The 133,305-nt window shown below is 43.3% G+C and overlaps 4 protein-coding genes across 6 annotated transcripts; 1 reads left to right on the forward strand and 3 right to left on the reverse strand.

The window, feature by feature from the left end:
- The first annotated feature begins 6,649 nt into the window (after positions 1–6,649).
- Positions 6,650–16,413, forward strand: LOC104352523 (cytochrome P450 2J2). 2 transcript variants are annotated; one of them, XM_086468126.1, is made up of 9 exons: positions 6,650–6,820; positions 7,872–8,034; positions 8,568–8,717; positions 10,184–10,344; positions 12,000–12,173; positions 12,357–12,549; positions 13,213–13,400; positions 14,250–14,391; positions 16,235–16,413. In XM_086468126.1, exons 1-9 carry the CDS (start codon positions 6,650–6,652, stop codon positions 16,411–16,413), a joined length of 1,521 nt encoding a protein of 506 aa, XP_086324252.1. The 2 variants fall into 2 exon arrangements, with proteins under 2 accessions (XP_086324252.1, XP_009957185.1); XM_009958883.1 differs by having other exon boundaries at positions 12,408–12,549.
- Positions 16,414–18,178: 1,765 nt separating this feature from the next.
- Positions 18,179–32,365, reverse strand: CAPN10 (calpain 10). The gene is made up of 12 exons (XM_009958884.2): positions 32,164–32,365; positions 30,727–30,858; positions 30,291–30,487; positions 28,796–29,013; positions 28,103–28,244; positions 25,973–26,139; positions 25,129–25,412; positions 24,429–24,631; positions 22,038–22,293; positions 20,824–21,023; positions 20,243–20,288; positions 18,179–18,460 (listed from the first exon to the last, which is right to left on the reverse strand). Exons 1-12 carry the CDS (start codon positions 32,305–32,307, stop codon positions 18,431–18,433), a joined length of 2,019 nt encoding a protein of 672 aa, XP_009957186.2. The 5' UTR covers positions 32,308–32,365; the 3' UTR covers positions 18,179–18,430.
- A 7,349-nt stretch (positions 32,366–39,714) lies between these two features.
- RNPEPL1 (arginyl aminopeptidase like 1) lies at positions 39,715–58,099 on the reverse strand. The gene is made up of 11 exons (XM_086467706.1): positions 57,383–58,099; positions 50,657–50,797; positions 49,844–49,995; positions 49,294–49,410; positions 47,886–48,121; positions 45,511–45,624; positions 44,663–44,775; positions 42,949–43,057; positions 41,267–41,494; positions 40,820–40,962; positions 39,715–40,139 (listed from the first exon to the last, which is right to left on the reverse strand). Exons 1-11 carry the CDS (start codon positions 58,097–58,099, stop codon positions 39,867–39,869), a joined length of 2,343 nt encoding a protein of 780 aa, XP_086323832.1. The 3' UTR covers positions 39,715–39,866.
- Positions 58,100–60,722: 2,623 nt separating this feature from the next.
- Positions 60,723–117,303, reverse strand: ABCC5 (ATP binding cassette subfamily C member 5). Of its 2 annotated transcripts, XM_086468049.1 has the most exons (31): positions 117,240–117,303; positions 115,616–115,790; positions 99,409–99,569; positions 99,013–99,168; positions 97,425–97,572; positions 92,527–92,760; positions 92,245–92,418; positions 90,776–90,923; positions 90,178–90,326; positions 89,431–89,538; positions 87,339–87,689; positions 85,764–85,835; positions 85,511–85,635; positions 84,817–84,889; positions 84,033–84,236; positions 83,238–83,381; positions 81,374–81,476; positions 80,485–80,669; positions 78,543–78,689; positions 78,073–78,202; positions 77,380–77,533; positions 77,104–77,232; positions 75,555–75,741; positions 74,166–74,255; positions 71,675–71,864; positions 70,770–70,929; positions 70,262–70,340; positions 65,700–65,813; positions 64,692–64,856; positions 63,877–63,960; positions 62,408–62,705 (listed from the first exon to the last, which is right to left on the reverse strand). In XM_086468049.1, the coding sequence occupies exons 2-31, from the start codon at positions 115,742–115,744 to the stop codon at positions 62,673–62,675; spliced, it is 4,326 nt and encodes a 1,441-aa protein (XP_086324175.1). In that variant the 5' UTR covers positions 115,745–115,790; positions 117,240–117,303; the 3' UTR covers positions 62,408–62,672. The 2 variants fall into 2 exon arrangements, with proteins under 2 accessions (XP_086324176.1, XP_086324175.1); XM_086468050.1 differs by lacking the exons at positions 62,408–62,705; positions 92,527–92,760; positions 97,425–97,572; ... (2 more) ...; positions 115,616–115,790; positions 117,240–117,303 and adding an exon at positions 60,723–61,293 and having other exon boundaries at positions 92,245–92,402.
- Positions 117,304–133,305: the final 16,002 nt, after the last annotated feature.

The raw sequence follows: 133,305 nt of genomic DNA on the forward strand, positions 1-133,305 counted from the left end.
CAATATTTAATTGCTTTATAGTTTTAAATTGTGTACATTCTGCTGGCAGAGTCTCTCTGTGTACGGTAAACTATATCTGCACAAAGGTGATCCAGTGAGGGTAGGCTGCAATGCAAATGGTCATCAAAAAAAATCACCAAGATTTTGAATTTGTTTCATTTTTATAAGTTTTTAAATAGGATATTTGCAAGATAGTTGTTTCAAACAATTTCAAATTTTCAATAACTTTTTCATTCTCTTTTCACATCAGAGGAAGGAACAATATTCAAGTGTTTCACAGTTACCTCCAGGCTTTTCATTTACTAGGTTTCTACTCTGCACCTTTTTCAGAATTGCTGTAGCTATTGCTTACCATATATTACACTCAGTAACAGAAAAAAAAAGAAAGGTGGGAGAAAAATAACATTAAGCACAAAACATACTTAAAAAAAAAAAAAAAAAGCCCCCACACCATACGGGGGTTTTGCTTTCAATTACGTCTAGATGAGCCCCTTGTATCAAAGGGAAAATACACTTCTATGTATTTAGCTGTGGAGCACGGCCAGACTGTTGAAAACGGATTATATCTTTTCCAATCCTGGGCAATAAGAAACTCTTCAGCATTTCAGCCTGGGTTGCTTCCTGAATAAGAGTGTGAATGGGATGAGCGCTGTTACCTTCTTTCCAGTCTCAAACACCCAAACAGCTGAACATTTCTCAGCTGGCATTGTAGAACTGAAGGTTACTGTTTCTTTTTCAGGAAGAAACAGAATTCAAATACCTATTTCAGCAAGTCTTATCTCAAATTTTCTGTTCTGTTCTTTCCTTGACTTCTGACATTCCAAGTGCAACATCTAGGCTACCAGACACTGCTCCAAAAAACTGTCAGAAAGAATGCTGAAGCTGCAAATGCTGAAACATTAGAGGAAATGCCAGAAACAAGACTGTCTGCACGTTAATGACTTCTTCCTGACACTTCAGCGAGAAGAGGGTAACTGACTTGATGTACTATAGTTCAGCCTATGAAAGTCTCGTCTCTCCAATTCCCCTGCAGGTGACTGCAGAGCGCTGCCAAGACGATACAGCAGTTCACAAAACAGCGACACCGAGAGGGCACTAGACTTTTTGTAGCTCCCGCACCATTAGGGTGCACAGTGCCACAGCACCCCTGTGAGGTCCGCATTGCTTTCACCTAAGTAGCACTGCATTACAAAAAAAAAAAAAAAAAAACAACCCAACAAACAAAACAAAAAGCAACGGAAAAACAAAATAGAAGGAATGCTTACAGCAGTCACTTTCCTCCCTGGTAGCTAGGGCTCTAGCTTTTACTAACCCTGCTCTCACTGCATGCCAGTGATGCTCACTGTCTCAGCCTGCTACACCCTCAGAAATATGCCTGAAAATGAATAAATTAGTTACAATCTCGTGTTGAGAAAACCTTGGTAAATCTCTCTAAGATTATATATACCATCTGGTTTTACTTTGGGATGACTAGGTACCTTATTACTAGCAGGAAGAGCTAGAGCGATGGGATGTTACAATTCATCGTAGTGCAGAAGTGATAGTACTTACATTAAGTCAGTCAATGTGCACAAATTGTGAATTAAGGACCAAGATACAGACAAAATAATGCTGAGGTCAAGCAGGTATAGGCAGGTGCTTACAGAGAAGCTTTTTGCAAGCAGGTTGTTTTGGGAAAAATTGGTTTTCCTTGTTCCAATATCTTCACGGTATGTGAGCAGCACGTCTCCATGCAAGCCTCACTCATTCTTATCTGACAAATGATATTGCAAGAGCTCACCACGAGAGGTGGCAGACATGTTTAGTCAGTTGAGAAAACTTGCTCTTCTAACAAAGGTTTCAGGCCACAGGAGTGGGAAGCAAATGCAGAGGACAGGGTAAGAACAGAACAGAAACAGTCACAGCTGCCATCTGCAGCTTGGCTTTCATGAGTTGATCTTAAAACTCATTTGAAAAGTGAACGTCAGGGTTGATTAAGTCCAGAGAGATAAAGCAAGTTCCCGAGAGCCACAGACAAGCTCTGAACAGATCTAGGAACAGGATTTGAAGTTCCCAATTCCCATTCCGGTACTTTGCCTGTGCAACCTAAACAGCCATCAATCTTCAGGTCCCAACAGCACAGATGACAGTAGGACGCAATAACCTACCTTGTTTAACTATAACGCATGTAAGCAAAGTTCTCTTTTCCTGAACTGAACAGAAAAACAGAATGGGAACTTCCTTTGCTCACATTTCCCAGTCCCGTGTTCGCTCTAGTTCGGTGCGCTAAGCAACTCTCCCTCTCTCAGGGCTTGCCTGGACATACTGTGCTTGTGTAATTCTCTGCCCACAGAGGAAGTCTGACGCCACCAACCAATTAACAGCTCCTGTTACAAAGTTGTTGAAAGACCAGGGGGTGCAGGGGAGGAAGGAACAGCTAAGTTGAGAAATCCAAATCAGTCTAGCCACTGAAAAAACAAACAAACAAACAACAAAAAAAAACCACCAACAAAAAAACCTGCTTAGCAATTGTCTGCTTGGTTTAGCTTGACAGCAGGCCAGGCAGCAAGCACACATTACCAAGCCAAGCAACACATGCACAGCATGGAATCCGTCAGTGTTTTCTAATACACACTGAGCCTGTCTCTGCAACAGGAAAAAAACCCCGAGCCCTGGTATTTATGGCACAGCAGATGACACACACCCTGGGCAGAGGCGTACCAGGAACCCTTTCCGCCCCCATCACGCCACACTGATCATTCGTTTGCTTCACAGCTTTCTGAAGATGCTGTTCTTTCCCTGCTCTCTGCAGTTGTTGCGTTTGCTTCCCACTCCTGTGGCCCGAAACCTTCATTACAAAAGCAGATTTCCTCATCTGTTCAAAACAACCAAAGTTAACATCTGTCATCTTGACCGGTGAGCTCTCGCAACAGTGTTTGTGTCAGAGGAGAGCAAGCAAGATTTATGTGAAGAGCTACTGTTCACATGCACTGAAAATATTAAAATAAGGAATATTGAATTCTTCTAAAACAGCTTCCTTGCTTTTCCCTTCCTTGTAAACTTCAGCCTGAGCTTTTCTGAAATAACTTTGCCTCACCATACTTGAGCACGCCCACAGCTCTCACCTAGCAGTAGGAAAACACACTGCCCACAGTGTCCAAAAGGCCAGGCTCAGACTAAGCCTCTTGCTGGGCCCAGCCTTACTCAGCAGGACCCGGATTTACCCTGCAGTACGCTCTAGGAGAGCAGACAACAGGCAGGATAGGGTCACTGTGAAAGTAGCAAGACCACTCACGCGAGAGACACTGCAACACTGCGATGCAAAGCATGCAGCAAACAGAGGGGACCTTGCTAGTAATGGAGCAGCCTCATATGTTTGAGAAGGCTTTGTGTCAAATTAGCTAATCATGGTAACAAGAACACAGATTTATGACTGAATAATTTAATCCAAAGAGAGTACAATGCCAGGCCTATACAGAAAAGATGTGGTATTAGATCCATCACTGTTCTCCCCCATGGCTGAAGTGGGTTGGCAACACTTACTACAGCACTGATCAGAGGGGCTGCAAGGGCAAGAAATGTCAAGAAAAGGGAGACGTCAGCACCAGCACGCAGACTGGGCACCGCACGGTGCCGCAATGCGCAGACTTGGTCTTTAGAAATTGCCAGTGACTGCTTCAGGAAGCAACTGCTTAGGGACCTCAAAGCAAAGCTTTGACAAGGAGAGTATTTTGCGATTTTAAATCTGTCAGTATAGAAGCTCACCAGAATTTGAGTATTTCACACTAGGCTCTTTTTTTCTTTTTCTTTTCTTTTGTAAGTTTCATCATAACCACCATTATTAATAGGTAATTTCAAGGCTCAAATCTTAATTCAGGTAATCTTGAAGTGTATAAATCATACCCTCACTGATGGCACGCATGCATCAACAGCTTTCAGTGGTCTTTCACTGTTGCAAACTTGGCAAATGATTCTGTGCACAAACAGTAAGAAATAGAGTATCGCTTCCTTTTAACTTGACAGGACTGGCTGGACAAAAAGAGGGGAAAAAATATACAAAGAACTGAAGTTTTGATGCACACAAGCAGCAAATCAATTTAGTTAGATGATTTCATCAGGTAACTCATTTTAGAGTCTCAAATAGCATCAAAACCTGAAAAATTGGGTGGATAAATGACTGCTCAATAGCATAACCCAGTAACGCTCCAATTTTCAGCCAACATAAATATTATCCCGGAACTGCCAGAATCAGCTGATAAAACCATAAAAGGTATTTCAAATTGCTTCTCTCAGTTTTTTGTCTATTTAACTCCTCAAGTGCAAGATTTGTAGAACCACGCTGCTGAAAACAATGCTCCTTAACCTTTTCTGTTTCCACTTTCCTGCCCAAAAAAATAAGCAGATAAAAAAGCACACAGGCACACTCCTTGTTCTCTGATGGCTTCTCTGTTTCCACACTTTCTGAAAAGCATCTGCACGTGCAGCTCACTAAAGCAGAAGAGCTGCGTGACACTGCACAGAGAAGTCAAGCGGTGGCAGCTCAGAAAAGTAAAGCAACCAAATGCTGCAATGTCATTGCTTCTCTGCAGCCCCCTGAAACTGCTCTATAGTTCATGTTTGAATATGAAATTATTAAAATCCACTGAAGGAAAAAAAAAAAAAAAAAGACAAATGCTCATCAACAGGTTTTTCAAGACCGAATGACACAAGGTTGTATTTAACACATTTTCTTTTACTTACCCACAAAAAATATTTAAGAATCAAACGCATTAGAAAACTGAGTGTCCACAGATAGTTGCTTGAAGTTTAAAGGAATTCACAGGAGTTCTTAAGAGGCCCATGGATAGCACTAAACCTTTTTATTTCATTATCATAATGTACACTGAGTCCAATCAATAACCTCAATTGAGCTTAAAAGCTTTGAGCTGGAAACTGCAGACTGGAAAATTCAGCAAGTCTGCTCAGAGAAATTATGATAAAATTTTAAAGCAGGCAGCTTTTACAGTTGTATGGATTCCCTTAATCTCCTATACATACTTGAAGATATAACATTAGCTGAGTTATTGATTAAAGTGTTGAAAAATCCAATGTAATATACCAGTTAACTAAAAAAAACAACAAACGTATTCAAAGTAAGACTTCATACAGTGACCCACGGAGCACCAAATAACCAAGAGATAAAGCAAGCTGTTTTACAGTCGTGGTATAAGGGACGTAAACTACCGCAGCTAAGGCTCATTTCAGCCGAAAGACGGTATTTAGGACCAAAGTCTGAAGCACCATACACGCTAAAATGACTCAATCTGAGAAGTCCCACTTACATTTGAGAGTCATACATCTTCCCTGTGCCTCCTAAATTCCACAGGAGATGGCTCCTGACTTATCAGACAGAGGCACCTTAAGTCATCTCCAAGTTCACTACTGCAACCAGCTTTGGCACTTCTAAATCAACAAGATCTGTGATTTCTACATGGCCCAGGGGCTGAAAAAGCACAGAGTAGCAGCAGCTTTAAGAGAAAACTAATTTTGCCATCCTAACAGGAGTAGATAAAATGGGAGATGAGGTCTGAAATCCCGTCCCAAATGAATAATTTAAAAAAAAAAAAAAAAAAAATCTGAAAGGAGACCAAAGAGATTACCTAAACCCATCATCTTGTCCCAAAACACCAGAATTATGGCATTTCTGTTTGCTTTCCAGTGGTGGATATTCCCAAAACTTTCAAAGCAACCTACTGTAGTCCATAGATTACACCAAAGTCAGTGAATAACACACAAGAAATGTAAACCACTTAAAATTTGCTACACATTAGTACCAAGCTCTCCTGGAAATCTTATGGGGTCCACAAATCAATAAAGATTAAAAGTTTTGCCTATCTCTTCAGTTTACTGGTTCTTCTTCACCTATGCATTTTGTTCACCTCCAAAATTTGCACCAGGAAATTTTAATCCTTGTCATAAGAAATAAAATATAATAAAATTTAGAAAACATCATAGAATCCACTGGACAGAATAATAATCTCTCAACTTTGTTCCACATAATATCATAATTGAACCCAGAATATAATAAAAGGGGAAAGCAGATATTCTCCTGATACCTAAATTACACTTTTTTTAAAAAAAGACATTTGTTTAGCTTTACACTGCGTGAATTCAATTCGATTTCAGAGACCATATCCTAACAGCCAGGTATTGTGCAGATGTTTCTTCTATAAAAGAAATTATATAATAATTCTAGTATTTCAGAAAGAAGTCATCCATGGTATTTTAATGTTTAACTACAGGAAACTGCATGAGATGTTACCATTATGCAAAACACTTGATATCCTTGGATACCTGTTCAATAAATAGACCCAGTATCAATCCTGAGAAGGAAACAAAATTCTAAGCGAAAAAAGAGACAGATCACAATTACAGATCATAAAAGAGAGTAGGTGTGGCTTGGCTGACTGCAAAGGATCACATATTTCAGTTTTCTAAGGACTTCAGCTTGGGAAAACTGTAGATGGTCAGAGAGGGAGACAGATGGCTAAAGCAGATATACATTCTTTAGAAGGAGTTTGACTTCAGTAGAAGCAAACTCATCTACACAACTCCCAATTTTCAGAGGAAGTCATATGCAGAAAAAAAAAAAATTCAAAAAAACCCAGTGAGAGGCTAAAATTTTGACAAGATGTTGGGAATTGCTGGGTTTTTTATAGCTCTAGTAGTATGTCTTCTGATTTTGCAGTTCCTAAAGCTGCAATGGCTGCGTACCCAGCTTCCTCCAGGACCAGTTCCCCTCCCCGTCATTGGAAATTTGTGGCTGCTGGACTTCAAACTTCGTCGAGAAACTCTCACTAAGGTATTTATTTATCTCTCTGGTTGAAAATCAGTGTAAATTTATTTTAACTTGAATTGTACATTGCATAGGAACAGTCTAAACTTGGAATTATTTTTTTAAACCTCAAGCTAGATTATCAGCTGATTTCAAAGAATCCAAGGACCCTGCTTTATTAAAAGTATTTCTCAGTAACAAACACCATAATTGCCTTACTCCTTGTTATTTTCTTTCTCTTTTGGATACAGTAACATTCATGTATAACTACCACAAGCACTGTCAGTAGCATGATATTCCATTGCCAGTTTCCTTCTCTGTTTCTGTGTTGGTGTCTAGCCCTGTAAGCCACCTCTGGTGGAACTTCCTTTGCCTGACACCAATGTCACTGGAACATCTACAGGCCACAAGTGGTCTGCTCTCCATCAGACGACCAAACATATAGTATAAACTGACTCTTTGTTTTCTTATTTGTATAACAAAAGATGTATTATCTGCAATAAACAGAGTATTACTAGAACAAAACAGGAAAATTTGATTACTGTCATGTTCACAGTGTGATTCCTTTATAAACCAATTTTAAAAATGTAAGGAACTTGCTTCAAACTATTTTAAGGAAAAATACAAGCACGATCTGAGGAAAGACAACAGAGAAAAGAAAGAAAAATCACATGGAAGCTATAGGAAAGAACGCAAAAACATTCCTTCGCTTTCTTAGACGCAAGAAAATACAATAATTTTGGTTTGTTAATAAAATAAACAGAAAAGCTCTGGGATTTTGCCTGTGTTCATTTGCTCTTTGATTCTGAGCTGACAGAGAAGACCCCTGTTTCTCTTTCTGTGAAATTTTCAGAGGCGGTCTTCTGAGAGATGGCCTTAGTATCTGTTCCATAAAGTACAATTATCTTCTGTTGCCAAAGCATGTTACAAGAGAAGGCTACATTTTTCTGAAACTTGTAATTCAATTTGATGTTGGCAAACAGGTTTAGTTACAACTACAGAGAACTCTTAAAATTAGTATTTAAGAATATGCATTCCCTGGTTTGCATTTATTCATTTACTGTTATTAACTCTTCAGTTAACCAACATCTATGGAAACATTTACACACTGTGGATGGGACAGACACCTATGGTTGTACTAAATGGATACAAAGCGGTAAAAGATGGCATCATCACTCATTCAGAGGAAATTTCCGGAAGACCTCTCACCCCATTCTACCGGGATATGATGGGCGAGAAAGGTACAAGCTGTTACAATCCTGACGCAGAACAAGATGCAAAGAAAGATGCTTTCCTATGCCCACATGCATACACGAGTTACTGCTGTACAAGTACATAACCGGGCTTACATAGCAAAAAAGGTTTTGTGCAGAGCTAGCACGTTAAGAAAAGATAAAAATGAAAATTTCTCCTCTTATAAAGCACACTACTGACTCTTTTCTTCCCAATAGATTCAAAGGAATATTTTCCTAGAGGAGTTGCCCCTCCGTTGTAGCGCTTCTAAAACAGAAGAACATTCATGCAGAAGACATCTATAGACAAAGCTGGTCTGTCCTTACTGAAACCCACTACCACTCACTTTGCAGGGTCACATTTGTAAGCAGCTATATAGCTGGCAGTCACAAAAACCTAAGTTAGAGACCACAAGTCAGTACCTGAAATTATGGTATCTCCTTTGTTACTGAAACATAACCTCATCTAAATTGAATTTCGCCTCCTGCAGTGAAAGGATTTCCCTTCCCAGCAATGAAATAAACGTTTCTGTGTTCTTCAGGTATTTTTCTGACAAGTGGGCACACCTGGAAGCAGCAGAGACGCTTTGGCATGACGATTATAAGAAGCCTGACACTCGGTAAGAACCATTTGGAGCGTCAAATTCAAACAGAGGCCTGTCACCTTCTGGACATCTTTGCAAATACAAAAGGTAAGTTCACTAGAAGAAGAATAGAGCTTTTTCTGAAATAGATTAGGGGAGTAGAAGTTTCACAATACATTTTTACAAGTAATACAGATATTTTTCATATTAGTGGGACTCTTACTGGCTTCTTAATTGCATTCTTCACAAAAAATGTTTTGTCTGCACAGCGGGCAATATAAAATTGTTTTTTTAAATAAGGATAGTAAAAAAATGTTTATTATCAACACAGTCTTGGGGACATCTGGTAACAGTTCGTACAGTCAAGGAGTATAGAAAAACCCTATGTTCTTTCCCATAAAATACACAATTTGTGATCTGCTGCAAGTCGTTCTAGGACAGCAGGCCTTTAGGATTTGGCAGAGAATGAACCCCAACACAAGGAATTTATCATTCAGTTGTCCAACAAAACTTCTTTTTAAGGTTTGGATGAAACAGAAACCAATAGAATTTTAGCAAGATGCCAAAATAAAGCAATTAAATATAAATATTCTGAACAGCCAAATGCCTCACTCACATCATGTTCCATACCAATGTGAAAACAGAGCGGAGCTGCCCGAGGTCTCTCTCCAGCTTTCCTTGCCCTAGACACATCAACATGGCCCACCTCCTTCTGAGCAACATATTCGCAGATCTTTAAAATGTAAGAGATGAACAAACCGTCAGCTCTGAGTCCCTGTACAGCCCAAATCTTTACCTTCCGTGCAGTCCTTCCTCCATTTTAAACTCAGTAATTGTACTTACTCTTTCCAAGGATACAAATGTCGGATGGAAGTCAGAGATGTGTAATCCACTATTTTCCATAGAAGCATAGTTTAAAGTTTTTCCTTGCCATTGAAATGTGTACTTAAATTTTTTTTTCTGGATTTAGCCTCTGTTTCCTTTAACCCTTTTTAAGGGGAACTGTTTTCCATCCTGTAAAATAAGCATTATGGGATTTCTGCATTTTCAGTCTGTGGGAAAAAAATAGTGTAGATATATATATAGCTGAAAACCAAAAGGAGAAAGCCATTTCAACACGACTAAGAAAACAAACCTTTAAAATTATGGTGGTTTTTCTGATTTGGAGGAGGGGGCAGTTCATTTTGGTTTTTAATTGCCAAGCTTAAAATATCTGCCTCCAGATTTGAAGGCATATGTTCTAATTAACTGCTTGTGTTTTCACACAACCACAAGTGAGAGAGGGGAAAAGAGATCTAACGTTTGTCTTCTCAAAACCAATAATCACTGTATTTTACAAGAGTAAAAAGCAGAATGAAAATAAAAATTCCCTGAACTTAAAATCCATCCAGTTAATTCATATAAACTAGTTTACTTATATGAAATCTATTTAAAAGTTGTCTGATCTTCCACACTCTGAACTAGCGTTACTTTTAATGTTTTTTTTTTTAAAAAAAACACCAAACTTCCTCTTCCTTCACTTTTCTCACTGTAGTCTACTCAGAAATACTCACTCATACCTCCTATATTCACAGGCAAACCTTTCGACCCCCACACTTTCCTTGTCCATGCTATTGCAAATATAATTTGTGCTGTTGTTTTTGGTCACCGCTTCTCCAGAGACGATGAATCTTTCAGCAAGCTTATCAAAGCTGTTTATTTTGTGATCTACTTTCAAGCTACTATCTGGGGCAGGGTGAGAACCTAATTTTCTTGTTCTTATTCTCTAAACTGCATTTGTGCTTCACAAGTTAAAAAAAAAAAAAAAACAACTTAAAGGTCAGTGGCAATTATTCCTGAACATTTCCATACCATTACCCTGTGAGCCATTGTACAGTAAGAAATGCATCCCTTGTATATCTCACTACTGCCTTATATTCTTTATGTTAATAAAGTGTGTGCTAAAATTTGAATTCTAGATTACTGCTTTTCACAGATTGCCAAAATATGTAACATATTTCAAACGAGTAATCATTTGCAGAGTACTGTGTACGTCAGATTCTTAAATCTTAAAATTAAAGCAACTTTGAAAATTTAATTTTCATTTAGTCGTCAGAATACAGAAGTGCAATTAATAAGAACTAACCCTTCAAAGTCCTATTCTTTTCAGGAGATACCTTGTTTTTCACGTAATTCATATTATCACCAAGATCTGAGTTATTCTGAGCTTCCTGTAAGATACAGGTGACAATTTCACCACATCAAGAATAATATTTTAAAATTCTTGAAAGTCTAACTGTGCTTACACCGTGAAGATTTTGGCACACTGGTGGTCTATACCACTATCAGGTTCTCCTACGCTTTCATACAGAAATGCCTTAAAAAAATCAGAGTATGAATCAAGGTTGAGAAAATCTCCTGCTTGTGAGACAGATTCAGCTCCCAATTACTGATTCACCCATTTTCAGAAGACCCTGTTGCATTATTAGGTATCTATAAAAAAAAAAAAAAAGATAAAAAAAAGTAAAATATCATCATTCCCCTGCTCTCCTGTGACCCAATACCGCTCATTACATGACAGTGAGAATTTCATCACCTGATGGGGAAGTCTGTACTGGCCAACAGATGCCTAGTCACAGGCCATAAATAGAACAGGCTCTGTCAGTAGTCCTAGAGACTGAAGTCCTTTCACTAAACATACACAACACAAAGAAGCGGAAAAAACAACTTTCCCCCAACACACACACACACACACACCCACGCCAGTTTCTCCTGGAGGGAACCTTTCTCAGACTGAGAGGTCAAGTCAGCTTCCACACCTCTTATGTCTTCAACCTCTCTGTTAAGGATTGATCGTGTGAGTGTTGAATATTGACCTTCAACATGATCATAACAATTTAGACCGCTCCATATTACTAATTGTAAAAAAGCTATTAACAAATCTCAGGCAAGCTTTCCTTAATGACAGTTTACTTAGAGGGTAATGTAAAGGTTTCATAATCCCTCTTAGAAATGTAGAATAATTTACAGTCTACATGGGACCTCCACATGTCAGCTAATCCAACTCTGTGCTCAAAGCAGGTCTAATTAGATCAGGCACTTCCCTGGTCAAGTCTTCAAGTCTCCAAGGATGGAGATTTCACATAGACTTTCTGGGAAACCTGTTCCCAGTATTTAATCTCTCACCTGGTAAAAATAAAATAATTTTTTAAAAAATTTAAAAAGTTAAATAATTAAATAACATTTTCTGACATCTAATCAGATTTTCTCATGTTGTGACTTGTGTCTATTGCCTCTCATCCTAAATAGGAGCCCATGTGTTGCAGTGACTTCATAGAGTTATCAGGAGATCAGAACTGCATTCTCAATTTAAAAGAGTTCATGTTTCTTCCTTTTTGTTTAAAATCACAGCTGTATGATGCTTTCCCATGGCTTATGCACCATTTCCCAGGACCTCATCAGACAGTGTTTGCGTACAATGACTTCATGCACAATTTCGTTATGAATGAGGTCCAGACTCATGAGAGACAGAACTCAGGTGATCCACAGGATCTCATTGACTTCTACCTTGCTCAAATAACAAAAGTAAGTATCTGTTTATCACACTATCCCCTCCTTGGCCTCAATGCCCACTACAAATTCTCACTGTTCAAGAAACTGCTACGGAATTTTTATATGCACGCTTTATTTGTTTAGCCCTGGAGATTTTTGTTTTGGTGGGCTGCTCACTGTTTTCATCAAACAATGACAATTTCTATGTGACTGAAGAAATGTCTGAAATTATCCACTTCATGGTCTTCTTGTGAATATACCCTACAGAGCAAAGATGACCCTACTTCTACGTTTAATAAAGACAATATGATTCAGACGGTGGTTGACCTTTTACTGGGAGGGACAGAAACAACAAGTACCACCCTTCTCTGGGCACTGCTCTATATGGTACAATACCCAGAAATACAAGGTGAGCAAAAGCGTTATCAGAGAGAACTGCATTCAGCATTACATCATAATGAACATCATTAAAGTGTTAAGTGTTAGCTCAATCACTTGCAATACTTCAAAATAACCCTTAACAGTGGTGGTACATCAACAATCAAGATCTAGAAAATGGAAGTTTAATGAATGAAACAAACATGTGCTTTCCCCACCAGTTCACTAAGAGGCAACACTAGCAGAAATCAGTAGCAGCAACTGTTTTATCTCACTAGAAGGGGATGGCAAAGCCAGAATAACAAGCTAAAGATATTTCATATGCAACCTAGTCTCCTCCTAACCCTCAAAATGGAAAAGCTTTTAAGACACCCGGTCTGATGTGTGTTTTTATAAATGTAACAAAAATGACACCTCTAATTTCAAATTTTAATCCCTTTTTTTTTTTTTTGAAACATAGAACTGTATTATCCTTATCACCAAGTGGGATGTGTCTTAAATGAGAGACCATCTCGTGCTTTGGGGATATGCACTTTCTTGATCAACTAAAAACCAACACAGCAGTCAAACCACATGCCAATGCATTTCAGAGCCACGTAATTTCTTTTTTTTTCTTCAGTCCTGGACCATATTCGTACAGAAATCTACTGGGAAAAAAGGGAAAAAAAGTCAAAATACTTTCATTTCTCTGCAGAAAAGGTTCAAAGAGAGATAGAGGCTGTTCTGGAACCCTCCCACCTCATCAGTTATGAAGACCGTAAAAAACTGCCATACACAAATGCTGTGATTCACGAGGCTTTGCGGTACAGCAACATCACTTCTGTTGGGGTCCCTCGACAATGCGTGAGGAGTACAACTTTGCTGGGTTTTCACGTTAAAAAGGTACAGAGTATACCTCCATGTTTCTTAAAGCTTTGTGCTATTAACATTTACTATTTATATGACACTAGCTTCTGCAATTCCTAACTTTGCACAGACAGCATGTGGTAGCATGTCACAGACGTGAAACAAAGCTGAGTGCTCTGAACCAGGGCTAAGTCTACATCAGCAGATGCAAAAGAAAGCTTGAGAAAAGGCTAAGAGCACAAGTACCAAACATAAGGAAAACGGAAGTCTTTCTTTCCACTAGTCAAATATGGATGATGCCTGGGCATCAAGGCAGAACACGTCTTTTAAGGAATAGTGAAGAAACGAGGTGTAATGAATGTCAAGCCAGCTAACTTTCACACATAATGGAGCAGCCCAGAGCAACCTATAGTCATCCCTGACAAAGCACACACACACCAAAAAAAAAAAACCCACACGCTTAAGAAAATGGCAGCTCCGTACAGTAGGAGATCTGAGAGTCACACTGGCATGATATAAATGTCCCAAACATACTAAACATAAAATTGACAAGATAGAATTGAAAGATCCAGCAAAGAGTATAAAAACAAAGTGGAAGGTGTTATGATTAGTCTGGGAAGTACGTAAAACAATCCAGGCTCCACTCCAGCTTAGACATGAAGACACTTCAGTAGTCCTGACAGAAGGTAATTTAGACAAAGACGAACATGTAATACACTGACAAACAGAAGATACAAGGATTTGTTATGCCTGGATGTGCACAGGAAAAGATCGAGTTGAATCCAAGTACTGGGCTGCAAGCACAGGATAGTGTATTGCCTGTTAAGTCCGAAAAAAGAATCAGTCATACATAAAAAATATAATCGCTGCTGCTTCTTCTTGCAGGGCACACTTGTATTGCCAAACCTGCACTCCGTTGTGTATGACGCCGAGCACTGGGCAACTCCTTGGAAGTTCAACCCAAACCACTTCCTTGATTTGGCTGGCAACTTCGTGAACAAAGAGGCGTTCTTGCCTTTCTCGGCAGGTAATGCCCTGACACGTGAATACTCCTGTTCGCTGCGTCTTGCAGCAAGACTAAAATCACCAGTTCTAAAATTTAAAAAAAATACTTTCATAAAAACATATTTGACAAAGATTTAAAGTCAAGCGTTCTACTGTAAGAGCCACAAATATTGTCTTGTATTTTACATTTTTCATACATTCAAACTGAGAACGAGTACGGCTAAGAGACATGCTGCTACCTCCTTGGTACGTGCCTGGTTCCAACTATAAGGGTATCTGAGCTCCTTAGTCCCTAATGTATTAAGTCCTGATAACACACTTAAAAATAGAAAATCAATTTATTCTCACCTTACAAATGGGGAACCCTAAGACAAAATAATACTACTTGTCAAAATATAGACAGAAAATCCATGATAAAGCAGGAAACCAAACCTGTCTCCCAAATCCTACAGTAATAGTCTAGCACCAGGTTCTCTTGTATCTCCAAAAAACTACAAAATCCAGCCTTTTCAGTAGAATATTATTAGGTAACCAAAAAATTTCTGATTTTTCATAAGCATATTACGATGTACAACTTACCTAATTTACAATGCAAAATGCAGGGATTCAAAAACATGGGAAAGGAAAAAAATAAAAGACTGAAAAGCAGTGTAGCACATAACTCAGAGAGATCCTCTAGACTAACAGTTTCTCCAATAAACAGATTATGAAGAAAAGCAGCACATAACAGGAAGCTGGCATTATTTACTGAAAATTAAAATACAAATATTAAACAATAAACCCACTGGGAAACAGCTGAGGGTTTTTTATGTTACTGTGACAGATTATACTATTATACATTTGTTGTAGATAAAAAGCAAATAGTATACTAAGTAACGTACAAAGCAGTCAGATAAACATAGTAAATCCTGACTTTAAAACCATTTGCCTGTAAATCCTAAAATCGTGCTTGCAAAACAGGTACTTGGCATTTTACCTCCTTTACTCACCAAATGTCCACTAGTTTACACAAATCAAGGCAACTAATTTAGGCTACCGTTTCAACCCAGCATAGGACATTTTCTTTTTTAACTTGCTTTGGTTGTTTTCTGTTTATATAATCTGAGTACTTAGATATCCTGAATACATACCTTTTTTTCAGTCTGGAATACATAAATAGATATCCTGATATATACTGTGAAAACAACATGCCAAAATGAGTCACTGAGTCTATACATCACTGCACATGCCTACATTTCAATCCCTTCACTTCTGTATCTGCTCCTGGACAGTGCTAGAGAGAGGATACTGGGCTACGAGGAAGTGTTCAAGGCCAGGCTGGATGGGGCTTGGAGCAACCTGGTGTGGTGGAAGGTGTCCCTGCCCATGGCGGGGGGGTTGGAACTAGATGGTCTTTAAGGTCCCTTCCAACCCAAACCATTCTGTGATTCCATGACCCAATATAGCCGCCTTAATTTCTGTTGAAGAAAGCCTGATTACATCCTTTTACTTAGCTTCAGAATTGCATCCCGCCTCAACAACCAGAGATAAGACTCTGAAGTATATGAAGCCTTTTAAAATCTGGCTTAACTGAGAAGCAATTGATGTCTCTCGCAGAACAAGCAGCAAGAATCTCATACACACTCCCAAGGAAAAAAACAAAACAAAACTCAAAAAACCCAAACCAAACAGGTGACTTAGAGATGTACAGTTTCTCAGTTAAATGTTTCCCCCTACCTCCAAAGGCATCTTCTGTCCTTACAGAAGGAAATAGGAAATAATTATCTTACATTAACAGCATTTACAGCACTCAGTAGAACTTTGTTTGAAGTTCTTTTTCAGAACTTATCTTTATGCAAGTAACTCTTTTTCTCTTTTTTCTGCAGGGCATCGTGTATGTTTGGGGGAACAGATGGCACGAGCCGAACTGTTCATCTTCTTTACCAGCCTCCTTCGGGCATTCACATTCCAGCTTCCTGAAGGAGTAAAGGAAATCAATTTGGAGTACATTTTGGGTGCAATACTGCAGCCACACCCCTATAAACTCTGTGCTATTCCACGCTAGTCTGCAACATACTACAATGCAGAGGGACTTCAACCTGTCAGTAACTGCAGGCATTTTAAAAACACATATCACTGTCTCAGTTGTATTCAAACGTAGGTAGCTCAGTATAGCAAGTTAACATCGAGTGTTTTCATTTAGGTCTGACCTCATACAGTTGAGCTTTTCGAAATTAAAATAAGTGTACTCGCCAAAGCTCATATAATCGCATATTAGACATATACAAGTACACAATGCTGCCAAAAAAGACGTATTTTCACACTCATGGTAGCAATGAATTAGATTTAGGATTTTAGAGAAGTGACCTGTATCAACCAGTTTCCTGCATATGTGCTCAGTCAGGTCTCGCACTCTTAAAACAGCACATCAGTTCTGATGCAGCAAGGATGCCAGAATTAAAAAAAAAATACATCTTCATATGCTGCTAGTGCTCTGTGTTCACAGGTCTGTTCTCACATCCTTTTGCAGAAGGTAGCAGACTATACACAATGTTGACTCCCTTTTCCTTTCACACTCCCCTGAAGCATTACATATTGCAGTATAAACTTCACACACGCATAAATGATTGCAGAATGGGGCTTCTTATAATCATAGTCTGTTCAGAAATCCTTACACCTTTTTCCTTTACTTCCTCAGTATCTTTTTCCTATATTAACAGAACTCTCAGATCCAGGTGCTATCATGAACCTTTCTTCCTTCTGTTCAGAAACTCTATTGTATCATTCACTCATTTCCCATTTGAAGGGACAGGAACAGCCTTCCAAGAGACGAAGAAAATACACAAAGATGCCGACGTTTGTTAAAGTGGGCACAGTAAAGATTTATTGCTCACGGTGTTTTCTTTTGCTGTCTCATCATTCCACAACAAACGTGGAAAGTTTTGACCACTTAAAATTCAGCTGTAAGCATCCCTGCTGCTTTCAATTTTCAAAGTTCAACAGGAGCAAGCATAAATTACGCGAGGATGTAGTTAAAAGCAGTAGAATATTACATATTTTTCAGACACAGAACTAATGGAAGACCTGATTCTCCTCACAAATATTTCCGATCATTCCCTTCCATTTGATGAAAACTCCAAGGCTCTTAACACGCTGTAAAGTTTGCTACTGCAGAACAAATGCAGATTGGACATCATTGATAGTTTTCACCTTTTTAATAGAAGACATCATAAAACTTTCAATGTTACTCCATTTTTATTGAAGAAAATATAACATTAAAAAATCCTCCTTGAATAAGAAATAGTTTCAAACATAAATTAAGAAAAATCTCTTAAAGTTCATATTTCTGACAGTGAGGGCAGATCTTGCATAAAACATTCTTATAGATTTACAAAAGCAGTCTGACATGACAGGATATAAACAAGAGTTTTCAAGGCTTATCTCTTTCCTTTGCGGCATTCATTAAAGAAAAACTCACCAAAAAACCCCCCCATTTTTCTTTTCAACCCATCATTTGCATGGTTTAACAAAGAGCCCACGATAAAGTGCTCTGCAGCGTGACTGGCAGTGTAGGTTACAAGCTTGGACTTTCTCTGCTCCAGTGTATTTTGATCATCTTTGAGGTATGTCCTACTTGAAAAAAGACTCCAGTTTCTTTCTTTCCTCTGTGTTTACCCCTTTGGTCTCCTGAAGTTATTCTGTAAGCTTGATTTTTTTTTTTCCCCAAAAAAAAATTTTATTTAATTATGCACATATGTTTTCTGGTTTTCTTCTAAAACTGTAGCTTGGGTTACAACATGCACATATTCTTCACCTGTATTTTTGAAGAACTGAGGTACCTTATGAAGATGTACTGTACAATGCTGGTTCTAAAAAATATGGGAAGAACAAATATTCAGAGTTTACATGATTAAGGAGGTATTTTTACAAAGAAGTCATCATAGGCCTGACGGTTGGTACCAGTGAAAAACAGCTGGGCTGAGTCTGTCTTCTTGTAACTCCATTTAAAATTAAAACAGCAAGAGGCAAGGCATTCCTCGGCTTTCCGGCGTTTCTCAGAATGACAGTGTGAGAACTCCAGATTACCTTTTCATCACAGTTGTAAATGAAATCTACAAGAAAATGAACAATGCAGGGGGAAAAAAAAAAAAAAAAAGCGCTATTTCATTAGTTAAGAAAGAATTTCAAAAGGAATTAAAGTAAGAGAAAAGAAAGATTTAGAAATTAAGGCCAAAACGCAAACTTTTCCTGCTAAATGTCTTAAAAAACCCTAAAACTCATAAATCCCATCACTTCAGTAATTAGAAAGCCCACAGACAAACTTTTAGAAAGATGCACTGACATCCAGCCCTGCTGTGACACATGCCTTAGAAATCAATAGCCCAACTTCGCCGTACCACAGACTGCCCAGATCCTTCAGGGGTTAAACCCCTGAGAGCACTGAATGATTTAAAGTCCAGCCTTTAGAAAATACTATGCTGTTGAAGATGAGTTTCAGACATCAGTTTCTGCCACTGATAAGAGAACTATAACTGCCATTTCCAAATGCTTCAAGTTTTCAAGTCCTGAAGAATCTAAACTGTTCATTCCCTTGATGTCAGGGAGCAACCTTTGCCCAAGTCCAACTATTTTCATGCAATAAGAAACATATCTGAACATATTCCTTCTGTAATAATGGCCTTGCAATGTTTTGTTTCCAAGGACTTCCAATAAAGGACTTCATTACATACTTCAGCTCCTAAATATTAAAATAACAAGCACCACGAGGAAAGTACATACAGGTCTTTGCCTGTTTTTGTGAAGCACACTAAATCCACACTGTTTGTGTGGTTCTAAGGACAAACTCATTGTCAACATGATCTAGATTAAGAAAATTAGCAAGTCAGTTCTAATCTTGGGTGAAGAGTTGTTCCAAAAATATTTGTCTTTATTAAAGCCTCAAAGAGACAAGTATCTAAATGGCCTTGTTTCCACCTAATAAGCAGAGTATTATCAAGGGCATGCTTTGACCCCCCAACCAAAGCAGGTATCTTTAAACACTTGCTAAAATAATACATTCAAAAGACTCCTCTCTACCCAGTAAAAACACTGTTAGGTACTCAGCATTCACACCCAACCCTTTAATATTACATACACACCTAATCAAGCAAAATACAACACTAAAATATTAAATAGGTGGCGTTAACTTGATGAGAACAGCTCGCACACCAAGAAGGATTAGAACAGTAGGATGCTATATGCGCTGGTTGTGAGGAAACAAATGAAGAACAAAACTCCAGTGGGGTGAAAGCTAATTTTTGGATTGCCTGTTTGCTTTTCTTCTCTTTTTGCTGTGTTTTCTCAAGTCTTCACAACATTGTAATATCATTAGAATGTCTAAATCACAATACATAGGATCCTAAATTAATAAAGCCAATCAGATAGAGGAAGGATACAATATATAGTTAAAGCTAGCAGATCCACACTGACACCAAGAATTAATACATCAAAATATACTTAAATACATAAAGAGTGTTTACACTCTTTAAAGCAAATGTAAAAGTCAAGTACAACCACCTACTTATCACTAATAGTCCAGTTTCTCACGGATGTTACAGCAGAGGTAGGGACTCGGGAACGACTCGAGGGGGTAAACAATGACTTTATAAAATAGAAGCTTCTGTATATCTGAGCGGTGTGAAAAGACAGATTTTGTTAGCTGCTAACAAATGCTACTTTTCTGGCTGAGAAACAAAACCCAAAGATTAACTGCTTACTGAGTATCAGTTTGCAGCAAGTAAATGAGAACATTCAAAGGCCAGACCGCTAGCACAGGCCTCTCAGTATCAGTCAATCCACAAGCCTCCACAATGCAACACCTTTAGAAGAACTGAAATTAAAAATGTATCACTTACTTCTTGCAATACTTGTCCAAGTGTCTCCCGGCTGTGAATGCGCCTCCTGTTGAAAACCCAAACCACACTTATTTCTCCACAAAGCACTGGAGGATCTTGTAAACATCAACCATTTATCCCACTTCAGAAAGAGAAGGCTGTTCCGCTAGGCTTTCTTTCACATCTTTTCCCCTTATGGAACCTTGATGCAATTTTTTTGGAATCTTACTGCAATCTTATGGAACCTACAAACTCTGAATCAGACCTGTTATTACTGACATCAGGAGGGACTACTGGAATAAGGCCCGCCACTCATTGCGTTTCCTCAAAAACAACCCTGTTTATTAAAAAGCACTACACATCTGTTATTCAGCAACTGATGCAAGAAGGTTAACAAACACTTCTTTATTTAGTCGTTCTTCCAGCATAACCAAAGTGGTAAACAGCGCTTGCAAACACAACAACAATGCAAAGACTTAACAAAAAAAAAAAGATTTTCTACCAAAAGTGGGAATATGTTGCTACACTTACTGTTTCCAAACATCCTGCAGTACATGCACGAAGAATACTAGAACTGCAAATAGAGGGTGACATGTTCTTACCTGTCTATTTTGGTTGCTATGACCACGGTAAAACTGCCTTCTGTGTTGGGCAGGTATGTCGAAGGTATAATTACATAGCTTCCTGCAGGAAGCCTGCACAGTTGGCTTACTTCCTGCGAATAGCAATGAGGTACACAGCTAACCAGTGGCTCCAAGTGCAGAAAAGAGGAGGTATGTGGTTTCCAGCTGCTGTTAGGCACCTGCAAAAAAGAATGAAAACACACCTATCTCTTCATGTATTTCAGGCCTCACTGTGTTCCATAGCTATTCCACTCCAAAGACTCACTCTTCTGTACAGGGCTCTATTGAGAGGGATGGGAAGGCTTCCAGAAAACCCAGATGGCAGTATCAAGCACAGACAAATCATTCCTACTATGTTTATAGACAGTTTATACAACCCACTACCCACATAGCTCAAAAGCTTTTTATGTTCTGTAACCTCACTCTTGCTCACTGCAGCCTAATGCCCTTGTTTCTCACCTCACAAATATGGTGAACAATGTCCTTCCTCTTTCTATCAGCCTTTCCTGTACCAAAAATTCATATTAGACTTCTCCTCAGTCTCCTATAGGCATCAAAAATGACATTTTTCTATCTTTCTGCACATACCATATATTTGAAGCTAGATGATCACTCCTACTGATCAACTCCAGACTCTCCATTTAAGCTACACCTTTTTTGAAGCACATTTTCTGAAAATAAAGCTAGCTTTCTCTGCAAAGTAGCCACCCAATCAGAAGCTTCCCATCCTACATTTATGCAGCTGATCACTGGCAAATACTTGCAGTATCTGTATCTGTCCATACCACATCATACCTTGTTTTGTTTCAGATCATCTGTTCAACATATCAGTCCTTTTGAATTCTAATCTTGCCTGTGGATCCAACATTGCTTGCCAATAATTACTAGAGATGAAGAAAGTTTTCATGATGAATTACCAAAAAGTCTGGTCCTCAGTCACTAAGACACTGAGAATCCTTTGCAAATCCTCAAAATAGTTCATCTGTTCTAAAAGGCTGGAAGGATTCAGTGGAACCAATTATCTGGTTACTACACTAAGTAGTTATTCTGGATCTTTCACAGGCATTACTTCACAGGATCAGCCTGTGTTTCTCTAGGAGCTGCAAGTCCCTTGCCAAGTGCAAGGAGCACCGAACTGACGGGCTCACCTTCACCCCTGGCAAACGAACAACCAAACTGACCAGAAGCCTCACCTGGAAAATATGGAAACCTATGGGACGACACTTGCTATCTTGGCAGTGCTGACGGAGGGTAACTTTCACACTGCTTTTTCCTGGTCCTGCAGGAATGGAGAGGGGAAAGCAGGGATTGATATGGAAGGAGGGGAAGTTCCTGCTACCTCCAGCACTCTGCCCATTTTTCCAGCATCCATGCAGCTGCACTGTCTCCCATTCACCTGCTGGGAGCTCTTCACAGAGGGCAGCATCTGTGGGTGGTGGCTTTAGCTCACTATCAAACACAAGAGAGAAAAGAAACTACAATGTATAAAACCTGTATGACTCCACAAAATCTAGAACACAAGCTCACAAAGATTAACTAGTGTTACATAAACTTACATGAACTCAATTCCTCCAAGCTTTCAGAGAACTATACAACTCTAAGTCCTTAGATAATTCACAGAACTCCACGAGTACAACACAGCATATACAAACCATGCACCAAAACCAGGTAAGATTTTTGTACATTCATGAAGTAATGCAGCTTACATATTTTTTCCTCAATACCTTTGTGCTATTTGCCCTATTTGAAAGTGATACAACTGACAGCGACTTCTGGAGTACACACGAGCACCTCAGTAAGTCCAAAGCACACACTGCATTCCTCTTTATAGTCACTATCTCTTTAATCAGAGGAAACTACCATTTTGCCTGCTGACTTATCACATAAATATATATATATATAAACTCATAATGTTAAACCTATTTCGATCCTAGCCCGGAACCGCTTTTCACAGCCATATGAACAACCTGGTATCATTATCAGCTGCACAACATTTGAAACTGTATTTCAGCATAACTTGAAACATATCATCTGCTCTTATTTCCAGTCTTCCAGCTGAGAATGCATACAGCTGTTATGAGATTCTGCAATTGTCCATTTTAGACACACATCCAGGCTGGCACCTCTGCTTCAGCCCAAAGAAGTGTTATGCTTCACAGCAATACTAGAAATTTTATCCCATTACTGAAAGTGCAACATGTTCTACAGATGAAATATGTCCAGAAACCAAATACATTACTGGTAAGAAGTACACAACTTGCACTTATACAGCAAAATTAGCCTCATAGTTTTGCAGACCTTGGTTCGGACTAAGACTTGATGCCACCTTGCTTCCAAATTCTCCAGAATAAATGATTAATGCATGTTCTGGCTTTGTAGTGTGATTTGCCAGCCTCTCTCCAAGGAGATATGAGTTGATAAGGTACTACCAGAACATAAAAAAAATTGAACAGCTTTTAAACATGTTGCCAACAATACGTTTTGCCTCTGCATATAGCTTACCTGGCACAAACTGCTAGTCAACCTCAGATTTGTTTAGGTTTATTGGAAGAAGACGCAACTTTGATGACTCCACACAACTACTCATCATTGTGTCTTCTTAAGTATCTATTTCAAGGCTATGGTCACCAACACAGAACTGCTCACAAACTATTGACTTTTAAGTGCTGACACAGCTATGCAGTCAGCTACAGTTAAAAAAAAAATAAAAGTCATCAGAACCTACTGGACTGACATTGCTGGTATTTCCTGTTGGATAAGCAAGTATTTCTAGACAGAAAGAAAAGATTGTTCCAAGTCCATTATAAAAGTCTATTTTGTGTCACAAGTTATGAGGAAAGATCAGCTAGAACACAACATGCGTGATCCTTCCAAAAGTTTTTTCATAATGCTGGTCAAATTCTTGAGGCCTTCATAAGTAAGAAGTTCAGCTGAATTATCAGTGTTGAATGCTTTAATTCAAAAAACAATTCTTTGTTCAGCTAAAGAAGACAGCATAAATGTCAGTGCTATTTTCCACACCTGTCCTGAAAAGATAAGCTGTGAGCATTATGTCATCTGAGTCCACTGCTGACACTCCATTTGCCTATGAAGCTGTACTGCTCACTAATAATGACGTCGTACGTCAGGTAATCTGTTAGCAGGTGTTTCCCAGCATACCTGATCACATACTGCTCTCCTTTTCCGTCGCTGATTGCAATAATACCCGCTGCTTTTAACTTCTGTGGTACATCTTCATTTTCACCATAGGTTAAGAAAGAACCTCCACGTATTGAGAAACATGTTCTGCAGAAACCTATTCAGTCCTTTTACAAACTATGCTCTTTCTCAAAACATTAAGCTGCAGTTTAGAGTCAAGATGCAACTCATCTGACTAACATTTTAACAAGAGGTAATAGCAGCTTCATGAAAAAAACAAGAAGATAGAATACTACTCATATGAATTCAAAGACAAAACAATGCTGTTACTTGGTACTCCGCACAACCCTTCAAAAACATTTTGAAGGTTTACACTTAGTGCTACACTTCATGTATTTGTTTACGTCAATGACTGTAAGAAATTTTCTGTTTTGTTTTAATCCTACCTGAGAGAGATCCTTCCCGTTGAAAACACACGAAGCAAGAAATTCCCTACTGCATCTTTCAGAAAAGTGCTGGGAACAACAAGATAAAACCCAGGGGAAAGGTCACAGCATACATGCACTTCTCTATCATAGGAATGGCAGATGGTACCTACAACTGGAGGAGCAGAGAGGGTCTTTGGAAGGTTAAATCGTTTCTTCTCCACCTAGAATAGATGCATAATGATGCGTGGTGTTTTAGGAAAAATGAGGAGTTTTTAATAAAACCAAAAATGATCAAATATTGTTTAAAACATTTTTAAACATGCACAGATTTACAAAAGGAAACAAGTAAGGAGGAGAGTATCAGCAGATAAGCTGAACATCAAAGAGGAGTAGGAAGAGTTAATATTCAGGAGGAGTAAATTTAGGAATAGTCATCAAATAATCAGCCTGAAATGTCATCCACTAGTTTGGAAGAGTCCTCAAAGTTCTGCTACATGGCACTCAATGGTAAGAAGAAAGTACTGGTCAACTAACAGTTTGTACGGACGGTAACTGCATCGCGAGATAAACAGGATCATTCTAACATAAATCAGAGAAGTTAAATGCGCAAACAGCTGAATCACATCACTGCCACAGGAAATGAATGGTTTTACTCAGATGTTTCAGTAATGCTTTAAAACTTCTATTTACAAAAAGAAAAATGTCACTCCTCTATTACCTTCCAGACATGCAGTCCCACAGCCTGATAATTCTTCCCCCGTGTGTCTTCAGCCAAAGACAGATTTTCCTCTGCTAAGTGAGTCAGATTTTGAATTCTTCCAGCCCAGTCAGCACTGTATTCCCTATGTTTCTGCAGCAGAGCAATGCACACCTCGCTCTTTTCACAGACTCTCAGCCAGAATTTAGGGTTGGTAGGGAAGCTGCTGTTGTTACGGCAGCCACCTGCAGAATGGCCTCTCACCCAGGATCCAAAAAGATTCTGTGAGTGATGCAGCACTTTCTCTAACAAAATAAGAAAAACATGGTGCAGATTTCAAACACGAAGGCTACTTAATTTTATACAACACATATATGGCAGAGAAACCCCAGCCCAAGAAAACATGCTGTCATAGCCCTGACACTTTCTCCAAGCAGATATTCACGACCGAGACCGAGAGGCATGAAAATTAACATCACAACCGGTAATGGCAGATTGATGACATGGTTTTTACAACAAGAAACTGTTTCTAGAAATCTGAAGTTTATCACCCATTTAAAAAAAAAAAAAAAACCAAAACACAAGGCTGTCCAGAACAACAGCCTTGTATGAGAACGCTAATCTCTCAACAAACTAGCAAGTAACTAGATTTCAGAGAAATATCAAAGACTCCTCTAAAGATCTTCAGTTTCCTTTTGTCCTTCTATTCTTCCCAGTAGAGACAGAAAAGGCCTACGGGTCTAAAGGAGAGGGAAAGACTGAGAAAGAGAAATTATGGTCTAGTAGCACCATTTGCAATTCAAATCAGTCTTTCCCATTAATATAAACTTTATCTGCATAAGAAAGATATTTTCTCATACCACACCTGTATAGAGGCTCTGAAGATGTCCTTCCTCATTGACTGGAAAACCCATGGTAATCTCATCAAATTCCCTGAAAAATTCCTCTTCGTCAACCCAGAATTCTCCCTCTTGGATCTGCGAGAGCAGTTGTGAGGCGACTACTGGATCCAGCTGGCTCCATCCTTGACCACTGCACATAAGACAAAAGTTAACATTTAGTTCTTTGCCCAATAAAGTTCCATAACAATGTTCTATCAAATATCCTATGAAGCAGGACAATAAGAGGAGGATTCTTCATTGTATTGTCAAATACTTGCGTTGAATATTTCTGTATACATGTTGCTAGTCAGTGAGAGGGATACTAGAAAGTACCAATCTCAACATATCAAAGAAAACTTAGAAACAACCCACCACCAGATTGGATACAGCACTGTAACTCTAGGTGAAATAGCTACTTTGCTTACAATGGACAGTACAGTCCAAAGTGTGAAAGCAAAATAAAGATCTTAACAGTTATTAAAAATAGCGGAAAAAAAAAAGTAAAACAAGCTGCACAGTGACTGTTCTGAAAGAATTTTAATGCTGTACAGTGAACATCAAAAACCACTGTCTGTATGAAGCAGCTGGTTATCCCCATGAATCTGCTGGCAAAGTCATGATAAACCAAGAATTTAAACACCTCATTATTTAGGGCCCATGAAAAGCTAGTACTTCCAACATTTTTTGATTGTCTCACTAACAACAAAGAACAGTCCTGCACTTGAATAAAACAGGGCTCTAAGAGCACCCAATGAAATGCTATCCCCCTGCAACTTCATGGCAACTCACTGTTTGGCAACGAAACTATAAGAGATCAAGTGTAGAACTAAAACTGTGGCAAAAGCCAAAAACATCAACTTAAAGTCTCAATGTGATTAAGCCACCTCTTTAACTCAGGGGGAAAAAAAAACAAACAAAATTATTTCTCCAAAATGTTTACTAACATGATCACATCATTACCATATTTCAAAGTTGAAAGCTTACTCCTTGGGTCAAGAATTTCTTGAGCATGTCCTTCTGTACAGTCTAAATATGCTAACACTTTTCAACACAAGCCAGTAGGGTCTGCCCTTTCATTCTTGTTACTTTGCTATATGAACTGCTAAACACATTTCTGTATTTCCTTTAAAACAGATCTCTTCTTTACATCTGCTTTTCTTTATATCTACTCGATTCCACCTTCTCCTACTCATATTAATGTACAGAAACGAGAGCCCACAAGGAAAAAAACACACGCATCCTTCCTTCTGCTATATTTTGTTTTGTACATACTCCTTTGCTTGTGAAGGGTCTGGAGAACAGATCTTATGCGGGCTGAGGGAACTGGGGTTGTTTAGTCTGGAGAAGAGGAGGCTGAGGGGAGACCTTATTGCTCTCTACAACTACCTGAAAGGAGGCTGTAGTGAGGTGGGGGTCGGTCTCTTCTCCCAAGTATCAGTGATAGGACAAGAGGAAATGGCCTCAAGTGGCACCAGAGGAAGTTTAGATTGAACATTAGGAAAAAATTCTTTACCAAAAGAGTGGTCAAACATTGGAACAGGCTGCCCAGGGAAGTGGTGGAGTCACCACCCCTGGAGGTGTTCAAAAAACGTGTAGATGTGGCACTTCGGGACATTGTTTAGTGGGCATGGTGGTGTTAGGTCAACGATTGGACTTGATCTCAGAAGTCTATTCCAACCTAATGATTCTATGATTCTGCAACTGAGACAAGATCAAATGAGAAGAGCCAAGTAAAGCTGAGTGACTACTTATAAGTCACAAACATCTTATGAGCAAAGATACTTAGATCAATTGCAGAACAACAAAAAAGCACCACAAAAAACAGAGACAGAAAATAAACCAACATCTTAAGTTTATCTCTATGAAAAGATACAATGCTTTGATAAACTGTTACTAAAAAATTTAGATTACAAGAACTAACAGTTCTAAGGCTCGTCATTCTGATCTAATGAGCTGGGTGAACTACTGAACTCTCCAAAAGACCACATACTCACTGAAGTCTCTCTCCTCCACTATAGCCTATTAGCAGTATTTGCCCATGCAATACACACAGATACGCTTTGGGCTTCAGAACTTCCACAAACGATTTTCCAAATGAAAATGAACCTACTCACCCCTCACACCAGGGACCTCTCCAGCACCGCCTCCCCCAAGGATTTCTTATTCGTAGTAGGAAGATTTCCTTGCCTGACACTTCAGACAGATTCAACATGTCTATCACAATAAAGGCATGAAATTCCCCTAGTTCACTTGCACCTGAATAGAAAAATAAAAGCATTAGAAAGTAAACAGAAGAACCTGCTCCATATTTTGCAATGAATGACATTAAACTACCCTGTGAAGGAAGGAAGTTTTGAGATAAAAGGAAATGGTTTTTACATCAGTATAAAAACAGCATAAAAAAGCCCGAACATTTCCTTTTAGTTGTGACTATATAAAAATTAATGAAAATTTTAAAGCATATTAACTCACTACTAGATCTCAAACATCTACAAATTCTCAGTGCTGAAATTCATTGGGGTTTTCAAAGTTGGTTTTAGGTGCTTTTTCAGGGGACGGGGGGTTGTTTGGTTTTGAGAAATGACCATATTAGCATCTAATATAAAAAGCACTCCTCAAAAGCACTCCTCCTCCATCCTGAACTCAATAACATCCCTAAATCTTTATTTATCCAAGGTTATATAAAATTGCACCATGACACTCATATGTTACTAGAATCAGCACTATGCATTTGCTGGCTGCCTTGTGCTCTGAACCCTGTTAAATAGAGATATTTACTTTAAAAACATCTAGAGCGTTACTATTACCTTGTCTGGAATTGAGGACTGAGCAGCTTATTACACACTGTTCCTTCAGATTCATTAGTCTTCTGAACACTGCTTTCTCCAAAACCATGCCAGTCTTCTCTTTCTCCATGTTTCTTCCAGGGCTTTTCAGGGTCCACCTTTCAGCAATTCCTCCTGTCAGATCAACCAAAGCATCTGCCACCTGTCCTGCCCACAACTGTTCATAAGATCCATGCACTCTATAAAAAAACAACAAAACACACCCGTTTCTACAAACAGCAGACCTAAAGACACACGGTTCTTACGTACTTTCAACCCCACCCTACATCACAGTCATGACTGTACCCTACCTCATAAGCCCAAGCAGGCCAGAGAAAGCACGTACTATCTTATTTACACAGAATACAACATCTAAAGAGTAAGCCATCAGACATTCCACTGTTTGATGGGAAGTTTATTACAATTCATGCCATCCTATATAGAAACCACTCCAGTCTAGTACTAGTCATTTGCACCTTATTACCCATGCACTACATCATCTTTTGTGATATACTAACTGCATTCTGTATAAATAAATACCATTTCTTCCTCCTCTTCAATTATTCGTTATTTACTCTGCACAACCAATCACAGTAGCACTTCCTTCAACAATTTAAGTAAATCAAGAGACTTCCCTACCTGACACAGCAGATGCAAAAGACATCAAGACTATAACAGAATGATAAGAGAAGACAGAACCTGTTGTAAGAGTTGTAAGAAGATCTCCACAGAAATCAAAGATATTCCTTTCAAACCTACAAAGAAGCTTTAACATGCCATTGCTGCTTCACAACTTCTGCTCAATGCATCTACAGGTGAATACACTACTTCATACTTAAAGTCTTTTTCTGCCCTCTGCTGGCAACCTCACAATCTTTCATCCAAGGTCTTTTGGACATTTGACATCTATCTTACCAGTCCACTTTGTCTCCAAATTGCTTTGTCCATCTGGACAGCATTTTGATGGATGTGTCATAAAACATAAAACAGCGTTTTCAAACACATTAACAATACGGTTGTTTCTTCTCAAAACAATAAACTATCACATTAGTTAGAAACTCAGACAGCCAGAGCCTCAACTAGCATAAACTTATGTAATGTTATTGCTGTCCATGAAAAATACTTGCATGCTTTCTGCTTTTCATTGAGCACTCAGCTGCCCCCAAATGCTGCACTAGTAAAGTATTTCCCTCTAATAAATTCGATGACCAATGGATAGTGACTTAATAGACATCGTTTGAATCCTGATCTCTTTTCATCATAATTCTCTCCCTAAGACTATCGTACGTCATGCAGCCAGAAACACACCTCACAGATCCAGTTTAAAGACTTCTGCACAGCCCAGTGTGGGAACATTAGCAGCTGTTGCACTTCATATTGAACAATACAGAGATCTATGCCAAAGCAGTCAGATAAACCAGAAGGTATAAAAGTATCGTATCTCCCTTTACTTCCCGCAATAACAGTGTCCACATACTTTGCATAAGCTTTTTCCAATAATGGAAGCCAAAACAAATCCTCTGTCTGACACTGGGAAAAGCAGAGTTTACCACCAAGGCAAGGCAAACGATCATCGATGGTCACTTCCACCCAGCGTCCAAACTGCCAGACTCGGCAAGTGAAACAGCCTTGATACGACTCATCTGTCCAGCTGGGCTGACCTGGAGGGATTACCTAGATCGCAAAAGCCAAAATCAAGATAAATAATAATTTTTTTTTGTCAACAAAGCCAGTTTAAAATATGCTGAACATCAACCATTTGTAATAATCACAACAAAAAAACACCCCACAACAGTAAAACTAAGCATAACAAAACTGACACTGATATGGAGGCCTGGGATTCAAGAACAATACACAAATGTAAATCAGGTGAAGAAAACTTCTGAAACACGAAACAAGAAACTTCTCTACACCTTATTCAGTAGGTATTTACTCTTCTGCAAAGCTACACAGGCACACAGGAACCAACAGTCTCCCAAAATTCCTTGTTTCACTTGCACATCCTGCAGATTGTTTGGAAACAACCGAGGAGTAGAACAAATGTCCTAAAATTAAAAGAAGGGGAGTTAAAGCCAAATTATGCATGACATTCTAAGAAGTCTGTGTTTCAGGGAATGGGAGGGCTCCAGAGACCTCTCACAAAATAAGGGAATGTTTATCTCTAGAAAATTTCCTTTTCAGACACAGCCTAAGCAAGCAATAACAAATTACTGCCTTATGGGTATTTTACAGGTACTTTATGTGAGATAAACCTAGTTCCTACACGAATTTTAGTACACAAATGTCACCATCAGGTGCAACCTTAGCAGAGGCACCAATAAGTGAAAAACATAATTCATCAGCCCCTTGCTAGACATACGATCAACTGTGATGGAACTGATGCCATACACATGGAACTGCACATCCCAAGTTACAAAAAATCTCCAAGTCAGCCTAAGAGAAAAACCTTTCCTAGGGCAAATAAAAACAGATTGATTGGTAGCAAAAGAGGTAATTTCAAATGCAAAGTCCTGAACACTTAATCGGATCTGAAAGTGAGTTTTTAAAATGGTTTTTCTCTCACCTGTAAATGCAACAAGATACGGAAATTAACTGATCGGCCCTCAGTAGTAATCAAGGTGTAAGGTACAATTGCAGAAAGTTGCTCACTGGGCTCCATGAAGTCATTTGTTTGCCAGTTCTATCTGATAACCAACAGCTCTATCACTGTTCTGCAGCCATCCCCAGATGCAGGGGAGAAAAACACTACTACTAAAGACAACATACTTTTTTTGTAGCCTTTTATTTTCCCCTCCACACAAAGGCAGTATCATAAATACTTCACTTTAAATGAACGTACTGCAGAAATGCATTCTAAACTTTTTAGCTCTCATATGGCTTGCTCCGAAACCCAGCTGTAAGTTCAAAAGCAGTACAAGTCGTATAAAAGTTATAACCTAAAAAAAAAAGCTTTTTCTTGTTAGCAAGGAAATCAACCATCCCCCAAAAAAAGCAATATCCTTCTGAAAAACTCTACAGTTCAGTTATTTGTTTTCAAGACAGTTATGTTGTTTTTTTAACTTGGCATGCACATTATTTGCATAATAACACATATTTATAATAAGATATCTTGATTTCTACTAGTGCCGTGAAACACATTAAGTTCTACAACAGGATTTAAATCAAACCTACAAACAAGCACCCAGACTTGAAAACTCATATATTGTTAACAGCAACATACACTGGTTTTATCACTTCTATATTTCTAAACAATAGAAACACCCAGAAGCAGTCTTTTGATGCGAACTACTATTTACTACCTTAAAGTCCAGTTCTGCTGAAATCACAGTCTTTGGTACCTTAAAACTCACCTTAGGTCTCAACCAAGATATCTCGCCTCTGAACTGGGCAAGCGGGGTACAATAATCAAAAAATATAGAGGTATCACTGGCTGGAAACGTGGGGTCTGTGTAAAGGTCTCTTTTCACGATTAATTGCTTTTTCTCTCCCAGCATTTTCAACACAATCCTAAGTAGCTTTGCCGGCTATTTCCACGACTTTATATTACCAAGCACCAACCTACAATATAAGCGAGCATTACTCGGGAATTGTGACTGAGAAACAAATAAGCAAGACAGATGTATTCAGGAGCAGAAAGCCTCTCACACTTTGCCCGGAGCACCCTCAACCACGCCATTGCCGGCTTCTTTCAGCTCCTAGAGCTTCCCCACTCTGCTGGAAAAGAGAACGGAGGAATCTCAGAGGAGACCTACACCCAGGAGCCCACTGCGACCCCTTCCACCCAAAAACGACCCCTTCCCTTCCCTGCCCCTCTCCACACCCCCTCCCCACAGGGCCCCCTCCACCACACCCCTTTCCTCACAGCCAGCCCCAACGAGGGCCCCTCCACACCCACGACACCCCCCCCAGAGACACCCTTAGCCACAACGGCCCTCAAAACCAGACCACCTCCGCACACGTCCCTCCCCACCGCGGCCGCCATCTCCTCACCGCGGGGCACGCCCCGCCGCCATGCCCGGGGCGACCGTTACCGCGGCAACGCCGGACACTCTCCCCAGCCCCTGGTCCGGCCCAGAGGTAACGGATTGGGCCGCCGACCAATGAAGAGGCGACAGGCGGGCACGTGGCGCAGGCACCACCAATCGGCTGCCGCCAGCCGCGGAGCAGGGAAGGGACAGGTCCCAGCGTGCCCCGCGGCGGGCGGGCCCAGCCCCCAGGCGGCTCTGGCGGCCACCCCCGCACTGGCGGGAGCCCGGTCAGCGGGGCCGGCGGCCCGTGCTCGGGAATACCTGGGGGAAACCGGGGATTCTCCTCATCAGAGCTGGAGGAGGAAAACTTAACGGTCGCCTGAACCTCAGACTCTGAGGAAGACGAGACCAAACTGTGTTTGCAGGAAGGTTATGACAGAGAAACTGTTGGAGAAAATGTTGACTCTCACAAAGTGGTTTCCCAAGATAATGGCACATTTTCATATAGTTTATGATTAAATAATTGTCCAAGGGCTGAACTGGCAAAAGAAATAGTCACTTCTCAGAGTTTGATAGCTACGACTGCCTAGTGAAATAGAAAAGGAAAAAAAAAAAAGTACTGACTTCCTATAAAGAACAATGACAGAGGAAAGAAATGCAGAAATCCAAGGCCCCTTGCAGGCCTTCCTTCAGTAAACCACTGCTAGTTGCAAGGTTTGGGGGCTGGGGCAAAGCACACTGAAGCAGGCTGCTTGCTTCTTTGTATTTCGGCCTTTTCTGTCAAGTGTTTCTCAAGAAGTTCAAGTGTGGTCAAGCGAGCAGGCTGCTGAGCCAGCATCAAAGGACATGATGTCTACCAAAGAAAAGCTGGTTTTCACACTCACCTGTAAGAGTGGGTTTGAGTCTAAGGGTTATGTCACTTGGTCCTTGGGTAGAAGGGCTGCCTTAATGAGAAGGATCCACAGAAAACACTGGTCTGTTTGGTTTCTACCAGAAATGAATGCAGAAATCCTCCTCTCAAACCTTCGCAGAATGGAAATACACACAGGTACCTGCCGTATCTGTCCAAACACTGACTGATCCAGGAACAGTTCTCTGCTACTTGCTTATGCCCGTTTTACAGACACAAGGCTTCTCCCCTACATACAGCAAATTTAATCAACAAATGACTTTTCACATTTGAGTTTTGACGCTTTGGGGAGCAAAGGAAACATTGCTGTCAGTAAGAATAAGGACCCCTCTTGTGTATGGCTCATGGAGGAGAGCTGCAGCTGCACGGGCTGTGAGTGAGCACACACAGGAGAGGTCTGTTGGGGGAAGGGGGAAAAAAAAGGCCTCTGTCTCAGAACAGCGAGGCTCTCGTCTGTGTGTTTCACCCTTGCCGCTCTCTTTAGGAAACAGCGATCACAGATCACAACTGCCTAAGTTCCATTAAAGGACAGACTCTAGAAAGCAGTATGAATGTTGAGCTCTAACTGTAAATACAGTAGAACTGACCTGGAACACTGAACTAGCTAAACACGTATTTATTAATGATGCTATTAGATGGACAGAGACGGACACTATTTTGATCTCTAAGATACCTGACATGCTTTCCTTGCCCCACTGCAAAGTTGGAAACAGAGCAATTCATCCATTATGCAGCCGGTGACTTTTTTTTTCTACTAACCCCAAACTCTTGGAACAAAAGCAGCAGAGAGTGTTCTCTGTTGCCTCTTTGCAATCCTGCTGGATTAAACTGTTCCTAGAGACAGAAACACAGGTCTATTTAGACACAAAGTCTCAAAGAGAATACTTTATGACAAAATGACACTTGCCTTTTTGTTGATCTGTTTCTCAGTGCACTTTCGTAGGTGCTTCGTGTTTCCTTGTAAAGGAGGAAAGCAGACACCGAGAGTCTGAGTCCAGTTGGTATGGAAATTTAAAGTTAAAAGAGATTTGCATCCAGTTAAATAGCCAGCTCATTTCCATGTGAATGAAAGTTATCCTTTGACAGAGTAGTATTTTCATGCTCGTTTTCCATTTTTTGGGTTTCAACTTCATGTGTGCTTTTGTCTCCAACTCCAGATCGTTCAAAGAGAGGAAGACGGGTAAAAGTGACTGAGCAATGGTGGCTGGGCCCAACGTGTTTGTTTCTGCAAACTCTGACACACAGAAGTTGTTCAAATGGCACACGGAAGCCCTTCCAATTCCTTGGATCCCAATAGCAGGCTCAGGAGGGCACAGGCTTAGTCCCTGCACTACCACTAGGCTGACAGTGGTCGGAGCTGTGTCAGAGGAACAGCACAGAACGGCATTCACTTTAGGGAGATTTTGGAGGGAATATTTGGGGTTTATGCTCAGACGAGCATGGTATGGGAGAAGTCTCTGATGGTGTTCATCAGCCAGCCAGAAGCAGGCTGGTATCACAGTGCTCTCTTCAGCTTGCTTTTTTGTCAGAAAGACTGAGTGGCTTGGCCTGAGGAAGACTCCCACTGCTGGACAAAGATCTCCCTCATCATCTCAGGCACACCCAGAGGTAGAGCACAGCTCCAAATTTCCATGCTGGCTACCACGGCGCGCAAGAACAAAGTGGTACAAGATACCAGAATTAAAACAATGCATATGCTGATGCTTGCCTAGGTCATACACCCAGTGTCATACACTGCAATGTCAAACAGTTATCCCTGGATGCTTTCCACCAAATCATAGGAGCATGAAGAATAGCCCATCTCCCACCCTTTCCAGTCACCTCCCACTCTTCCTTAAGACCCTGAATCTCAGTAAGTATGCTTTTGCAAAAGGGTCCAATGCTCTGAAAAACCCATTAATGCCATTTCTTAAATTTTAGAGACTCGTCTCTAGTATATTAGAACATCTTCCTTGCGGGGCACAGAGCACACTAGGTCCAACATAATCCTAATTCTCTTGACAAGAAATCAGAGGTATAAGACTTGAGTTTTCCCGTGCAGAAGGCGCATGCCCATAGAGAAGGAGTGAGAGGAAGTGTTCACACAGGCTCAACCATTTAATGCAACCAGCTAGTCTCCCTCTGTATAGAGTGAAAAGTCACCTCCAGGGTATGGAATAGCTTTTTTCTACACTCCTTTTTCTATAAAAGAAAATGTTGCCGTGACCAGGTAAGACATGCTCTAACCAGTGCCCAAGTTACTACTGCAGTTAATGAAAAAACAGGCTAAATGCACAATATTAATAAAAAATTCTTTTTAAGTTGGTGCAGAATACACAGCAGCATTTGAGGTAATTTTTGAGAAACAGTGTGCAATTTCCACTTTAAAAGGATGCTGAAACATCATGCTTCACCCCAAAGCTAAAGCAATACGTGAAGTGTGGAAGACATACCTTGCATCAAGAGACAAATAACTCAGTTTTCTTTAAGAATTGAGGTACTTACATGGGAAAGAGGTTAGTAACAGTAAGCAGTTTATGTTTCGCAAACAAAGCAGCAGCTTTGAGAGCTGGAAGCTGAAATTAGACAAATCCAAACTAGAAATTAGGTATGCAATTTTAGGAATGCGTAAGTCAACAGCTAAAACAACTTACCTGGGGCTTCGACTAATTCAGTGTCATTTAAATTGGGTCCTCCCAACAGAACAACAATTCTGTGTCTCAGAGGATAGTAGCTTGACAAACATCACACTGTGACTTCTACTGCAGTTTCTTTTATACACAAAGTCTGATATTGTGGTCAGAGTGGCTTTAAGCTTTTACCAATCTACAGTAAAAAGTGTGAAAACAAGTGCCATGTGATTTATAAGTGTTGACTGCATTGGGTTGTTCTATCTTTGGACATACACAAACTGGGAAAACGGACCAAAGAAGTGTACTTGTCCTAAGTGAACTGTGCAGTGCATGTGCTTAGCATAGATGTACAGAAGGTCCTGTGTTACCCAAAAAAGACAACAGCCAAGGTCACTGCAGTGCAAGAACATGAGAAAATTTTGGTGAAATCAGAACGTCTGGGATGCTTGCTAGAATTGTTCTTGGTTAATGGAGTACATGGTTAGGATGTTGGAATGGATCATGACAGCAAAATTACTGATACAGGCTTAACAGAGTAATAGGTGTAGCTAACAAGAATTATACTTAATGTATTAACCAACGTGGCTATGAAATGCTAAAAAAAAAAAAAGTTTGTGATAACCCATTTTATTAAAGGGTTTGGCTCTTCAGAGCTCTTCCACAAGTGATATTTCTAGATCCCATGTTGCCCTGCTCAAGGCTGCAATGAAATAAAGTAATAGCTTTTGTTCTCAAAATAAGGAAGATAACCCTATCTCTTGGCATCTGCTTAAATAAAACTGATTTGCTGTCCTAATCTTACTTTAACAGATCAGAAGTTAATGTACCAAAAATAAGGCAAATAAATAATTTCTTTTTAATCTCAGTCTAACTTGCCTGCCAATGTGAAGTCTACTGCAAATCAACACAGAAAGTAGCCTGAAGCATTAATTTATTTTGTATCAACAAAAGGAAGGCTTATCTCCACAAACTTGCTGCCAATTTGTTGTCTCTTCAAAATAAAAACGCACTTCTTGCTCGCAGGAGGAGCAAAAGTACCTGAAGGAATAGCCACCTGATCGGATCCCACAGGGATAAGATCTCATGTTCTTCAATCAGGAAACAGTCTGTTAGGCCCAGCCAGCATTTCTCTGCTCTGATGCATGTACATGCAAACACACAGCTGATCTGATGTATTTCAGTCAGCTGTAGTAACAATAGATAATATTTACTTTTGATTATTTGCTTTTGCCACCTCTCCAACTTCTTGCTGTGCAGCTTTTAAACAGCTTCCAAACTCCCTCTATGCTGCACTCCAGAAAAGGATAAAACAAAGACAACGTATCAAGTTAGCTCTTCCACACACCTCTAGCAGGGATGCTGAAAAACTGCCCAAAAGGCAAAGCTTGTCACAAAGCTTAGTTTAATTTGACAATCATCATAAGGCATCCATGTAAATTAAAAATTCCCACCAGGGTCACATACATTCTCCCACAAAATAGAATGTGTTAAAACGAGGCCTGTGATTCCAAAAGATGTTAGTGGTTACTGGTCTTGGGCAGGCTGCCGCTGCTGGCAGTGGGGTCCAGGAGACGCAGCACCAATCAGTGGCAACTCAGGAAGTGGAAAGTCAGCTGGCACAAATCTCTTTCAATAGAACAACAGATGAAAAGGAAAAGAGATTTGTACAGAAAACATCATTCTCCATCCTTTCTGGGAAAACAAAACAGAACGAAAAAGATAATCCCAATTCAAGGAGCAAAGAGCAGAGCTTGGAGTTCTAAAGCCCAACAATGCTGATGGCCCATTTGGTAAACTAACGAAGCACTACAGAGGCCTGAGTTTATTATTGCTTTATCCCAGTTCAGCCCAGGCTAAGGCTACGGTGAAGTCCAAATTAATTTAAAGCCAGAAAATGCAGATCCAGTAACAGCACCTAAGTCCCCATCCACACATGGGTGTAAACAGATACTTTTGGTGAAAGAAAAAAAAAAATCTCCCGAATTTCCCCTCTTCCTGTGCTATGCAGATCCCCATAGCAGGGCTAAAATTTGCCCTGAAGTATATAAAATTTTCTCTCTCGCATCTCCTTTAGCTGAGCCTCTTCCAGATGTTTCACGTTTTGTTCAAACTAGTCCTCTACCCTGGTGATACATCAGCTCAGAGATGCTTCATGGGAGCTCAGAGGCACACAGGTACCCACATGTTAAAAAGAATGTGGCACAGAGTCTAAGAACCACCACCTGTACTCTGTAATACTCAACAATGCTTTGCCCTCAGCTTCCTGAGACCAAATGGCGCAGACAGAAGAGAGCGTCTCCCCATCTTGCATGCCTGGCCAGCGATGAAGAGAAGTAGCACGCTGTGTAAATGAAATGGCATCTTACCACCACCGTAAGTCAGAAAACAGACTCAGGTAAAGCGGGGCTTAAAAGTTTCACATCAAGAAAGAGGGTGCTTCCCTCAGACTGTCGTATGACAGGGCAACTGTTACTCAGGCAAATGTTTTTCAAGGCAGCAAAATTTTAGCATGGATATCTCCATGGTTGACTTACAGGCCCAACATATGCTAGGGATGTTTAAAAAACTTAAATTAAAGGTCCTGTTAATTCTTCCAAAAGGACAGAATAGAAGACACACAGTGCATCTGACAAACGCACGTGCTACACATCCAAACACACTAACAAAGGTTGCAGCTAGACTTGTCAAAACAGTTAAAAAGATTTAGGCATCCAGCTAGTACCAGAATTGATGGCATTTGGGCACCTAAATTTAACTTTTCTGAAAACTGGAGCCTACACATTTCTTTATTGCTTGTCCCATTGAGTGCAAAGGGAAAACTGAGGGTAGGGTTAACTACATAAGGATTTCAAATCCATCATAAGGTTTCCCTGTTCTTTTATATATATATTTTTATATATATATAAAAAGCATTATTATTATTATTATTTAGCCACCTGGGGCAGGGGGGAACAGGAGCTATTTAAAACTAGTTTCTTAATTATTTAAGCATTAGTCCCCAACCTCCCAAATCACAATACCTCTATCACAGTAAGGAGCATAACATGAAAACGTGGTTGCTGCCACTGACAATTCCTGAGTCTCTCCTTTGCAGAACTTCAGCCCAAATTTCAGGATAATGACAGCTTGACACATATACACTCCCCAGCAACACACACACAGCAAGTAGGACATGCCTCAGTGGCCTCAGACAAAAAAAAAGAAAAAAAAAAAAAAAAAAGAAAACAACCCCAAACTACCAACCAACAAAACTTGGAGAAACCATCCAGAAGAGCCTGAGGAGAGGGAACTATCCACTTTCCATGGAGAAGCAACTACCGAGGAGTCCCTGCCCAGTATAAACCGAATCAAAATATCCATCCCATAGCTGAAGGAGATCTCTGAAACCTGGCAGTGTCACACGCTGGATACTTGAAGGCACATTTGCTTTGTGTTTTGGGAGAGAAATCCAGTTAACAACAACACACTGCAGCTGCAGGGCTGAGGGAAAGGAGGTGACACTTGGTATCTTTCCTCTGTTCCTGTCCCATTTTCAAGGTTCATGGCTGGCATGAGCTGGTGATCTAAGCAGACACATTAACATCCCTGAGTGAAATGGCACCGTTTGTGGCCTCTGAGACTTTGTCCTCAAGCACCATCGCTGGTGTGTCTGTAGTGACTGCTGTAGTGTCTATGGCAGGCAGTGGATTCAAGCCCTGTGATAAGATCTGTTGGATGGTTTTCCGCAAATTGGGGTGCAGCTGGTTTTGGGTCTGGTAAAAAATTTCTAAGGCAAAAGACTTGAGGGTGCCAGTGCAAAGGTCCTCGTAAAGTGGAATTGTGTACATCCGAGACATCTGCAAAAAAGGAAAACTGCATAGTATCACTTCGATAAAAGTCAAGATGTTCAGCTCTTCTAGAGCTACACTCCAACAGCCCTGAACTACTTCAGACTGGAGACAAGCAACATATTTCTTCAAAAGACAGCCAAATCTATTCTAAATAAGTTTAATGCAAAGATTTTTATGAATGACAACAAAAAATTTGCTTTCTAAGACTGAGCTGCTTCCACAAACCACAAAACTATCTTTAAAAGGCCAAGGAGAAGAGGCCACAGTGAACATATGCATTAACCTTTTGCTCCTGCACAATAAAAACTACTGAAAGGAATTCGATGAGCCCTAGCCTTGCTTGAAGTGTAAATATTCAATCAATCAATCACATGATTTAGTAGTGTGAAAACTTCTGGTCTGGAAAAGCCAGGGCTGCTACAAAGCAACACAAAAAACGCACTGGGCAGAGCTGGGACAAGGGTACTGAGTTAGGCTAGAAAAGCAGAGATATCTGTAGGCATTTCAAATTCCATCTGCCCGTTCCTCCCCACCCGCTAGCAGGTGAGCCATGCTTAGCCCCTTCGCAACACACCTGGTCTACACTTGGCCAGGAAGCAGAAGTTCCAAGGTCTTTCACGTCGCATGTCTCATGCACATGTCTCATGCACTGAGAGGTGCAGTGATTTTAATCCAGCAGTTAGTACCTGGTTTTCCAAGAAGCGACGGACTTTGTAAAGGTCTGGATAATAGTCATTTCGGACTACAATCTGCAACCAGCGGATACGGATCTCTGCATTCATGGAGTCCAGCTGAGAGGAGTAACATTCCGAGAGCTTTTTTATCACCTCTGAAGAGAGCACATACACAGAGAAAGAACTAGAACCTATTTTGTCAAGTTTGAGGGTTATCAGAGCATAACGAATCATAAAATCACAGAATCATAGAATGATTTGGGTTGGAAAGGACTTTTGAAGATCATCTAGTTCAACCCCTGTGCCACAGGCAGGGATGTATTTCACTAGATCAGGTTGCTCAAAGCCCCATCCAACCTGACTTTACATGAATGATAAGGTCAACGAGGGATAGGGCTCTTTAGAATTCAATTAATTATTCCAGGAATATTTTTTCTACTGTCCTGATAGAGTACTCACCATGTGGCAGTGGTGATCCATCCAGCAATCTGTCCAAGAAAAGCACGGTTTGGAACGTTCTCCATTTAGTGAGGTCAACACTGCTGGCAGCAGCAGCAGAGTCCAGAGGCTCTGTGGTCCAGAGTTTGAAGAGCGTCTCCACTGGTCTGGTCAGACTGGATCCCTGAGATAAGTCTGGCTCAGCTAACGGAGGTCCTGTAGCATTGAGCCAACGTTCAAACTCCAGTCCTGGAATGAGGAGCACCAAAAATGTCGAGCAGGAGTCTCTGCAGGTGGCTTGACTGCCTCAAGGTTCAGGACTGCTTCTAACACAGTTAAGAGAGGTTCTAGCGATAGCAAATCAGACCAGCTTATAGATACAGCAACATAACAGTCTTAGCAGTCTCATCAGGCTAGCCTATGCTTCACCTGGAAGAGTGCCAGCAACACCTCTCCAGATTTAACCATGAGTTTTCTAGACCTCAACATTACAGTGAGTAAGTACAAGAAACACACGTACTCTCAAGGCAGCCAAGCTAACAAGTATCTATGATCAAACTATGTTCTAATGTAAGATTTTTTGTGCATGCATTTCTCCTCCTCAGAATTTTGAAGAAGAATGAAGAATATGGGGAAAACCTGCTTCATTAGAAAAAAAAAAAAAAAAAAAGGAGGCGTGAGGGCTGACTAAACTCCTCCTATCCACCAGCAAAACCAAGCAATTTTAATTCATTTATGCAATCAACAACTTAAAAAAACCCCAAAATTCTCCACAAGCAGCAGAGCTAGCAGAGCCTGGTTTCCAGAGCTCTTCCCCTTGACCCTTTACCACCTCAGCACTTTCCTAACCCTTGGCAACACTCTCTATCCCACACCATCCACCCTAAAACTCCCCTCTCCCGCATCCCTTGAATATTAGCCAGGCAAAAGTTAGCACGTGCTGTGGTTCACTCATTAGCCAACCAGCGGGCCAAATAAAACATAAAACTGCTGAGCTCACGCTGCAGCTTTTCCCACAGTAGGCTCACTCACCTACATCTCTCCACAGGCAGTTTCCACGAAGCCTGTAGGAACCTAGAATCCTTAAGAGCTGTACTCCACTGCCAGTCTGGTTTAAACTGACCACTGGGCTCAACAATTACTTGCAAGGATGGACACATAGCAGGATAACGTCAGTCTCATTTCTTTAAGTGGGCTAATAAGCACCTAGTTGATTACAAACCTTTCATAAATCCACCCACAGCTATAGACGGGGGGATATAAGGAAGAATGGAACATTATGGAAGAGATTTTACATGCATGGATAGGACCTTGGAAAAAGTTTCAGTTCTCAAAGTACGTTTTCTGTAACTAAAATAGATGAAATTTCAAAGCGTGTTCACCTTTTCCTTGCATTTGGGCATGTGTATATCTCACAGGCATTGATCATTCTGTATACAGTGCAAAAGATGAGTTAATGAGAAAGTTAACTGAGGGCCACTCAGCTAATTAATGCCGAAATTGTCAGCAATTTAAGATGTTCTCATTCCCCAACATGGAGGCAGTAACAATAAATCACCACAACCATTTCTATCACGAACATCTGGTTATTGCCAAAGGGTTTTGTTTGCCTTAGCTTTTTCTTATATATCCTCCAAGCCAAGCACAAAATTTATTGTCCAAATATTCTACAGTGTTTACAGTTAACTAAGTAAATCTCCTACCTGCTTTGCTCTCAACACATTGCTCTTTCAGCTCTGGAAAAAAATTCAGGAAGGAATCCAGAAGATCTTGAGCCACAACGCTGGTAAACTTGTACTTCTCGATGTAGGCCTGAAACAGCAAAAAGGATAAATTATGGCTAGGAGAAAGACAGCTTCCTTTCAACGTATAAGCACTGCATGCAATAAAAAAATTAGTGATGGAAGAGTGAGAACAAGTGTTTGGAAGGTTTAAAAAAATATTTTAAAAAAAAAAAAAAAAATCAAGAAAAATATTCTCCCTCCCCCGCCAGATGAGGAAAGCACCATAACAAGAAAAAAACTGGGTAGCTGCAATACATTGACAGCTGAGTACAGGGTTTTTTTTTCTGATACAGATCACAGATACATTAACATATCAAGGGCAGGAAGGTTTCCTCATACTTGACACTAGTGGAAAGTCAGCTGGTCACTAGTCACTATCAGTGAACAGTACAAAGTCACACGTACAGAACTAACGATGAGAGAAAGATGGAATGGGGGATGGATGGGAAAAGGAGATGAAAAACATGCATGCAGCAAAAAGAAAAAGCAAGGAGCTGTGTCACTTTTAAAAAACAAGTCATAGAATCATGAATCACAGAATGGTTTGGGTTGGAAGAGACCTCAAAGATCATCTAGTTCCAACCCCCCTGCTGTGGCAGAGACACCTCCCACTACACCAGGTTGCTCAAGGCTACGTCCAACCTGGTCTTGAACACTGCCAGGGATGGAACATTCACAGCTTCCTCAGGCAACCTGTGCCAGTGTCTCACCACCCTCAGGATGACGAACTTCTTTTCTTCCTTTTATCTAGTCTAAACCTGCCCTCTCACAGCTTCCCACCATTACCCCTCGTCCTGTCACTGCAGGCCCTTGTAAAAAGTCCCTCCCCACCTTTCCTGCAGGCCCCCTGCAGGTACTGGAAGGCCGCTCTAAGGTCTCCCTGGAGCCTACTTTTTTCCAGGCTGAACAAGCCCAGTTCTCTCAGCCTGTCCTCATAGGAAAGGTGTTCCAACCCTCTGACCATCGTGGTAGCCCTGCTCTGGACTCGCTCCAACAGCTCCATGTCTCTCTTGTGTTGGGGGCTCCAGAGCTGGACGCAGTATTCCGGGTGGGGTCTCACGAGGGCAGAGCAGAGGGGGAGAATCACCTCCCTCAACCTACTGGCCAGGCCTCTTTTGATGCAGCCCAGGACACGGTCGGCTTTCTGGGCTGTGAGTGCACACAAGTCAATAGCTAACATAACTTTCTACAGGTTTTGCAAACGTGCTCCAAGGCACCAATCCCACCCCAATATAGGAAACGCACACCCTTTGTCACCTTGACTAAAAAATTCACAAACTAATCCTTTTTAGAGTTGAATGAAGTCACATCGCTCCAGCCACAGACAATCTATGCTGCAACAGCTTTCTAATTATTTGGAGCACAGAACAAGAGGTAAGAAAAATGTACTGCTACTCTGTATTTGGCACCTCATAAGCTCAGAATCTGAGAAGAAAGAGCATGAGCACATTCACTTAAGAGAAATCTTGTAGAAAGAATCATCTAGGTTGACAGACAGGCCCACTCCGTTCTTCCATCTCAGACACACTTGTTTTCAACTTTACCCCTGTCAATTAGCCACAGTGACAAAACCTAAAACAAAAGAAAAAGCAGCTGTAAATCTCAAGAGAAATACATGCTTATTCACACTTACTCTTAGAAAGGAGTCAAAGTGTCTTGGGTCACCACAGAGCTGGGATAGGTAGTAAACAAAGCAGTAGCCTTTCTCATAGGTGAAGAGGTTCATTAAATTACTAGGATTTACACCTGAAAGGAAAAGACAACTATGTTATAAAATGCTCTCATAACGATACTAGTTTCCAGCCCTTCAGATATACAGACCCCTTAGAGATCACCGAGTCAAGACGTAGTGACTTAAAAACACAACAAGCCTGTTGTCAGTACACTTCATTTACTGCAGTAAATTAAATGGAAGCAGTCCGAACACGCAGGCTGAAAATAAATAAATAAATTTTTAAAATCATTGTAAGCTAAGTATTAATTCCCAACAGAAGAAGTCACTTCAAATTAGAAGTCACTGAACACACACCTGGAAATTGAAGATTAAATCCTTCTCACTCAACAGGACAGCAAATACATATGTTTATCTGCATGCTTATGGATACATACATAGCTCTTACATGAACACATAAAAAGAGGAACATTTAATAGCACAGGATTTTATATGGTATTTCCAAATATTTTCATTATAAACTACTTTATTTTACATGCTCAGAAGCTCAAAACCACACAGCTTTCAAGGCAGTTTTTCAGGGAGTCTGGTCTGTTCTTAAACAGAACAATATTTATAAAGATGAGTTAGCCAACTTTGAAGAAAACTTCAAGGCAAGTTTCCTTATTTACTTTTAGACAGGTTTACAAAGCAGTATTTCTTTTTTCTTTCTTTTATAAAGCATATGTAAAAATTAGTCTTTTTTGGTCTCTATTCCAGCATCAATATACAGAAATTTTGTGTACAGCAGCTTCAGCCAAAAGCAATACCTGGCTCCAGTTTAACCTGAAGCTTGCTGACCGGGTTGTCTTCTCCAAGGAGCTTCATCTGTCTGTGGAGAGCATCAAGGCGGAATGCAGTCTCCAAACATGTGAAGGCAGCTCCTACCCCAGAAAGAAACTTATTAGTTGTGGGAAAATGACTAGCAAAACCTGACCTGTGTAGAAGCAGCACAGCTACGAAATAAAAGCTACTGAAGGCGTAAAAGACCAACAGCAAGACAGAATCACAGTAACGTAACGGCAGAGAAACTTGAGTGCAAAACCTCCTTGCAATCTGAAATGAAAGTCAGAACCTGCAACAGTGCATTTACTCCCTCCGATTATGCAGCAGACTGAACTGAAAAACAAAGCAGCAGGAAAACTATGCTAAAGTTTACATCCTTAACATCATCCTATCCGTTCTTGCAAGATAAGCAGAGCAGCACTGGAATAAGTATTGTACAGGTAACTTTCAAGGAGCAACCAAGTGCTACAAAAGAAGTAACATCACTGGTAGAATAGTAGACACACAATTCCACATTCAGTGCCAAGGCTATTACTAAGAAAATGCCACCTCTTGGGTGAAGACACAAAAGGATTAGATTTAGTTGCTCTATTACAGATCCTGTGGATCTTTTTTAAGCTCTATCTAGCATCCTGCCCATATTGTATCATACAGTTTTCACTTCCACTCATTAGGATTTCTTTGACAGACTGGGTAGGCTACTCTTTCTCTTCTAACTGCAGCATAGAGCTGTGGAAAATGGATTTTCAGATTCAGAAGATACTCAACATCCAGCACTATCAACACTTTAGCTTTCTGCTAAGACTTCAACTTCACAATAGGGCTTGTTATATAGATACAATCTCAGAGCCTTGATGTACATACACAGGAATCCGACAGAAGCAAAACGAGAATTAAGAACCATGATGTACTTGGAAGACAAAAGAACCTGTACTGGCAGAGAAAAGGGTGGATGTGCTTCACAGGGGAAAGCAAAAACTAGGAGAGCTAGTGTTAAGGGCAATTACTTCAAGCTACAGGGAGGAGGATTAAGCAAGATCCAAGAGGTGTGGTAGCCAATGGACTCCAACTTCTGTAAACAATGTCATTACAAAGATGCCTTTTTACTAACAGCAGAAGATACTCCAGAAATGACGTCAGAAATGGCAAGACTTAGATCAGAGAAACAAAATTTTATCTTAGAAACAAAACAGAATGCAAAAAGAGCTTTATAAAGAAAGGCAGAGGGAAAGGCATTTCTTAGTTTCCTGAACAACCACTTCCTGAAACAACCAGTTCTAAATTTCAAGAGAACGGACCAAAATCAGCAAGGATCTTGTCCTATGTCAGAGTGACAGACTAAGAGGGGATAGAGAACAGGTCAATATCTTCTGACCTATTCACATCATCGTCATGTATAACATGACTTATAAGAACAGTCCTAACCACTGAGAATTACTCAAAACAGCTTTCAAAGGCATTTAGTATACATTGTAACAACTCCATATATGCTCAGAACACTTCCTTCCCTAAACTTCATTATCATCAGCTCATCTCCAAAACCAATATACATGAATACAAACAAAGGCATCCTTCTAAACACTCTCACTGCCAAGATTTCCAGGAATTTTTCCAAGATTGTTTACACGGACGTGTGAGAATACACATGGTACAGGCTTTTAAGAACATAACAGGACAAACTAGAGAAGTGTATGTTCCCATTATTCTTTCAATAAGAATCCAATTAAATTGAAAAGCAATAGGAATTATTTACATTACTTATTATTACATACATTACTTATATATTCTAAAAACAGTGCCATACAATTGACCTGTGAAATTCACTGACACAAGCCAAGGCAGGGCCGTACAATTCTACAGGAAGCCTCAAGCACATAAACAGACAGCTATGCAGATGTGTACTTTTTTTTTTCCAAGTGCTATTGCCATCTTTCCAACATTAGGGAGCTACTAACTCATCAGGATTAGAAAGACACTTGTTCAGAGGATAGTTATTTCACAATGTAACCATGATACATCTGTCTCTGAAGCATCCTCTGCTCCCCTTGCTCTGACATACGAACCTGCTTGGTACCCACAGTAGTTTCAAAGTCCCTACAAACACCCTTACAACGCTGGGCTAGCACACCTCACTCAAAGCCCCTATTCCTGTTATCAGGTGTTGATTCCACCCAAAACCAAGAAAACACCAGACTCTAAGCGTCTAAGATGTTCAATGCAAAGTCTGGGGCTGCGTGTATTCCAGAAATAAAATAATAAAACCAGCTTCCTACAGACTTTTGAGCCCCCAAGGCAAATACTCTATGCAGCCAACCCTCAATTAGGCATAGCACAAGGAGAAACATCTCTGCATCTGTACCATAGGTCTCAGTGGTGATCCGGCGCTGCGCGTACGTGGCGAGCCCCTCGCTCAGCCACATCTCCTCCCATGTAGCATTGGTGACTGCGTTTCCAAACCAGCTGTGGGCAACTTCATGAATGACATCGATGATCAAAAACTCATCGCTCTCCAGGATGGAAGAGATGATGAAGGTCAGGCATGGGTTTTCCATGGCAACAATAGGGAAGGATGGAGGAAGAAAAACAATGTCATATCTAAAATTAGGGAGAGAGAAGAAAGGAGAGAGGAGACAGGAGATAAGTAAATTACAGCTATTTCAAAAGACACACACAGTAACTTTTTTTTTTTCTTTAGGCAAGGCTCCTCTGAGTCTTTTTTGTGACTTCAGGAACAAACTTTCTAAACCAGTAGTGCCTAATTCTTCTGATCAGGGGATCACAGAGTTTATTCTGTTGGCCAAGCACCTGCTTACGTTTGAACATAAAGACTAGACAGTCTTTTCACGTGCAGCAGATCCAGCACTTCCCAGAAGCACCACGCTCCCTTCACACATGCAAACTCATCACAAGTGGTACATCTGAGACCCAGAACCACTAAGTTAACTCTACATACACTACCACATACACAGTGCCGAGTCCCCAGAGGCTTCCAGGAGAGAGAGAGAGGCTGGGAAGCTATCAAATTAATTAATTTGATTTGGTGTACCTGCAGTGTCAGCAAAATGACTCTAGTCTGTCTGCTTCAGAATGTTTGTTTTGTTTTCTAAATTTCTCCCCCAACGACCAGCACTGGCACACTGGGCTGTGTTCTCAGATTCTTTCAAGCAACATTTTGTAAGTTAACAACAACACGTTCTTCCTGCTTACCTTTAGCAAAGAAATATAGGAAGCCTTTGTAAACATTTTCTCCCATCTAAAGAATGAAAGCATTCTCTTAATACATAATCAAGGTTAACTTCAGAAACTATTGTTTTTAGGGACTAAGACTCTCAATGAGTCTGTACTGAGACAGGTTTTCAGCATCCTCAAGCATACCACAATAAATATATCACATGTCAAGTACCATATGTAGAAATAAATAAATAAATTAAAACTGCCATACATTTTAAACAGTGTCCAGCCCAGCGTTGGACTTGCATCACAAAACACTACAGTATGAAAAACCTTCACTCCTCAGGGAAGATCCCCTGTTTAGAAACCTCCAGTTCTGCCCACCATACCAGGCAAAACCCCACTGTGCCTCCATGGTCCTCTCTGCCACTTTCAGAGACAAAACTCCACAGAGTTTGTTTCCAACAACTACAATGCTGCCAGCTGGGAGGCTCATTTGTCCTGCTATTGCTAGCGTAGGCAGAAAGCATGGTAATTTCTCAAGATTGTTTTATTTTGTTCCCAGTACACATTCCTGGGAGACTTATTAAACTCACCTTCCCCATATATATGGGCCATACAGGCTCTCTGCAGCAGTCAACCAGCGCTCAACAATGCCAGAAAGCTTGCTGATGGCTGTTGGCAGCAGGCAAGGCTCTGCCCACACTCTGCTCCTGTCAGAAAACAGAAAACATCAGGTGATACTTCAGCAAACTGAATTATCTCTTAGAAAAAACAGCCTGACTTCTTACCACACTTCCATGTATGGTAATAGTGCTAAGAGATCTCACATCAGACTCAGGCCCTCTTTAGGCTAACACTCTAAGGATACATGGCAAGAGATAATCAAAGATCCCTTAAACGAGGCAATGGGACAAGTAGCTGCAATGACTACAGGGGACACTAAGCAACATTTATGAAAGAGGAAAATACCTTTTCCAGCTCAGTGCCATGAATTTCTTTCCTCCCAACTAAACCTCAAACTCTGAATGCTCACAGCTCATGGTCCCACTGTTCCCTTATCAATGACTCAACGTATTTGCTACTTATAACATGAAGCACTGTACAGAGGCACAAAAAGTGGAATCAACTCACTGCAAATCTTACCTTGGACCTATGTCTGCATGTATAAGGTCTCCTGCCACCAGGGCCACTAGGTAGGCAGGAACTGGATATTCCATGTAAAATTGATACACACCTTCCTCTTCTAAGTAGGTACTTTGGGTGGCACTCATCAACACCTGTATGCCTGCTGGAGCCTGGAAGACCAACATCATACACATCAACTCACTAGATGATCACAGCTCAATGACTACACCACAGATCTCTTGTTTTTCTCGTCTATGCCTGAGGATGCATATTAAAAGCAGTAATTTAGGTAACACAAAATATAGTATTTCCGTGAGGTTTTTATACCACAATCTACCCAGCCCGTAAAAACATACCAACCAAAAACACTAGTCCTCCTATATTGCACGGGTTCTTATGCCAGCTGCCCCAAAACTGTCCACATTTCAAATTATTTCATCTATGCAAAATGCAACATTATTTGATGCTGCTTTCATAAAACTTTGGGTTTTTCCTTTCAATAATTGATAAAATACAGTTGAGTGTTATCATCAATAACCACTACTGGAAGTGACCAGCCAAATTCTCTCTTTCATATTATACATTTCATTGTTACTCTTTCAGCATTGAGTACGGGGAAGGCAAGACCTAAGCACGACAGGCCACAGAGTTGCCTTTGTGACAGGTACCCTGAGAACCACAATGGGATCTAGAAAACGAAGTATTTTTTATAACGCTAAATGTCACAATTAATATTTTATGTCATATGTACATAAACAATGTAACTATGCTTTCACAAGATAACAGCAGCTAAGTGCTCTGTGAGCCATTCATAGCCATTCGGTCACTTACCTTGACAGTAGCTGAATAGGTACATTTGACTGCTGGGGTGTCAAAGCAGGGGAAGAAAGACCGGTTACACACTGAGTGGCCCTGCGTGAAGACAAATGGCTTGGCATTGCCATACGTCAGTTCTGGATCCAGCCACCAGATCTGTTGAAACATGATGTGAGGAAGAGGTGAGGGAAAGGGACAGAATCAAAAGGATGAACTGCCAAAAAAAAAAACCTGAAATCAAGAAGATTGGAGGGGGAGAAGAAACACCTCAGCTGTTTGGCTGCCCGGACGAACACCTGGAACAGGGCACATTTCCATTTCTAACAATACATCCTTCTACTCCTGTTTATCCGCCATGACTTCTCAGAGTAATTTCTTACTGTCTGAACACTGAGTGGTGCCACACTCAGTGTCTTCCAGCCACTCGCTATTCCTGTTGTATCAATTTGCTTGGTTGATAACAAGTCCTAACAAACATCTGCACAACCTTCTTCTCAGAGGGAGCACTCTGAATATCTTCATGTTTTTAATTCAACACGAACAGGAGTAGTAGGGGTCAGGTAACACAAGCTGAAAAAAAAAACCAACCAAAAACAAAAACAAAAAAACCCAACCCAAACCCACAAACCAAAAAACCCTGAGGCTGAACAGTGTACACAACATTATCTCTGACCTTGCCCTGCTGGCTGAAGCATCAAAGGTTTTGACACTATGCACAAAAAGTTGGTATATGTAAGAAACATCTGGTCAATGACACTGGAGGCCTCTTTTTACAGAATGGTTAAGGAGATTCTGGGTGGTCACACAGAAAAACAACAACAACAAACACCATTGAGCACATCACTTTTCAGAATCAAACAGCAAATAAATCATGAGTCAGACCCTCAACAAGTAATTAAAACAGATTAAGAATAATATGAAAAAAGTGCAGTTATTTGTCTTTTTGTTTTTTCTGTTTCAGATGTAATGTTTATGCTTTCACATGCTCCCTGCCTCCAGCTTTGAAATGTAGGAACAATTTTAAATAAGGAACTTCTTATAATCCTAGAACTCTGGAGCTGAACTTTTACAGAAAATATCAAATATCATGAAACTTGTAATAAAGTTGGAAACACTGGACGGTCAAGCACAAGGAATAAAACTCCTGAGTCCGCTGACTTCTCAAATCAAAGCAACCAACGAATCTGAATTCAGGGAACAGCAGTTAGTGCAGACACTAGTTAACTTCTGGTCCTCAAGAGAAAGCAACAAAGGCTTACAGAGGAGAAGCCTGGATACTATGTCTGCTCTCGTTTTAACAACGTATTCCAATCCTGCCTCCTAGTTAACCTCTCTGTGTTCTGGAAGTCAAAGTTTTCTCCCTCTCTCTCTGTCCTATAAGGTCACTCTTTGTTATCTTCTTCCCTTGCCTTCAGACCCTTTTCCTTAGATGCGAGTGTGCTCCTCTCCCAAATCATCCATTCGGCAGCACCCCTGGGGATCAGTGAAAGGTAAGGAACAGAAACAGACTGTCAGCAGCTTTCAGTTATTCCTATAGAGGTTCACTCTTCCACTGGCAAATGTTGGGTTTTTTTCAGGTGGGAGGCATTACAGAACTAAAAACCTTTATCTAGAAGTAAAATTAACCTCAGAGCAGCACTCTTACCTTGAAATTTGTTTTAAGATTACTCTCTTCTGTTTCAAGCCTGTTAGGCCAGAAACATGCCTAAAGCATGACTTCTGACGAACCTTGCCTCACTTACACCACGAGGGCTAAGGCTGTGTGACTGTTCAAATCCACGTGCTGCACTTCAGTGTATCACTGGCCAAAGCCCTAGGTCACAGCTGAGGTGCACTACACAGCTACAGATTTCCATTCCGTGGATACCTGCATTTCATGGCACTGAGTATCGTCTCTGTGATGTGACGTTGTGGAACTGGAGACAATCATTCCAGAAGGCATTTGGGGACACGTCTCATTAAAACCCACAGTTTGAAACTAATAGCTTCTGCCCCAAACACACATTCACATAAAAATGCAAGTGCTATATTTTAATCCAGGGTAGTAGTTTTCTAATGATGCAGGAAGGAGGCTCAGAAATTGAGCTTTTGAAGACCTGCCCCAACACCAGCTTTTAAAAACACTCCTCTGGCTTTGTGCTCCTATCACAAAAAGTCTGACTGACTACCCGTATCACTGGACCTGCTGAAGAGACTCACCTTCAAAAGGTTTCTGTTTCATTTGCTTTTTGAGGGACAGAAAAGGCTAACACAGAAAACAGAGAGACAAGACACCACCAGACCTAAGCTGCAACACTACAGTAGGAAGGAAGAAGGGTTGACATACAATGTCTTTAGAGAAGAGAGATGAGAAGTTCTCCCTGACCAGCACAGGAAGAAAACATAAGCAGGAAGCAAAGGGGAACTGAGAAGCCGATTCTTGTTTACAAGGAACGCCATAAATTAAGGACAACTTATTTTCAACCAGTGTCCCTTTATTTGACATTTGGTTGAAGTTAAATGAAGCACCAGCCCCACAGGCCAAGAGGGAAAACATTTGCAGAGCATGAAGTATTTTTTTCCCCTGTTTCCTAATGTCTGCAGCTACATGACAAGCCTCCGTCTCTCTTTCCAGATGCACTTGGAACAATGATGAAAGTTATCCTGAAACAATATAAATAGATCTGTAATATAAATAGACCAGGCCACGCTGCCGGACAGAGGCAGGACTATGGACTGGGGAAAATGAGTATAAGCAGCATCCCCGAAAGGAGTGCAAGGAGGAGGGTGCTGCTGGGGGTGGGAGGTGGAGCAGTACACAGGGACAGAGCAGTGTTTGGGGCCACCATCTCCTCTGCATCCAAATCTCTCCTGTGTTCCCCTCCGGAAATATACATGATGTCATCACAATGCTCAACATTTTTATCTAGTTTTTCATGTATACAGGAGAGCTGTTTTACACATTAAAGCTGTTCTACGATGTATTTCAAGTAAAAAACCACGCTGCTTAGTTCCTCTGCTGAACAGAGGGTTTAGGCAGTCCAGGTTTCCCCCTGCCCACACACTGCAAAGAAGCTCACACTTCATAAGGCACCTGCCAAGAATATCATTTTTATTGCCTTAGATTATAATCTTTTACCTAAATCCGGCAAATGACAAAGGCAATTAGCTAAGCTTCTTTCAGTTTTAAATCTCTCCATGTTTCTACCTGCACTATTGATAAAGCTCCCGAGAAGAGCTGCAACATCACAGCTTCTGTTCCAGACAAACAACAAGCCGTCCGCCTGATGGCAAAGTAAGCTGCACACCTGAGGTGCGGAGGATTAAGGCACACCTGGACAGCAGGTCGCCCCAGGAGGACTGAGGAATCAGGACAAATCTAATGGAAAGATGGGGACACTTCCAGCACTGCAAAAAGGGCTGCCCTTTGTGCTAAACCCTGAAGATGAGGAAAAGCTACCATTTTTTATACCAGAACACAGAGCAGGTTTGCATTTAAGGATGTCATGGAAAGAAAATAGCACTAGTGTTAACATGTGCACTGCCACATCAGAGCTGTGACACACTGGGCAAGAGACAGACGCAGATTTTTCTCTCCAGTGAAAGTGAAAAAAAAAAAAAAATCTTATGAAAGAGTATTTGTAGGACCAAGAAGCAAGAGGTGAGGGAAAAGAAGAGGAGGAAAAGCAGGACTACTGTCACTGACATGCCTGATCAGTGCATGCCTTCAGCCCACACCATGAAAGATACACAACATTTATGACAGTCTTGCTTCTGATGCAAACTGGTGACGTACCAAGCATATGGTTTCCTAACAGCACAGGGAGCTGGAATGCTCTGTGAAAGGCAAATTTAATCTCTCAGCTGTCTCTCAATGTCCATCAAACAACCAAAGATCTTGGCTCCTTCCTCCACAGAAGAAATAATGGGACAGACAAATAACATATCCAGATGGCTCAAACGAAGTATATCAAGGCAATAGGTTTCCAATTTTAAACAGACTACATACTATCTCTGCTGCTGATCTTCTTGCCAACACATCCACACTGCACTGTAATATGAATTTATTGTTTTATAGGTCCCACAAGTATGCTAAGAGTCGCATAGAAAATAAACCCTGACCTAAAGAGATTACATGCAGAGAGAGGCCAAAGAAAATAGAACTTTCGGAAGAGAGAGGTCTAACACTGTAAGGTTTCTTCATTTATGCAGAGAAAAGCGACTGAGAGCAAACGTACTAGATGCGAGTATAAACCAGTTCACCCTTACACACACGGGTTACTCATCCTATTTAAATGCAACGCTGGGCTGAAAACCAGTGATGACAGACAGCACTACAATAGCACAAAATGGCTTTGGATCCAAAAAAAAAAACCCCACAGTTCAGCGTGCTGAGCATGACGGGCTACAACAGGTGCTACTCGAGGACAAACAGTTTGCCAGCCCAAATGTACAATAGTGAGCAAGGAAACGTGGTACCACTTATGCCAGTGAGCACGCCTGCTTCTGCTTTTCAGTATCACTTCAAAAGGGCAGTGCGTGCCCCCGACACTGTAACCATCAATGACCTTTTGACACGAGTCCTTGTAGCTTCATTTCAACTGAAGCAGTACACGCCATTAAAGGTACAATAAAGATTTCAAAAGACAGGATGAGGAATAGCTAGTTCATGTCTGATGCAGGGGAAGCAAGACAAACAGAGGGCATGGAAAGAACACCCTGCTCTCAGCATCCTCAAAAACGTAACGTTCCTGCTGGATTGCGTGCAGGGCCAAGGAGGCAACACGCTAACGCACGGTGAGACTAAGTGAACATCACGGCAATCACTGCCCTGCACCTTCCAGTGGTTTTCAGATCACTTCTAAAGCCGAGTCTCAGATCAGTGTTCTGTTACATCTGAGATCAGTTCTCCACAGACACGCCAGGAGAAAGCACAGGCTAGGCTAACATAAAACCGTTTGTTCAGAGGAGGAAAGTACGTTATTGTGTACTTCGGGAGGTACGGCTCAGCCAGACCAAGAATGATTATAGAGCACACAGCAACACCAAATTAGCTCTAAAGCCTTCCCACCATAAACAAGGCACAGAGTGGACAAAAGAACCAGGTTTCTTCACAAAATCTTGAAAAAAAAAAAAATAAAGAACCCAATCTTCTGAAGACGCTGTGGGCCCTGAAAGGCATCTCTCATGTGCCTCTTCAGTGCAGAAAAACTACAGCAGAGTATTGTACACCGAAGTATTAAAACCAGGAGCTCCAGAGGTGAAGAGGAACAATATCCTCACTTACAAGTAGATCTGAATTTTAAAAGTGTGAGAATTCCACCTCATTTTTACACTTTTAAGGAAGGACCAGCGTGATAAAAGGTCACCATATAACTAAAGGAAACTTCTGTCAATAAAAACCTTCACGTGGAACTCACTATTCTGAGGAGGCAAATGTATTAAGACTATCCAGATCATTCTGAGGACGAAGTTACTTTTGTGAGCTTCAGTGTAGTACTAAAACTAGAAAGAAAAAGATTCAGCAAACTCACTGTATTCTGTAACAGCTTCCTTTATAAAGAAAGGCCTAGTATATACTCACTATTGAGTTATTTTGCATGAAACCATTATGTTCAATTCCTGCCCTTGTTAAGTACACTGTAATAGTCAAAGAGAGCCACAGATTCACTGGTTTTGACCAATGCAACGGCCATACCAAACCAGCAGGCTGAGAGTCAATTCCCTTAGGCAAGACAGAGACATGAAAGCTGCAAGCTTCTCAAAAAACATTCCTTTTGCAAATAGATTCATGAACCACATGATGAAAACCACGTTAGTTTCATTGCCAACCTCAACAGCCCATACAGTAACAGAAAGAACCAATGTTGCAGTGATAACTTTGTATTTTCACTGTCTAACTTCTTAAAAACACAAGATCTGCTAGACAGCACCTACAAGGCTACAATCAAAGTGCTTCTAAACACCAGTGGTCTAAAAGAAGGGACAGAATTTACAATGCATCTCACTACTGAAGAAGGCTAATCCACACGGACACGGAAGCACCTTCCGTGGCCACATCGCAATGAATGTTTGGGGCCATTTTTCATCCTTTTTTCCAGCAAATAACTTATAGGAATATGAAGAATCTCCTCCTGCTCCTCTCAAAGCTCCTGACCACAGCTCACTGGAACGTCAACCTAGGCGCGCAAGGCCTGATTTTGTAAGCACCTGGCAAAACCCACAGGGGAAACTCCTGTATTTGCAGATTACGTCACTTGTCCCAAAGAATTCAGTCGAGGCAGGAGTTTCCCAATTTTCATGCTCCTCACCAACAACTGCAATGCCCTTAAAGGAAGAAAAAACTTTACCGTGGTTGGGGAGGAACAGCCTTGGAGGCGATAGGGGATGGAAGGAGGACGGCGGGGTCGGTATGAGCGGGGCGTGGGACGACGCAGGGCTCGGTGGCAGCTGTCGGGTGACCGGCACCGCCGAGTGCTCCTGCGAGCAGGGGACAGATGCTGAGCTGTCAGGCGAGGAGGAAAGAGGCAGCAGAGGGACGGGGACATAAAAGGAGCGGCTGCCAGTGAAATGTCTCCCGCTGCCTTTGCTGCGGGGCCTGGGCGCTCCCTCGACGGTCAGTCGCAGCAGGAAGGAAGATGGGAGAAAGGCACGGGTGGCACTGGAGGGCCCCGCCAGCCGCCCCGCCGCTCGGTTTCCTATTTTCTCCCCCCATCTCCGCCCCTCCCCGGGCCCCGCCGCCCCCCGCAGCACGGTACTCACGGCGGGGCCGTCGGCCGTGGTGTAGCGGACGATGATCTGGAAGGGCTGGTGCGGCTGGAGGGCGGCGGGCAGGGAGACGGTGAGCGACGAGCCGTAGTCGGTGAAGGGGTCCACCCTGAAGCCAAGCGGGCAGGCGGCGCTGGGCGGCTGGGCGAAGACGGGCAGCGGCGGCGGCGGCTCGGCGGCGGGCGGGGGGCTGGCGGGCGGCTCCCCCGGGGGGGCGGCGGAGGGCAGCGGGCCGGCGGCGATGCAGGGCGCCGAGAGGAAGGTGGCGGTGGAGGGCGGGCTGGCGGCGCAGGGCGGCGCGCAGGGCGGCGGCGGCGGCGACGGGCAGGGCGGCGGGGGCAGCGGGGCCGTGGCGACGGGGGCCTCGGCGGGCGAGAAGGCGAAGGAGCAGGGCGCTTCCCCCACCGCGGCGCGGCGGTAGGCGGCCGAGAGGACGTGCAGGGCCGGGTGGACGTCCAGCACCAGGGCGCGGGGCTGCGGCCGGAGGGCGCAGAGCTCCAGCACCAGGCAGCCCGCCAGCGCCCGCGCCTCGGGCCGCAGCTCCAGCCCCAGGTGCAGGTGGCGGAGGCTGAAGAGCTGAGAGCTGGAGGCCGACGCTACGTCCGGCGGCGGTTCGGGAGGCGGCGGTGGGGCCGGCGGCGCCTCCGGCCCGGCCGCGGACCCCTTGCGGCAGCAGCACAGGCCGGGCGGCCGCGGAGCCGGAGCCGCCATGGAGCGGCGGAGGAGGAGAAGGAGGAGGCGGCGGAGGCGGCGGCTGCTATGTGAAATCCATGGGCGGGCGGGGAGGAGGGAGGCCCCGGCGGCCGGAGCGACCGGGGCGGGGAGGGGGGGGAAAGGGCCGCGCAGGCCCCGCGCGACACCGGCCGAGGGAGCGGAGGGCCCGGAACAGCCAACGGCGGGCACGGCCGCCAGGCGGCGCCGCGCGGGACGGCGGGAGGAGGGGGGGCGCTCGAGGGCAGGCCCGCCCCGCTTCGCTTCGCTCCGCCCCTCCCCGCCCGCAGGCTGCGCACGCACGGAGCGGGGGGGGAACTCCCCCCCCCCCCCCCCCCGCCGGCAGCGGGGCGCGCGCACCGGCGGCCAGGTGCGGTCGTTACGCGCGCGCCTCCCTGCGCAGGCACGCGCTTCCCGGCGAGCGCTGCGCGCGCAGCCGGGCCCGGGGCGCACCGTGCGCGGGGTCTTAGAGCCCGCTCCCGGGGGAGCGGTGGGTTCCCCGCACCGGGCACTGGCCCTGGGCCGTGCCGTCCAGGCCGCGCTTCTGCCAGGAAAAGCTGGACCCGGTGGCCCTGAGGTCCCCTCCGACCCGGTACGCCGTGAGTCCATCATCCCCCCGCTCCTGCTCGGGGACGGCCCCGGGCGCGGCTGCCTGTTTCCCGCGGGGTTCCCCACAGCCAGCGCTGCAGCCCCGGCACTACCCGAATCCTTCATTTTCGCCCCCCCCCCTCGACAAACCGCCCCGAACCCGCCACACCACGGCCCCCAGCTGGGCTGCTGCCTCCACCGCCATCCCACCGGTACCTGTTTGGCTTCCTCGATCCTGCTCCGTCCAGCTCACAGCCTAACCCCAAACAGCTTCCCTCCACCCGCACCCCATACACCCCCCTTTTTTAATCCCCTCCCTCCCACCTTGGCTGCCCGCAGTCGCCTGCCTCCAACATTCCAAACTGCCCCCAGCTCTGCTGGGACGTGCTTTACTCCTCCCCAGCCCTCGAGGCAAGCAATCGCACCCCTGCCTTCCTAAATCAGAAAGGACAGAAACCACAAAATTACCATCTTTGTACAACCGCTTGTTCCTCTGCCCGGCAATGGCAGGAGACATCAAGGTGGAAAGAAGGAGCTGCGCTGGGAGTCACCGTGATTTGAACTCCACGCAGCCCAAGAGGGGCGTACGGGAAATCTCTCTGCCCCACATAGTGACGCTGCTGTTACGCTTTGCCTACCTCAGCCGCCTGATGAGTCTCCAAAGGCACATCTTTTAGATAACACGGGAACATTTATTACATGGCTGTGGGTTTAATGAACCCAGAGTGGTACATTCTAAAAGCCCCCAAAGCCTTACACTAGCAACAGCAGCATCGGCACCAGTTTTCGCTGTATCGTCACACTCGAGGCAGAAAGTGCGGCCCCAGCACAATGTGGCTGCTGTCACCAGCTGAACTAAGGGTAAAACAAATCACAGTATTATCCCAGACCAACCTGAAGCTGGGACTATAAAGAAAACCTTTGTGTGATTGCTTACATACAGTAAAACACGCACTACAGTTGCAGTAGAAAATAACAAGGCAGCATTCAGGAAAGCTCTTTGGTTGATGAGGGCATTACAGCCACCCTGCATCTTCTCAGGATGTTCTTTTGAAGCACCTTCAAGGAGTAATTTTGTCTTCACCCAATCCCCTTTTAAGAGAAACTTTCTGTCCTTTTCTTTCCACATCCTCCTTTCATAAATCAAATATATCTTTTCCTTCTGATACCTTCTCTCACTCACACCATTTGCCTTTTGGAATAATTGTGCTTCCTCAAACTTTGTTCCCAGCAATGTACTAAGACTGCTTCATCTCCCTCTGGCCTTCCTCTAGGAGCAGTATGCAGATCGCAGCCCCAGCAGCCTCAGGATCTGACCCTGCACGATCTTCACCGCAGGCAATGGTAAGGTCTCCTCAGGTGTTGAAGGCAGCGCAACTTCAGGGCCTGACTTTGGACTTCGTTACACAGATCAAACTGCGCATTAACTCCACTGGGCGATTTTAGAAGGATCCTACCTGCATTTTGGTTGAAGTCCCAAGCAAGTGCAATGTTTCCACTCATCGGGTGGGTGAGATGAGCTGGAACACATTCTCCCTAGGACTCTCTAGGCTTCTGGTAATAAATCAGGATCAGCTGCACTCACTGCATTTGGACAGAATAAGCAAAACTGATGCAACTGAAATTCCTGTAGGTAATAGAGCAAACCAGTTATCTCAGGCAAACCTCTCCCACATTGCACGCCTGTTGGTCTTGGGCCACAGCCCTTGCTCTATACTAAGAAGGACTGTGTTATTTCCATGCTATTTTAGGTGGAGATCTCTTTAAGGAAAGCCTCTGTCCCAAGCCCACAGTCTTATTTTACTCCTCACAAGAGAAATTCTCCTCTGGCATATCAGACTATAAATTCTAAAGCAAGTTCTAATTCCTGATAATTCCCATCATCATCCACCTCTCATAGAATAATGCTTCAAAGATATAGGTATGTCAGTCTCATTCATAAATACTGATGTTTCTTCCTTCCACTTCAGTGACAGGGCCCTGGGCCAGGTCTCAGCTTGTTCCTGAGGTTCAGGACAAAAGCCAGTAAAGAAAAAAAAAAACTACACACCACACCCACAACCTACTGCTACCCATGTGAGAAGCAATATTTCTGTACTGTCTGTGAAACAAGTGCCAAATGAAGCAGGTAAGGGATTACAGCAGAAAGAACATTTCCCTCTGTCAGTCTGTCTCCTCAATTCCAAAGCAGCAATGCTGGAGCTAAGGTTTAACAAATGGTTGAGCTAATCCCTGCTGTCCACAGGTGACTGTTCACCTGCTCCATCACCAGCCCTTGTCTGACACCTTGTTGAGCTATTTCAGCTCACTAAAGCAGCAGGAAAGTATTCACCTTTTTAGGAGAGCGTAACTGGGAAGCAGCAGTTTGGTGCAATCAATCTTGAGCACAGTTTCCTCTCATACCTATGCTGGTGTTACAGTTAGCACCTACTGAAAAGAGCAGCCCCACTTCACCTCCCTTCCAGGTGTGCCTTCCTGTCTCCTTCTTTCTACAGCATTCCTGCTTTTGGAGGTGAGCTTTCTGCAAGTTAGCTTTCTGCTCTGGGTGACTGCTGGACAAGGCAAGAGCCAGTGCTGGCATCGGGGAAGTGGAAGGAACTCCCAGCCTGGAAGAAGAAGGAGGACAAGATCAGGATGGCTCCCCTTTTGCTCAGACTGCCATTAGCTCAGCCTCAGCTGCAAAATTAAGCCACACTCTGACCCCAGCAGCACTTGAGAACCAGTACATTAGCCCTTTTTCTTCAAGGGAAATACTGAAATTTGTGAGGTAAACTCAGTTCCGCAGGGCTCAAGACAATCCTGTCTTTGACAGAGTTGCACATGACAACTGACTGAACTGTTTTAACCACAGGCTTCGGCAGATGCATTTCATGCTCTCTCCCTCTACCCTTAAGGTATTCAGCCTTCACATTCTACCCAGCTCTACTTTTAGGGAAGAAACAGGGCATTACCTCTTCGGCCTATAACCCCTGCTCCCTTGTGCCTCTCTCCAGTTTCTTTTTGCCCTCAAGTTTGTGATCAAAAAAGAACCCCCTACTTAGCTGGGTGTTTTTTGGAGAGAGGGCTATTACTTCTCCCTTTCCGAACCACAACATACAGTCACTCTTTTCCTTGAATTGAGTAACATTGAGCAAGGCAGTGGCCAGGCCCCCACACAGAGCAAGCTTGGGTCCAGGCCTGTCAGCAGGGTAAGATCTGTGCTAGTTAATTCTTGCTTAGGACAAGACTTACTAACGAAAAACTACAACAAATGACGCTTTTTGTGCTACCTTCAAGCTACAGTCTAAGCTCTGTTAATGCCATGATTTGCCTGTGCTGTTGGTAGTGGAAATGCTTGTTGCTGTGACTTTGCAGTCATGTCACATGGTAAACAGTAACTCTTGCAAGTAGAGCACATGGAAATATTTGAGCCTAAGAAGGATCTTCTGTATTCTGTCTGACCTCCCCCCTTGCTACTTGGCTTGAATACTTGCAGTATAAGTTATTACTCCCTGTACTACTCAACACAAACATACTTATATTGCAAGCCACCCCCCATGCTGGAGGGCAAAAAATTACCCACTACACTTTTAAAGAAACACTTCCACTCTGAAGGAAGAAAGACCTATGTGGTACATAGACAAGAAAAAAAAGAGACCAGCCTGCAAAAACTGTTCCCTTGGGCTCAAAAGGGTGAGAAGTGATTTATGTGCCCAAAACAAACCACTTAAGCCAATAAAATTTACAAAACCCAAAATAGTTTTATTTACTTTTTCGTATTTCTGCCTCAATGAGACATTTTGCAAACATGCTAAGGCTACAAAATGTCCAAGTTGACAAAGACATGCAACGCTGACCATTCAATAAGTCACGGCTATTATAGGAGCGACCGTGCCCACCCGGGCCACAGGTCCCGTAAAACAGGGATGGTGTACAGTGATCATGGCAACGTACCACGCAGGACCTAGTAACCTGAGGTAGGTCTCTACAGTAAGAAAACAATGTCCTACACCAGTGTTACATCCTGATCAACAGGAACCTGTTTAAAGTTCCAGAAGATGTGGGGTGGGGGACTGTTTCCTTAACAAGTGTGCAATAAAGAAACAGGAAATACTGATGTTGTTTAACCTTAGTATAAGTGAGCAGAACAAAGAGTTAGTGTGTTATCCATGCCAGTGAAAGCCAACCTAAACCTCTGAGGAGTGTTAGCAGCTTCAAGATAAAGTCGTCAGTCGGCTGAAGCAACTCTGAAAAGGCTTTCCTACTAGCATACACGGTATGATTTGAACCTTACGATTAGTTTGTTACAGATCATTCCACGAACAGTTAGATTTTGGTTGTGTTAGATCAGCGAAGCAGGAAGAGCTTGGGCTTGCTTGCATTAAAATAAAACCTGCTGATACAGTAAGAAATACTGTATCAGGACACTGAGAAAATACAAGGCCTTAATGTGACCCAGAAGTGGTTCTCCGCTCGGGAGATCACTAAAACCCCTGCTTTGGGAAAGCATCAACGGGAAGCAGCAGCCGCTGCCGTGGTGAACATTAGCGATGCTCCAAATAGCTTTGATAAATTACAATGCAATAGTTACACCACAGAGCTCTTCTCCCCTGCGCTAGACAACAAAGATGTGACAATAAAGGACGCTATTGCAAAGCTTCACTTCCACTCAGACACGCAGAAAATCCGGCACTAGGAAAAGACCAACTGTAAAAGACAAAATGGCGTCTGATACAGTCCGATAACAAAGCCAGATCTCTGCTACCGTAAACTGTACAAAAATGATAGAAAAGAATATGCACTGTTATTAATACAGTGCTTATTTTAATATAAAATAAACAGCTTACATTTCCACTGTAAATATAGGCTATATACAGAATTATGTATAGATATAGCTACATGTATAAAGCTTCATTATAGGCCTCTGATACAGTTATAACTATGGCTCCCTGAGCCATTTGTAGAGTGCATTTAATAACAAAAAATTAGTAATATGATTATGGAATAAATACAATAATAAAAACATGAAGAATGCTTCTGACACAGTTTAAAAAACTCTCTAGCTTGACACATTGTGCTAAAAATTAAAAGATGAAAAGGCAATAATCTGCTTGAAGGAGGAGAAGGAAGAGCTGGCCTGCCACAGGCAGAGAGTGTAGCTCTCCAAAATTAAAGTGACTTTGCCCTGAATTTTAGCCCTTGACAGCAACCTTGTTCTCTGCAGCAGCAAACATAGCATAGAAGCGTGAGTTCTCGTTGGCCAGAAGGGCAGACGGCGTGTCGAATTCCACTACCTAAAAGCAAACAAGGCAGGTAAAGTATGTCAGTAAAATCCAGCAGAAAATGGATTCCCACCCCTTGGACTTGGGACACAGTAGTAAAGAAGCCAAAACATGGCATTTGCCCATAGAGGAGACAACGGGCAGTACAAGTATGCACGTTTATGCATACATACTGTAACCTGGGATGCTTCAAACTAGCTCAGACAAACACTGGAACTACCCAGTAGGAAGCAATCTCTGGTGGCTCTGGCAAACAGGGGCAGATGCTATGGGTTTTTGCCTTCTCTACCTTTAAGAGCCTTGCCGAATGTTCTTACATTTGATTTTACTGTTTATGGCTCCCACATGGAAGCCTGAGAAGTGGGTAAAGTACCTCTCCTATGCCTGTTTGATAGCACAGGGCATTATGAAAGTAATGGGAAACTGCTACTGAGCCCCAGCACAGATGCTTACTTTATTACCCATCTCAGAATTAACCTACAAAGGGAGTTCTAGAAACACTTTTAAAAGAGAGCCTGTTACACTATGGTACTTTCTTGGAGTGCAAAAGAAATCTCGCCCTCTTTGATCTTGTCACGGTCAGGCAATAACTGATCTATTGGAGTATTATTACCAAGGATGTGAATTAACACAGGTAGAGGATTTTCTACCCTACAATGCTAGCTGTTCCTTCTGTTCAGCCTGCACATATGGCACCACCAGGCTGCAACAGAAATTGTAGCCACAAGAGTCTTTCTGCTTACCTGTCCTTGTGTTAGCACCATGATCCGATCAGAGCCCAGCACCGTATGCAGGCGATGAGCAATTGTTAACATAGTGCAGTCTGCAAATGCCTCTCTGATAGTCTCCTGAATCAGTAAGTCTGTCTCTGTGTCCATAGCAGCTGTGGCTTCATCCAGTATCAAAATCTGAAAGCAGCACATAATCCTGCCCGTTAGCCATAGTAATGCTTTCCCTCCCTGAACACAAAAATATGTGGAGTGGGCAGAATTACCGTGACCAAGAGCTGTCACAACTGGCAATCCTTACAGAGCTGTGGTCACAAAGGTAGTTCTTACAAGCACCCTTTTAGTTTTCTTTATGCAATTGCCTTCAAAGTTACCCTCTGGATCACACTTACATTTAATGGTCACATCCTAGAGCCACAAGATATTTGGGTTCTGACCTGGGCCTCAAGTTTCCACTACTTTCAGTTTTACATTCAGCAGCTAAACCTCAAATACAAGTTTTACTGGTAAACTAATCTGATGCATCCTTGGCGGTGACATTCCTTCTGGAATGAGTCAATACCAACCAGGCTTATTAGCTTTCTTATGATGGAAAGAACTACTCTTCCTCTCAGATTCAGACATAAGCTGATTTGGAGTGGTGTCTTGTCAAAGCTAAACTAGATTTGTTTTGTGCAGGTATATTTTAGTGGAGCACCATGTAGAAGGAAAGTACTTGGCCGACATTCACAAAAAGGTGGAAGCAACAAAGAATCTGATGCATACCAGTAACAGGACACTGAAATGATTAGGCCAGCCCGACTTCCTATTATTAACTCTAACAAGCAATACCCTTCTGACGGCAGGGCATTACAGGAGCTAGCAGCTGGCTACAGATACCTTCCTAGTTCTAACTCTACGCCTTTCTGGGCCACAATAACTGTTGCTGTGATTCCTCTGACAGAATGAATCTGGCACAGAAAAAGGCTTGCTCAATCCTAACAGTTTGATATCTCCAGCTATTCCTCTCATCACTATGCCCACCTTGCAACGACGCAGTAGAGCTCTAGCTATGCACAGTAACTGTCTTTCTCCAACTGAAAAGTTTTCCCCATTTTCCATCACTTCTGAATCAAGTTTCATAGGCAGCTGGGCAACCTGTGTGGGAAAGAAGAGGCAAAAATCTTAAAGCATTGCACAGACTTTTTGTACCTTCATGGCATGAGACAAACAGTTGCTCTTCCTGAAAATCTGATTTTGACCTGCTCAGTCTAGTTGAAATGCTTGACATCCAGTGATAGCCCCCGAGAACATCACTAGGACTAAGTTAAAAGAGCTATATCATCTTAGTAGGCAAACTTGGAATGACCTCAGTACTAAGTATTTTATTTCTAGAAAAAAGCATGCCATGTACAAAAATTATTCTCAACATGAATACAGATCTCCTGACAATCTTTCTCACAAAGAGGAAAGAGTGAACCAAATCCCTGCAGGAATTACTGCAGCCCATGTATCACAGCCATACGTGCCATTTGACTTACAAGAAAAGAACTGAAAAAGTCACGGCAGTGAGACTTGCTGTGTGGGCCTCACAAAGGGCGGATTTTAAGTTCAGGATAAATGTGCACATGTGATTTACACTCACAGATGTAAATGTAGAATGCGGTCCCAAGGCATGCACAGAAAAATATCACTTGAAATATTGTAACACCCTAGGAGTCTGTGTGATGAAGCAGCACTCTGCTATGCTATATACTAAAAAAGTACACATCCAAGTTATGGCAGGTTCTCCTAAAAAACAAAAATCACTCTATAAAAACCAGGAAAAAAAAAATCAGTCAAATAAAGCATAGACAAAGAGTGAAAAAAATTTGCAAAGAACAAGCTTTATCTAAAGGTCTCTGAAGTAGCTACTAACAGAACGTGTTGTTTTGGAAGCCCACATCATGGGTCATCTAGCTTGGAGGTGTCACCGAGGTTAAGCCAGCCTACAGCATGTGTCAAAACCGCTTCGATAAAGAAAAAGATGGGTCATTGTCATAGGAGACTCCCTTCTGAAGGGAACAGAAGGCCCAATATGCAGACCGGACCACTCCTTAGGGAAGTCTGCTGCCTCCCCGGGACCAGGGTTAAAGATGTGGAAAGGAAGCTTCCCACCCTGGTGCAGTCCTCAGGTTACTATCCATTGTTGATGTTTCAGGTAAGCAGCGATGATGTTGCAACAAGAAGTCTGAGTGCAATCAAGAGAGACTTCAGGGCCCCGGGACACACGGTTAAGGGATCAGGAGCACAAGTAGTGTTCTCTTCAGTCCCTCCTGCTGCGGGGAACAATGAGGGAAGAAACAGGAAGGGCCAGCAGATCAATACCTGGCTCTGAGCCTAGTGTCACAGGCAGAATTTTGGGGTTTTTTTTGAACACAGCTTGGTCTACACGACACCAGGCCTAGTGACAGATGGGTAACACCTGTTGCAAAGTGGGAAAAGGATCTTTGCACAAGAGTTAGCAAAGGGCTCATGGAAAGAGCTTTAAACTAGACCTGAAGGGGGAAGGGGATGATACCAGGCTTGCTAGAGATAAGCCTGGTGGAGGTGCATCAATGTCTGAGGGATAGTGGACAAGCAAGGCCCTTTGGCTACTGTCTCAGTGGAGGCAGGAAACGGAGACCCTTGCAGCAGCAAAGACACAAGGGCTATTGATGTGCTTGATACCACAGAAGCATCTGAGAAGACCACATAGGAATTGGGGCTTCTCCCCCCAAAAAGGTGGTGGGATCAATAGCCCAACTGAAGTGCATCTACACTAATGCATGCAACATGGGCAACAGACAGGAGGAGCTGGAAGTCATTGTGCAGCAGGAAAACTATGAGAGTCGCCATCACAGAAGCAGGATGAGTCACACAACTGGAGTGCTGCAATGGGTGGCTAAAAACTCTTCAGAAGGGACAGACAAGGAAGGACAGGCAGTGGGGTAGCCCTCTATGTTAGGGAGTGTTTTGATTGTTTAGAGCTTAACGATGGTGATGATAGGGTTGAGCGTCTATCAGTAAGAATCAGGAGAAGGCCAACAAGGCAGATATCATGGTGGGAGTCTGTTAACAGATCACTCAACCAGGATGAGGAGGCAGACAAAACATTCTATAAGCAGCTGGGAGAAGTCTCAGAATCGCTAGCCCTTGTTCTCGTGGAAGACTTGAACTTACCAGATGTCTGCTGGAAATACAATACAGCAGGGAGGAAACAGTCCAGGAGGTTCCTGGAGTGTGTGGAAGATAACTTCCTGACACAGCTGGTGATGAAGCCAACTAGGGAAGATGCCCCACTGGACCTGTTGTTTGTGAACAGAGGACTTGTGGGTGATGTGATGGTAAGAGGATGTCTTGGGCACAGTGATCATGAGATGATAGTTTTCTGTTGACAGAGAAGGAGGGGGGTCAGCAGAACTGCCACCTTAGACTTCTGGAGGGTAGACTTTGGCCTGTTTAGGAGCCTGGTAGACAGAGTCCCCTGGGAGGAGGTCCTCAAGGGCAGAGGAATCCAGGAAGGTTGGACATACTTCAAGAAGGAAATCTTGAAGGTGCAGGAACAGGCTGTCCCCATGTGCCAAGACATGCCATCAGGGAAGAAGACCAGCCTGGCTGAACAGAGAGCTTTGGCTGGTACTCAGGAAAAAAAGGAGAGTCTATGGCCTTTGGAGGAAGGGGCAGGCCACTCAGGTGGACCAGGGATGTCGTTAGGTTATGCAGGGAGAAAATCAGAATAGCAAGAAATCAGTTAGAACTTAAGCTGGCTACTACCATAAAAGACAAAAAAATGTTTCTATAAATACATTAGCAACAAAAGGAGGGCTAAGGAGAATCTCCATCCTCTGTTGGATGCCAGGGGAAACATAGTGACAAAGATGAGGAAAAGGCTGAGGTGCTTATTGCCTTCTTTGCCTCAGTCTTTAATAGTAAGACCAGTTGTTCTACAGGTACCCAGCACCCTGAGCCAGATGGGGACCGGGAGCAGTATGAAGCCCCCATAATCCAAGGGTAAATGGTCAGCAGACTGCTACACCATCTAGATGTGCACAAGTCCTTGGGGCCAGATGGGATCCACCCAATGGTACTGAGGGAGCTGGTGGAAGTGCTCACCAAGCCGCTTTCCATCATTTACCAGCAGTCCTGGCTAACCAGGGAGGTCCCAGTTGACTGGAGGTTAGCAAATGTGACATCCATCTACAAGAAGGGCCGGAAGGAACTACAGGCCTGTCAGTCTGACCTCAGTGCCAGGGAAGGTTATGGAGCAGATTGTCTTCAGTGCCACCACACAGTGCTTACAGGACAATCAAATGATCAGACCCAGTCAGCATGGGTTTATGAAAGGTAGGTCCTGCTTGACTAACCTGATCTCCTTCTACAAGGTGACCCGCTTGATGGACGAGGGAAAGGCTGTGGATGTTGTCTGTCTAGACTTTAGTAAAACCTTTGACACTCTTTCCCACAGCATTCTCCTGGAAAAACTGGCTTGGATGGGCATACGCTTTGCTGGGTTAAAAACTTGCTGGACAGCCAGGCCCAAAGAGTTGTGGTGGAAGGAGGAGTTCAATCTAGTTGGTGGCCAGTCACAAATGGTGTTCCCCAGGGCTCAGTGCTGGGGCCAGTTCTGTTTAATATCTTCATCAATGATCTGGATGAGGGGACCGAGTGCACCCTCAGTAAGTTTGCAGACAACACCAAGTTGGGTGGAAGTGTCGATCTGCTTCAGGGTAGGAGGGCTCTGCAGAGGGATCTGGACAGCCTGGACCGATAGGCCAAGGCCAATTGTATGAGGTTCAACAAGGCCAAGTGCCAGATCCTGCACTTGGGTCACAAGCACCCCACGCAGCGCTACAGGCTTGGGGATGAGTGACTGGAAAGCTGACCAGCAGAAAAGGACCCAGGTGCATTCGTCAACAGCCAGTTGAACATGAGCCAGCAGTGTGCCCAGGTGGCCAAGGCAGCCAACAGCATCCTGGCTTGTATCAGAAATAGTGTGGCCAGCAGGACCAGGGAAGTGATTGTCCCACTGTACTTGGCGCTAGTGAGACTGCACCTCAAACACTGTGTGCAGTTTTGGGCCCCTCACTACAAGAAAGACAGCAAGGTGCTGAAGAGGGTCCAAAGAAGAGCAATGAAGCTGGTGAAGGGTCTAGAGGACAAGTCTTATGGGGAGCAGCTGAGGGAACTGGGATTGTTTAGTCTGGAGAAGAGGAGGCTCAGGGGTGACCTTATCACCCTCTAACTACCTGAAAGGAGGTTATAGTGAGGTGAGGGTTGGTCTCTTCTCCCAAGTATCAAGTGATAGGATAAGAGGAAATGGCCTCAAGTTGCGCCAGGGGAGGCTTAGATTGGACATTAGGAAATGTTTCTTCACTGAAAGTGTTGTCAAGCATTGCAACAGGCTGCCCAGGGAAGTGGTGGAGTCACCGTCCCTGGAGGTATTTAAAAGACGCTTAGATGAGGCGCTTATTGACATGGTTTAGTGGTGGGCTTGGCAGTGTGAGGTTAATGCTTAGACTTGATGATCTTAAAGGTCTTTTCTAACCTAAATGATTCTGTGATCTCATAGGGCACAAAATACTTACACATTCCTTCATGTGAGTCCTTTCCAAAGCATCCCAGATTTGTTCCTCACTGTACTGATTGAAAGGATCCAAGTTTGATCTTGAGGGGGAAGCAGAAAACATAACCAGAATTTTTATTCAGCAATGACTGTCAAAACAGCAGTGTGCTAATTCACCCAGACAGATGATTCCCATCTAGCCTTCCACTGACAGAACTTCCCTGCCAAGGAAGTCAGCTGCTCCCAGCACACTAGGGTTAGAGTAGCCAAGGAACAAAAGCGTAGAGATGGAAGACAAGTATATAAACAGTTCAATCAATTCTAAAGGGAAAGAAAGACTTCCAGAGGATAACCACATCCAGTTCTGCATTGGGCCAACTAAAATCATTTTACTGTGCTTTTTATGTTTCAAAACCAGAGAACAGAAGCTAGGATGCCCAAGAACTAACACCTCACCAGGCACCTATTTGAGTTCAAGTATAAGCTGGTAGCCCACTTAGTCCTTCTTGCCTTCTTATGGTCTCACTAACCTCACAGTGCCACTGAATAGCACAGGTTCCTGAGGAATTATTGAGAGTTTGCTGCGAAGATCTGCCAAACCAATGTCATTGATTTTCACTCCATCAATTTTAATGCAGCCTCCAGACAGTTCAACAAGACGAAAGAGTGCCATTCCAAGGGAAGACTTCCCTAAAACGAGACAGGAAAAGCAATACTTGTGTTTCCACAGAGTCATAGCAGCTTTGAGATAAGAAAGAATTTTAAAAGCTGTTCATGTGTAAGAAAAGTGTTTTAAAATACCATAAAGTCCTGGCAAACAATGCTGGTAAGTGCTGAGGTTCATCATTTAAACTTCTAAGCAATTATGGGGGCAGCTCCTAATCTCTTCTCACAGAAGCCACCCCTGCAGTGCTGCCCCACCTCACTACCAAAACATTGCCACATAAACCAAATACAGCAACACTGATTGCTTATTTAGAAACTACTTTTTGGAGTTGATTTAAGCCATCTCACGAACAGGGGTTTCGATTCTTCACATTACAGACTTCTGAGATAGCTTAGAGCCAAACCTGGCTGCAGCATCAGTACGAAACACTTTCAAGAGAGTCAAATAAGCTGCAATGAGCATGTTGTAGGTAGCATTCTGTGCTAGTAGGTGGCTTGGGCTGTTAAACATTATGGGCATACTGGCTCAGGCATAGTAGGATATCCCTCTGCTTTAAATGGAAACTTGTTTTCATTATTATTTACAGGGATCCTGCTTGTGTACGCACACGAACAGAATCCACCACTGACAGACTGCAGGACCACTCCACTCCTGTGCAATTAATTTATTCAAACACAGAAAACAGAGGAAAATGAATGACTGCACCACTCTATCCCATTACCATTCTGTAAAAGCAGTAATTTAACTCAGCTTAGTGTTTTTCCTTACCTGACCCTGTCCTTCCCACAATGCCAATCTTTTCCTTTGGTTTGATGGTAAAGGACACTTTTTTAAGTACTAGAGGGAGGTTCTCTCGGTACCGCATCTCTGCGTTTTCAAAAACAACTTCACCTTCCTGTGGCCAGTCCAGAGGAGGAGTTTTATTCTTAATTCGAGCAGGAGCTTCCAGGGAGAGTGTCTTTAAAAAAAAAAAAAGACCAGACATTCAGTTTCCAGTAAACAAAACACCAGAAACAGAATTTATAAGTTGCAGCTTTCAGCAGGAGCTCTTCCCTGCAGACCTGGCCTGTATCAGTTTATGGCAGTTTTATGGTAAGTTGTGTGGCTGGACGTAGGCCCAGCGGTTCAGAAGTTTGCTGTGTGTTACATTGACCACACTGTTATTCCCCACTGTTGCCTCAATAATGACATTGGTTCTTCTACACAACAATGTTTTTCATCAATGGAATTCAAAACGTATTTTAAGCCTATTACTTATAAGCACAATCCTATTGAGTTTTGTGGCACTCCAAAGACTGGATGCTCCTGGATGCAAGATCTGCTGTATTTCTATGTCTCATTTGCTATGCCATGTCAAGGTCACCACTGTCGATTCTGACAGAAGGGAACGCCCATGTGTCACATTGTACAAATGCTACCCTCTTCCTCCTCTTCCTTATTCTCTCCTGTTCTATTAAATTACTGAGTCAGTCAGGCCCCTTCCAGCTTGCTCACTTTCGCTATTTTACTCTGACCCTTAACAGGTCCTCACTAAGCAGTTTGCAGATTAGACAGAAAAGCAGAACCTCTGAAAGCCAAACACGCGCCTTTATAGCATGTTTAGAATGAAGCCAAGGTCACTTGCCCCTGTTTAGCACAAGCAGCCTCAAAGAATGGCAGAAATCCTGTCATGGGATTCACCTCATGCAAGTGTAAACACATAGAAAGTAAGAATCTCCAACTGAACCAGGGTCCATCAACTCCTTTATAGTCACTACAAAGAAGTTATCATTTTTGGAGTATGATTTTTCTCATTCTAATATAAACAGAACAGATAATAAATTGTCCTCTGGAGATATCCATTTCCTACATTGACTAGAGAGATCCCACAGGGACTTGTGTCAATTGTGGACATCTGCAACATCTACTTAGAGGCAGGTTAATTGTACCGCAAGGATTTCAGAAGAACAGCAAACTGCTACAATAATACTCCAATTCTTTGAGCTTGGTGCTCATAACAGCAATCTGAGAGCCTGCATTGAAAGAAGCCAAGCCTGGGACTTAGTAAGACACAGAACCTGCATAGTGTTTCACTGCTCACCCACCCCTTCACTTTACAGTCAAACTAGTTTTACAGTTTCATAATAAAATGGCTGTCTAGAGATCCAAATAAGAAAAATCACAGAAAATATTGCTTAATAGTGATATAAATGACAAACAGTAATGACAACAACAACAACAAAAAAACACAACCACAAAAAAAAACCCCACACAAACCCAGTAAACCAATAGCCTACAGCTATAGGTTTTGCCACTGAAGGCCTGACAGTGATAAAGCTATCTGAGCCCCAGTGAGAGATACCAGGCAGTATCTGACACACAGTTGTCAGCTTTTATGGTCACCAAGTCTTCCTTACACAGAAGTATTCTACTTCAACACCACAAGAGGATTTATTTCTAGCCCAAATTTACCAAATAGATATGTATCTCCCTCCAAAGTTCAGAGGGAATGTGTATTATGTGTTAAGTGAAAAAGCCTTCCATCTCAAAGACCAGATGCAGTAGAAGGCTTTCTCCTGGCTACACTTTCACCATTGACTTATGCCCAGTTCTACATAAACAAATCCTAGTTATGAAGAAAGGGTTACAGACAAATGGAGCAATCAGAGCAGCTTGCTAAGCATTTAGCCTGCCATGTTTCTCATTTTTAACCTAGTACTTTTCTCGTGTTTGCAATGACAGCAATTCCTTTACTTTTTAAGCTTGTAGAAACAAGTGTGTTATATATAGCTGTGGAAAAAGAAGTAGACTTACTAGCATGAAGCAGAATTACATGTAGATAAAGTAACAAAGTTATCTGTGTTTAAATGAAGGAGTTTCATTAGGTTTGGAATGAAGGATGCCAGAACACCATCCTTTTACTGTAAAATATTGTATTGAATTCCCATTTACCCCTTTCACACACTCCACTCTTTCCTGAGAGCCTCAGCAAACTTTCAATATCCTTATAGTAACTTCAGTGATACCAGGCAAGCGATGCCTGTAAGCTTAGTTACCTACCAGCTCTTATGCCATTCATCCTGCCAATGCTTATACACGTGCTTCACAAAACATGTCCACCCTGCAGCATTACAGCATATGCACTAACATGTTTACAAGATCAGAAACATACATTCTGTACTAACGCAAACTCCAGCTGACTTTCTCTTCTCTTATGCCAGCAACATAACAAGGAACAAGAAATTTTACAAGAGGCAGTTGGTACGTATTATTGTCCTACCTTGATATAGTGATCGATCCTTTCCACTGAGGTAAAGCGAGCTTCTGTCTCTGAAGCAAGTCTGACTGTAAACTGGAACAACCCTGTTAACTGGAGCAATGGGAGAAAACAAAGACAAATTTAAAGCTGTGATTTATTATTGAATTAAGAGACAAACCTAATGGATAGTGTGTCCATCAGGACCAGGGAAGCGATGGTCCCTCTGTACTAGGCACTGGTGAGGCCGCACCTCGAATGCTGTGTGCAGTTTTGGGCCCCTCACTACAAGAAGGACATTGAGGTGCTGGAGCGTGTCCAGAGAAGGCAACGAAGGTGAAGGGTCTAGAGCACAAGTCTTATGAGGAGTGGCTGAGGGAACTGGGGTTGTTTAGTCTGGAGGAGGCTGAGGGGAGACCTGATCGCTCTACAACTACCTGAAAGGAGGCTGTAGTGAGGTGGGGGTTGGACTCTTCTCCCAAGTATCAAGTGATAGGATGAGAGAAAAAATGGCCTCAAGTTGCACCAGGGGAGGTTTAGGTTGGACATTAGGAAATGTTTCTTCACTGAAAGTGTTGTCAAACATTGCAACAGGCTGCCCAGGGAAGTGGTGGAGTCAACATCCCTGGAGGTATTAAGACATGTAGATGTGGCACTTCAGGACACGGTTTAGTGGTGGACTTGGCAGTGTTAGGTTAACAGCTGGACTCAATGATCTTAAAGGTCTTTTCCAACTTAAATGATTCTATGATATTTGATACAAGCACTCTCGGCATTGGGCACCATCTAGCTAAGGTGCCCAAGGCAAGTTAATTTTAGTTAACAGCTAATTTTAAAATAACCATAATTTATGAATCACTTGGAAAGCCGGCAGTTTAGAAAGGTTTCCCACAAGGAACAGCTCTAAATACCAGTCGTCTAAGTTCTGTAATTTCACCTTACTACCACCAGGAGGCAGAAAAGGCCAAGCAACAGCTCTAACAGCGAGTATTCTGAGCCCTGACGTCCACCTAACCTGCATAGCTGGGACACTGGATGCTGTTCACTGTGAAAACATACTGCAGGCAATACGTTAAGACATCAGTTTAGCAGATGCCTGATCTACCGTCAATTAAGTTTCTGGAAATATCCAGGAAAACTGCAATTTGCAGCATACAAAAAGCCTAAAACAGTTTCTACTTCATTTAAAAAGAGGCAGCTCACCAAAACAGTCTTAAGCACCTAGCTCCTCATAATTAGTAATCTGGCTGCTAGCAAAAGGTCCTGACTCTGAATTGCTTTCCCTTCCATTGCCAAAAGGGGTAAGTATCTTTTTCCATTCTAGGGCGTTAAGTTTTCAATGGTGTGTTACTTTTACTTACTAATGATAACTACATTAAATGAGAAATTAAATATTACAGTATGTGGACATACCTGCACAGCATATGAGATAGCCAGCCCAGCATAGGCAGGAGGAATCTGGCCATGCATTAAGACAATCATAAGGCCAGTGGTTGTAATAAGAGCAATGCTGATAATGTCCAGCCGCACAGCTAGCCAGCGCATTGCACAGCTGAACAGGTAAAATGGTGCCTGATTATCATCTAAGAGCTCCTGATACCTGAAACAAATACAGGAAAGGTTAGTAGTCCTCCGCAAGCCTCATGTTCTACAAATAGCAGAGCTACTTAAATCCCTGTTCCAGTATCAGAATTCAGGGTGGGAAGACTAGTCTGTCATTGACATAAAATCTCAAACTAGGCCATGAAAGCAGGGTTTACAAACTTTCCTGATTAATGTCAAATACCTACTTAGCTCAAACTCTCAGAAGTCAAATTACCAAGTTTCTGTGTACAACAATGAACTACACTGGGGTGAATCAAAATTCAGGGACATAGCACACACTTTCACCACAACTTCACCTATGCAAGACCTTCCAGAGGATGCTTGATTGCTACAGATTACTCCCCAGGTAACAGCATCAGTGCTTCAGAATACGCACAGAATAGGTGTTATTTTAACCACAAATGTAGAAGTAAAATTACAGGTTTGATAGGATTGGTGATACTAATTAAAACACACCAATAACCCCTTAATTTACAATCCTGACACTGCAGAGCTGAGAAAGTATATTTAAGGGGAGACACTTGAGAGAGTCACAAAGCCAGTAACTTGATTTTCTCATCATCCATCTCAAGTTTTACACCGATCATTGCTGCTCAGCACATGCAGTGCCTTAGTGCTCTAGCACCAGCAATGCTAAGGGACTGCTATTTGCAGCTCTGCAACCTTTCATCTAAGCTGGTGTAGCCGCATTTTTCCAGAGCTTCTGTGGCAAGTTTCCCTGTGCTCCCACACTGTTGGTCTCATGACCTTGCGCCTGCACAACCCTGATACTGTTATGGCAGGTTCTCAGGGGAAGCAACTACCAGTCACATGAGAAATGCTTCACTTTCCCTCACTAACATTTATTTTGCAGATTTTAGTTTATACTAGAGAAAAACCAAGCATAGTGCACAAGGTGGCTAACGATCACTCAAATACTTGATAAATGCCATCCAACTACACATCTGCACAGAGACTAACAGCTCATCAATATGCACATGGAGGTTTTGTTTGCATGCTCTAACCAGTGCTAACACCATCACAAGGAGAAACAACCACTAGAAAGTATGAGCGGGACCTGATGAAAAGCATACACTACAAAGGAAAAAGTATGGCCAAAAAATTGTCCTCACCATTATCATGGCCACCTGCTGTACCACCCAGAGGAGGGCATTCACCTGGGACTCCACCACTGTTCTTCCCGGTTGGCTACTGGGGAGTTTTCTGTAGCCTCCTTCTTCCTCATTTTTGCCCCCCAAAAAGTAACTTTCACTCTTAGAGGCAATGCATGTCATCAGCTATAGACCCCACTAATAAATCTTTCTGAGTGTTGCATCCTGCTTTGTGCTTCACAACTCAGATGGACACCTAGACTGACCTGTGCAGAAATTCCTGTCCTTTGTGGTAGGCATGGATTGTGGAGAGACCCTGGATGCTAGATGTGATATGAGAGAGGAACGGAGACTGCGTGATGTTGTCCAGACGCTTGAGCTCTCGAATAAAGACTCTGGAAAAAAAGAAGCAGCTTTAAGTGACACATACAACCACCGTAATGCCAACCACTACATTAATGCACGTATACTTGAAGAACCCTATGTCCTTACAAACAGGTCAAAGTGTCTCTATTTTTAGTCAAAGCAGCTGACGCACTTACCTAGACACAACATGTAGAACCGTGAACAGGACAATGAGGGGCCCCACTGCCACCAGGAACCAGGGGAAAACCCCAGAAATCACCCCCACACAGAAGAACACAAGAATGACATTCTGGATGAACATTTCTGCTTGAAATGGCAAACGAACATCAACTGGAAAAGATGGAAGGAAGAGAAGAAGACCTTGAGTATAGAAAACTAAAACAACCTATATAAAGCAATTCAGTCCAGCTGTACATTATCATTGACAAGGACAGTGATTTTTCATGGCTTATTCAAATTAAAAATTTACATTTTCATTAGGGGTGCTTTTATCTTCTGAGATGCTAGTAGTCTGTCCAATTATTCCCATTTGCAGAAATAGCACTGATGCAACTCTGACCTAATTACAACCCTTGCTGCACATCAGCTTCACCCTGAAACTCTAGGTTCCCCCTGCATTAACTGCTAAGAGTCCATGTGCAGCTTGTAGGTACAAAAGCACATTTTCTTCTTTTTAAGTGAACAGACAGACTTGAGGTATCAGCTGCCTTCTAGACTCATAACCAGGTATGTCCCAATTCCTGCTTTGTCTATTACAAGTACACATTTGGCAATAGGGTATGATCACTCCAACAGCAAGAGACTGAAGAGTATTAAGGAGGTAACTCGGTGGTCTGAATGTGGGATTTACAGCGCATACAGTGAGATACCTTCATCCATGTCTTTGGAAAACCTGTTGAGAATCCGCCCAGTGGGTGTAGTGTCAAAGAACTTCATGGGGCTACGCAGAATCCGCCGGAAAAGCTCATCGTGGAGCCTTGAGGATGCTCTGAGAGTTCCCTGACAATGCAGAAAATGTTGCAGCATTATGAAAGGATGTTTGCCTTCCTGTCACTGCCCCTCCCCTGGGGACCAAAACATTCTGCTCATTTTCTGCTTCCAACCAAGCATTCTGTGCTTCCAACCAGCGGGAGGAAGCTATTAACTGGGCTGAAGTTTAATGGAATGCATGGTGCAGCCCCAAGAGATGACTTATGGAAACCTCACAATCCATGGTCTGACTTCCTCATTCAAAACCTCTCTTGGGAGGTGGCCAAAAGAACCATGGTGACAGCAATATGCAGAAGCAGGCTGGGGGCAAAGGGATGGATATAAAAGAAACAGCAGCATTGGCACATACCTTTACAAAGACGACGCCACGAACAGCTTTCAGAATCAACATAACTGCCATAGACAGTGTGTAGATGCCAGCATAGTAATGCATGCGAGGGTTATCTTTCATACTGTTGCTTATGACAGTATCATTTCCCAAAGTCACAGTGGTGTTCTGCAGAAAATTCAAAGTTTCAGTGAATAGTTAGTTAAGACACAAGTTAATCACGTACACATTACACGCAGCAGAATTCAACTATCCTGTCCCCTCCCAACATATTTGATACTTCTTCTTTAAATAAAGTACTTCAGTGATCTTTGAATGCTTCAGAAAGTTCTCCCTAGCAGACATACTTGACTTGCAGATTTGTAGCCCTCAGCCTTTTACCCACAATATCTTTGTAAATAATACCACAATACCGACTTCATGCTTATTTCCTGTGTTCTTCTGAACAACACCAGACACATGCATACCACCACTCCTATTATACATTAAAATTCTCCTTGGATAGGTTGTACATTGTCTTCTTATCAAATACAGTTGTTATTTTCTGCCAGTATGCAGTAAATTCCTTACTGTCACACTAGTGTATATTCTCATTCTCTTTTTTTCAGTCTTTAAGTATGTTGAAGGACCTCTGCTTATTTTAATATTGTTGGCCATCTGCAGTTCATTATTTCTTCTGAGGTTAGTAGTTTGCTCCCCTCACCTGTAAGAGTCAGTCCAATACCAGCATTGTCTCAACCTTGTCATCAGGGATATGGACAGTAAAATACCCCAGAAGTTAGGCTAACATCTTGACATGAGTCTGCAGCGGCCTGCCTGAGCAGCAATTCCTGATCCTGGAAACGGAATTCCAGGCTTGTAAGGTCATTATGCCCTGGACAGAGCAAGGACGAGGGCTGCCTTTGGCAGGAAACAGCAAAATGATAGAGATGCTGCTATCTGCTTCTCCCTTCTAGAAACCTTGTGGGGGAGATAACAGCCAAAGGAGGGAGCTTTGTGGAGGCAAGACGGCTCTGTTTTGGCTAAGGAGCGCTGTGCCGTTCTCCAGCGCCAGGGATGAGCCTGAGAACCGTTATCAAGAAGGATCGATCAGCATCGATGGAGCCAAGAAGAGGCGGAGATACAGAGGAGCAGCAAGGGGTGCTACTTGGCATAAAAAGGGGCTCCTCAGCACCCAAACTTTGGAAGCTTTCCCCACCAAGGATCACGACGATCATTAGGACTGGCGGGACGCTGCCTGGACCTGGGACCATAGGGATGCCTTAGACCCATGGTGGTAGCTATTGATCTTCCTCTTTTCACTTTACTTTCTCCTTTCCTTTCACCCTCTTTACCTATGGCACGCTGCTTTATGGGCAAAGTTTCACTGTTTGATTGCAGCAAACGCCTTTGGCGTTGTCATCTTCACTTTGAGATCATAGCAGACAAACCATCGCAAGTCCACTGAGTGGACCATGACATCACCAAAAAAAAAATCTTGCAGTTACATTTGAATCTTTAAATGCAACAAGAATTGCAATTAAAGCCCCTAGAGTGGGAAAAGCTCCGAACCATCCCAGGTCATCACAGTCTTCAAAGCAACTCCCAAAAGTCATCCGACTTAAAGCTGTATACTTTAACAAGGTTATCCTGTCAGATGTAAGGTCACGTTCAGACAAAAGCCAGCACTACAATTAGCAATTCTTCCTGCAGTTTGTTGGTGCCTTTCACATTTTCACTTCTTTTTCTTAGACTAACCAAAACAAGGAACAAGAGGGCAGCCTAAAACCACATGAGTTATTATATCTTTCTTAGTGGAGCTCTCTTATTCTTGGAGATTAACTCTCTAGTGAGATTGCCTCCCCTTACAGCTTGCTTAAATTAGGAAGTACCATTTGGTCTCATAGGACTGCTTGGGATTAGTCTAGGAGAGCAATTCCCCTGCCTGGTAGACACAAGAGAGTAGGAAAGCTATTTATCTTACTCCACTGCCTTGCTTGATCCAGAAACTCAGCCACCAGTTGCTAAAAGCTGTACTGCCCACATTCAGCACAAACAGTGCCATGATGACAAGGAATGCAAAGGGGCCTCCAGCTGCCTGAATGTAGATACCATAAACAGACCAGGGGACAGAGCCTTTGCCTTTCTCTTCCAACTGGACCAACTGGCCTGTGAAACAAAAGAGGAGGAAGAAATGAGGAAAAGAAAGATGTTCCATGAAAATTCTGTAAGCTTGTGAACATACACAAAACTACAGTCATTTTCAAACTGTACAGAGTACTTTCAGAAAGACAGACATTACTTAAGACGTAGAACTCAACAGTTCAGTTTTTCAGAAAGTCACATTTCCTCTGCAGAATCATTCACATCACGGTGTGTCCAAGAAAAGCATAATCAGCACAGACTTAAACATTAGGCTTGTATCAGCCTCACTATTGCTTTTTAAACCCTGCTGAAGGTTCAAAGTTAACAGTAAACAGAGAAATCCACAAAACAGAGGTCAGATCTTCCAGTTCTTCACACATAAATGCCATGTCCTGCCTAGGACGCTGCGAGTACCAAGCTATGCACATTGCCCTCTTAGTATAGGAGGGAGAGCTGGTGGGGGAGATAGGGTGCTACAAGCTCCTTTGTGTCAACGGCACCTGACCAGCAGCAGCCTGATTGAACTTAAAAATATTGTACAGGCATCTATATTTAATGAATTAATGAAGGTTCTTTGCCCACTGCTTGTGTCCTATCAACCACACTGAGTGACCAGGACTGGAGACAGCTTTCAAAACCCAAGTACATTCACAATACTTTGAAAGCAAGTGTTTTGAGCTTATTGGTGTATAAAATAATTACAGCGAGAAATCTGATTACATAGTTACCCTCTTCCTTCTTTACAACTTTCTCCTTCTTCACAGACCCTGTTTTGGTACTTTTATCCTGGGGTCTTTTCAGTGAACTGTTTGTGTTCTTCTTTAGATTAATCTGCAGGAAAATAATGACACTAAACATACCAGAGTAATTTGCTTTGACATAGTCACATCTGAACCCAAACTTTTTATAAGCTGCCTCCCAAGGACAACAGCTTCCAATAGCTTTGCATTCATATCAAGGAGGATATTGACTTCGCTGCTATTATGGATGATTGACAACTCTGGTGAATTAAATTCTCCTCTTCTATTAATCTGAACTGCTATCAACCTGTACGGCTTGTGTGCAAGGTTAATTTCCAGAATCAGTGACATTATGTACATACATGGTAGAGGAATGACACCCCTACTTCTGAGAGAAAGATACAATCCCCCTGTCCCTTGTAAAAATAACTCACAACTTTATTAAAAGGCTTTTTCTCCCCAAATACCCTACTACTACACTCAGGAAAGCTCTCATGAAATGTCTCTTAGGATGAAGTCATGTTAACTTGGTCTTCCAGAAATCCAATGTCCAAATACTAAACCGCACACACATTTGCTATTCTAAACCCAGCCACCTTCACACAAAAGGAATTTACAACCTGTTCAGCCTACATCGATTGAAACCCACTACACAGCATCTTCACTTTATGTGACAAGAGACATCTCACACGTGTCAAACCACAGAGACTCTAACTTTACCACCCATTTCTTCTTATCCCATCAGGAATGCAAATTAATGCTTCCTTGAAGCCAATGTTTGCATGCTTAGCTGACCTTCACTTTCTCTGTAGACTGAGAATCTAGCATTAACCATCATTACATTAAACTTGAAGTGGCAGAATTATAATCTTCATGCCTTGGAAAGGATATATAGAGCAACGCATTGTATTCTTTTGCTTCTTTCACTAACATCTTCCAAGAGAAAATTTCACCAAGCACCTTCTATATCTGTACATTTATCACAATGCTACCTTTCCAGAAACTTTTTTCTTTTTAAATGTTGCAATTTGATAACAAGGAGTCTCTCATCTCTTAAAAAATAAACTGCGGATGCGCTTTTTAATCTCTTCTTAAGAGAAAATGCACACAAAACTTAGTAAATCATCATCAAATAAAAAGCAACAAAGTTGTTTACTCCAAAGAATAACTTCAGGAAACAAACGGGAGAAAGGTGGGAAAAATTAAATTGCTGAAAATTGAAATGCATGTCCTACCAAATGGTTCTATTTTCTAGATCTACATTTTTCCCACCAACTAAAATGCTAGAGTACAATTCCAAGTTTGCATTTACAGCCATTGTTTCATAACAGAAGCAGCGTCGAGCAGTAATTTTTCCTCAAAACCCCCCAAACCAAAGCATTTGCAGTTACATTTCAAAAAAGTCATATCTAACTTTTGTCAAGTTGCATCACTTTTCCTGTGCCTCAGTCATACCCTATGTCAAAAAGAAGTAACAAACCAGTAAGGATTGCTTCAGCCAAAGGTTGGTCCAGGTCTGTGCTGATTTGGAGGTAAATTAAGGAGAAGTGAGGTGTACAGTAAAAGAGACAATAAGCTTCCTGCTCTGAGCATCACCAGAGGAGACGATAGATTACTTTCATGTCCAACTCATGAGCTCATTGGCAGAGTCTTCTCTACTACGCACTCCCTAAATACAAACTGTGACTGCAAATACGAAGTGCTAATGAAGCACAGGTTATTCCACAGGAAATCCATTGGCCAGATCAACAAATGAACATGTGAAGCCATTTTCCAGTTTTCCAACTACATCATTTGGTTCATCTCATCAGAAAAGTCATCATTCAGAGCAGTAAAATAAACAAACAAGTACCTCAATATGTGGTGTTTCTCCCAGCTGTAGGTTATTAAAAATAGTTGCATAGTCCCCATTTAAATTCATCAGTTCCTCATGACTTCCTCGCTCAGTAATGCAGCCTTCTTTCATGAAGATCACTTCATCACAATCAACAAGATACTGGAGAAAATGGCAGTAAGAACAAGCCTTTTATCATTATGTCCAATAATCAGACACTCTCCCACACAATCATTTTCAGTAATTTATAGACAACACATCTCTTCCGAAATAACACACATCCGATTTTTAAAGGTCCTGCATTGACAATAGCAGCATGATTACTCCCACTGTACGCAAATAAAAAGTTTTTATGTTCTGTCAAAACCAATCTGTTATAGAAGACACAATCCAGGATACTTAAACACTGCAAATACCGATATACTAAGCATTAATATTTCTATGCACAGAAGGTAGCAAAAAAAAAATCTCAGAATACCTCCATTCTGATTTACTGACACCAAATCTAAGTTTTTCTGGTGTGACAAACTAGCTCTATAGCAAGTCAACAAAAGTGGTTTTGAACAAGGTATTTATTTCTCTGGTAAATTTTCTTTAGCCAAGTGTTACCAGCCCAGATCAGGCACCAAGCAGCACTGGCATCAAATAAAGAATTAGTTGTGCTTAGTGCATATTTGCAAACCTACCTTGGCGCATACTTGCAAAGACATATTTGCTGTAACAGGTCAGGGCATCGAAATTTCCAGTGTGAAGGCAACTGACTAAACAGTATTTCAAGAAAGTCCAAGAAAGAAAGTATGAGAAATGTAGTACCTGAAGCTGATGAGTGATGAAAAGGACAGTCTTTGACTTGAGATGCTTCCTTATTGCACTGTTAAAAATGTGATTTCCAACATGAGCATCTAAGGCACTAAGGGGATCATCAAGGATGTAAATGCTCCTGTCACTGTACAGGGCTCGAGCCAGACTGATCCTCTGACGCTGTCCTCCACTCAGGTTAGCCCCTCTTTCACCAATCTGGACAGACACACACCCATTATTTTATTTCTACAGCACCATGCAACACAGATATTCAAAGCTCAAGAGGTGACCAGAACAAAGCAGACCATAATATTTTTAATATATATTTATTTATACACACACACAGAAAAACACCATAAAATTCTATACTGTTTTAACACATACATATATTTTAGTTTAGGTGCCCACTTCTTTAAAATGTGTTATCCATTTAAACTCAAGGCTAATATCCTTGAAATGTGGCAGTACATTTTCACTTATTTAACTTCTTTTTGTATTAACATAGTCATGCTTTTTTCTTAGCTATTTTAAATCAAGTTCAAATAGGTCCTCTTAAGGTAGCTAAATTTACAACACTATAAAAAACTCCCAAATTGTCACCATCCAAGTCAAAAACATGGCACAACTCTCAATAGCTCAGGGCCTGCATTGATAAGCTTAGCATAAGAAGGTGCACTCAACAGCTTGGCTTATATGCATACCAGATGGATGGTCCCCTCGCTCCAGTCCAGTCTATCAAACCAAAACTCTGCTTTTCTCCAGCCACTAAATAGTTTACTACAAGCAAAATTTATACCTCTGTCAGGTCCCCATTTGGAAGGATGGCTAGGTCAGGCCTTAGACAGCAACCATTCAACACCGTGTTGTATCTAAAGAACAATTAGATATATAGTTAAGAACACTGTTTCCCCCCCTCCAAGTATCAAGCTAGTACAGCATTATCTCACTTTCTACTAACAGCAGCCATTCCAGCAGCCTAAAACAAACGATCTGCCTTGGATTACCAGGAGGAAACTGAGGATAATAATTAATCACCTGCTTCTGCAGTACAGTGAAGGTAAGGAGGCAATTTCTTTAAAGGGATAGCTAGGACAGACCCCAGGAAAGGCCCCCACTCAGGGAGAGCCATGGAAGGTGACAGTACATTGTAAACAGCAGTTGTTGTGTTTAAAGAGGGCAAGTCCCGGCAGAAGAGCAAATGCCATTTCAGGGCTGCTCCACAGCAGCTGCTAAAAGCAGATCAGACAGTACTCCAGCATGAGGTACAGCCCTCACTGCAAGTGAGCAACGACATGCACTGACAGCCATCAGCCTCAGTGACCACATGCAAGAGAGGCACGCTCTTAAATGAGACTTCAAGGAGTCTTAAAGACAGAATCTAAAAGGATACATAGGCTTTAACTGCAGTGTACTCTACATTAAAATTTTTCCCACATTTGGGGCAAGAATTACTAAGTTTTCAAGAAAATCAGCAAACAGTTCTGACAAACCTTTCTTCATCGTATTCCTTGCCAAAAAGAATGTTGTCCCGAAGTGTAGCGTTGAGAATCCAGGCCTGCTGGGCCACATATGCAAACGTTCCACTTACTGCAATGCTACCCTCCAGCAGGGTCATCTAAATTAAAGATAAACTGTGAAATTATGCTATCCCGTGTTTAGAGTACATAGTCTTCTACAGAGTACAGAAGTGAAATAGGAGATAGGAAAGTGAAGAGCAGAAGTAGTCAAAACAGAATTTCTCACCTGTCCTAAAATTGCTGAGATAAGTGAAGTTTTTCCGCTCCCCACACTGCCACAAATTCCAACAAGTTTTCCCTAGACAGAAAAAAATAAATTAAGGTACTCATTTGTTACATTTTCCTTTCCTTTCAGAATTTGGACTACCTTTAGTACCTCTGAGGGGACAGACAGGTGGATAATAATGACAGCTGAAAAAGACACATAACAGACAAAAGAAAAAGGCAAGACAGTCGGTATTTTAACACTCAAATAATACAGAGTGTATGCTATCCCACAGCGGACTAAGACTGAAGTCAACTCTATAGGTAAAAATGAATGTATTTTAAGATCAGCTTCCTTTTGACTGAGCCTGACACAGGTGCAGAGAATGCTGCATGCAGCCAAAAGCACCAAGGCCTGCCTGAACAGAATGCACCAAGAGTGGCATTTGAGAGCAGTAAGGAAAGATAAAAAGAGGGAAAGACTGAAAGACAAGCAGAATTTAGGATATATGGGCCGAGTAAAACTTGCCCATGAGATGCAGTTTGCTAAGGAACACATACCAAGGAAAGGCTAGAATCCAGTCACTTTGAAGCAATTCTCTGCAATAAAATGGGTGGGTTGATACCCACATTAAATAATTCATCAAAACTATTTTTGTTCCTTTTGTAAAAAAAGGTAAGGTGGACAAGAAGTATATAGCCACTCACAGAACACATGCTGGCCTCCTCTCATTTACAAACTTCTGATAGAAAATGAGCTTTTACATTTCTAAGTAACTCTGTACTTCTTTTTCAAGGCTATTTTTAAATTATATGCATCCTTCTCAAAAGTTTAAGATATAGGGGGGTTATAGTTTAAAATAGTTCAAACTATCCCTCTACTCATATGACTGCAGGAGACAATTTAACCATAAATATCTTGATAAACGCATCGATCACATTACTACAACATCCAACTGCCAGACTGCAAAACTTCTGTATTCGTAAAAGATATCATGTATTAAATTCAATGCCTTTTCTTCGACATTTTACATGTTTTCACTCGTCTTTGAAAGTAAACTTGAACTGTTTCTAAGTTCTTGAAAATCTCTGTGTCCTTCTACTGTACAAAAACTCTCAAGAAAAGTCGCACATTCTTCAATGAAAAGTACTGTTATGCTCCATTAGAACACCTAATCTCCCAAAACATTCATCCAGAATATAGCTGAAACCCTGCAAAACTATCAAATGGCTGCAGGAATACACCATCCACCAATAGGCCACTGATATCCCTGTTGCCCTGCTGACTCTTTCAGCTCAATGGCTCATATACTGTACTGAGAGCTACGAACAGTAATCCCATCAGTTAGACATGAAAGCTATACAACCCGCAGCTGTTTCATCGGCTGTTTGCAAAGATCCAGTTTGCTAAAGTGGCACAGCTGTTTACACCAAGATCAGACACTGCATCCTGGATACTGCAGTTGCCATGGATATTACAGGAGTGCACAAAAGCAATATGCTCCATTTCATGCAAAAACACTCAGCGCTCTATTCCAAGGGACAGCTAAGAATGAGGCCTTCCGCAAGCTCAGATTTCCTCCTTTTTCTCTCTTACCTTTTCTATCTCCAAGTCAATGTTGTAGAGAGTCCTCTGAAGCCGAAGGTTAACCAGGTGGATGATTTTGTTCTCCTCTTCAGGGCTAGGATGGTCATCATTGTCCACTAGAAGATGGCCCTTCTGTTCTGCCAGCACAGCTTGCTGTCCCTCATTCTGTAGCTTCATTTTCTCTTTCTTGCCCTTGGTGACTTTCTTGTCTTTTTTCACTTTGGGGGTCAACTTTGGTGAGCTCTGGACGCTGGCGTGGGAGAAGTCCCAAGCCAAGGTAGCATTTTTCACCTCTATCGCGGTGTGAGGATTGGCTGGTTTTTTCTTTATCATATGAACCTCTTCCATTAGAAATAAACTCTGATAGGAGTTGTGAGAGAGGTGTAAAGATGAGACACCTGATCAAGACTGGGAGACAAGCCTACGGCACACTCACGCAGCAAAACACATCAGGCTATATAGTAGGAGGAAGCTGAAGAGCAAAAGGTAGCTCATTAGTGTAAACTAACTCCAGGCCTGCTAAGTGGCCGGGGCATTCCTGGATGTGGTGGAAGCACTTAGATACACTAAGACTTTTACAGAACTGCAATACTCTAGATGCAATATGAGGGGGGCTTATTCTTTTAACACTGCAGCTCTAATTTCCAGATTAAAGACACCGAAGCAGAATAGATGGGTTGGAGAAGAGAGGTCACTTTGGGGAAAAGTGACTGACTTATCCTGCACACCAACTCGTTATGGAAGGAGACGGAATGACTTAACTTCAGCCTTCAACTTTTCTGCTGGGAAAGTCATCTCACAAATTTAGCTGACAGTAAGTAAGCCATTATGTCCATTGTATCATGTTTTCCACCACATCCGTCAGTATTTACAATCAACACAGATCAGGAAGAGATTTTTCACACAGTTTAATTACAAGATAAAATGCCTTCCACTTATATAATTTATGTTTTGAACTAAGAAGCCTTTTGTTATCAAAGAACTCTGAATTCTCAGCCTTATTTAGTCTTGCAATTGCTATGCCCAAATCATACGTTCATAAGAAAGCTCACACTCATTTACAGAGCCAAAAAGTCAGTTACATTTTTACTGTGATGTTAAGAGTATCTCCACCTTGCGTTACACTCCCTACACAGATTACACTGTTTACAGTCGAATTGGGAGACATTATAGTTTCCCCTCTCATTCTCTTCCCCCCCATCCAAAATTCCCTTCAGTGTATTTGGAATTAAGAAAGCCTGATTTCGGGTGACTCAGAAGGTGAAACAAAAATGCTCAAAAGCAATTGAATCTCAAAACCATTCCGTAGAACCCATTCTTCTCTCACACAGATTTGTTTTGTGAATGCATTACACAGAATCCATATGTCAACGTTTGTAGGGAATCCTATTTGGAAATTTCTGCAACATGCAATCCATTATTGTCTTCAAGAGACAAGACAAAATAAAAGCCTGTCCTCTGACTTCACACTAAATTACACAGTGGATTCACTTCACAGGGATTGAAGGAGGAGATAGAATTGTCTGTTATAAGGGTTTCAATTTTCTGCCATAGATTCTGTTTTGTCAGATCACAACTGCATTTAATTCATATAGTGGAGCTTCAGTCACTTAATTTGGCCTGGAAATACAAAACCCCAGTTTTTCATGACTACAAATAAAACTCCACTGGTTTGTACAAAGCTGCCTACATAATACATGACATTTCCAAAAAGTGTTTCATTAACAAAACCTGAAATTTCATTGCAGGCATGTTGCACTGTCTTTTCATGCAGATGGTCTTAAAAGGGAGTTTAAGAATTATTATACTGTGAGCCATCTAGTCCTGTATTCTATCACTTACAGTGGCCAACATCAAAATCCTAAAATAATTAAATAACAGTATTTTGCTTCCCACACTGGTATTATCTTAAACATCTACATTTCTTCACTAGATTTGTATTTCTTTTGCAGAATCAAATAATCTGGAGCACTAAGTGTAAAGAAAAAAAGATCTTTTCAGTCATTAGAAAACATCACCTTCCGAATGTTCCCTTAGTATGTTATACACATACAACACTCCACACTTACAGTTAAAACTGCAAGGCCAAATGACCGCTTACCTTAAATCTGTCAACAGAAACAGATGCCTCAGATAGAGACTTCACTGAGAAAGGTGTTACTTTTAGAGCAAAAGTCATTGAATTAAAGACAGTGACCACTGTGAACGCCTGAAAATGAGACAAGAAAGAGAATCACATTTGGACCAATATATCAACAACTCCAACCTTCTAAGAGCTGAAATGTCACAGTAGCAACTCAAAGCCATAGAGAAGACCCGCAGTCCAAGAACAGCCAATTAAATATTCAACATATTCTTGAACAGCAGGAAGCAGGAGATCTACCCAACTCTTTCTCCAATGCTTTGTAACAGACCAAGACAGACACCTTCAGTGTTTGTAGCTCTACAGAAAGCAGCAGCTAGCAAATTCTGCACTAGCCTATTACTTGTGAAGATCCAGGTTCAAATCCTGCTGTAAGACACCTGTGCTGTTTGCATCCAAGCACATTGTAAAACAAAAGCATCCAGTAATCCCAATGCCCTACCTGAATAGCAAACAGCAGTGCTTGTTTACATTCAGCTCAAAGTCTGTTTTGGGGAAGGTCAGGACTGAAACAGCTTTTTGTTCAAAAATCTAAGTCTACATGTGCTGCTGCCACACCCATCAGATGTTCACCTCTGAGCAAGGCTACAGCCTGGCCACACAGGCACAGCCACAAGGCAAAGAAAATTATGAAGAGAAAAGGTTTAGCAGAAAAGCTACTGTAGCAATATTGTAAAGAATGTTTTTAACACTGCAGTAAGGTACCTGAGCTGCTGTAAGATCGTAGCCAAGGATCATATGGACAGAAAAGGTCACAACGCTGGCAATGACCACAACTATGGGAGCCACACCCACGGTGATGCTCTGGAAGTAGCCCGCACGCTCTAAGATTTTACGTTCTTCTTCACGAATTTCTAGAAATATAAATAGAGGCGCCACATTTGAAGTATGATTCAGCGGTACATACACAACAGACACTACCATAGCACTATAAACACTGAGCAAGAAAGGCCTAACTCTACGCTTTAGCATTTATCATGTTATATACCTTCTCATAAAGACCATAGTTACAGAGGAGCAAACTATAATGATCTGTAAATCTCCATCAGAATAAAGGCCTTTCTACTTTATTTAAAAATGGAGCAGCCAGCCACAACCATCATTATGCTAGAAGGTGAAACTTCAGAAGCAGGTCTGTCTGTCCAACCCACCATGCATAACAAATAGGAAGCCTGAAGGATGAAAGTTTTATTATGCTGCATGTACATCAACATCTATGGTACTAAGCTGGGAGGATGCACCAGGCTACTAAGCACTGCGGCATCTGCGCAAAAGGCAACATTTATAGATTGTGTGAACTCACTTTGAACATTCTGAGAAAATGGTTTGACCCAGGCATACATTTTAATGAACTTAATGTAATTAAGAACTTCATTCATCTTTTGCACACGCTCATCTGTTGTCGATACACATTTTCTTCTGAAATAAGCTGTAAGGCGTGATACAAACATCTGAAACAAAAGGCAACACCATGCAATATTAATGGCAACTCAGAAAGAGCAAGTACATTCAACTCCTCCTAATTACCAGAGAAAGCCAATTTCGAGTCTGAAAAAGAGATTGAGGGATGGTGCAAGGCAACTGTCGTTCTAACATAAAAGTCTGGCTGGAAACACTATTCATATCCTCCCACCCCAACTGCACTGAGCACTGGGCTCATGATAGCAAGTTTAAACAAAAATAAAATTTGTGACAATAAAGGCGTGTGCTTTTACCAACACTGAATAGTACCAGATTTGTTAAAGTTTCTGAAGCACAAAGACTACAAACACCATTAACCTAAAGACACACCAAGTTGACTCTTGTGGCAAGTGAACAGTACAACCTGTTTTAGCCAGCTTTTAACCTGGTCCCATAGGGCAAAAAAGTGAGCTGGACTTCGCACAGTCAGATCAATTTCTACCATATGCCAGTGCTATGAAGGTGGTAAAACAGTTTTAACATTTTTACTACACCAATCTAAAAAGAAATACTTGTACATGTGTTTCTAAGTATCTGCTACTCTTACATTTATATCCCATTCCTGGTCTGAAATTCAAAACCAACACACTACTTTAAGTTCTCAGCTCCTTGCCCTTCTTGATACTCCTGCAATCTGTTTCGGAGTCCCCATCAACAGAAAAGGGCTGCTGAAAAGAACTGGAAAAGATAAAACTCCACTCCTTGTTTCCCTCAAATACAATTCCCATTATTTTAATCCTCACTGTTGGCCAAATAAATTGGACCTTACAGTATTCGGCCCCCATGCTTTTTAAAGGTGTATGATGAATACAGCGCCAAATCTTCAGCAGCCTCACAGGGCATTTTAGAAGCAAGATTTTGGGTTGAACTAGCCTATTTCACAGCTCAGCAGAAGTAAAGGCAGGAGTAACTATTCAAGAACACCCTTCTCCCAGATGCAGTGCTTTTCAGTATCTTTTGTTAACATCAAGAGCAATGTGCTTATGCAACACTGAGCTCCTGTACACAAGCTCTAGGCCCTGTGTCTTTCCACCCTTGACCACAAACACCTGAGCATTCTGCAGTTTAATTCAGCTATGCATATTTATCTCAGTCAAATCTATCTGCTTCCCTATTTCCATTTGCTATTTTTATCATTTTAAGCTTGCTGTTTCCAAATTTCTGCTTCACACACCATCTTTAGAAACACCTTCAATAACTATCAGTGCCATAAACAGTCTAAATCTAGCACATTTCAACACCTTCTATTTGGAACTATACGTATGCCTGACCTAATAAAAATGAAGCAAATCTTAACTCTTTCCAACTCACCATTGCTGGGTAGAAAAGGATGAAAACTGCAGAGCCCAAGAAGCCCGTTGGACCCAGAATAATCACGTTATACACCATTCCTAAGATGGCCACAATAGGGCCCCCAGCCAACAAACTGCCAACAGCTGCAGCTTCAAACATCCTTTGACCATCATTGGAACACACATTTATGAGCTGAAAAATACATATAGAATATTAAATTTAAAGCACAGCTCCTTCTCAAAGAAATATATTGCATATCCCTTTCCACACTGTGATTTCCAAAATGATGCTGCGGCTTACCTCTCCAAGAGACTTCTCCTTGATGTTCTTCAGCTTAAGAATTTTCTTAAACGCCATTGTCAAGATAGCTCCACGCAGTCTAACCCCCGTGCGGTAATTCAAAGCCCATGTTAGCGCAAGAGACCAAGATCGCACTATTTCCGTCATAAAGATGCCAAAAACTAAAAACAAGCTGTACTGCAGGTTGGACTCACTCTGTTGGGTATACTCCAAAAGATGTTTCACAACGAACGCCTACAGGAAGAAATGCAAGCTCGCATGAACACCCCATCATCCCAGAAGACCATGCAACAACTTTATGTTAAGTTAGAAATAAGTAGGCTACTTTGCTTTTAAAAGAGCCGTTTGAAATAGAAAGCATCTTCTTTCTAGAAGTAAAAGGTGTCAATACAAGAAGTACTGTAACACAAAGCCCTGCTGAGAGCCAAGCACTGAGTCAAATTTAGTAAGTAAAGAGAGTTTAATTTGGAACCATATTCCTCGCAGCACGCTTCTAATCCTCCGTGTCTTCTAACTTAACATAAATCTGTCAGTTAGCTGAAAGCAATGCATTATCATATAGAAGAGTTTTAAAATATAGTCACTACTTAACACATCTGCGCACATTAAGAAACATTCCTTTACGTGACATTAAGACCTTTTTTATTTTACGTTTGGTTTGCTTCAAACGTGCTTATTTGATAAAAAGGAACAATGTACCTACAGTTGTAGAGGGGAAGAGTGAGAAGGACATTTGCAAAACATTCCTGGAAATAAACATCAGCAGTTTAATAGTAAAGAAAAAAACAAGCAGAAAGAACAAGGTACGCAATACCACAAATCATTGGGGACAGGGGAGGAAAAAAAAAAAAAAGAGACAAAAATGAACCATTTGATCCCTCCCCATACCCTCTTGCCCCAAAAACATAAACACTTTACCTCAGGAATCACATTTCAAACATCACCTGCAGAAAGAAGACAGCCCCAGAACCACCGGTTCCCACCTCCAGCTCTTTGTGGTCCAACGGCACAATGTAACATCATACAACTCACAATCACCAGCAATATTAAATACTATTGACTGCGAAACAACAGGCTTTTATTTGAAGTAAAGTGCCATCTTAAATGGTAACATCTCAAAAACACTGTACAACAGGTAGAGCATTGTGTAAACATACAATCTGCACGTACAGGATAATTATAAAGATCTAATAACTAACAGTCAGTCTTAGCCTCCAACAAACTAGGTTTGAAACTACACACAAAATTATAAAGATACAAAACCAGAACAGTATTTGTTCATGAAGTCCAAAAGAAGTCAAACTTGCAGGTGCCAACAGAGAAGGCTTCTGAGGCTGCACAAATTCTGAAATCTGGTTTAAAAAGTATCCTACAGTAAGGCTTCACAGACAGCAAAAGATTTCCTAGAGAGCTTTTCAACAAATGATGCTTTAAGATACTGGTGCTTTTGATATGCTAGTACAGAGCAGAGAATTACCTTTGCCCACAATAAAAAGCCACAAAAAAAAATCTGAGACCAAAGAAAATATTTGAGAAGCCTTTCACATAACAGTCCGTTGAAGTCCTCTTGGCTAAACCAGGTTTTGCAAATAAGAGTTCTGTATAGTTTGAAGAAAGAGGAAAAAAACAAAACCCCGCTACTTCAGCAAAGGTATTGATAGCTACAGCCCAGCACCAAGTAACAGAAAAAAAAAGGAGATCAAATTCATCTGTTCTGAGGAAAATAATTCTGCACATAGAACCAAGGAAACATGCTGTAAATAATTTTGCTCTTTCTTTTTCACAGGTGCGAATTAGAGCCAGATGTCCATGAGGTTTAGAATGGTCACTGAGAAAATTTACATACCGATCCCTGAACAAATGTGAGGAGCTCACATTCACAGATCTATTGCATTCCAACCTTCTCCTTACTTGGATTTAGTTTTACATCCATTGTTTGGACCACAACTGCATACAGTTGGTTTGCAGCTACTAAGGAGATTACTGACTTCTTTTTCCAGTATTCAATCCAACATATGCAACCGAGTCACTGAGCAACTGGGGTGAAAATCCCCCTTTTTCCTCACGAGCTGTAACTCAGCATGGTCGCAGACTGTAAGCATTTTCTCGCACACCACAGCATTGCTGAAAGTCTCCAAGAGAGGATGTATAAAGATAGCAGATGTTTCCTGGGGTCTCATTCCTCCCAAAACTTTTTAGTGCAAATTTTCAGCACTATTTTATAGATTCAGCATCTCCCGTGATGAAATAGAGACCAGCTACATTATACCCCCATTTTTTTTTCCCGGAAGAAAGAAAAGAGGAAACAGCAGATTAAAGAATTTGAAAAGGGAGGGGGGGGAAAAAAGTCACACAGAATTAACATTTGCATCTGGACACATACTATTTGAATTCAATCTAGTTTAATGACAAGAATCCACCATGAAGTTATTTACAAAAAAAAGTTACAGTACAAAAACTAAAACTCAAGCTAAGGGGGGAAAAGGAACTCCTGTGACTATTACCGTAGTAGTTGGTACTAGCTGCTCGGCTGTCTTAAGCATTCCCATTGAATAAACATTACCTTACCTTCGCTCTTGGCGTTGGCTCTGCTCAGCAGGACTGTCTCATTCTGACGCAGAAAACAGCCATCCTGAAAATTCTAAAGAACAGCTTCTGTCACTGGTCCCACTGCAGTGCCGGCATCCCTGCTGCAGCCAGTGTGCGACGGCACAGGGCAGGCTGCAACTGGAGCCAACTGGGAAATCGGGAAACTTACCTCCAACAGCTTACCACTCCCCCCTCCAATAACTGACCAAACTATCAAGCTGTACTCCACTAAGATAGCAAGTTTCCCCATCTCCCAAACAGGAAGAATAGCTCTGAACAGTTGCAATGGGTACATTGTTCAGACCTGGAGTTAAACTGATTATGTTTAGTAATCAAAAAACTTCTTTGCTCCTCAACCCAAACTTGAAAGTTTTGGTAGCTGATCAAATGGCCACAAATATTCCCTGGAGATAAAGAATATCTCACCTATACTAGTACATTCTGATGGTTATTACAATGCAGTCTGACACAAGCAGCTGTCTCACCAGGTTACAGGTTTGGATACTGTGCCAGATGCAGAATTTATTAAACTAAAAAAGAGGAAGACCCTTGAAGGATCTATCTGATATTTAAAAGGCACCCACACAGGAAGGCTACAACAACTCCTTTCCAGTTATAACCATCACAATGCTCATTAGTAAAGCCACAGCTGTTGGCTGGCATTTCAAGGTCATAGACAGTCAATTAAAACTTCTGATGTTTAATATAGTGTTTAACTCCATTGTTATAATTTCCACCAATACATGAGGTCAAGTCAAGCGCTGTTCCCGATCTCCCTTTTCACCTTCAGGTGACTGAAAGGGTGTGACAATACAGGAAAGCACTGATACTTTCAGGAGGAGACAGCATAGGCATATCTGAGGCATGCCATTTTTTAAAACAGGGAGGAGGGATGGTAAAGACTTATTTTTTCACACCAAATGATGGAACCAAAAGGGAATTGTTCCTTATTCAGAGAAATGAATAAGGTTGCCTGTAAATGGACAAGTGTCTATAGATAATTTAAAATTATCTAAACCAAGCATCAGTTGCAGCAGTAGCCCCGAGCCTAGTCAAGTTGGTTTGTTTTTCTCCTTCCCCTCCCACTCTCATTCAGCAGTTCAGCTGAGACAAATTGAGAAAAATCACACTACAGAAGTTAGGGGCAACCCTGCTGCAAGCTCTTTGCTAAAGATAAAAGCAGCTACGAAAGCCCTGTAGTGAAACAATGACAGAAGCTCTTCTTGGGGAAAGCTAGTGCTGTTAAAACCTTAATCATGATTTATTGTTAATTACCAAAGTATGTTCATATATTTTATAATACAAGCTACTATAAACTATTACCAAGAAAACAATACCACAGAAACATTTATTGTTATTCAAGTTACATGAAACAAGGCAAATTTTAATAAGGCTTAAAAAGCAGAACATCATTTTGATAAGACATTTAAAAGCAGGAAAACATTTTAAAAAGACATTTCACCTAACAGTGCACCCAAGTGTACTTACCCAAGAAATGAACCTTCAGCTTACCAGCACACTGAAACGTGTACTACTAGCAGTAATACTGCTCCTACTCCTCAAGGGAAATGTGTAGAGAATAAATTTAGTCAAAATTTCAACTGTAAATCTGCACAGCACGTGCAACAAACAGGTGACAAAAAATGGTGTGAATGTCAAGTCCCATATGTTGTTATCTTCATTACGACCCATAGCAACAAACACCAGCAGTTCCTAGAGGCAATAATTTTCTCTAACGCTTCTACATGAAACCTGTCTGACCATTCTCTGTAGGATCAGTAAAGGCTATACCCACAGACTTTGAGACCTGCTCGCATTAGTTTTTAATTAGTGCTCTAATAAAATGGTTTCGTTCCACTCCTTGAAGACTGTGCTATTAATGCCAATAATCTAAGATTAGCATTTTATCAGACTGAATTTTATTCCAAGATAAATTTACAGAATTGCAAAAAGAAAAGGAAAACAATTAAAAGATCTGGACATAAGAGTTTTATGCAAGACCACCACATACCAGTTAAGGAAGAACTTTAAACTATATTCAAAACCAAAGAGAAAAAACAAGTGTGCATTGCCTCCAAGATACCTAATCTCCCCCTCCCTTCTCCAAGAACTTGCCTCGGTATTCAGCAACTGATCCACCAGCTGAAGAAAACCTATCTTGGATTATGGAATCACTCTGGAATTTTGCCCCAAAATTTCTAGCTAGTCAAAACATTTAAGTGATTCTGCAATGAAACCTTAAGATTTTACAGTTGGCCATGAGATGAAGCCCTCTGGGGTTGTTAAAAAAAAGGATGGGTATTACTTACTGGTCCACTAAAACCCGCGAGCTGTGTGATCATCAGACACACGATGGAAATGATGAGCCTGGTACGGCAGAAAATCCACACAACCCTCCGGAGAGAAGCATCATCGGGCCCACTTTCTTTCAGTTCTTCCTGCCACAATCTCTCCAGCCTAATAAAAACAAAAGCTTCATGTTATAAATTTTTCACCATGAGAGACAGTACAATTTCATAGGTACTTCATGAAAATTCCAAGCACTTCCTAGCTCACAGCAACAAAAATTACTGGATAGCAAGAGAAATAAATACATGGTACATTTTGTGAAGTAGAGAGAAATATCTGCATCTTGAAATATCTATGTTGTGTTACTTCTACAGAAGCGAGGGATGAAAAACTCAATGCCTTTTGCTTCGCCTGGAGCGTCTTTGGCAATCTTAATACACTGACTTGACAGTCTTTCATTGCTGATCTGACAGAAGAGTTGTGGAGTCAAACCCTGAGAAAAGTTCTCATTAGCCATAAAAGGTTAGCCTGATCACAAGATTTGACCCATATTCAAATTACCTTGCTACTGTCAGTATGACTTTTCATTACTTTAGCACAAGATTTTTCAGTGCAGCCTTAAGAAACAACTTTGTTTTGATAAAAAAATAGTTTAAAGACATGCAAAATCAGAAAACAATTGCAAAACACTCCTGGAGACAGAATCCTCTAAGTCACTGAAGCTAGCAAAAGTATAGAAACCGTGCAGCAGGAAGAAGTGGTCTATGAAGGACAAAACTCACTATTCTGAGAAAGTTAGAACAAAATATCAGTGCTGCTTTTCTAGGGCAATACAACATCATTGCCTGTTAACTACTGCTTGGGATGAGTGGCTGGAAAGCTGCCCAGTGGAAAAGGACCTGGGGGTGCTTGTTGACAGCCGGCTGAACGTGAGCCAGCAGTGTGCCCAGGTGGCCAAGGCGGCCAACAGCATCCTGGCTTGTATTCAGAAATAGCGTGGCCAGCAGGAGCAGGGAGGTGATCATCCCCCTGTGCTCGGCACTGGTGAGGCCGCACCTCGAATGCTGTGTGCAGCTTTGGGCCCCTCACTGCAAGAAGGACATTGAGGTGCTGGAGCATGTCCAGAGAAGGGCAACGAAGCTGGTGAAGGGTCTGGAGAACAGGTCTGATGGGAAGCGGCTGAGGGAACTGGGGGTGTTTAGTCTGGAGCAGCAGAGGCTATGGGGAGATCTTATCGCTCTACAACTACCTGAAATCAGGAGGCTGTAGTGAGGTGGGGGTCGGTCTCTTCTCCCAAGTATCAAGTGATAGGACAAGAGGAAATGGCCTCAAGTTGTGCCAGGAGAGGTTTAGATTGGACATTAGGAAAAATTTCTTTACTGAAAGAGTGGTCAGACATCAGAACAGGCTGCCCAGGGAGGTGGTGGAGTCGACATCGCTGGAGGTGTTCAAAAACCATGTAGATGTAGTGTTTTGGGACATGGTTTAGTGGGTATGGTGGTGTTGGGTTGATGGTTGGATGTGAAGATCTTAGAGGTCTTTTACAACCTAATGATTCTATGACTAAAAAAGGAAACAAGAAAATAACAAGGAACAAAGTGTCTCTACCTTCTACAATTGACATCTGAAGACTCATGCCTTGATAAAGACCATACATCATCCATAAACAATTCCCCTTTCTTGTACGCTCTGTGTGCCAAAGGAGTGAGCCAGGAGAAGGTCATGCAGGAGAAAAGTCCAGCATTATCAACAGGGTGCTGGTGTCTAAAAGAAAAAAAAAAAATCACAAACGGAAAAGGAAACAGAATTGTAAAATCCCTGAGAAAAACAAAGCCTCCACTCATTGAAAGAACTCAGAGTACCAAACAGCCCATGCCAGTCATACTTGCTAAACAAATTCTGATGTTTTCAGTATCAGTCAGCAGACCTACAGCTGCAATCCTACTTTGTGACTGGTTTGACAAGCAAATGCTGTATCAGTTCTTTTGTAGCCTAAAGACTTACTTGGAAGTAGTCCGAATAGGTTTCAGCACATTCAGGCCATGGTGGTATTTGCCCTTGTGATGCTCTTCGTCCAGCATTCTCAGCTGGGAATGCACGGAGGTGTCCAGTGGCAGGCCCTCTGCCCGAGCAGCTGCTTCCAAGGCATCCTGGCATTCAATCTGCTTTTACAAGACAGACAGCAGAGTCAGAGTTCAAAACTATGTTTTAAGTCCAGGACTCCTGACTCCAGCAACTTCACACCTCTTTTTTCAGCATATTATTGCACAACAGCAACCACTATCATTTACACTTCTCAGAGGACAGGCTTCAGCCTGGCAGCAAAGACATGGAAGGCACACATTCTAGATCCGCATTACATTGCTGCATTTGTAAAACATAAATTAACACCAGTATTTTGCCTGTACATTCAAAGGATAAATGGACAGACCAGACTAATCTTGCATCCTGCCACAGGAAACACAATAGAGAAAAATTATAAAATCGAGTACCTATGACATTAGTTCAGGAAATCAATGACTAGCTTATGAATTTACACCCTCTTAGTGCAATTTAGATATTCTTATCACAGAAAATTCAAATTATTTTCAGAATACTACTGAAGTCCCTTCTTCAAAAATACCTTGGATTAGGTCAGAAAACGAATACGCATTAAGCAGAATTGTACTTTCTTTTATCACGTTTCCTGCTTTTTCTCTTTTTCCTTAAACTAAAGGGAACACAGATGACAATTTTCTCTGTTCCCAGCCACGCTTCTCAATGGCTCAGCAACTTTATTAACAACCACTTAAAAGGCAAGCCTTATCTCAGGGGAGTCTTTCCACAGCCCTAGTGAAAGGCAGACCTAAATGCTAATCTAAGAGGAGAAAGGAAACAGCAATAGTATGGAGCAGTCAAAATGTTGCAGAGTTCAAACAAACCTTTTGATCAGGAGCTAAAAAACTATCAGAGGAGATTAGCTTGCTATCTATACTCGCAGAGGGCTCACTACTGATTCTCCTAACTTAACAGACCATTTTTTACAGTGCCACGTTACCTGTTTGTATTCCCTTTTTTTTTTTTTTTGAAATAGAGTTACTTTTGGAAAAAAACTCAGTTCCAACGTAAAAATCTTCCTGGCTGTCTCAAACAGAGATGCTGTGTTTATCCTTGTTAGTTGCCTTAACAGAGCAATCTTATTCCTTTTAAAAGAGCAACAGTAAGTGCCTTTTAACCTCCTACAAGCACTGTATCTGCAAAGCACTAAATGCATATCAATAGCAAGCACTTGGTTCCTAACTTCACATCACAATTTTTGTCAGAAATGACACCATTCATCTGAGGCTTAGTCTGTACTACATTAACATACAAGCATGCAGCACATTAAGACACCTAGCTTCCCCCCATGTGAAAGACAAGAACAGGAAATTGATAAATAGCATAAATCTGTCCTTTATTTATCTAACCAAAGTACTTAAACAGTGCCTAAGCATATTGTCAACAATCCATCGGTCCTCATCTCAAAAATCTAAACCTAAAACTGTGATTACAAAAGAAGATAGCAAAGTAATATGAAAACAAAAGAGCATTACAACATTATGACACATGGAGTGACTCAAAAATATGCAACGCTTAAAATCTGAATTAAAAGACTTCTCACTCAATTTTACTAAATCACTGACTCACTAAGGGCAGTACTGCCTTACTAAATCTACCCAAATCAGCATTAATAAGGGACTTGCCAAAGACGTCTCAAAGGACTCAGCAGTAGGGAAAAGTTCTGCACCACTGCTTTTCTGGTTACAGAAGAGGAATTCATAGCTAGTTTGCTATGCTACCCTTGGCAAGAGCCCCAGGCGGATCTGCCCAAACACCCTATTGCTGATAACGTGCTTGTTTGTAAGTGATGCCCACAGGCTATTTGCAGAATCGTTGTTTTTCAGAGCACACAATAAGTGCCTGTAAGTTAAAAAAGTCTTCCAAAACAAAAAACACTATTTGACAGCAAAAAAAGTTTTTCAGCACTTACAAACAACAATATCTTTTTAATAAGAAAGCACAACTACAAGATACTGTATTTTTAGGCTGTGCAAAGATAACGTACTTAAACACTCTCACTGTGAAAAATAATTGAACTCTCCAGAGCTGCTCAACAGCATTCTCTCAGCAAAGGTGGAAAAGATGCACTGATAAGAGACTAAGGCACTGCCTTTGAAAGGCCTTTATAACTCCTTGCCTTATAAGCAAGTGTAAGCGCAAATCCCTACTTGAGAACATTGCTCATCTCCACCTTGGCAAGGTCATCAAAATCCCCACATACAACTATCAAGAAACAAACGCATCACACCACTGTACAATTAAGGTTCTAAGAAAGACCATACAGTTCTGCATCACATTAGAAAAATCTTCAAAGCATAAAGTTTATCAGGAAGAAACGAGCACTCCCAAGCAGTTCTGCAATGCATTTTAGAGCAAAAGACTAGAATACAAAAACTAGCAACAACCCCAGCACCGTTAATTTAGGTTTCTGAATCATTATTTTTCAGGTGTTCATCAACTGGCGGTATCCCAATTGCCTGCACGCATGTACAGCTTTCTTTGAAAATAAAACCTTGAAGAAGTCATTAGCAATGTGATACAACAGGCTCCAGCACTGGTCTTGAAAGAAATGTCTAATAAATCACGACTGCACTATCAAACAGAAATCAGACAGCAGTTTTTCTAATTCAGCCACTAATTAGTATATCAATACAAGCAATGAAGTAGGCGATACAATACAGCATTGACAACTCTAAAGAAACGCTCACAAAAAGAAAACAAGCCTAAATCAGGTATCACTAACTGGAGATAGAGGGAAATCATTCAGACATTTCTTGAAAAACAGCAGCTCACTAATCATCATCATCAAGAACAAAAGACAATGAAGAATTGTTACAAAGCAGGAAACATTACCATACCACTACGGTTTGTCTCCTTTTTGAACACCAGTCAGTCCCCTGTCACTTCAGTTCAAAAAGGGTATTTCTGCGAACAATGAGAATAGTAGGGATTGGATCAGCTTCCACACAAGCATAAATTTAAGACTTTTCAGCTGAACAGAAAAGAGGAATAAAGATATGGTACAGGTATTTGAGAGGTCCATAAAGTCATGAATGACATGAAGAGAACTAGAGAATGATCACCAATTGTTCTTACAACAAAAGAACTGGGGACACTCAGTGAAATCAATGTTTTTCACACAAGGCACACTTAAATTTAGAATTCTCTGCCATAGGATGCTGTGAAGTTCAAATGCACAAATGGACTAAAAATGGGAGAATTAAATTCACAAAGGATAAGCGTATCATGCTCATCAAATGCATGACAGAGGGCAGCAGCAATCATTTACCCAGTATCTTATTAATAGCTGTTGGATTCCAAAAATGTTTCTGAAGCCATAGGCAGCTCCTAACAGAGGGTAATGGTTCTGCACTCCACATTTTATGAAGCTGTGGCACACCTAGGTGCGGGGTGATATGAATCAACAGATAACTGGGAAAATCAACAGATGAAGAAAGCAGTTAAACTTTTAATCCCGATGGCAACCCCTAAGAGCATGGAGAGTGCTGAGGAAGTATCACTACACACATGATCTTGTCTTGTTCTTTTACCTTCACAGCCAGCTCCCAGACAGACAAAGAGAAGCATGGCTGGTGCTGCTACCACAGAGCACACCTGCCCCCTCTGACTTTCTGCAACTTGAAAGAGCAACAAATTCCTACCAGCACCTGTTACCATGATTTCCTTGTCCAACTAATTGGCCATAGCAACAGTAAGCACATAAGGTAATGTGAGAGCCAGAAAGATGACACAGTTGGCTCAAGACATGTCATGACAAAGTCTGGGTAAGGTGAGGAAAATAAGTTGTTTAAGGGCAAAGAAAAAGATTTGCTCATTAAATTAGAGACAGCAGTATCAAATTCCCAATCCACATACCAAGGTCATGTAAGGCAGCCATGAAAATGCAGACAATGTAGGAGCCAAGCTACAAAGCTGTCAAATATACATGATGTCAGAGGTAAGCAAGACAGAAGAGAAGCATCAGGAACATTACACAGAAAGACAAGCAAACTCAAATACATGAAACAGGACACTTCTGAAAACCTGCTAAGTAGCCAGCATGGCATTTATCTCTGAGGATGGAGAGCAGGTGAAGAGAAAGGAGGCAGCCATGCTGTATGGGGGGATGCCTTCACACAGGCAATCTCATATTTAACAGAGACAGTAGCAATTTATTGGTTTGACAACTGTAACATCAGATAACAGCAAAATGAGACAAGCCTGGAGGCCAAGCAAAACAGATTTTTCCATCCCTTACTCATCTTGCAGAGAATGAATCTGATGTGTATGCAGTCAATATTATGACCCAAACCCCAGCCACCAAACAACTATTGTTTCCTCTTCCAGAAGGCAGAACATCTTCCAGGGCTCAGATCACTGCAGGGAAGAAGCTGCATCCCTTCTGGTCCTACTGCTACCCAATGGAAAACTAGAGCAGACACATAAAGGCTTTTTTTATTAATCCTTGTAATTGATATTGAAGACAAAAGCTGTTGTGGTTGATTTAAAGTTGTTTTATTTAAGTAGTAAAGAACAGACTTGGCAATGCTGCAGAACAGGAACTCCCACCTCTTGCATTTAGAAGGTAGAGCTCAGCAGGCTTCCTCACTCCTTTGTTCAAGTTCCCAGTAAGTAGAGGCAAACGGGAAACTAACAGACCAGCACAACAGAGCCCAGGACTAAGAGGGCACATGAGGAGAACTATATGATCACCAGTTCTGCTCAGTGCTTAAATCATTCTCTGTATTACAACTCCAGGATGAACGGCAGTTGTAAAATATTTAAGAGGCTTCATTCAAGGACTGGTGTTTCAAAACAAGATCAGTTATTAGTTTGTACAGGCTGGGGAAGAATAAGATCAACTGCTCCAGTTAGCTTTAGGATAACCAAACCAAAATAAAACAATGGTCTAGGAAGAGGTATTCCAAAGTTGCAATTACATCCCTCATCCCAGAAATTCTTCCAAGTCTTTCCAAGCACAACCCCACTTGAAAGTAGGGGTTTTGCAGGTAGCATAGGCAACCCCTATAGCAGCGTTGTCCAGACTTCTGGAAGTCAAACCCAGGAGCATCCAAAATTTAAGTAGGTTTGCAGGTCCAAACACTGTCAAATCTGCCATTGCTTGGTTAAGCAGCAAGTGCTCTATAAACTTTATATTCCACTAAGGCAGTTTCCTCTTCTTCTTTCACTGGATTTGATGCAGCACAAAATCTGTTGAAGTATCAACAGGGGGATATGCAGCATTAGTCTCCCAGCCTGCTCTGTAGCTAGAATGCTCTACAATACCCTGCCTGATTAGAACATGAGCCTATTTAAGACTTTTTTGGTGTATCATCCACCCATACCAGCTGTCCCCCTAAAGGAGAGGCAGCAGAGAAGCAGAGAGCAGGCACTGGGCTAGATCACAGACAATGGGCATGAGGAAGGAGGCATTGATCCTTTAGACACCTGCATACATTGATTGCAGAGTACAGACAGCACAGCTGAATTCACAAAGCACCAAGATGAGACCACCAGATAGCTTCGGATGCCTAGAAATTATGGTTACAGTTCACTGCAGCAGTCCTGGAAGCTAAGTCAGGAAGTTAGGGCCTCCATTTTCTTCCACTTTCTGACAAGTGGAGTATAAATGGAAAGCTCTGTCTCTGCTGCCTTCCCAGCTTCTGCTATGGGGAAGAAGAGCTCTTTACAACACCAACCATATAGCCAAACACAGGAATAAGTGCCATATTTCTCTTAAGTGGGAAGAGTATTAGCTGTTCAGAAGTGTGCTCTGACTTGCCACAAGAGTTCAGAGATTCAACAGCTTGAAGTTGAGTCATTCACTCTAACAGTTACAGGTGACTTCATTACACAAGACCTCTGCAGTTGCTCTTCTGGGCAAGGATTAGCAGAAGCTTAATTTGCATTTGAATCATGGTTTTAAAGCAAGCCTGAGTTTACACATCCTCAGATTAGATCAGAAATCTCCCAGTAGTGCTTGGCACAGATATTGCAGCTCTGCAGCTAAACAAGATCAGGGTGTGTATGTTTGTGATGAGCCCAAGTATTTAGTCACATATATTGTCCACTTTTGACACACAGAGTCCTTCCTGAGGACAGGTATATCAATTTCTTCCAGGAACACTGCTTATTTGACTTTGCCCTTGAATTCCAGCAAGCATTAGCATTGAGATGAGATGTTCTAAACTCTTCCGTGGCAAATTCACTTACTCCTACAACCCAAGAAATGCGGAGTTTGGCACGTAGTGTTCATTTTAGGATTTTGCAACAGTAGCTGCTGTGTATTCATCTGATTAGCAGCTGTGCACCTGCTTAGGCTTCTGGTATACACAAATCCATGTCTTGTTTTGCATTGGAGCTAGTATTCATTATCTTATCAGGTTGTACACTGATCATCCAGCACTGGAGCTACGTAGCTCATGCACACCAACAGCAGAGTAACAGCAGACTCCTGTGGAATTGGAAATAATGATCAGCCTGAACTGTAAGTTGCCCTACAGAATTAGCACCCTATGTGTGCTCTGACCACAAAGCTGAGAAACTAACTCCTCACTAAGCAGAGCAAACTAGCACAGCACAGGCTGAGGATTTGGCTCCTGACTTGCTCAGGTAAGGTCTGCTATCCTGAATCACATCCAGACAGCCTGCCATGTGCTGGAGATGTTCTTCCAGTAATATCCCTTACTCAGGCCATGCCTAAGCTAGGTCACAATAGAAGCTACACAGGTCAATTTAGTACAACACCAGGAGTATCCAGGGAGTCTTTAAACTCAGACTTCTGTGGAGTGGAACAACCAGTGAGTGATGGCAGAAGCCTTGACATCACAGCATTTACTGAGCCTAATACAACAGCCTTCCAAAAGCAAGGGGTACCCCACTCGAGTGGCAAATGAACTAGTAAACAAAGCAAACACCTCAGGGCTCCAAACACATTGACTTGGAAATACTGTAACCCTAGTCTTCAAAAAAGGACTGAAACACCAATTTTGTTTATGAAACAGCCTGTTCACTGTATGTAGTTCAGACCACAACTGACTATTCCTTACCACTAGGACATGAATGTTTAAAAACAACCAACCATCTCCATGTCTCAGTATCAGAACAGCCTGCATATAAGTGAGTTTTGACTCATTTCAAGTTAAGTTCTCCAGTAGTTTGAGCAGATCCATTAAATCCTCCTGGCAACTCTTACAACCACACACAGAGTTTGAGACAGCCATAGGGCAGAATGTCTCCAACCCTACTATGGAACAGTACAATGGAAAAGGTACTGCAAGCTTTCCTTCACTGACAATTCATCTGCTCCTTACCCACTTTTGGTCATGAGCAGGCTGATTTACAAATCTGCTTTGGACAAAGGAACAACAACCACCAGTAGTCAAAGACAACGCTGGCAAATGACCAAATCGAGGTTTTATCATGTGGCTAAGTCTCAGACAAAGGATGGTTACTGCACTAAAGAAGACAGCTGACTTTAAATGGAAGCCATGAATTAACCAGAACACCATGTTTCTCTAGAGAATGTCTCTACCCAGTGAAGGATTTTGCCTTTGTTCCTCCTATTACCAAGTGTAAGGCTTCTCAGGTACAGTTAATCCCCCTCCAAGTTTCAGGTAAACTTTTGACACACGACCAGCTGATGGATATGCTCCTTTCTCAGCTGGTAGATACACATGCATACATATGGAAGACAAGGTAGAGATAATCACTTCAGAGTGGTTACAGAATCATCATAAAACACTCACCAACAACCAAGTCAAGGATTTTGTGTCTAGTTAGTGAGTAGTTTAGTAGCAGAAGTTCAACAGTAAAACAGCTTGACAGCATATGAGTCTAATCAAGATAATACATTCAGTTCTTTAGGCATATCAGAATTAATGCATCTTTAGAAAGCAACACAAGTCTTCTGTACACAGTCTAATTGTGTTCAAAGTTTTCAAAGATAACAGAACTACTGACAAGACAGATTTAAGTTTTGCTTTCATTTCACTTGAAAGTAAAAATAGTTAACATTTAGAGAAAAACACGCCTTCAGTATGCAGGCACATCACTCATCTAGATCTGCGTTCTTGAACTCCTTATGTGAGCTTCCCTGAGTTTCAGCTCTGCTGACTGCTCTAAGAATCTTCAGACGAGTTTCTGAAAGAATCACCAGAACAAGAGTTCAGGATTGAACTTGAGAGCATTTTTACACACTCCTGATAGAGCTGCACTGTCTACTCATCCCTTAAAAACTTTTAGATGGCATAATAGTAAATCAAAGTAGAATTGCTAAGGAAGGCAAAAGAGTTTCCACCTTCATTTCCTTCCTGTGCAGTGCTTAGAAAGGTTGAGCATCATCAAATTTACAACACAAATTCTCTAGAGTTTTTAATAAGCATACATTCATTCAAATATTCTAGACATTGTCAGAGCAGTCAAGTCAATGAAACTGGGTGTGAGGGGTGCTACCCTTCAGTTTCATGCGTTGTTCACCATAGCCTCCTTCAGCATGGGAGCTCATGTGTTCCTTATTTCTAACTTTCCTTTACATTTAAGGCCTTGGCTCCATTTACCCTTGCCTTCCTGCCATCTCTCTCTTCTCAGCATGACACATTATGGTGGCTGCTTTTTCCCCAGAAGTGTGACCTGTACAAGTAACTTCTTCTCTTTGTCCAAGGGCCCCAGCCTACAGGCACTTCAGCTTGCTTACCCATTAGAAGTGCTCTAGAATAACAAACTGTAGGAAAATTATTGCTCCAAAACAGAAATTCCCCAGCCCCTCAATTTTAGGGATTTATTAGAACAGTATGTTTCTATGCACTATACTGCGCATACTCAGACTCCACACAAGTTGTATCAGCTGTAGACTCTACATCATGCTTTGTTCTTATGACAGTATACACCATACACTGTTCAGTTAAGGCTTTAGCCACGAAGAGAGTAAGGCTACACAGCTCCTCTTACAGGCACAGTCTGCAGAGTCTAGTCACCAAGTCACCTAAATTCCCTGCTACTTCAGTTGCTCAACTACAGCAGTAGATTTTTAGCCTTCAGAGCTGATGTTACCAATACTGTAACAGATCCGACACTGCCTGTTTCATTAGTAGGAACTGGTTCATTTTAGCAGAATACGTCATACCTACTCCCTGCATCAGTGGCCTCACGCTGCAGTGGTTAGTTCACAGCATGGGAAAACAGACCAAAGCAGGATCCACAGAGGAACATGCCTAACCTGGCACAGGCTTATAAGGCTTCCAAAGATCACTGGACAAACACTGTTTTCTTTCCTACTTCACAGAAGAGTCAAACAACAGTACAAGGAGGTTTAATAGTATTTTATAGTAACAGCCTCAGGAAATAAGTATCTCCTTGCAGTCAGACTCTGCAGCAGAGTCACAAATGCACTACACTCAAACACTGAATTACTGTAAGAATTCTGGTTTTTTGTTATATACCTTTACCTGTCAGTTTTAAATGTTTTATGGCCACACTGCCTAAACTGAGTACTTCCTCACATTCTATGTAGCTATGATCTGAGAAAATAAGGTATCTAAGACCACACTTGTGTGTAGTCTGTTATTAACAGACAAGAGATCCTCAAGCTGCTAAGCATAGCCATATAGAGCATGATGGCAGCAGTTACAAGTTTCAGAAATACATGAACACACATCCAGATTGCCTCCGCTTTTATACATCTCTCCTAGCACAGCCAAACAGCTGGGTGGCAATTAAAATTAATCTAACACTCTGCCAGTTATCTTGATGATGTAGTCAACTGCAGTTTCACCTCATGCAGTGAGCACTGGCATCAGCTCAAACTACTGCAGCTTCTAACTGTAATGTGGCAAGCATATAGCAATATCTTGCCGTGTAGAGACTGATTCAGAACACCTACAGACCTTAAGAGCCTACCCAGGCTGTGATTCCTAAAGTTCTGCGTTTACTTGGTTATGAAAATATAGAATCTTCTGGAAAAATACAGAAACATCCATTAGCTTCAGCTACAACTAAAAGCTTATAGTCAAGCTGTCTAGAAGGCCTACTCTGAACATGGAGTGCCAAGGCACAAGTACGCAGGCTACGTTCACATTCCTATTTTTGAATGTTGTTCAGTATAGTTGGTTCAGACACTTCAGATGCTCCAGGGAGGTTGAGAGGCAGAGTTTTCTGACTATTGGACATTCAGTGATAAATCACTTCAAAGCTATCAGTGCTTAAAAGATTCACATCAACTCCAACAAGTTGATCACATTCTCTGCGGTCTTAGGCAAAAGCTGTCAAAGACAAACCTGAAAAATAAAAGATCAAAGCAAGGACAGGAGTATTAGCTTCAGCTATCAGAAGCACTGCTAACACATTTTTCCTGCATGTTTAAAGCAATCTCTACAGTACCACACTGCCCAGTGTCTTCAAACACAGCAATTTGCACTTGAGACTTACCACAGATGGTATAGATGCAGTCATCATGCCTCAGCAGCAAGAACCTATTCCTGAACACTACATTCCAGTCAGAACCAATTACAGCTTTGAGTACAATTTGGAAATTTGTGCCCTAGCATTGTTAACTTAGGGACTTGTATTTCAAGAATTGAGTTCTCACAAGCATTGTGCATCATTAGAACAAGCTGCTTCTACATGCTCTTCTGTTGTTGTGAACATAAGGGGGTAGGGGAGCAAAATACTCTCATCATCTGCTGTTCCATCAAATCAACATGAAGTCTACATTTGAGACTAGCCTATTCCAAAACCACTTTGAGAACAAATTATTTCTCCTCCTCATCTGTCATTTTATAGCATGTTTCATGGGCACAATGGGATTTGCTCTCCTACTCAGGACACGCTGCTTTACTGAGAAAAAAACACAATTATTTCAGACACAACTTGAAAGGCACACAAGCATTCTGAGAACAAAAAGTTCTAAAGGTCTAAGTATAAATCAGTATTTGAAAACATCTCTTAATTTTTATTCACTGGTAATATAACAGCTTCTTACAGATGAAGACTACTGACTATAGTGCTAGGCAGCAAGTGCACCTACAGGTTACCTTCATTCAGGAGAACCGTGCCCCACATACAATAAGCCAAATTAGCATGGCATTATGCACTGGAAACATGTAGTTAACACCCTATTTTGTAAGTTACATTAAGGTCTCCAACAAAGACTTAAAAATCAATTGTTATAAGAACACACTGCAGAAACTTATTCATGAGGTGAACATATGCATTCACAAGCCAAACAAAAATTGTTTCTCAAATTTCAGTCCCGGAGTGTCTATTTCAGAGGTCCAAATTTCTATAGCAACATTCCCATTAAGCACCAGGAAACGTTGGATTAGACCTACTTATATTGCAGCATGATTTCAATTATGATTCCAGGAAGCCTATTTGAAAAGCTTCTGTCTTTCAAAGAAGTGATCTTTCAGGCTGTGACCAAACAGCATTTAAGCTTCTAAGGAGAGAATTGCAAGTTCTTTTTCATTATTGTCATGAACACCCATTAGAGCGTCCTTTCAGCAGGAAACCTGAACACCAGTATGGAGGTTTCACGACAGAAAGAGCAGAGTTGAACACAACCTTTATGCAAGACAAAGAAGAGACACACAAAAAACCGCTCTGGGACTTGGCTCAGTAGTAAAATAGGTCTTTCACCTAAAAAGATCTTGATCAGGCAATCAAGATCTTTTGTCCACTTCAAGTTGAGAAGGATGTACAAAAATGCAGCAATACAAGCAACAGGAAAACCAATGAGTCATGTTATTGATCAGTCAAATGTACCTGTAGCCCTGCCAGAAGTGGTCACCACCACTGGTCATTAACCAGTGGTCCTTGACTACCAGAGGCAGCGTATTCGCGGTCCCACCTCACTACAAGCTACGCGGTCCCACCTCACTACAAGCTACGCGGTCCCACCTCACTACAAGCTACGCGGTCCCACCTCACTACAAGCTACGCGGTCCCACCTCACTACAAGCTACGCGGTCCCACCTCACTACAAGCTACGCGGTCCCACCTCACTACAAGCTACGCGGTCCCACCTCACTACAAGCTACGCGGTCCCACCTCACTACAAGCTACGCGGTCCCACCTCACTACAAGCTACGCGGTCCCACCTCACTACAAGCTACGCGGTCCCACCTCACTACAAGCTACGCGGTCCCACCTCACTACAAGCTACGCGGTCCCACCTCACTACAAGCTACGCGGTCCCACCTCACTACAAGCTACGCGGTCCCACCTCACTACAAGCTACGCGGTCCCACCTCACTACAAGCTACGCGGTCCCACCTCACTACAAGCTACGCGGTCCCACCTCACTACAAGCTACGCGGTCCCACCTCACTACAAGCTACGCGGTCCCACCTCACTACAAGCTACGCGGTCCCACCTCACTACAAGCTACGCGGTCCCACCTCACTACAAGCTACGCGGTCCCACCTCACTACAAGCTACGCGGTCCCACCTCACTACAAGCTACGCGGTCCCACCTCACTACAAGCTACGCGGTCCCACCTCACTACAAGCTACGCGGTCCCACCTCACTACAAGCTACGCGGTCCCACCTCACTACAAGCTACGCGGTCCCACCTCACTACAAGCTACGCGGTCCCACCTCACTACAAGCTACGCGGTACCTATGCAACATGTTAGCAAGAAGTCTAGTTCATGCAGTATAATTCTGCTGCAACAGTCCCAAACCTGCATTCTACAAAGATCTGAAGTCAGTGCTGAAATAACAGCCTCATCTGCCTGCAGCTTGTTACTTGCAATACAGATGATGCTTACAGCTTTGTCATTTTCTGGATAAGCTAGTTCCAAATCCTGAGCTAAGTTTTCTACAAGAAATTTGAGGCCCAAAGTCTCTGCAGATGGCAGACCAGTGTCCCTTGTCCAAATGACAAAAGAGTTCCACTACAGCTTAAATGCTCTATCTGAACTGCTGTGGTCATACCCTTCCTCATCACATCAGCCTTCCATTCTCTTCTGTCACTAGCTGTACCAATATGTGCCAAATAAGTCAGCTTGGGCATCTGACCCAATCACAGGTTTCATAAAGGATGAAGTAGCAAAGGGCACAGTCCCTGCTCTCCCCTTGAAACACTGTTTTCTGAACAGCTGAGCTAGGGTTTCTAACCTTTTGTTACAGGCAGAGGGGAAGTGCTTGGCCAAACAGGCAAAGCTCATCCTTAGGAAAGAAAAGTCTTTGCTTATCCCTGTTACCAACAGTCTAAAGCACCCCACAAGTGATAAGGCTAAGAACTGCTGAAATCATAGCTTGTTTCAAGTAGAAAGGAAAAAGCATGGTACACAAACATGAACATGTAACTTAGATAAGGTGTTATGAATACAGCTCCTTTTACTTAACCTCAGTATTTTGCAAGTAAGCAAGATTTAATCTCACTGGCACACAGCAACAAATTCAGAGCTGCTTATGTTTATGGGTTGTATACATCCAAGCTATACAGCTAGCAAAACAAGAAGGGTACCAATGTTTGAGCTAGGAATTACTCAACCCTGGCATACTGAACAAGACAACTAGCAAGTAAAATGGGTAACCTGTCACAACTAGCCAATTCCATCAGCAAGATAAGTTAGGTTCATTCCTCCAAAGAAACCAAACCAGATAACATTCTAGGTAAGAACTAGGGTGAGCCATTTTCTTGCATCAGTAATCACAGATTTTACAGAACCCCTGTTTCACAATCTGTTATCTGGGTCTACTACCCTGTAGTCATAGGCAGCAAACCAAATGGTAGCAGTAGAAGGGTAAACAAGACTACAGCAACAGAGTTAAGCTGACCTGACACTGCCTCAAAGTTAGAGATTTTAATGACACACTGTACAGATATGCAGGATTTAGCTTACTTTCAGCCTTCAGAAAAAAACAAATATGTGATTTGATTGATTTCACTCATTTCAAAGGTTTAGATGTTGTTGTGGTTTAACCCCAGCCAGCAACTGAGCACCACACAGCTCCTCACTCACACCTCCACTCCTCCCCAGCAGGAGAACTTCCCAACTGTTCTTATCTCAATTCTGAGAGTTACCAGTTTTTGGATTCTCCTCCCCAGCGGGATGGGGAGGAGAATCCAAAAGCCAATAACACTTAGAATTGAGATAAGAACAGTTTAATTGAAATAAAAATAAAATGTAGTAACAGTCATGAAAAGGAAGATCACAAAAAGAGACTGAAATAAAGCACAAGACAGACAAGTGATGCACAACACAATTGCTCACCACCCACTGACCAATGCTCAGCCAGTCCCCTGATCAGTGATCCACCCCTCCTAGCCAATTCCCCCCAGTTTATATACTGAGCATAACATCCTATAGTGTGGAATATTCCTTTGGCCAGTTTGGGTCAGCTGTCCTGGCTGTGTTCCCTTCCAACTTCTTGTGCCCCTCCAACCTTCCCACTGGCAGGGCATCAGAAGCTGATAAATCCTTGACTCAATATAAACACTACTTTGCAACAACTAAAACATCAGTGGGTTATCAGCATTATTCTCACACTAAATCCAAAACACAACACTATACCAACTACTAGGGACAAAATTAACCCTACTCCAGCCAAAGCATGAAGTTAAACCAGGCATCAGCATGATTAAATGATGCAGAGCAGGGCAAAGATAACACGCTGATTACTGCTTAACTCCACTGCCACTGGTCAGGAAATGAAGCTGCTCGCCAACGGCATCACTGTTGTCACCACTAATTGGACAGAGCAGATTTGCTACTGGATTGCCTACAGTGGATGGCAAGCCCATGACATCAACATAGTAAATGCCATTAAGAAGCTGCACTGTGACTCCAGAGGGCTCTTAGTTCTGCATCAGTGCCTGCTTTAATGCAATCAGACACTCTACCTTCCTCTGAACAGCGTCAGCAATAGTCTGCTGAGTCATAGAGCCTGTAGGGACACTGTGAGCTGCAGGGCCTGCAAGTGCAAACTGCACCCAGCCTGCTGCAGAGCAGATCACTCCAATCTCAAAACACAGCAGTGCAGCACTGTTAGCCCACATAGAATACACCCAATAAAACCCTTTAAGCCCCAGTGAAACAAGGTAAGCCTTATCTAAAGTATATATCAGTGTCCAGTATAAAGCAGAAAACACCCTTAAGCCTTTTTTTTAAAAAAAACTCAATTTTTCCATACAAATACAGCAAGTTCCCCTACCTCCAACCCTCTCACACCAGGGCTGTCACAGGCAATCTACATGGAATGCCTGGCAACACATTTGCAAGCACCTTGTCATCGCAAAAATCATACATAGGCAGTATTAACTTTGTTTTGTTTCAGAAAGCTCTACATTAGTATTTTAGGAAAGGTTAAGAACAGGACATGCAAGGAAATATCAGTGCTAGCATTCAGAGCAGCTAATATTTTTAATCTTCAACTGGCACAGGTTATTAGTTTCAGACCATACCTTTCACCAGTGTGGCTGCTTCCATTTATCTGCGCATTTTTTACCCCTATAGCACTTGGTATATGCACCCTTTCCAGTGAGAACAAATCTAAAACTTGGAAGCTCAGAACAACGGCATGTAAGCTCTAAGCAAGTGGTTATTTCAAGACCCAGCTCTCAAATTAAACTACAATTAATTATGACAGCAGCTCACCATGTTAAATACAAAGATGCACAAGAAAGTGTTCAATACAAACTGCTTCCATCTGAGGAAAAAAGTAAAAGTCTTGCTACTATAGCAAGCTAGACATCTGCTTTAGAAAATTAATCCTTGAGAAAAACATAGCATGATTAAGAGGTTTTTCAGCTGCCAACACTGAATGGTGCATGATTTGTGCTGAGCTCTTCACTGTTCTTACGTGGTTGTAATGATTCTCTTAAGTACAAAAGCTTAAAACATTTCCTGAATTCACATCAAAATCTGAATACTAAAAGAAGTCTATTCTGTTCAAATGATACTAAAAAGTCACATTTAAAAGTGAAAAATGCTGGATAAGTGCTCAGACTTGTGACCAAGATAGCTACAGTATCCCTTGGAATGACCTCTTCCACACAAAAGAGAATATTCATCATTGACCTTCAATGCAGTGAATCTATATCAAGCTGGCACAGCAAAAAGGCCGCTGCTGCATGTAATTTAATAAGCATAAACTGCAAAATAAACAATGAAAAAATAAACTGACCTTATGTTTAGCATGCTGAAATTTTGACCCTTCCTGCTCTTCATGCTGCACCGAGTTGGCTCTCTCCCTCACACTTCTATACCCAGGACTGGGTATAATGTACTCTTTTCCTATGTCGATGTCTTTCATCTTCCGTAAACGCCAGGGTTTACACGTGTATCTTCACCTCAAATATCTGAAAAATAATTAATTCCACTCCATTATATGCTATGCCAAACATCAGTTACTTTTAGTCATCTATTTTTAAAGGGTTTTTTTAAATAAAAATCAGAAAGCAATTGTAAAAGAGTTTCATTACAACAGGACTAATAATGTGACTTTGGAAACCCACACAAGACTAGCTTCTCCTGAACTAGTTTAAACATAGCCTGAGGTAACCAAATAGTACAATGACTCTCAATGCACTAGAGTACTGTCATACTTCCTCCCTTAGAACTCTGAAATACAATTATGCAATCTCACAGATTAAAGTAATAACTACAGTATTTAGTTGAAACCTTGAGAAACTTGGCCTGGAAGATCAAATCCCTGAAATCTTTTAAGTGTCTAAAGCTGCACATATCCAACAACTTACCAGTACCAAGTCTTGCAAAACTGATATCCCTAGATATATCGCATGATAAAATGAGTCATTCTACACACACTCGAGAAAAAATATATTCTTTCTCTATAGCATTATCCACTTACTCCATAGGCTTGCGCTATCATTAAGTACAAATATACACAGGAAGGAGTCACATCTTCAGTGCTGCAGGTTTTCCCCCAACCTACCACATTGCACTGTAAGGTCAGACGGGAGAATCAGTCCCAAAAGAGAATCAGTCTCAAAAGGAAAAAAATCGCCTCCCACTGCAAGACTTTGTTTTGTAACTCTGCTTTATCGCATTCTGTCACTTGCCCTCAACTCACACGATGGAAGAAGCCTGATTAAGTTACATTAGTCAGAATCTGCATCAGCAGGTTTGGCTTGGTGCACTGGGCTGCCACCTCTCCGCCGCCTGCAGGAACAGCCTCCTTCCCCCGCCCGCTGACACCAGTCGCCTCCAACGCAGCCTTCCAGCGGCTCCCCAACCCCAGCCCCAGCCCCAGCCCCACCTCACCGGCCGCCCCCCACCCCGGGGCCATGTGTCTCAGCACCGGGCGAGGATGCTGCAGAGCAGCAGGTCCCGGGGCCGCTGCACCCTGCCGGCTCTCCATCCCGCCTGGTACAGGGATGCGAGCCAGCCTCCCCCGACCTGCCACCCCCAAGCAACTCGGGGAGGGGGCGGGGGGGGGGGGAAGGGGGTGCGTGTCCCTGTCCCGCCCCTATTCCCCCCCACCTCCCCGCCGCACCGGCGTAAACAAGAGATGCGCTCCCCGCTCGGAGACGGATCCCCCGACTCCAGCCGGGGTGGGGCCGACAGCGATGGCCCCGAGCTCTCGGCGGCGGCGGAGGAGGGGGGGCGGGGGTGTCCAGCGCAGCAGCCCTCTTCACTGGGGGTGAGGGGGGGACACGACCGCTCCACCGGCCTCCTCACGGGAAAGTGGGCGGCGAAGTCACCGCCTCAACCCCCTCACCCACACAAAGGGTCGCTTCCACCCCCCCACCCCAGCCCCCGGTAACGGGCGGGGCGGCCCCGCTCACCTCCGCCCGGCGACTACCCCCGCTGCGGCTTCTCCACTCAGCGGCCGCGAAGCCAAACAGCATCGCTTATAGCGGTTCCGGCGTCCCCACTACGCCTGCGCGGGTTGGAGGGCGGGGACTGCGGTGGCCGTTCCCGCGCGGCGCACGACGAGAAATGTAGTCTGCACCGCCGCGCCGGCCACCCACCGGCTGGGAGACGAGAACTACGTTTCCCAGAAGGCCCCGCGCGGGCCACCTCCGTTTGACCACGCCTCTGTCAAACCGTGCCCCTCCCGCTCCCTTCCCGCCGCTCCTGCCGCAGCGTGGGGGGTCTCGAACGTTCGCCAGCGGCCGGCGGGAGCCGCCGGGTCGGGACGTGCGCCCCGGGGCAGCGCGCGCGGCAGGGCACGGCGCGGCAGGGCGGCAGCGCGCCCCAACGCAACCGCGACGCGGTGCGACGTAGCGCCGCGCAGCGCGGCGAGGTGCAAGGCGGCGCAGTGCGGTACCGCGCACCCGGTGCGGTGCGGGAAGGACGGGCCGAGAAGGACCCCGCGGTGCTCGGCCCGCCGCCCGCAGAGCCGGGGGACCTGGCGCCCAGCCATGGGGAGCAGGAGGGTAGTCTCGGTGCGCCCCCCACACACACCCCGCAGGCCGCGGCGCTGCTCCCGGCGGCGGGGGCTGCCGCAGGGCGCTGCCCGCTCTGCGGAGGCGGAGCGGCGGTAGGGGCTGGCGGGCCGAGCAGGAGGAGCGGCGGCCTCGGTTGCACCCGCCTCTCTGCCGGCGGGTGGTTTGCGCCAGCCTGTCACTCGCCGCCGGTTATTTACAGCCCTTCGGGTGGGAAAGTGCGGCTGTGTCCTCCCCTGGGGCTTAACCTTTACCGGAGCCGGGGCTGGAGCGCTGGTTTCTGCGTGCAGCGACCGTGCCGCCCATCAGCCGTGGCCGCAGGCCTGCGACGCTGCTTGCAGCAAGCCAGGCATGGAGCAGGACCCGCAGGAGGTCAGGGAAGCCCCTGCTGTGCCTCTCTGAAGGGATTCAGACCAGCTAAAGGGATTGTGAACCCGGCCCAGGGCTTTCCCAGTCAAGCTTTGCTCACCGAAAGGGATGGAGCAAGGGGTAGGGAAGCTGCGGCCGCGCCTCTCTGCGTGGTGGTGGCTGAGGGGCAGCAATGGCCCTGCTCCCCCAGCCCGGCTCCCTGAGTAAAGCCTGATACGGTACCCAGCCCCGGGGAAGCTGGTGAAGGAGGAGATGGGCGCAGCTGCCTTTCCTCTCACAAAGGACTGTGAATATCCTTAAGAAACCCTGAGCTGTAGCTTCTCCCCTGCTGGGTTTAAATACCCTGTCCTCATCTGACATCTTCTTTCCACCAGCCAAATTTGGCCGATGCCTCATTTAAGTGGTTTATATAACAAGTGCCTGTTTGCACTGCAGTCCTTGCTCTCCTGTCAGGAATCTTTGTGAGAGTCAATTTGATAGAAAAGCTGAAATGCGGGTAAAGACAGGAGATGGGAATCTGGAAGTAAAACTGAACCCAGAATATTCCTTCCAAGCCCACAGGCCAGCCCAGCCGTACAGGTAAAAGGTGTCACCATGCAAGCAACAAACCAAGGGCACCCATAAGGTACCAGAAAATCCCTTCAGAACTCCCTAACAAGTATGGTTACACATCATGTGGAGATTCGACTCTGTTTCTGGCAAAAATGAGAATCAGCTCCATTGCAGGTGCTCTTAACATTTTGGGACAGGGGAACTGACAGACAGACAACAGAAGCAGAGCCCTTACTGCCTTACAGCAGCCAAGACCACACGTAGCTGCTGCATTTTCCTGCAGTCTGTTCCCCAGAACTCACAATCATGCAATTTCCGATTGGTTTGGCTGAGATTTTATCAGGGAAGAAGATGTAAGGTGCACTTCATGCTTTATAAATGCTATGTCCCAGTAAAAGGTGGATTTTAAGACAGAGACCAGGAGGCAATTTAAAGTAAGTGAACGATCATTAAACAGACCTTTGCCTGCATCAAACACATTGGAGTGTAGGGGTAAATAAATGTGCAGTTACTGAGCAACGCAGTTAAACAGCATAAACAGAAAGGACAAAGTATGAACGATGGCGAGAATTAAACTGCATTAAAGCTTCAAGGTGAATCACTTGTATTGTATTTTAGGGTGTTGACCTGAAATTGTTCTGACGGCGAGGGTGTCTTTGGCCCCTGGGCTGTGGAAGCAACCAGAGCTGCTCCTCAGAGGTGGCTGGCTGCTTCTGAGCTGATGACATCTTGAAGCCCAAAGGCTCTGCATCACATGCCTAGAGGGAAAGAAGAACGTGAACCTCCATTATGCCAAAGTGGTTGCAAAATGTGTTAGGAAAGATGAGCAGAGAGTGTTGTTTAAGCCAAGGGAGCCAGGGCCCTGCCTACACTTGTTCTGTCCTCTGTTTCTCCACTGCTGGAGCAGATCCGAGAGTAAAAGGGAGGGTGTGAGTGCCAGTAGAAAACTCTGCAGGTAAATAATGATGTGTACTCTCCACCCAGACTAGCTCTGGGCGATGGGCCGGCGGCAGCATCAGCAGCGTTTTCACACCTGCGGTCCTGCGAGTGTACGTACTCCCTTAGTATGATGGCGGGAGGAAAATGCTTAGGTTGGCATAACCCACTTCTAACTGTGTCACGAGCCTCCTCCAGCATCTGTTCTAAAGGATATAAACGTACTGGTGCTACCAACCAGAGGAGTTACATCTTTAGCTCCAGTGGCAGCAGCTAATGCTTTTAATGCTGCAAGTCCCGGATTCATCCCTGTGGGATGGCAGCTGTTACATAAACAAGACCTGTACAGTATTAAAACTTGCCCTGATTCAAGATCTGGGATTTGCCGTAAGCAGCCCTGACTGCAGCAAGAAAAGCACAGTTGGACCAAAGAGCCAGCGGCAGCTTCAAAGCCAAGGCCTGCAGACCATGTGGGCGAGGAAGCAACACCTGCTAATTAGTTTTCTTGGAGGTGTACAGAATCTCCTCCCCCACACCCCAAAACCAACATCAGCAACAAATTTAAAGCCACACTTGAAACACACTGACTTGAGCCATTGGAGCTGATAATGGAGCATCTCTGGGTTGATCAGGAAAACCGAGGGTCGGTTTATGGGACTGATGGTCTTTATTTATCCAACTTTCCTACCGCATCTTTCCCCATAGGATCTGGGGACTTGCTTCTGCCTCCTGGGGAATACGGATCATGTGCTGCCCAGGTGACTTAACTGAGCCAAATTTTGGACAGAAACAGAGAGATGTCCTTTCAGGAGATTTTCCGAGCTTGAGGAGCACTGCAGCGCTAGTTTGGATTCACAGCACTGCAGCTGAGACCAGACTCTCAGCCACACAAAACCCTGCTACAGACACAACTGCGAAGCAGAGAGTTACTTGTGTGCTGATGGTATCCGAATGCCTGGCAAGCCCCGAAGACGCTGGCTGCACAGGTCGGGTGGGGGAGCAATGGGGTGGTGCAGTCACTGTTCTACTACTGGCCAAAAATTGCAATGAGGCGCTAGGACAAAACAGCATTTCTTTTTGCCGTGAAAGAAAAGCAACCGCCCTCAAAGATGCAGCAATATGTGATTGGACTGATGTTCGTGCAGATATGTGGAATACCAGGAGATGCCTTGGGCTAACAGGAGCGGAGAGCTGTCACTTCAGGCTTGCCACCCACCCAGCGCCTCCTTCCAGACCTGTGGGCTCTGCAAGGCTGGCTGCAGAACACAACATGCTTCGGTCAGAGTGGGTGGTGCTTGAGGAGGCATCTTCCTCTGACACAAATCCAGACACCCCTGTGGAGATCTGTTCTTCCCTCTCTTCCCCAAACCTCCTTTCCTATGTACCTCATAAACAGAGGACATCGTCTTCTTACCCTTCCCCGCTGGGATGCTTAGTCCTGGCTGCTGAGGCTTGCACTTCTGGCATGAGTTTCCTGGGTTCAGTCCCTCCTGATGAGCATGCTGACAGTTGTTACGCTTGCTGGTCCTTTTTACTCTCTCACTGATCAGAGCTCTCAGCCATGAAGTGCAGAACTCAGAAATTAATTGGACGGCTCAAGTAAAAGTCCCATGACCTCAAATTTAGCCTGCAGCACTGCAAACCATAACAAGTCCAGAAATAGAGGTCTGGAGAGACTGTATTCATCAGCTTGCTCCTGATTCTCTATCTCTGTGCAGTGCCTGATCTTTTATTGTCCATCATGTCCAGGTCTCCCTCCCACACACAGCTTATTAGTCCATGACTTTGAGCCCTCAGAGCAGATTGAAAGATTTCCCATTGCATTGCAGCTACTGCAAGTCACTCTTTTGGAAAGCAATAATTTAGCCTCAGCTGGGCCGTATTTCTCTCTCCTGGGAGCTGCCAACCATGTGGGCAGCTTGGCACATTGAAACAAGCCTCAGGTAGGTAGAGGTTGCCTAAAACTGGAGAGTAGAGAGCCATCGCTACTTGTTTTCCTTTGTATTTTATATTGACCTTCATAGTTTAAGAGGAAAAGGAAGATATTTGTGGCAAAAGCATCAAGAATAGCAGGAAGATCACTGAGAATAGTCATTGTTAGTCCGTCATCCTTAGGTTCCTTAGGCTCCAGAGGCAGGGCAGGAGCCAATGTAGTACTTGTACCAAGGCTGTCAGAGACTGCTGTGACTTGCTCAACCATTCCCCTCTTAAATCTCACTAGCGTACAAACAATTTTGGGACATCAGTGGGATGGCTTTGTCACATGGAAACCACAGTCCAGTTTCCTGCAAACAAAGACGTTTATAATCAGCAATAACATTGTTGCTCATTACTTGTTATAGCAAGAAATGGGGATTGTTGCCTTTAATTTAAGAGAAGTTATGGTATCTAATGGATTTGGTCATGACTTGCAACTGGAGAACAAGAAGAGTCACAAATATTCCCTGCACATATTTAGTGCTGCCAGCGCCCAAGTCTTCTTAAAAATCCTGCTGCTGTGCAAAGGGTCTGGGGAGGCTCATGATCGCTGCCCTCCAAGCTGCCTGCAGCAACGCCTGGTTAGACACGCCGGACCGTGCCATGCCACGTGTCTCCCTGCCAGCGGGACCACAGATGCCTGTCCACAAGACTGTACACACACCACCACACATGCTTCATACCTACCTGGCTCCATCCAGACCCACAGCATGGAGCTAATAACTTCCTCCTATGGACCTGGTACCAAAACCCTCTCCCCCATCCCAGTCGTAGCCACACAGAAAGGGGTTAGCATGGTTGGAGCATGAAAGACCCAGTGCCGTGAGCTAACTGTTCCCTGGAACTCAGCATTCTCCATGTGGATGCTCTGGTTTTCAGGGCATGTGAGGCACAGGACCTTGTGGGATGTTCAAGAGCTAAGCAACACCCCAGGGACCCCTCACTTTGCAGCATGGACCCTCCCCGAGCTCCCACCTTTTCCTTGCTGCAGTCTCATTGTGCTTGCAGCTCTGCAGATGACTCATTCAGACATTCAAGTCCGTGTGCTTTATGTTGTTTCAGAGCTGAACAATCCGTGTTGCCGATCAGAAACCGGGGAGAGTGGAGGCCAGCCCACACAGCGCAGCAGGGAGCAGTGATTTCCCCACCCTTCCCCTGGAAAAATACAGAAGGATAGGTGTGTTTGGACCTACAGAAAAGATGAATGTTTCCCTTTCCTCCTGACCTGTCTTAGGCAGGAGGAGTTCATTAATATCTTCATGCACCTGTGCATTCAGCTTTCCTGGAAACGAACTGTACTTGATGTTTGTGCAAAACTGTTAACAGTGTGGGTGTTCACGCTGTGTTTGTATTTCAGAGGGTAAGGCTCCTAGGCTGATCCAGGCAGAGATACAACTACAGACTACAGCGGTACCACCCATCAGTTCGTCTGGGAGGATGAACCTTTCTAGCCAAGCTAACCGTGTTTTTCCCTTGGTCTCAAAAGCTGCTACAGATAGCCATGCTTTTGCAACAAATGCCTTTCAGTGTCATTTTATATATTTTTAGATTTTGATCATCCTGCCCTATTTCTGCAGCATTTATGCTTGTCAGAGTGCAGAAGTAAAAGGTGCAATACTGCGCTGTATCACACAGATTAAATTTGGTCTGTAATTCATCATTCAGGTCGGGAGGCAAGAGCACGGGAAAAGCACACCATTTTATTTTGTATGCTGTTTTCTTTGGACTTTTGGAGAGTGGGATACAAATAACAACAATTAATTCAAAACTGTTTTTTCTTACAGGGAAAAGCCAGAAGCTCTCAAATCTGTTACGACATTTGAAGTGTAATCCAGCACAGAAAACCCATTCAAGGCAGTAAATCTCTAGACTGATTGTTTGATCTTTCTTCTATAAACCTTATGATTCAGAGGACAAGATCAATTCAAGGGCAAAGCACTGCCCAGAGACCAGAAGCTGGTGCAGACCTATGCATAGTAGCAAGTTGCGCGGTTCCTACAGCCTGCACCACACCCATGTTTAATGGGAAATCGATAGAAATCTGCAGCATGGGTCAAGCTGGAGCCTGCTTGCTCTCACAGGCACGGCAGGCTCGAGCCTTAGCTACAATAACTGCTGTTGTACGGCTGGTTATTTGATGAAGTTAGTGGAAAGGCCAAACAATGCTACAATAAAAAAGCTGGAGATGTGTCTGGATGAGCATTAATGGTCTGGGATGCATCCTAGCTATACCACTCTGGCTTCGGGAGTTACCTCCTTTCAGCTATCACCCATAATCTGTAGATGAGCAGTAGTGGCTTTGGTTAGTCTGCAGCACCGAGCACGTGGGGGGAAACTCCTCTAACCCCTCTCCGAGAGCAGTCCAGGATTGTCCCCAAGCCAGAGCATAAGGACAGGACAATGGCCACGACAGAGTGGTGTGTTCAGTTCAGGCTGCTTTTCTGGAGCTGGTTTTGGGCTGGCCAAGCAGCCAGGGCCAGAGCCACTGGGGCGGGGGAACTGGTTTAAACTTTACGAAACACGGAGGTGGCAGCCAGGACATGACGCAGCACAACCTTCCCTCCCAGGGACATGGTCACAGCCCGCTGCCAGGGCAGGGTGCACTGTCCGCTCTCCTGCCTCTGCGAAAGCAGAGCTGTGGGCTTGCCAAGGTGAAGGTGTCACTCCTTCCAGCTGTGTGGAAACAGCAGAGCCAGACACAGCAGCAAGGTCACCCGGCTAGCCTGTATTGGGATGTGGTTTTCTTAAAGCTGGCTGCTTATATGGCTGTGCAGGGCCCCCTTGATGGGCACCATCAGGACATACCGCAGAAAAACAGTGTGCGGATGCAGCCGTGACAGCCCTGTGTGAGTGTGCAAAGTGCTCCCTCCTGCCTCTCTCCCCGCCAGCACCCACAGTGCTACAGCTGCTCTGAGCAGCTCCTGGCTCGTGAGGTGCACATCAGCCATGGACAAGCAAATTCTCTTTGATCTTCCCGCAGATGATGAGCTTGCCAGTACCCGTGTCTTCCCTTCCATTCCCCCGAACCCTCCTCATTTCCTACGTCGGTTGTGAAGTGGCCCTGTCAGCATCCATCCAAGGTCTCGGTGATGCTGTGTGGCAGTGACGTCCAACACCTTCCTCTGCTGCTCTCTCCTCCCCCCAGGACACGGTTCACGGGTGCCATTAGCTCTCTCACCACCTGCTCTCATCCTCTGCGGAGATGCTTGTTGACGATAGCTCAGCTGGTCATTACGTACCTCACACCTGCGCCAGCCGCACTCCTGGGAAGACGGGATGTTTCCCTGGTGCCTGGCAGCGGGTCCATAAGGAAGGCAAAGCTGCAGGGACTGCCACTACCACTGGAGACAAGGTCTCTGTTTCCCCACATGTTCTCAAGCCCTTGGGCTTTTCCACAGTGCATCCTCAGCCCTCCAGCCTAGCACATGCTACCAGGGATCCACCAGCCTGTATTTCCCACCATGCTCCCAAGCATCCTTCCGAGGTACATGGGAAGCACGACTCAGCCTCAGTGAGCACACAGAAAGCAGCCTGCGGGGAGAAGAGCTTTCTGGCTCATTGGAAACACCACAAGCAGTATGAACGAAATGGTCTTCAAAAAAAGGAGAAAAATAATTAAAAACGCTGGGAGCCCCTGGTGGTGCCTGGAATCCCACGTGGTGGAGAAAAGGCCAGCTGGGATGCCAATTTTGGAGCTCGTCAGTGTGATCAGCCAGTTTTAGAAGCAAATGAGGACAGCCAAGGTCAGAGAGCGTTTGGCTTCTGGGAGTGTCGCTATGCAGCTGAAAACTGGGAAAAAGGGGAAGCTGCAAGTCAAACAGAGCTCTGTCCTCGCCAGCTGCTGGGGTGGCCAGGTCCCAGGGGCCAGCCCTGCTGCACACAGGGGTGATGGGGGCAAGGAGCTGTTTTTTTGGAGATTTCTGCTTCGGGGTCACAGGGGAAGGCAAGCAGCTCTGTGTCCAGACAGCAAGGTGTCATGAAATGAGTGGTTATGGATCCTACACAACTTTGAGCTAGCAGTAAGTTAAGATTTACTAGCACTATTACAGTAAATCACAAAATTAGCTTGTATGATTTTTAACAGTAGTTAATCAACAGCCAAGTATCAGAGTGATTTAATAAAATCTAGTATAATCAACACAGCAACTTAGAGATTTGAAAACGGCAAGGTTCACACGACACAACACAATTTTCTAAATGAAATCATACACACAGATATAGAGGTTAACCTATGATCAAGATTTTTCTCTCTTCGCAAGCTGTAGTAAATTATTGGTAACAAATGATCTTTGAAATGTCACAAAATCTAATTGTAGTGAATAACTCACTATTGTCCATCAGCATTTGTCAGCAGATGATTGTTGAACCCTTCTTCTTCAGCAGCATCTGTCAGTGGACGACCTTGGAAATCCTCATAGAAGTCTACTCTTTGAAATCCCCGCAAAATCTACCTGGAGAGGCATCCCAACACAGCCTGCTGTGATTCCGGAGAGCTCAGAGGGTCTCACTTAGGATTGCTATTATAGGATTGCGAGATGATTGACTTCAGTCAGTATTTTTCCATTTTGGCCACAATTCTTGTCAGGTAATTCTGGTACCTCCCAGAGCGGGCTATGACCCAGGCAACAGTCAGGGAGTGCCTAATCGTCCCAACTCACTGTACCTGTAACCAGGACAAGAAAGTACCAGATCATCCCAGCCCACTGCACTTGTAACCAAGACAAGAATACAATGTTGGCTGGTACTGACATCGCGTTGTGGCCCAGGGGGTCACACCACCACCCCCACACAAGGGGATGGGAACTCAAGGCAGCAGTGCGTAATTAGCGGGTCTCGGGGAGACTTGCTCTGCTCTGTTGCTGGGGGAGAAAGCAGCAGAGACAGTTCTCTCCTGCTTTCTCCCCCCAAGGAAGAGCAAGACTGGTTTCCTGGGGGCTCCTGAGTCAGCCCCCCTGTGTGCATCTTGTTCTGCTGAGCTAATTGCTTTTGCTTCCTTGGGAAGCTCTGCCTGAGCACTAGCAGATGTGCTGCAATGCCACCACAACACCCAGGTGCCCATGTACTTGGGAACCCCATGCTCCCCGCTGTCCATTGCTACCCACCCCCCAGGGCTCCATGGGGGACTGGCACCCTTAATGGTGGGTGAGAACATGTGTCCTGGGGGACTCTTGGCCCTTGAGTGATGAACTGGAGCCACAGAGCAAGGATGGGCCTCAGTCTGGGTGGCCACAGCACTCACTCATATCTCCTCTCATTGCATCAACTGGCGGGACCAGGGGGACCGCTGTTGTGCAACACGAAAAAGTTTGGGACCAGGCCTAGGCAACAGCCCGGGTTAGCCAAGGTGACGCTTGCAGTGAAGATGTACCCCAAAAGGAAATACGATGCCAAAAGGAAATGTGATTGGTCTGAAACCCTGAGGGTGGATGTTAAGGTTACAGAAATCCCCAAACAGGAAAGCATATGTCTGGAGCAGGTTTGCTTTGCCAAACAGAGCCACATCACGTGCCTGTCCCATGCTCCGCAGACAGGGGGGAGTCCCCCAGCTGTTTCTGAGCCACTAATAGGAAAAGCCCCATGTATAATCATGGCTTAGCCGGGTCAACTGGAAGCAAAGCGCTCCGACTGCTGCGTGCTCCTCTCTGTTGTGACGTGGGAGGTCAGGAAACTTCCCAGCCATGGCTGCAGAGATGAGGCTGGTGCTGGAGGAGTGGGAAGCAGCTCCAGGGTCTGTAGCCTGGTTAATAAAAATCACAGCCTAATAAAATAACAAAACCAGCCTAATACCAATAATCAAAGAATGGCCCAGCCTGCAGAGACCCCATGCCCACTCCCCAGGACTGGGAGTGCAGCACATGGGGGCTGTAAAGACTAGAAGCATCAGGACCATCTCCTCCAGCATGTGGTTACAGAATGGGAGCAGGGTGATGGTGCTCAGTTCCTGGGGTGGTCACCAGCTTGTTCTGTGACTACAACTATATCACATCTCTAACTCGTGGCTCAGTTCTTCCTCCTAAAAATTGTGTGACAGGCAAAGGAGGGTCACTGTATGAAAAGCAGAACAAGGAAGGTCTCAAACCACTGCTGTGCAAAAGATCCTCCTGATCAATGAGCTGCATCTGGTTTCCTCTTAAAGACAGAAGATTGAACGAGTTTGAGCTAATGGAAAATACCCTGTTCGGTCCCAGCTCCTTGTCAGAGTGAGGCTCGTGTAGCATCAATCACCAGCTGCTCCTGCTTTGAAAATACAGCAGCTCTTCATGTGGGTGGGAAAAATGAGCTCAAGCATTGCACAGCCTTTGTGAATCCTATTGCTGCTGCCTCTGTCTTTACAGGGTCTGCTCTCTGCAGTGGACTTATATGGTCACAGTCTCATGAATTAGGTTCAACTTTCAATGTCGGTTTGTCACTTTTCTGTTTCCTCAGCGTTTGCAGCAGTTTGCACAGGGGAATGCACAGAGATGATTTAAAACACATGTTACTGCAGGCGTTTATCAGATCACGCTCTGATGTCCTGTGATTGCAGGCAAAGGCACAATTTAGATCAAGTTTCTAGCTGAACACCTGCGTCACCTATAGGCAAGAGTAGGTCTGGGTGATGCTTCCGTGGAGGGATGATCCCTCCACCATCCAGCTGCGGGGCAGGGGGAGAGTTGAATTTAGAGCTGCACGCTCTGGACTCTCTCCTTGCATCAGTGCCAAGTTAGTACAGTCGTGGTGTCCTTGGGCTTACCTTTGCCCTGGTTTGCACCTCACGTCATTGCGGACACACCTTCAAAGTCCAAGCCAGGTCTTTACACATGCCTCTACCCAAGAGGTTTGTGATCTGTACTGCAGGGATCAGAGCTGTCGGGTTATCTCTAAGGGCCAAGGATCAAAGCTGAATGTTACGATCCTGCTAATAGTGTTTATTCCCATATATAGCATTGGCACTGCAGTCATGCCTGGAGTCCCTCTTTGGAAGTAGTGGCCCTGTGATGGGGACAGACAGCCCCAGAGGCACTCCAGCCCAGCTCTGACAGGGTGCATCAAGCCTGGCTGGGTCAGGAGCTGGCTGAGTGCCGAGGAGGGGGAGTATTGCTGCCTGTGGAGCTAATAATTTCATTTCATCTCGGGTGACTGCGTCAAGCAAGAAACAAGTTTGCTAACTACAAGGTGGCAGGTATCAAACTTCGTGGTTGGTGGTGTCACCAGTGCTTCAGACTGTGGTTGATTGCAAAAAGATGAAAAGGAGTAGAAATAATACATCTATTTAAGGCACCCAGGCCAGTACTCAGAGGAGAATGCTGGAGACAAATAGAGACTGGGAAGCTGCTCCCAGAGACAAGGTATCTCAACTGCCTGTGCCTAATACTCACACTGATGTGACAGGAAAGTGGTGGGAGCACTGCAATGAATTCCTTAGCGTATCTTTGGTATAGATCCTCATCACATGGCTTAGCAGGATGCACTATAGCATTATTAATTGCTTTGACTTGGAAGAAAGAGAAAAAGGAACCTCTAATCCAAGAAACTTCATTTTTTTCTGTTTTCCAATGTATTACCTTTTCTTTGATATCTACTACAGCTGGAACCAGCACATCTACACTACCAGGAAAATGTCATTAATCAGCTACTTCCTTCTGCTTTTCTGCAACCGTGTGCATATTACAGTTTGAAATATATCCATGACAAATTAAAAGAAGTGCTGGAATGAGTCCATGGGAAACATAAGTTCAGTAACCAGATCTGTAGTGTACAACATCTGTCAAGATAATGTGATCTCTCACCGGCTTTGATGTGATGGAAGGGGGCTGCTGAGTTCCCCTGAGAAAGTTCTCCATTTCTCTCTTTATTAATTAGATCTGAAGGCAGCCCCAACACAAAGCTTTTCTAAAACCAAACTTGAGTGCATGAGCAACCAAACGGATCCTTGAAATGGCACAGCTACTGAGTATCGCTCAGTTCCCATCCATCCCTGGAAATGTGAAGCCTCTTGGGCCGAGAGCTCTGATAAATGTGCCTTTCCTGTGGAGCTCCAGGCTTGCAGGGAAGGAAGGGTTAAAGGAAATATGCCCTCTTCTCTGAACAGGCCTCTTGCAGGAAAGGCAGTGATCAGAGCACAGATAGCTGTGCCTTGATCAAAGTTCCCCTGGCTTCTGGCAGATCAGGGGGTGGGAAGCAGGGCTGCCTCCTTCCTGAAATGATGCATCTGGTGCTGGCAGCAGGGAGAAGGCAGAGGGATGGACAACTCCTCCTTCAGCATCTCCTTCAGGCAGGGCTGGGACTGCTCCGGGAGGGGATGCTGTAAGATCTTTTCCTCCCCTGGGCAAGATGAGGGATGAGGAATAACCCTGCCCCCTGCCCTCGAACAGGAGAGGGGAGCAACCCCATCTCAAAGCAAGGGGAGCAGGAACAGAGCAACAGTTCCCACTGATGGCTGTTCTATGTTGGTGCCATAAGGCCCCCAAAGAAGCTGGAGCCGGCTAGGGTCAGAGAGTGGCCAGCCATGCTTCTCCTGGGTATTTTCCCTGGCTGTTTAGAGCCACGGAATTCCCTCCTTGCCCCTGGTAGCCCTGAATTGCCACCGTGGGTTCCCTTCTTGTGATGCAGGTGTCACCAGGTCCTGTCCCTGTAATCCTCTGCAGCATGGCATTACCCTGCCAATCCCCACAGTCCCAAGGTTGCGGTTCCCCAGCCCCATGTCTTGCCCAGCCCTCTGTCTTTCCAAAGGAGACGTCTTTTTCTCTCTAGCTCAGCCCACAGATCCCTTCCTAGCAGACACCATTTATTACTGAAGTGTGAGCCTCTCTGGGCTACCCTTACATATACCTGCTTGAAAGGGCTGTTCCCAGCTTCTCCTGCTACAGCAATCCCTATGGATCAGAGCTGGAAAAGGGTTAGCTGGGAAAACAGGAGGCAGCTCTGCTACCTCCCTCCTTGTGCACCACTGAACTGGGAAACAGGATCTGCATGTGGGCTGCCACCTTATTTTGCATGGCTCAGTGCAGAGCCCAACGGGAGCACAAAGCTGGGGGTAAGTCCTGGACTAACGTAGGCTTTGAAGGCCAGGGACCCCAGGGAAGGAGGTGTTACTGGTGTAGCAGTGTTGCAAAAAAGTTGTATGTGAAGAAGGAACATAGAAAGGGCAAGAGAGGTCTTAGCCTGCAAACTGACGAGCCTTGCTCAGGGAGAAAGTGGTCTCCTGGGTGTTTATGCTCAGGCAGTCTCCCATGTGATTGGGAGTGCCATTTCCCGTGACTGCTCCTGTGACTGTCCTTGATGGGAAATGTGTTTCAGTCTTCAGGCTTGAGCAGCTACTGGGGTCATGCAGGGTGGCTGCCTCCAGGGACTGCCATCCCCGGGACTGGAGCACATCAAGCCCTGATGGCTGCTGACCCCTGGGCAGGGTGTCCTCGCTGAGCTGACTGAGGAGCCTGTGCCTGCCATGCCTAAAGCCTCATCAGTCTCTGAGGGTGACCAGAGAGATGAATCAGCAAAGGATGGAGCCAGAGCGTGAGCAGTGACAGCAGAAGAGCAGCACACCCATGCCCCTGCATCTGTGCTGTGGTTACTTGGGCAAGACCACGTCTGTTAGCTGGACGTGAGCACCATCACTCTGGGGCTGGTGTTTCTCCTCGGGAGAGCAGCTGGTGAGGGATGATGAAAGCAGTGCCCTCAAAGATGCATCCCATCACACAGACTTCGTCCAAGAGCTACCTAAGGAGTCTGGAAGTAGCTGTTGCTACTGGGAGAGAGCAAAAATCATTGCAAGGGGGAGAAACTGGAGCAAGGCTGGTTAAGGGCTGGAAACTCAGCTAAAATATCCAGGGCAATATAGTCCACAGCCCAGTCTGTGTCTGTGAGGGGAGAGCCTGGAGCCAGGAAAAGCCCTGGGGAAGAAGTAAATTAGAGAGAATTTTACTCTGGGATTTATCTGTGCTTTCCTGCCTGTCCTCTCATTTCAGGTTCCTGAGCTCCAGGCAGGGCTGGTCAGTGGCAGACAGACTGTCACATGGATGTCCCTTCTGTAAGCATCGGGGCACTTCTGCTGTCCTCTGTCCCTCCAGGGAGACTATGGGGAACCTGCTCAGCTTGGCATACCTGTGTGGTACCCCACGGCACAGGACGAGTATCCACCAGCAGCACCCTCCTGCTGCACTCTGCTCACCACGAATGCTCTGCTCCTTGCAATGGGGCCCCCTCAGCCCCATCTCCATATTCTGGCAAGCTGGGGAGGTGCTGGTGCAACAGCCACCTGTCTCATTGCACATCCTCTCTGGCACAGGGGTAACACGAAACACAGGGCAGCTGAGCTACAGGGAGCTGTGGCAGCCCAGAGCTCAGGCAGCAGTAACGCATCCTCCCTGTCAGCAGGTGAATGATGCTGTGCCCAGCATCTCACTGGTGGAAAGGGCCACCAGGGAGTTCTGCAAGCGGCACCCCAGGAGAAGTGGAAACCCAGGGGGATGCAGACAGGGTGGCTTTGTGCCTTTGGGTCCCCTTCTCAAGGCTGCCAACCCAGGAGCAGCAAGATGCCAAGAGCAGAGGAAGCCCAGCAGTTCATCTGGCAGAAACCCTCTGCTGAAAAGCACAGGAGAGGCCCAAATGAGCAAAGAGCAGAGGACTAGGCTGTGAGTCAGTGTCCCTGCTGTCAGCTTGGCTGGAGCCCATGGTGCGGGAGGCAGGGAGGGAGGCAGAAGGGTCGGGCTGCAGAGTCCATCTGGCTTTCATGTTTGCTGACTTACTTGTGGTCTGAAGTTTTCTTTTTACCTGCAGGACTTGGTTCAGCGCTCAGGGGCCACAGAGCCATTCAGGGCTCCAGGAGGGCTGGACAATGTAAGCATGTCCTGGCTGTTGCCTACCCCTTTGCCCAGGGGCAGGAGCTTCTCCAAGGGTATTTGGGGAAGGCAGACCCTCTCTACACCTGGCAAGTGAGTATCAGCCATCCTGGGTAAGCTCAGGACAGCCCCCTGATCCCAGACACCCTGTGCCAGGGTTCATGGCCTGCCTCTGTCACCTCTGACATTGTGTGGGGATAGTCCCAACCAAACCAGGCTCCCTGCCAGCGTAGCATGGCCCAGGAAGAGCTGAGTTCAGGCACTAGTTGCATCCCTGACGTGGAGGTGAGATGATACATGTCCCATAGCTCTGCTGAGGCACTCAAGGATGCTCCAAGGGCATCAGAGCTGCTGGCCACCAAGCAGGACATGTAAAGGGAAATCAGCCTCATGCTAGGTACATGGTTCCTCCATGAAGACCTCCTGTGACCCTCCTCATTGCAAGTCTTACCACCCTGGAGACCCTCTGACACCCAGCCCTGATGAATGTGGAGCCCCAAAGCTGTTTAAAATAGGACCAAATCCAGAGCTGCCTGACAATGCTCAGTGACACCTTATGGGCCATCATCTACACAGAGGTAAAGCCAGGGAGCAACCAGGTGCTCAGAGGACAACAAATGGAAAAGAGAGAAGGGTTAAAAATGTAGGAACATGGACTGTGAGGAGGCCCCAGAAAGCAGAGCACCCCCACCATGCTTATCATTCCCAGAACTGGTGGATGCTGCCCCATGATGCTGTGTCCAGGGGTATCTGAGGATGAGGGAGTAAGAAAAAGCCCCACAGTCTATGCGTCAATGGGTCTTCCCACC

The sequence above is a fragment of the Leptosomus discolor genome, chromosome 7, assembly GCF_034619465.1.
Source record: "Leptosomus discolor isolate bLepDis1 chromosome 7, bLepDis1.hap2, whole genome shotgun sequence".
NCBI lineage: Eukaryota > Metazoa > Chordata > Aves > Leptosomiformes > Leptosomidae > Leptosomus > Leptosomus discolor.

Bases quoted from the DNA above. Each gene is read 5' to 3' on its own strand.
- ABCC5 (XM_086468049.1), bottom strand. From the start codon at position 115,744: ATGAAAGACATCGACATAGGAAAAGAGTACATTATACCCAGTCCTGGG. The intron at 83,382-84,032 runs GTACTACATTTC...CATTTTCTCCAG, and splicing joins TCATCACTCATCAGCTTCAG to TATCTTGTTGATTGTGATGA. The intron at 62,706-63,876 runs GTTGCTGTCAAG...AACTTTAAACAG, and splicing joins TTGCTGCTGCAGAGAACAAG to GTTCCTGTTGATCAGGATGT.
- CAPN10 (XM_009958884.2), bottom strand. From the start codon at position 32,307: ATGCTGGGAGAGAAAAAGCAATTAATCGTGAAAAGAGACCTTTACACA. The intron at 30,859-32,163 runs GTGAGTTTTAAG...TTTTAATTTTAG, and splicing joins TATCTTGGTTGAGACCTAAG to GACATTTGTTCTACTCCTCG. The intron at 18,461-20,242 runs GTAAGTGATACA...ATTTTCTTGTAG, and splicing joins TTGGACAAGTATTGCAAGAA to ATTTCATTTACAACTGTGAT.
- LOC104352523 (XM_086468126.1), top strand. From the start codon at position 6,650: ATGTTGGGAATTGCTGGGTTTTTTATAGCTCTAGTAGTATGTCTTCTG. The intron at 8,718-10,183 runs GTAAGTTCACTA...CTATATTCACAG, and splicing joins CATCTTTGCAAATACAAAAG to GCAAACCTTTCGACCCCCAC. The intron at 13,401-14,249 runs GTACAGAGTATA...TTCTTCTTGCAG, and splicing joins TGGGTTTTCACGTTAAAAAG to GGCACACTTGTATTGCCAAA.
- RNPEPL1 (XM_086467706.1), bottom strand. From the start codon at position 58,099: ATGGCGGCTCCGGCTCCGCGGCCGCCCGGCCTGTGCTGCTGCCGCAAG. The intron at 49,411-49,843 runs GTAAGATTTGCA...GTTTTCTGACAG, and splicing joins CATGCAGACATAGGTCCAAG to GAGCAGAGTGTGGGCAGAGC. The intron at 44,776-45,510 runs GTATTGCTTTTG...TTTTCCTTTCAG, and splicing joins TCAGGTTAAACTGGAGCCAG to GTGTAAATCCTAGTAATTTA.